We start from the raw sequence: 115,832 nt of genomic DNA, 5'->3' as shown, positions 1-115,832 counted from the left end.
GTCTTCTAACATGTCACAACATTATAACTTGTGTTATTCTGTATAAAACATAATAGTGCATTCAGGGTATGAAAAATACGATCCATCCTATACACCCATTAGTTGACCTTTTTTTTCAATGGCCCATATGATCCATATCCCATTACTAGATGGTTATGGATTTAAAGTCATGTAACATGTAGATTAGACTAGCAAAACTCTAAAGACAAAGTCACAAAGGGAATGATAAGTGGATGAAGTGTATTTATTTAACATTTATGGATTAGATACTTAAAAAGTAAGATAAGAGCTAGAAATCCCTACCCTTATATAGTCTTACTAAAGTTCTCTTACCCTTTTTCCTGCTTTTAAAGTGCCTAATCACTAATTCGGGCTGAGAGCACTTGTGAGAGGTTGCGGCCTGGTAAGACCCTTCTCCTTACCAACTCTATATATAAACTCTGTATAATCTCACTAGACAAGATCTTAACTTCTAGAATTTAAGGTAAGAAACGTCGACCGATAAAGCGGCATAAATGGATCTTTTGGACAGTAGAAAAGGGCAAATAAGGTAAAAAAAAGAGGAGAGAGAAAGTCGGAATGAAAAGGAGGAAGAGAAGGCCAGTTTGTCCCCTCATGCCAGGATCTTCGCACGTTATCATTCCCAGTCATCTCCCTCACTCCCTCCCTTAACTCCACCTTCCATTTTTATTTTTCTATACTCTCTCACTTCATACCGCCATTACTTCCCATCTTTCTTTCTTTCTCTCTCCTCAAAACCCTAACTTTAAACCTCTTTTTCCTTCTCTCTTTTCTTCCTCCATTACCACTTACAATAATTACCTTTCTCACGACGTCGTTTTTACAATAAACCCCTTTTTTTCCTCTCTTTTGTAAAGTTAAAAATTTCTTTTTTTAGAAACTTTTTATCCCTTCTTTTTTGGAGGACATAATATTTCCACACTTTCTCAAAAAAACTTTGAAATGTAGGATCCCATTTTTCCCAAACAAATTTTGTTTTGTTTTGTTTTTTTTTTTTTTTTTAAATTTTTTTTTTTGGGATTTTACTATTGATTGATTATTCTAAAATTCATACTCAATGAAGAATATGAGGTGGTTGAAACAAATGTCAAGGGATAACGACAAAGACGAGAACGGAAACGGGTACAGACACGGATACGGATACGGAAATGAAACCCCGTCAACAGACGGGAAAAGGAGGAAGAACAAGCTGAAAAGGAAGATATCATTTGGTGAGTACAGAAGAGCAGTATCATGGTCAAAGTATTTGGTATCATCAGGAGCAGAAATAAAAGGAGGAGGTGAAGAAAAATGGAGTGCAGATATGTCACAATTATACATAGGAAATAAATTTGCATCTGGAAGACATAGTAGGATTTATAGAGGTATTTATAAACAAAAAGATGTTGCTATTAAACTTATTAGTCAACCTGAAGAAGACCCTGATTTGGCTACTAAGATTGAACAAGAATTTGCTTCTGAAGTTTCTCTTTTGTTTGGCTTGAATCATCCTAATATTATCACTGTAAGTTACTTCTTCTCTCTTTTTTTTTCCTTTTTTTTTTTTTTAGAGTTTATTAATATAGGATGAATTTTTGGTGTTGTTAATCTTGTTATAGTAATTGTTGTTATGTGTGGATGCTGATTATGGGTTAGTTTAGTTGGCTTAAGTTTTTGAGTGAAATGAATTATATGGTGTGGTGTCCAAGAATTTGTATCGAATCTAGTCTACATTATGACCATTTTTGTTATTATATGTTACATTTATGTGAAAATGATGATAGGTTTATTTTCTCGGACGTAAAATGATTGTTTATTTTAAAAAAGGTGATGATCAGACATAAAGCGAGATAGAGGATCTGGAATGAGTACGATTGGGAGTACCTTGTTTATTTTGTGACAACTTGCTTTCCATTATTTGGGGATTTTTCCTTTTTTTTGCTTTTTTGGGCAATAATTTTAGTATGTGGTTAAATGGTGTGGAATAATATTGTTAGGATTGGATTTTAGTTATCACGTTATTAGTTCATATCACACTATCTCTATGATGCTTATATCTTGTTGGACAAAGTGATAAATAAGTACAATTATTCCGTATAATAGGTACATTCATGTGTGTGTGAAAGAAATCGTTATATTGTTGGTAAAGTAGGTTGTACTCAAGGTTCGGGTCTGTAATAGTGAAATACTCGTATATAGGAATCTGTAGCCATTTATTATCCTTGTAACCAGCAACGGATCTAGGAATTTTAAAATGTGAACGCAATTTAACATCAATTTAGACAAATTTTCTGCTTTAACATTTTAAGTTGACATTCTATTATTGATTTTGGGGTAGCAAATGTAAGGGAATCACAGGACTTATAGTTCTATAGTGCTTGTGTTGAGGAAATTTTGTATGGAACTATCAATTTTACATGCTTCCGGAGTACTACGTGCAAGAGTTCAAAAGTGGAATGGAACTTGATGTCTCTCTTGACTGATTGCAAAACATGGTTGCTTTTTGAAGGATCCATAGTAGCAGTTAACACACATTTAACATAGAAATTGCTGTGATTTTTCATCTCTTGTTCTTTTAGATTCTTATTTTGCAAAGGTTAGCAAAGAAATTTGTCACTGACCCCATTTAGTTGGACAAAGGCTTTCATGGTTTGGGTATAAATGGCTTAATAACTAGAATTTGAAGTTGAAAAGTCGCTATTATGTAGATTTTGGTTGATTTTGGGGTTGTGGGAGAAGTAATAGTGTTAAAGGTGAGTAAAATTGGATCTTTCTACGAACAAACTTAGCATTCTATGATTAGGGAGTAGGGACAATAATCATTTTCTTTAGTCATCCTGTTGAAAAGTGAATTATGGATGGAAAATTCAGTGCTTTCTATTTGTCTTGCTCTTGCAATGCCAAAGGGACGCACATAATGGGGGATCCTGTTTTCAAATGAATCAAATGTAGACCCAAAAATAGTTTGTTTCAGGAAAATTATTCAATCAATAAATTTGAGTATGCAAGATTCTAATACTTTTACGTACATTCATACATATCGACTTTTTCTCCTACCAGTGATGGATGGTGTATGGTTGCTGGTTCCTCTAGAATCAGGGACAAGAAAATGTATAAGATGCATTCACTATTAAATTCGCGATTGTGTCCTTATGATTCTTCCTTTGTCAGTGTAGCTTCAGTTTTAAGTGAATAATTGCCACACACTTGTCCAATTGAGTTTTAATGTACTGGTACCACTTTGCTTGGTTGCTAATTGAGGTGGATGCTTCTCTTTGTCTATCTGATGCAATTGTAACGTGCTCCATTTCTCTCTTCTTTTATTAGACATTTATGAGTTTTGCTTATTGGCCTGTTTGTGAACCAACTTTTTTTTTTAAAAAAAAAAAAAACAAAAAAAATAATATTCTGTTAATTTTTTGCTACAAGCAAGGTTGAACTTTGAACCCTCAGTTTATGAATTAATTTGTACACACTAGTTTAAGTTGCTCTTAAGCTTCTTTCGTCAAATTGATCAATGTTTTATCTTTCTGACTTTCACATTTACTGTTTTTGAATCATGGTTCTGTTTCTACTTTTGCTAACATCCTAAAAAAAATTTTACCCGATGAATTGTATTTAAAACTATATTCAAGAATATATATATACTGGGCAGTAGGCAATGAAATGTAATTACTCATTTGGTCCATTAAATGTAAAGTGTTTTCTATCTAAAGTGTATGGGATTTTATTGTTGTTTTGCATGAAGAAAATTGCTGAACAAATAATAGGAAACATTCCAAAACAGCAACAAATACATCTGAGGAAGTCAGCTATCAGAACTATTGTTTTAAATTTATAAGGCCAAATTTTAGGAAGGAAAGCATGTTCTCATCTATTTTAGATGCTATTCTACATCAGAAATCAGAACAATTTGTTCTAATGTGCAAGTTTTTGATCAATATTTTGTATTCTACTTCCTGCAGTTTTTTGCTGCATGTAAGAAACCTCCTGTATTCTGTATCATCACGGAGTATATGGCTGGGGGATCACTGAGAAAATATCTTCATCATCAACAGCCATATTCTGTCCCTCTTGATCTAGTTCTGAAGTTGGCTCTCGACATTGCTCGGGGAATGCAATTTCTTCATTCTCAGGGAATACTTCACCGTGATTTGAAATCAGAAAATCTTCTTCTTGGAAATGATATGTGTGTGAAAGTAGCTGATTTTGGTATCTCTTGCTTAGAAACTCAAACTGGCAGTGCAAAAGGATTCACTGGTACCTATCGCTGGATGGCTCCGGAAATGATAAGAGAAAAGCACCATACTAAGAAAGTTGATGTGTACAGTTTTGGCATCGTCTTGTGGGAGATCTTGACCGCATTGACGCCCTTTGATGACATGACCCCAGAACAGGCTGCTTTTGCTGTTTGCCAGAAGGTATTTACTACATTGTTCAACTATAATTACTTCAATATTTCACTCTTTCTTGTGATTATCCAACTGTTTGTCTGATTTAAATATGTGTCACTCGAGGTCTTGAATGATATTAAGAGTAACAAAAGAATTGACTTAGACAACTGACTGAAATCTACTATGAAATTTAGGTTTTGGAACACTGTATTATGATCCATCCATAACTAAAACTAACCCTAACCCTCGATATTACTGGTTTTGGATATAACGGTATGACCCGAATCTAAGTGACTTGGCAGAAAGCCGACCTGAGGTCCCTTCAACAGATCTAGCTGGTCTGTGAATTGGGTAATGTCTTTCTTTAAGAGTCTAAAATCTATGTTGCTGAACTTGTGACCTGTGCTGCCACATGACTCTGCTGTTCTTGGATGCCTTGATGTCTAATTGTTTTCACCTAGCTCAGAATGCACCTTCCACAGTAATGGAATCTGAGACAGTGATCTTGTGTAATAGATGGGCAGATTTTTGTGGGGTTAGATTACCATTATATTTCACATTGTTGAATAGCTTTGTTCCTTTTCACATAGACATCTATTAGTGTGTAATTGGTGGGGTAAAGATTCAGAAAGTAATTTTCTTGGCTAAACAACATCAACTATTGGTTCATGGTCCTAAATTATACAAGTATTTGCAAAATAATCGATTACTGGTTCATGGTCCCATAATGACATCGTCGAGTGAAGGATAGGAAGGGCCTTTTATTAATCATGCAAGAATTAATAATTCATATAATGGCTCTGTCCTTGGTGGAACTCTCAGTCATTTACTCGGATTTGCATAGTCATGCCAGGCAAACCCACCTTTCTGGCTGTTTTACAAATATTTTGTATCTAATGAAGTTCCAAGTGTCTATATCCATGTCGGGGTGTCCAATTTGTTATTAGCTGAGGAATAGGAGGATGCTTTTTCCCTATGCAAAGGAGTGTACATCTTGTTATTTGGATTATTTTTTCTTAGGAATAGCTACTTAAGTAATACTAATCACCAATTATTCTGATAGAAAGAGTAGGAGAACCGTTTTATTTTTGAAATATGATAGTTATAGACCTTTGTAAACCATACTGGCTGTAAGACAAGTTTAAACAAGGGTTCTATATGTTACGAACACACCCCTCAAAATAGAGATTTTACCAAGGGCTGAACCTGGCTTGCGCCTTGACCGGGTGCCAGTGCCCTGACTGGCCAATTGAAGTATCGAACAACACTCGTGTCATAACAAATGTTGGATTTCAAATGCTGTGTGCTTGTGTGTTTAACTTGTGCGTTGTCACTGAAGATAGCATGTTAGATTTCAACATCAAAATGTTCATTTGGCGCTAGAAATCTAGGTTCATTAAAGGCAGTAGAGTAAGACATATGCTTTTGGCAGAAATCTGCTTTTGTTATTTGTATGTGAGCAAATTCTGTCAGATTTTTGCTTCTGCATGAATGCTAAATTAAAGAGAAACTTGTCCAAACTTCACATGTGTTTACAATTATTGAAGGATTTTCCATCTCTGAGTTTCAGCCATTCCTTTAGTGGGACCCCATCTGTTGTGCCATTTGCGAGAGATTTTTAATCCGCGTTATCATTTTTGTTCTCTTAGTTTATATAAGTAGCCATTTAATACTAATATAGAATTGAACATCACTTTGTAACCTTTGATATTGTCCATTGGAAGCCTGTACGACTGTAAGTCTGTAACTATGCTGTTACGCTTCATGAATGCAATTTAATGAAGATTTTTCTGCATTCCTTTGTATAGGTTGATGAAGTTATTGGTGTGGATTTATGCCTTTTAAGGTTTGAACAACTATTTTGACTATGCTATAGAGGGCCAAATATTGTGTCCTTTATGTTCTTTTGAGCGTGTAAACCTAGAACCCTACATGATAAGACCGTGAAACACTTCAAATCCGAAATTTAAGATGACTAACCCGAATTCTAACTGATCAGTAGGTTTAGACGTCTTTTCTTGTTTGAAAAAGTCCAAATGTATTACTTTTTGCTTGAAGTGATGTACTACAGCTATTAAAATTAGCTCTTCGTGTTTGAAAGAGTGGGAGGTAACTCAAAAAGGGTAACGAGGGATTGGTGATAGGATTGGATATAACCTTGAAGGGTAGGAGAGTTCATGCTACTTGAGTTAAAATTAGGAAATGATGAAAGTGGAGGCTAAAATCGACTTCATGTATGAAAGTAATTTTCCCCTGATATATCCTAATTTGGACAAGTAGATTTTTACTGTAGGAAAAGTCATGACTATTTATTGACCTCTGCAACAGACTGCATCATCTTTTGACTGTAAATTTATGTGACATACAAACTTGGTTAAATCTTGCAGAAAGCAAGGCCTCCAATACCTGCTGAGTGCCCAACAGCATTGAGTCGCCTTATGAAGCGATGCTGGTCAAGCAAACCTTATAAACGGCCACAGTTTGATGAGATTGCTGCGATTTTGGAGAGGTTTTTGAAGTCCTTTAATCGCGATCCTGGATTCTTTTTATCATGTAAACCCAATGGGAAATTATTGCGCTGCTTACCTACATGTATTAATTCTCGTAAGCCTGTTTCCTTAAGTGATTAAGGGTATAATCTCTTTTGAAACCGTGAATATAGTGATATATATATATATTTATATGTGGATAGAGCTGTATAATATTGTAGTAGATCATCCCAGATGATTCATGTTGTCAGCTTGTCACTGAACATGTGTTGTACTGTATGTTGTATCAAGGCCCAAAATGGCTCTGTTCCAAAATTTTACCAAATTCACTTCTCAAATTCTACCACCCCTAATTAAGTTTTTATCAAGTTTTTATAAAGTTTATTGAGTATTGACATATATTCAGCTTAACTGAAAATTGGCGAAAATTGTGTAAAAGTGAAATCAGTAGGGCAGTAGCCTTCTAGTGATCCATGAAATAGTTAATAGAGTTTTTAAAAGTTACATACTAATTAGGTTTAAAAGAAAAGGTTTTAAGTTGAGAATAAAGGTATAAAACTCATAATAAACGGAGTATTTTGTATAGAAAATTAATTTCATCTATACACGATATTGTTTGACTTTTGACTAGCTTTGTCTGATCAAACGTTAACAAATCACTATTTGATTGATATGTTCCACTTAATAACGTTCTCTAACTAATTAAAGTCAATTTAATGATGGTTGAAGTATTGAACCTATTGTGTTTTTATTTTTATTTTTTAAATTGAAAAGATGCATGGGTACTAATATAAGCTCTTAATTATTTTTTGAAAAAAAAAAAATAATCACATACAAGATTTTTTTTTGTAAGAATCATAGATTATATTTTCACTGTTTAGCCTTTGATTATTAGTAGTAGATGAAGGGTTTTAAGAGAAACAATTTATATTATTAGTAGTAGATGGGTTCTAAGAGACACAATTTAAGATATACTATATATGTAAATTATATAGCTGTTTTTAAACATCAAAAGACGGTTTGGCCGAGTGGTCTAAGGCGCCAGATTTAGGCTCTGGTCCGAAAGGGCGTGGGTTCAAATCCCACAGCCGTCATTTTTTTGAAAAATATATTTCTCTCTTTCTAATCATATACTGTGCCTGTCAAAAGGACTTGTATGTTGGCCCAAACTTTCTCACCTAACTTTCATCTTCATAGCCCAAACCTTCTCGATTAGACCAAACTATCAGCCTTTATTGTACTCTGTATTAAACTATTAGTTCTCAATTTTCATGTAGTACATATTTTAGTGAGGTTGAGGTGATGAATAGACTAACAGTGACATTGCTTCCTAAATCCTAATAGAGTATAAAATATATTTCTGGATCTTAACCATTAGTTTAACTTTTTGGTTGACTTGGTCCTTTAACATAGTATCAGAGTAAGCGTGACACAAAGGTCACGGGTTCAAATCTCATGCACCTGGCCACCAAATATGGCACGTCCGTGCAGCTAGAGGTCCTGATTTATCTAGACTAGCACGCCCGTGCTTACCTGATACACTGTCCAGATTTGTTGAGGGTATAAATACTCATTTGGGGTTATTTTGCTTATTATCCCCAAATTGAGATAAACACATTGATAGCTAGGGTTATGTTCTTGAAACCCTTGTGCTTTATAGTGAAAATTAGTGAGAGATTACTCTTGTAAACACTAATTGAAATCAATACAACTATTCTCTTTGCTTTGGGTGGGTTTTATAGTGTTCAAGTAATTACTTGAAGGATTTTCCCACCTTCCAATTTCTTTTTTTTTTTTTTTTTTTGAAACACCACCTTCCAATTTCTTGTCTCTTTTACTATCAAATTTCTTATTTTTTTTTTTCAATTATCAACTATTGCTCTAACACATACAAAGTACATTGTCAACTTGGTTTTTGGATAATTTAACATAAATTAAGAATCATGTTTACACGACTGAGCTCGTTTACAAAAAAAATTGAGGAATGTAGTTATTATAATATTGGTAACCCTCCTGTCAATAAAATAAAATAAAATTGAGCGAGTCGATCACGAGCTAAGGGGTGCTCGACTCGACTCGAAAACTTTTTCTATGTGCTCGACTCGTGCTCAATAAAGTTTCGAGTCGAGTAGCTCACGATCTGCTCGTTAAAGTTTTGGCCCTTCTAAAATTCTAGGCCTTTATTGTTTTTGTTTACTTTATATAGTTTTCTTTTATTTATCATTAAAGATTTACTCTTTTTTTTTTTATAATATAAATTAACTCTTATTAAGTGTCAAATTTATTCATGGTAATAACTTTGTTTGAAAATTCTATATCAATAAAATACATTATCGAGTTGCTCACAAGCTTATCGAGTCGAGTAAGAGCTTGCTCAAGTCGTGCTCGTGAACATCTCAAGTCGAGTCGAGCCTACTCGAGCCGAGTTTTGACCGAGCTTTGATCGAGTCGAGTCCGAGTTGCTCACGAGCTGCTCAACTCGATTATCACCCTTATATATAACCTTTAACCATAAAGTTACATAAACTTTATCAAGTACTTGAAAGAACAATGATGATGACTCCTTGATAAGTAGCAAATATAAGACTATTACTATCTAATACAACTACTGTATACAAGTATTACTTCTTCTATGCTATGTAACTTTATAAATTTGGATTTGACCAAATGATTAACCTGAATTTTGGAGTCCTAATTTCTTAACTAGTCAAGCAAATGATGAATTGACTGCCTACTTTAAATCCTTATCACAACGAATATAGAGTTTGGTATTGATTAGATTTTTGTCTGCTTAACCCACGACAAATTAAGGAATCATTACGCTAATTTACGATCTTTGAGTAGTTGACATCTTTCTACGTGTGCCGTATCTTCATTTTGTAGCTTGGAATACATTATTGTTGTTGATGTAATTTTCCTTATGCTTCTTCATTAATGTATAATTGTCCGTTGTCACCTCTAACTGGTAGATTAGATTTAGGATTTTGAAAACAGAGTGTCGATATTAAAATCATAAAACGTCATTAATAGAAGGTAAAAATTATGGTTTTAAGGCACTATGCTTTATTTATTAATTTCATATTTACTCTGATCTTCATTTAAATTCATCAAATTTTCACGTTATTAGTTTAAATTATATCACAATAAGTAAGACGAAGATCTAATTGAAGTTGTTCTATACTTGTATGTTTGCATATTTCAAGTTACAAGTACTGTTAAGCTCCTTTAATTTGCTTGTAATTCACCCTAACCGACATATAGATTTGATAAATTGACCACCTTTATTTCTACAAATTCAATTACTCATACCCGTATTATCATTAATATCCGGTCTAGATATCATAAAGGATGATTTTTCTTTTCTTTTCTTTTCTTTTATTTATTGCCATAAGAATATAAGATGATAAGAGTCTTCAAAGCTGAATGTACTTGTATAGTTGTATACTTGTATATGCATTTATACTGAACTTCCTAGAAGAGTATCACCCATGTTAATAACATCCAAAATTTTACGGTTTACTGGTTAAGATATTAATGTTATTATCTTGAAATTCATGATATAAAACTTAGGTTTTATTTTTTTAGTTGAATGTATGGATGACATGGAATAAACAACCAAAGGGAGAGTGACACTTGACACAGTACACTAACATGTGGCAGCACCTAATTAAACTTAGGAACAATTGATACCTCAAAAATAATCGCGGTAACTATGCTAGGTGTCCGTGATGGATATACATAAGAAGTTGGTGTAACATTGTGATCGATCATCATATTCATCATCAAAAGTACATAGGATCCCAAAAACTCCCATATGCAAATGAGTAAGTTTATACATATACATATACATATACTAGCTGGCTTCCATATGTTAATTGTCATTTGAAGGTACAAATCCTACCTTTTTTTTTAAAATATACTTTGTACTTCGTATATATCAACATAAATATACTTCTTTGTACATATATATACTTGAGGTTTATTTAATTAATTAGCAATTTAGCATCCTTAAGTAATTAAAATATCGTAGAATAAATTAATTAAAGGTAGTTGAATAATGACAGCTTGAGCTACGGTGCAAAAGGACAGTCCACCTTAAGCATAATATATACATCTCTAATCCACTTAAATTAAATATTCAAATCCAATTTTATACCCAACAAGGCAACAATATAATACTCCGTAGCTACTTATTTCCAGGTAATTGACAATTTGACAGTATATATATACCGTTATTACCGTAGACAGTACGAGACTACGAGTATATACAAGTAGATACTCCTTCCGTTTTAAAATACTTGCTCCACTTTTCATGTTCGTCCATTTTTAAATACTTTGGAAAGCTTTTACAATATTTATTTCGTTTATCTCAACTAGTAAACTCAACATAAATCATACTCCGTATTTTAAATTTTATATTCTCTGATCTCTTCTCCAATTCTCTCAACTATTTTTGCTTTTTACAACTTTTTATTTTTCCACCTATCCTACTACCTCCATATTTTATTACTTTCTCCAATTTCTCTTAAAACTCCGCGCATGGAGAAATGAAGCAAGTATTACGGAAGGAGTAATAAATAAATAAAAAAAATGAAAAACCTTATAATAAAGTCAATAATAATTAAGCATATTAATTAATTAAGTGGTCCAAAGTGTACTGTCCCATGCATACTTAATATAGAAGAGTACAACTATCAATAATGTGAGACCCATAAAAATTAATCCTCACAATATAATTTTAATTTTGCTCCCATAATAATACTACTTCGAGTATATATTTTTCTATTCCGTACAAATTAAACTAGGTTATTATTTACGAAGTATTATAATATCGCAACTTGGCTTTTGCAGGAGTGCGTAAAATAATTTTGACTTAATTCTCATGGCTTATTGATGAGCCTATGAGCAAACCCACATGTGATTGGAAGTGTTGTCCTAGATTAATTAAGTGTAAAAAGTAAATGTACTGTGAGTATTGGGATGTGTATCCCTCATTGAAGAAAAGAAAAAATTGTGTCCACTTTATAAGGCTAATTAAGGTGCCACTCCCCTCATTGCCATATGATTTTGAAGTTGAACCTCTTTGGTTGTATAAAGTGGACATTTATGACGGGTGCGGCATAGGCCCGTTGATCACTTATGCTGCTGCATTAATGCATGGATAATAATCTTAAACTCATAACAAACAAAGGTTGTTTATTAACTTTGAAAAATAGGATTAGCAATAATAGATGAAGGTTTAATATTATTATTATACAGAATAATCGAATTGAAAAATTATTGCAAGATCACAAGTTGTGTATATATATGTCCAATAACTTGTAATAAATTTTATACTAAAAACTCATATATAATGTTAAACAATTTATATCTAAATTTCAAAACTCAAAAATGTTCAAAAATTTATATGAAATGTTCAAAAACTTACATAAAATGTCTAATAACTTATACTTCATAAATATTAATATATCTCACGTGATGAGTTCGGATCCAAATTATATCTTCTCTTGAACGATTACTAAATTGATAAGAAACAACTACGTACATATAAATTGAAGTAGGAATCAATAGACCATTTATTTAATTTAGAAACTCCTACGAATTGAAGTAGCTATCTATCAATGGACCATTTATTTAATTATTTTGTCATATTCATATACAAAGAAATGTACGTAGGATACCAAATTCGTTTAATGTCATGACATCAATTCAATTGAGTAGTGACATCGCTCCTCATCTCGTATCCCTGAGGTTCAGAGATCAAATCTCATGGGACTCATTTGAGGGATTTCATTTATCTCCCCCCTCAAATAAGCCCCCTTCTTCTTACCAATTTAAAATTAAAATAATAATAAAAATTCAATTGACCACGAGTAGTCAATTGATGCCAATGTAAATTCTTTAACATCACGAGCTAATTAAATAATTTTACATGATTAAATATATCATTGCATGTAGGAAACCGTATAAATTGATCTCTTTAAAATAGAGCGTAGCGCACTAACGCATGCACCAATCTTTGGGATTTATATACTTGTTGAAGGTTCAATGGGCACTCAAGAGGGGGGGTGAATTGAGTGTTAAGTAATCGTTAGCGATTTTTGCTTCTTTTCGGATTATGTGTAAGGAACCAGTTGTGCTGGTTCCCTTATGCAGCGGAATAAAACAAAGCAATAAAGAACACAACAAATTTAACGAGGTTCAGCCAACTCAGGCCTACGTCCTCCTATCCTAAGTCCTTTATTAATCTACTCCGAAAAACAAAGACAAAGAACACTCTACTGTTTCCCTACTCCGGGAACCAGTCTACCCCACACTCTACTCCGAGTGTGCTCTCGACTTACACTCGTAAGCCCAATGTGTTTGAACTCACAAACACTCACCCAGCCTTTAACCCCTTTGTTAAAGACTCAACACAAGAATCAAGAACTCTCCTTTGATCTCACTTCTACGAAGCTAATTAAGAGAAAATGTTTTTGTACTAGAATGCTCTTGTATATGACTTGATGAATGGGATTAGTGCTTAAGTATATGCTCTCAAATAATTGCTCTTTTTAATTTCTGGAGAGGCACACGAAATATGTGAAATAAGATGAGTTTATATAAGCTTAGATTCCTAAAACCTAGTTTCCTTAAATCACACAATCTTAGAGAATAAGATATATTGTAATTTTAGGAAAGTATTTATCTTATTTGATTTAATCACAAAGATAGAATCAATTAAGATAAATACTCCTAGTTTTTAGGTAACCAAGAATATTTCATCTTATTTCCAGCTGCACAAAATATTTTCAAAATAATCTTTTCGAAAAAATCTTTTTGTAAAATCTTTTTCCAAAACGGCAGCTCGAATATTTCGTACAGTGAACCTGGTTCTCCGACCTGGTTCCCTGAATTGAAACATGTTATGAAACCTGTTCCAACTTTGTACCAGATTTCATATCATACTTCAATATACTTTTAAGCACTTATATAACCCAAACATGCAAGCATACTACGGAGCATATTACATGAAAACCTAGATAACATATTAAAGCATAAATCGTCTTTTCTTCATGTAATCTTCAAGACTTGAATCTTCCTTGAATACTTCTATTATGAGCAAACAATCTTTCTTCGAAATATCTTCGAAAGGCTTCTATGCTCCAAGTCTTGGAATCAACTCAACTACTGCACATGTAACATGGTTAATGCACAATAAAGAGTATGTGACTGCTTTTCCGCATAGCAGTCAAGGAAACGGTTCATACTGGTTCCCCACCAGTACATAGCACATTTATCATCTAACTGTTTCCTGTATATAGATAAGTTAGTTCAATAGATAACTCATATAATCAATAACTTATCTAGGAAAACAGTGTTCTATTTTAGTTGGTTCCCCCAACTGTATTGAACACTTTCAAAGACCTGTTTCCCTTAGCTGTTTGTCATCATTCAAAACTATCAATCAAAACCTAAGGGACTCAACACTTGTATAATCATGATTATTGTAGCTTGCTTCAATCAGGGTTTAACAGCTGTCTCAACCCTTTTTTATTCACTCTTTTTCTATATCTTTATTGGAAAACAAAATTATTTTCTCAATTGGAGTATAAATTATAGAAGCATCTAATTAACCTTTTGTAGGTCACATACTCACGTACATGCACTAATTATAATTTTCACTTTAGTATATTTATCACTTTTATTTTTGATGTTATCCTTAGATAATGTATGTAAAGAGTAAGCCTCAATTTACAACAAGAATTTAAGAATATCATTCAGTTTTCAAAGACCAACCTTCAAGTTTATTTAATCCTCCGTGATATAAAAGAACTTGTAAATTAGCTTAGTATGCATATATCAAATGGCATAAACACTTCATACTAAAGGATTTATTTTTTTTTTTTTAATCCAACATATTATTTAGTATAGGAAAACTTTCTTCCAACATATTATTTATTCGATCTAGGGGTGCTATTGCATACTAGGGGAGTCTGGGAGATACAATTTGCAAGCTAGCTAGCTACTCGAGATCGACCTCTCAAGTCAACTCAATCTTGACTCAAATGTTGTTAGTGAGTCGAGTTGAGCTACCCAAACTCAAACTCAAATCGCATCATATACACCTCTAATTAAGACTAGATACATACATAAATATGTGAAACGCAATAATATAGAAAAACATGCACTCCTCATCAATAAATTAAGTCATCAAACAAGCTACAAGCATATTTAGGAGTTAAAGGACCTAGCATACATAACGTGTGATTTGTGCATACATAAAATTACAAATTGCTTCATAGGCAAAAATAACGTTTCAACTTTCAATGAATGCATGCATGCATCCCATATTCATGACATTACCAAACGTATATAATACAATCGTGAAAAAAGTACGTTCATTCATAGTGTATGCATTTATTTTCTAGCTAGAATGACATTTCAAATGTAGTATCATGAAAAACATATTAAACATGTTATTAACTCCGAGAAAAGATTGATCGCAAGAAGTTTGTGAATTCCAAGTAACTCGATCTAATAATGCACCAACATAATTCTCTTAAGCATATAGATGCCTATTGCCTATAGACCTTAACACTATGGTTACATACACTCTAATTTAGTGGTTGTGTATGTTTTCCTCCATATAAATGGAAGTTTCAATTTAGAAATTTAATATCAAGGTTTTAGATTTTAAAGTTGAAGGTTCCAAACTAGATTGAAATTTGACGGGAAAAGGGAGAACAAATTTTATACAAGTGTATGAACATGAAAATAAAGGATTATAAACATTACGAATACGGAATACTAAAGATATAGAAAAATTGTAGGGGTACGGCTAATCAGGTTGCATGAGTATTAATGACAATAAAACCGCTAGTTAAAATTGTTGGAAACTTATCTCTCGCCAAATGTATAATAAGTCCGTCTTACTCAATACTTTTCCTTACATTATAGACAATGGTTATTTTTGTTTGATGGAGAGAATAATGGATAGATATGCATGGCCCCTCGTATTTATCATTTCACAGGTTTAATTTTGATAGTATGGTAAAACTTATGATCTCTATGAGTTTTGACATCAATGGCTTAGAATTCAAGATTAAGGATGATGAAAGTGAGCTTTCTTTGAGTGCGACCCTCAGTGTGAACTCAAATAAAGTTATAAGATCCATAATACTCAAATCATATTATTCACCAAAGATAGAAATAAACTGAATTATCATCTCCTTTAGGTAAACCATTATTATCAAGGGGGTACTAAAGTGGAGCACTAAAAGGGTTGATTAATTATTAACTAATGATGTTAGATACATATGTAGTACTATCTATATATGTAGTATTATATGTATTATAATGACTCGTTCTTTCTATCTATCTTAAGCAATCTAATGAAACATGATTGTAACATACAAGTACGTATATTATATGAATTGAAGTAGAATAGAGTAATAGAGACGTACGATTTAAAGATCTATACAAGAATATTAGATGCATACTCCGTATGATGTTAGCCATATTACATGTGTTGAACTAATATTATTGCATTGGTACAGATATTATAAACCGCATTTTTGAGTATAATAGTGCATATATATCCGCTCCAAATTATATATGTTCACCTAATACTAATCAACTTCAAACAATATCTACTACTTTGTCAGTTGCAACTCTTGCCACCTCGGTCTTTATGACTATTGTACCATTACAGATTGACTGAAAGAGCCTTGTAGTAGTTGATCAAGTCTTCCCTGGTAATTTCGGGTAATGAAGTAGACTATTATTTACCATTCCAATCGTTTAAGGGTCTTCTTGATGTGAGAAAAGTTTTCTAATAATATTTTATTTTTCTTACAATATTACTTCGTATTTGATTTATTATACTCTAATTAAGTGGTATTATTTTCGTCTTACCATAATATAACACCCCGTTATTAGAAAATGATATTTTTGACCGTAGCTCTATAAAGTGTGTTTTGATTTTTTTGTTTTTTTTGGAAGGATTTGAGGTTGTATTTTTATTTTTAAATAAAACTAATAACATGCATGTTTGGTAGATCTAAAATCTAATCATGCACCTAGGGTGCCAATTGATTTAAGACTAAACAAAAATATAAAAAAATAGTTTTGGTAGTATAGACTAATAAAGAGCTATCTAAGTTTGATAAACATATATATTAAAGTAAAATAAATTTATATTAGTAAATTAAAAATCAAGTGATTAAAATGATTTGACATTCAAGATAAATTTATAATAAATTCTCACATAGTCAAGTGTACATTAAGAAAAAAGGTCCTTAACCTAACCCCAAACCTCACATTTTATTTTTGGTTCAATATTTACAAGCACATACTCGAAAGTAGGAGGGAGAGGTAAGGGGCCAAATACCCCCTTTCTTTTATTTTGAATGCTCAGATACCCCCTTTCCACTTATGCAGTTACCCTGTTTTTGGTAAGATTTAAACTTTTACTCCGTAGTCTTTAAGTTTTAAGTTAAGATTCTTACCAAGTGAGGTTCGGGAAATTAATACCCGAAAAAACGGCAATAAATTGAAGAAAAATGCAGAAAAAAACAGCATACGTAGCGGCGGTTGCAAAGACAGGGAGAGATAGATAGACGATTAGCCGATTATTCGACGAGTGAGTGGGGTTAGGGGAGAAGTCCACTTCTCTCTCCTCTGACATTCCACCTTCTCTTCTTCCTTTTTTCCCATTTTACCCTTCTCTATTTCTTCATATCCTCTCCTTCTGTCTTCTTCCGTTATTCTATGAAAATTACAGTTTTTTTTTTTTTTTTCCTTCTGTATTTTCCATTTCTTCTTCTTGTCTCTGTTTCTCTCTCCTCCCTACTATATAATTGTCTCCTTTCTCTCACCTTTTTCTTTAAAAACTATTCTTCCCTAAAAAACGCTTCATTTTCCACTCATATTCGTGTTCACATTCTCCCCAATGGTCGATTTATAAGGTATGTTAGACGCATTTTTTTTATTTGTATGTTTGTTTGATTATACTTGATTTTCGACTGTTAGACCTTCTAATACAAGAATTTGCGTTTCTGGGTCAATTATAGATCTGGGTATTTCTTTTTTTTGAAGGTGGTAGTACGATTTTACTTGTTAGTAACTTAGCATATAAGGTGTTTGTGTTAATGTCTGAACCAAATTTTTTTCTTGGATCCGTTTGTGATGTGAATTTACATTTTTGGCATGAAATTGATTGTTACTGGAAGTAGTTCATGTGTTTTCTGTTGGGTAAATTTTGATTTTTATGGAAATTGCAGATTGAATAACTTTCCAATTTAAGAAAGTTTGCCGTTAAAAATTTAAGTTTTGAGGTGAAAAGATGCCTGGGGTTGTTGTGGAGGGATTAAATGAAGATGGGTTAGAAGCCAATGTGACACCCAGTAAGGAAACTTCTGTTCAGAACATGAGGTCTCCAAAGAGTACATTGAGCCCTCAAAGTCCTAGGAGTGTTGAGGAGGAAGAAGGTCAATTGGAGGGGGGTGTTGACACCTCAATTGAGCAACTTTATGATAATGTGTGTGATATGCAGAGTTCAGATCAGTCGCCTTCGAGGCGTAGTTTCATGACCGAGGATGATAACGAGTCTCGAATTGATTCCGAGTTGAGACATCTTGTGGGTGGAGGAATGAGGGAAGTGGAGATCATGGAAGAGGAAGTAGCGGAGGAGGAAATTCATGGTGAGTCTGATAAGGGAGAAAATGGTTCTGGTGGTGAGTATTCGGGTTTGATGGAAAAGACTCGATCTTCGAGTGCAAAATCTGCATCTTCAGGGAATTCTAAGAAGGCTTCCGTTTTGCAGCTAGAACCTGAGGAATGTACAAAACCTAGTCCAGAGAAGAAAACTGAGAAACAGAATGGCAAAATAGTGAAGAAAAAGGCAACCCCTCCTAAGAAGCAGAGGAATTTCCCACTTGCAGGATCTGATTCTGCCTTGGATAACCCAGATCTTGGACCCTTTTTGCTAAAGCAAGCTAGGGATTTGATCTCGTCAGGAGATAATCTCCACAAGGCTCTTGATTTTGCACTTCGAGCCTCAAAATCATTTGAAATATGTGCCAATGGGAAACCCAGTTTAGACCTGGTCATGTCTTTACATGTTGTAGCAGCAGTAAATTGTAGCCTTGGTCAGTATAACGAGGCAGTTCCAGTTCTTCAGCGATCCATTGAGATACCAGTTATTGAGGATGGTGGCAATCATGCACTTGCTAAATTTGCGGGGAATATGCAACTTGGGGACACTTACGCAATGCTTGGACAACTTGAGAATTCAATATCATGCTATACTAAAGGGCTGGAAATTCAAAGACAAGTCCTTGGTGAAAATGACCCTCGAGTTGGTGAAACATGCAGGTATTTGGCCGAAGCCCATGTTCAAGCAATGCAATTTGATGAGGCTGAGAAGCTTTGTCAGATGGCACTTGATATTCATAGAGAGAGTGGTTCACCAGCTTCCCTTGAAGAGGCGGCAGATAGAAGGCTTATGGGTCTAATCTGTGAAACAAAGGGTGACCATGAAAAAGCTCTGGAGCACTTAGTATTAGCTAGTATGGCAATGGTAGCCAACGGTCAAGAAAAAGAGGTGGCGTCTGTTGATTGCAGCATTGGAGATACATACTTGTCTCTCTCTCGATATGATGAAGCAATTTTTGCCTATGAGAAAGCCTTGACAAGTTTCAAGGCAACTAAAGGAGAGAACCATCCTTCAATCGCTTCAGTATTTGTTCGCCTTGCTGATTTGTATAATAAGACTGGTAAGCTTAGAGAGTCCAAGTCATATTGTGAAAATGCTTTACGCATCTATAGCAAACCTATTCCTGGAATCCCTCAGGAGGAAATTGCAAGTGGGTTCACTGACGTTTCTGCCATTTATGAGTCAATGAATGAGCTTGATCAGGCTATTAAGCTGCTCCAAAAGGCTCTGAAAATATATGGTGATTCCCCTGGACAACAGAGTACAGTTGCAGGGATTGAAGCACAGATGGGAGTCATGTACTACATGCTTGGGAAATATACTGAATCTTACAATTCTTTCAAGAGTGCTGTTACTAAGCTCCGTGCCAGTGGAGAGAAGAAGTCTGCCTTTTTCGGAATAGCTCTTAATCAAATGGGGCTCACTTGTGTCCAATGTTATGCCATCAATGAGGCAGCAGAATTATTTGAAGAAGCTAGGAGTATTCTGGAGCAAGAATATGGTCCATATCATCCCGATACTCTTGGTGTATACAGTAATCTTGCAGGGACTTATGATGCAATTGGCAGGTGTGATATGCTTTCCACCTGTGTTTCTTATTTTTGCCTTGTGAATTCTATGCCCTTGTCATGTGCACATTGCCTCTGAAATTTACTTCAAATCTTTTTTTTTCAGCAGATAGTGTTAGTAATAGGTGTATTTAAGTTATAGATATAATTTTTAATTTCTGGTGGCTTTGCCACTAGAATTAAAGAGACAGTCGGTAATATATGATTTAATCATTGGACTAGATGAGATTTTAATTCTAAGATACTACGTACTATAGTTGTGGAAAGATTCTTTTCCTATGTTTAATATTTTATAGTTACATTTCCGTCAATATAGTATTTGATCTTTATTGATTATTGTTATTGTATGCTCATGGGTACCCTATAGAAAATCTCATAGTTGATTGCCAAATTTCTTCTTTGAATGTGTTACAGGTTGGATGAGGCCATAGAAATATTAGAATATGTAGTTGGAATGAGAGAGGAAAAGTTGGGAACAGCAAATCCTGATGTGGATGATGAAAAGAGGAGGTTGGCTGAACTGCTAAAAGAAGCTGGCAAAGTTCGCAACCGAAAAGCTAGATCTCTGGAAAATCTTCTTGATGCAAACCCTCAACAATTTAATGATAATGGTATTAAGGTATGAAGAAGTATAGGATTTATTTATAAGAAAGTAAAAGAGTAAAGAAAAAGGTGGTATTGAAATGATTAGATTCTTATTTTGGAGGGTTTTAAAAATAAAATGCTTAATCTTGTTGTGGTATTGATTCTTAATATCATTCTTATTTGTCTAAAGCTGTTGATCTTCTCTATTAGATTCTGATATCATACTTTGTATAAATGGCAGTCCTTTTGTACCTATGAATCTTTTCTTGCTTAATTAAAGAAGTGATACACAAGCAATTTGTATGTATATGTTCTTGAATTCTTCATGTCATATTGTAACGATTTGGATTAATGTGAATACTTTCCTGCTCTTTGAGCATGCTTCTAGAACTGCAACCATGTTACTGTTGTAGGAGCTGGTTTATGGTAGCGGGCTTATCTGACTACTAGCTGTCTTGCTAGTTGAGTTTTGTTCTATTTGTATAGGGATTTTTATATATTTTGTTTTCTAGAGAAAAGAAACAGAACAATTCTGATATTTGGTATGAGGAGTTAAATACAGCTGCATTTATGATATGGTGGTTGTGAGATAGAATTGATAGGTATGTCTGGGGTGATAATGATTCTTGATTGCTCGTGGCTCACAAGCACCTCGAGTTCAACTTGGTCAAGCTTTCGGCTTGATTGTGCCTGAATTGAGCTCGAGCTTGGCTCAAGAATCACATGAGCCCATCCGAGTCAGCTCAAATAGTCAGCTTAAATATCATCGTATCTTGAAAGAATGTATTCTTGTTTGGATTCGTAACTCAGGCTCGACCTACTCGAGGTTCTTGTTCTTACTCATTCCTTAGACAAACAAGTACGCTATCTTGCATGAGATGGTAGTAAGAGTTTCATTGTCATTAGGGCCTACTGCTGGTCTGTTAACCATTATATTGGCTGTTGGACAAATTAGTGCTGTCAGACAGTTGCCTTCACTTAATGCATAATCTTTTATTTTGTCCAAACATCATATTCTTAAAATTCTGTAAGCCTTGTTGCACGCCAAAGCAATTGTTATATGTTTTTTTTTTGTACATTTGATTTTGAAATGATGCCTAATTTTACTGTGAAATGGGGTATCCAATAACAGCTGATAAATCAGTAGTTCCCACCATTTTATGCCCATATATACCTTTTTCAGCAAATTTTCCCTCCATTTTTGAAATTTTCTGGCTCTTGAGAGCCGAATTATGCGGAGTAACATACTCTTTTGACCATGTGTTCTTGGTTTTATGATTAAGAGCGTATTCTCCTTGTACCTTGGGTACACTGTTACTGATACTGATACTGATAAATCTGCTAGTCAAATTTTGAATGCATTTTTTGTACTGTTAAGAAACAAAAATTCATTCTACAACTTGTGTCTTGAATTAATCGTCGCTTACTTTTTCCGTGTTTTTAATTTACCATTTTTTATGGAGAACTAATAGAATAAAATCAAATGATAGTCCAAGAATTGACATGACCCTTGGTATTGAGGGGATGTATCGATGACACTTGTGCTTGAGTGTTTGATGAGTTTGATCCCCCGGCAACATAACTGTATATTCATTGTAAAGGAAAAAAGTCAACACATGATGCAAATAATCATATTAAGCTCCAAACTTAACACCAATAATTACATTTTACATATCAACAATGTGGCCATGAAAAATGGTTCAATAGCCCCCCTCCTCTGCTATAGCAACTTTTTTTTTTATCCTGATTCACCTTGTTTTGTTAATATATAAATGCATAAAAAGATGTTTCAAAAAAAAAAAAAAAAATGCTTAAAAGGCTAAATCGTCTATAAGATAAAAAAAACAAAAAATTACAAGTACTCTCTCTAAGATGTTCACGGACAGGATGGCCTGCCAAGCCCGCCCTACCCAGGCCGCAGACAAACGGGTTTGGACAACAATTTTGAAAAAAATTGGACGAGCTAGGCTCGACCCGCTAATATAAATGGACGAACATAGACATAATTATCTATCCCTACACCCTAGGGTAGGGATAAATACAAATTTTCTAATCTTGTTTACTCTGTCCAGAAATTTTCTCCATTCATCTTGTTTTTCACCAAATTTTCATTACCGATGCAAGGACGATATTGAGGTACCAATCGTTGTAGAATGTAAGTCTAAGTTTGAAAAAAAAAAATGATATGATTGTTCATTGACTATTGTATTACCCTATTTTTTCCCCCAATTTGATTGTTTTAAAACAATTTAGATCATCGTCGACTTTCTAATTTTGTTTTCATTGTAAGGTATACACAGTTACACACTCTGCATCTTATTGATTTTATTTTTTTTTTATTAATTTTACAATTTCACCAGAAAATTCTAGCCATCAAATTATTGTGGTTTTCTATAATTATAGTTGAATTATGTATGATATACTCTATTTTGTGTTAAATTAATTTGTGGTGTGTTATTAAATTACAAAACTGTTGGACACAAAAATTAAAAACAGATTTTAATTGTTCTACTTATCTGGATAATTTGATCAATACTCGTAGGGTTATTGAAATGTAATTTTAAGTTTATCATGAAAAAGATTTTCTGATAAATGTTCATTTTCGTTTTGATTTTAATTCATAAAAATAGCAAATGCTCATTCATAAAACGAATAATGTTCATATGCATATCATTAATTCATTAAAAAATGAGCTTAATGAATTTTAAAAATTTAATATTGATTGTCAATTTTAATAATCATTAAAATGTTCATCTTCAGAAAACATAATGTTCATTTCTTCCTAATAAAAAGTTTATTTTGAAAAGATGTACTAATATATACAACACCACAACACTGTATAGACAACCTTTATATAAAGTTATTCATTGTGGACTTGTGGAGCATGTCCAATACCCAAAACAAAAATGAATTTGTGACTTGAAGACAAATAATGTAAGTATTTAAATGTACGTAATCATACTTCTACTATACGTTCATTTATATGTTATTGAATGTTCTACGCCATATTTTACTATGTTTATATTATTAAATTTTAGACACTTATTTTTTTTCAATAATAAACTATAATATATATTGGTTTTGTTATTATACAGGAATATAAAATCAAGAAGTTGCAAATCGAATACATGCCTCAACTAATGTGTTTTGAACGAAATATATTGAAGATAAAATGAAGGGCGACAAGAAGATTGATGATAAATGAGTTATAGGCAATTTCTTGTTAAAATAGTATATTGTTTTTAACATATTTGATGTATAAACGAGTTATATATTTTGTATGTCAAAATCCCTACAATAATCAATATTGTTTACTAGATGTTATTATAAAATTTTTAAAAAACGTTTTCTTTAGCAAGTAGAATGAACATGTTCATTATCTTATCAATACTAGTTCATTAAAATCTCAACACTATATCATCTCTTTATCTATATGTTCATTACCATATCATTAAATGTTCATAAACAATAACATAAAAGGTACTCCTTACTAAAATGATTCTTAAATCTTTTTCATTGATAAAATTTATCCTAAGTAATAAACCCTTAAAAGGGTGGATCAAATCTTAGGGAAAGAAGTCCCAAATTGTCAATTCGTCAACAAATTAAAAATATACTCATTAAAAAACTCACAATGTTCACAATAAATTATACTTGTATATTTTAAATCCTAAGAGTAAAATGGGTAAAGTAGTGACACACGAACCTCTTACGGGGTGATCTCCTAAACTCTATAAAGTGTTCATATTTAGAAAAGTAACATGTTCATGCCTGCACAATTCCTCAAAAGTAGCCATAAACCTAGAAGCTCTCACATAGCTAGGACCCCGATTGGTAGCCGGATCCTTAATCCCACCAACAATTGGTTGTGACAGATTCACAATCGCATCTTCTCCTCCACATTCGGGCCGGTCTACCCCTCCAATAACACTCATACCCAAAGAGGAAGGCGTAAAAAAATCAGTGGGAACCACTGCCTTGTTTACACTATGTGGTGTGCTCTGAGTCTTGGCCTCCCCAACACTACTCAATGGAAGGGCTGGTTTAGCTACTTGCTTAATCTTGGTCTCTAACCCTTGAAAGCCAGCAACAACCATGTTCAATGTCTCGTCTTTCTCACTGGCAAGACATGAAATTGGCTCAAATGCTACCATCATCTTGTCATAACGAACCACTTCCCGAGTCTTAGAAAGATCATGGTATGTAACTTTAACTCTACCGTGCTTACGGTAAATATCTTTACACCATTGATCCAAGATGTATTTCTTTGGCACATCAGCAATTTGTTGGACCTCAAGAGCATTGATGCAATGCCTGCAGAGGATCCCATTGCATTCGAACAACTTGCACTCACATTCCACTTCTTCACTCTTAGCATTGTACAACACCCGATAAAATCACCACTTGTTTATAGGTTTTACCTTCTTATCAATATCACTGTACACATAAATTCTGTCTTTGATTTGGTGCTCATAGCAATCGTCTCCAATCTCCTTCACGCTACTACAATTACAATACATCATCCTTTTGCATTCCTGTTTCACCTCCACAAATTTCGCATCTGTGTATAATTCCTAAACGTCTCTTCTATCTTAAAATCTATAACCAGGCCACGAAGATACACAGCAGAATTTCCATCTGCCAGCCTCTCTGCGTCAAAAAGGTGCTCCATAGCTCTTACATATTTCTCAGCAAATTCACACAATCCCGTATGCTTATCGAAAAATTCATCAAAAAATTATGAATGTTTTCCGACCGCTGAGTTGTCTTCATTCCAGCCCAAAACATGTGCTTCATCGCAGTCGGAATCCACATTTCCCGCCCAGAGTACAAAATAGCCAATCACATGTTACTCTCAAGCTTATGGTTTGCTATAAACTGCTTCCACCTCAACTCAAACTCTTCCATACTTAAACTGTCCCAAAACATGTGCTTCATCGCAGTCGGAATCCACAATTCCTGCCAGAGTACAAAATAGCCAATCACATGTTACTCTCAAGCTTTTGGTTTGCTATAAACTACTTCCACCTCAACTCAAACTCTTCCATACTTAAACTGTCATAAATAATATTTTTAAGCTCCTCTTTAAATTCAGCATACCCTTTGCAATTCCCTAACTTGCCGCCAAATTTCTCAGAGATGTGCCAGAGACACCATCTATGCCTTGTTTGTGGCATAGTAGCCTTCAATGCTTTACGCATAGCTGCATCTTGATCAGTCAAGATAGCCATTGGAGGGATCCCTCCTATGGCATCAATCCAAGTTGAAAATACCCACCTAAACAACATTATAACAAACCAGAAAACAACTTCAGCCATTACATACAATAACACAATCTCTGCAATAAATTAAATTAATTAAATTCAAGAATTTAAACAACACATACTTGAAAGTTTAAGTGGTTTCCCGAGAATATTAGGGCAAACCCAAGCAAGGTTGTCTGCCCGTGATGGTTAACACCAACAAAATCTTCAACAAGAATGTCGTATCGAAACACACAACGTCCCCAAAATCTTCATAAGCAGCTCGACTACGAGCATCGACCCATAATACATCTTGTAGCACCCCGTTGTCATCCAACCGCTGCATGTGATAGAAATTCTTGTTGTTCTTCTGCATCATTTGAAAATAACTCATCATTGCATTCACATCACCATCTTTGAATTTCAACTTATTTTCCCTCGCCCGCAAATTATGCAAGTCCTTCTTAGTAAATCAATATTTTCCAGCCTATTCCTCTCGCTAGCCATCATGTTATGCATGGTTGAAGTACTGATCCCAACATCATCACCAAATTGAAGCTTCCGCCTAACATAAGGCATTCTCTCCAACTCAGCCATTCCATACTTTGGAACTAGCAAGGCTTTAGAAGGGGTTGGATTATGGTTCGTGTGCTTCAACTCCACTTTCTTTAGCTCCCATTTCCCATTATTCAACAATCTAGCATATACCTTTGCTAGACAACCACATTTTTTGGACTTCTTAGTTGCTACTGGTTCCCCTTCTAACTCCCTAGCCAATCGTTTGCCCCCAACTCTCTTCCTTGTATCTGGTTTACCATAACAGTCACATTTTTAAGTTGTGGCACGTTTGACCTTTACTCCTCCCAATTTCTTATAAGCACTTTGAGCAAGCACCACCCCAAATCCTTCCTGCTTCCCATAAGCATTGTAATACAAGTTTGCTTCTTGCCATGTTTCAAAAATCATACCCACCTGAGGAGGGTCCACCCTTGAACAGTCCATGTTCAGCATAGACTTGCACTCCTGCTCATCTGGAGTCTTGGCTAAGGGCATCTCCGTTGAAGCCTTCGATGAAGTCTTATGTTGTCAATTAATAACTTTTAATTCAACGCCACACTGTTCACCCAACGGGTAAATAAAACTCCGCGTATCTTGTACAAAATACAGCTTTGCAGGTACTTAGTATAAAGTTACACCTTTCTACACATGAGGACCCCACAATCTTATTTGTTTAACATTTAATTCACAAGCACGGTGCAGGGCCAAGAATTACCCCAATTTGGCGCCTACTCTCACTGTCTTTAACCTTTAGACGATTCACAGGCAGCCTGTTCTCCACTTTCGCCACTCTCCCTCCTTCTCTCAGACCAAAACTTTTCCCGCGCCAAAAATCGAAGTTGCAGGTCTAGATAACGAAGAACACTGAAAAATGGAAGAGAAATCATCTACTATACCCAAATCCCTCATAAATCAAACTGTTGTAAGTTTATTTTTTATTTTTACTTTCGTCCACCTTTCAATTCTATTTTTTTTTTCCAATCTCTCTTCTCCATTTTTGTCCTCTTCAGGTTCCTGGTGATGTAGTCTTGGATCTCTCAAAAATGGCGGAACTTACCATTAAACTCGGGAGTGGTCTTCGTCAGGTCAATTCCTTTTTCTAGGGTTTTTTGGTTTATGTTTGCTTCAATTTTTTTCTAGGGTTTCATTTTTTGTTTCTGTTTGAGGGGTGCAATTTGGGTGATTGGGTAAATACCCAATTCAATTTGGTTGATTGGGTGTTAATGTGATCTCTTTAGTGCTTGATTACTGATTATTTGGACTTAGAAGATATTCATAGTATTTGTAATTTGATTGTATATGATGGAGTTTTCAGGCATTATTGATGAATTTGGGTTTAAAGAAGAGAATTTGAAATTGTTAATTTGTACTTGATTGGAATAAGACACATATTGCTGTAATATCTTGCAGCTTTTGGTCTTTATTATGCATAAGCTCTCCTTATACTCTGCAATCTAATTTGTAGTTTGTAAGGGAGCAAGTCATCTATCACACGATTATTTTGATATTCACAAGGCACAACATTGTCATCGTAAATGGATGAAATTGAGTAGCACTGGTTATTACTAAGAAAGTTTGCTGCTTGTTGATTTTAGTTATGTTGTTTGAATGTGTATCAGGATGGTGATGTAATATCTGTCACAAAAGCTGGCAAATTGAGATTCACAAAGCCTAATAAATATTGGGTTGAAGGCTCACATAAAAGGGTAAGAGCAAGGCTTTCTTTATATACTATGGACTGTGATTGAAATCCGAACTAAGTCCCTTTCAAAGATAGGAGATAAAAGACACTAGTAATTCGGACTATGATGATTGATGAGTAATAATATTTCTAACTTCTTCAAGTAAATCCAATTGCAATGAACAATGAAGAATTATTAGCTAATTGTTGTCAATTTTAAGCTTTTTATACGATATGTGACTGATTTTCTGCATATATATGTATTTTTTGGTTCTGTATCGCTGATCATAGCTTTTACATGGATGGTTATACACTTATACTCCTTAATTTGTTTGGTCAGCTTTGATTAATTACACAGCATTGTGCAATGCTGTGCAAAAATGCATTATTTGATCATAAAAGTTCTTGTTTATCTCTTTTGTGCAGTATGTACCTTGTGTGGAGGATCATGTTCTTGGCATAGTGGTGGAATGCAGAGCTGATGTAAGCATTTATATTTGTTTGCTTCTTCCCATTCTTTTGTTACTAGCTATCAGTTTATATGATGTCCTTGTGCTGTAGATTTTGGCATTGTCGAATTTTAAACTTCTAAATTCTTCAATGAAAATTGTTACTCCTTGTGCCCTTAATATTGATAGTATAAAATGAACAAGCAATCTAACAACTAAATACAGATAGAATCTGATTGTTGATGAGGATTTGAGGATCATATGCTGAATTTGCAATATTCTTTATTCAAGTATGGAGACCTGACCATAATACATCTCATGTTTCTACTTTATATATCTAATAATAATTGAAGTTTTTTTTTTTTTTTTTTTTTTTTTTTTTTCAAAACTAAAGGAACTATATTTAGGAAAATTGGCTTAAAATAATTCTAACTATCAACAGTGTGTGCAAAATAATACGAACTCAACTATTTGCTATTAGCGATACCACCTTTTGTACTATATGTGCAAAATAGTACGCCGGTCACCGAAAAAGTATTTCGAGGAATATGCTATCTATATTTATTGTTATTTTACTTGTTTTTAATTAATTTTATGTTTTCTTTTCAAAATACATATTATGTTAACAATTCCCCTCCCCTTTGTTAGGCTTTTTTTTCTTTTTTTTTTTCGAATTGTCAATATGTGTTTAAACAATTTTTTTTTCAAAATACCTGTAGTAATTTCTACTATCACACAATAGTATATAGGGTATTCAAATGCATTATTATATTGATATAATTAGTTTCAAAAGCCCAATCTCCAAATTCACCGACCAAAATAATGTGGGGAAATTTTTGGATTGTTAAAAAAAAATTAAAACTAATTATATCAAAATAATAATGGATTTTAATACCCTAGAAAAAAAAAATATTTAAATACATATTGATAATTCAAAAGAAAAAAAAAAAAAGCCTTACAAAGGGGGGGTATTATTAATCTGGATTGTACTGTAAAGGAAATTGTTAACATAATATGTATTTTTAAAAGAAAACAGAAAATTAATAAAAAAAATAAACATTAATAATAAATATAGATAGGATATTCCTTGCGATACTTTTCCGGTGACCGACGTACTATTTTGCACATATAGTACAAAAGGTGGTACTGCTAATAGCAAATAGTAAAGTTCATATTATTTTGCACACACCGACGATAGTTAGTATTATTTTAAGCCAATTTTCCCTATATTTATCATCAATGTTTTATTTTCTACAAGAGGATAACATTATGCTTTTTTCCCTTGGGTGTCATTGTTAGCATTGATTTGCTATTTATTCAGCAACTTTTTTGAAAAAGACAAAATGAACATTGTAAACTGGTGGTATTAATTTTTTTCTTATAAGCAATTGATTTTTTTTTAAGCAGTTGCAGAAAATGCTTCTTAAGGTAGTCTTATCATTACTCCGTCCGTCTCATAATACTTGGGGTGGACACGTAGTTTAAGAAAACTACAAGTGGGTCCATTTAAAACGTTTGTTTATTATATAAAAGATTATCTTTTGTATTTTTATATTGTAAGAAAACAAAAAGTGGGGGAGGTGGGGGTAGTGAGGAGAGAGAAAATGTAGAATTAAATTGGGTTTTGGGGTTTGTGGTCCCAAAAAGAGTATAGGAAAATATTTTTTTTATTAGTGGTTCCATTCCATATTTAGTAACGTGTCAAGTATTTTGGGACGGACGAAAATAGTAACTGTGTCAGGTATTATGAGACGGAGGGAGTATATATTATGCATTATTCCCTTATTTGGCTGATATACCTCTTCTGAGAAGAAATTTTTTTTATTCTAATTTTTATTTTCGACAACGTCGACATTGCTCTTCCCTTAAACCTTATAGACTGGTAAATCTATATGGACTTAAATGTGTTGTCTTTTGTTCCTGTTATGTGCAGAACTTTCTTGTGGACATCAAGGGACCCACATTGGCAGTTTTGCCTGTGATGGCTTTTGAAGGAGTAATTAGGCGTAATATCCCAAGGTTTGAGGTATGAAGGCTGAATACCTTTTGGAGTTGTAGAAATTGCTTTCTAAGAACTGCTTAAATAATTTCTCATTCATTAAAGTACCTCAGGGTGCTTAGAAGTTAGAACTGGTCTAGACCAACGTGGACCAACAGAAACCCAGTCTCTAATTCTATATATATTTTGATATTTTTGTATTTACTCATTACGTGCTGCTACTGTGAATAAAGCTTAAATATATCTGGAGGTAGGTGGTGTATGTTAGTTCAGCACTAAATTTTTAGAATAAGGAGTAAATCAGGCAGATAAAGATGATGATGGTGGATTACAGTAGGTAATTTACAACCGAGTCCTATGAGTTGTTGAACATTCTCAAACCAAAAGCTAAATTATACAAAATGGAATTGCTCTCTTTATTATCTGCCTACTTTATCCCTCTCTAATCACCTCTATATATTCTGATTTCTTTTCCATCTGACAAACTCTCTGTCCCCCTTTTCCAAAGCTAACCTAAATGAATAATTTGCATCACCACAAGCGACCCTTCCCTTAAGGCTAGTCTATCACACTATAAGTGCCTTCACATTTGCGCCTTGGTGTTCCTCTTGGCTTCAAAACTAAAGTGCTTTGGGACAGTGTGACTTAAATGGACGTAAATATATTTTATCTGGTATATCAATTGAGGATACTTTCTTGACTTCTCCAATTTTAACAAATGTTATCTTTGATTTGTCGGGAGATTGTTTTTGCCTTGGAGTTTGTGTTTCTTCTCTTCATTGAGAAGTGGAATTATAACCAAATTATATGATAATGTAGTCTATGTAGATGCTGAGTGTGCTGTTAGATTGTGAAGCTTCCTTCTGATCTGGATATTAAAAAAATACTTTACATTCTTCCCTTTGCTTTCCCTTGTGTTTTGATCAGTCTCTGTTTTCTGTTTCAGATTGGAACCTTGCTTTATGCTCGTGTTGTTAAGACAAATGCTGGCATGAACCCAGAGCTATCGTGCACAGATGGTGGGTTCTGGTCATTTCAAGTTTGCATGCATTCAGCTGAATCAATATGATGAACTTACCTATTTCTGTTATTTTGTGTGTATATATAGCAAACGGTAAAGCAGCAGAATTTGGCCCACTTAAGGAAGGTTACATGTTTGAAACATCAACTGGGCTTTCACGAATGTAAGAGCTTTCTCCTCCCCAATTAATTATGTTGTTTCATAATTTGGTAATATTTCCTTTCTATTGCATTTTAAAAATTTCCTTAGCAATAAGTATGTAGAAAATGTAATTTGCCATTCTTATTGAAGATTTGGTGAATTTGGCTGAAAAGTCAAAATAATAGTGGAATATCACAACGTTGCTATATGAAAGTATAAAATGCATTCTTAAATTTGCTGGCAATCAAAAACTTGAAATTTACGTAGTATTACTTATAATGAAATAAAAGAATTTCTTTCTATTAGTAGATAGGCATATGACATGTTATTATCTGAATACTATGCGAGTAAAGATAAAATATTATCTTAAACTAGCTTAAAGTTTGAAATTATTTTGCTCAGCTTTATTAATTATATATGCTCTTTACTTCGTATATGTAGGCTTTTGAGTACTCCCACATGTCCAATTCTTGAGGGTCTTGGAAAGAAGCTGTCTTTCGAGATTGCTGTTGGTTTAAATGGCCGAGTTTGGGTATTATTCTTGGAAGATTCTCTTTCTTAACATCATGCTCCATTTGGCTTTCTGGCTACTGCCTTTCGTAGTATTGGATCTTTATGATTTTAGTTTTTACCTATCTTGCTGCATAAATGTTATCGTCTTCTTTTTTGGATTCAGAATCTTTCGTTTCTCTTTTACTGGTAGTTGTTGATGTTATCCTGTGGTGTAATATATAATTTCCATTCCAGGTGAATGCTGAATCTCCATCAACAGTGATTTTGGTTAGTAATGCAATCATGAAATCAGAGTCTCTAAGTGCCGCACAACAAAAGATTACTGTAGATAAACTGCTTCAGAGAGTACAATGATCTGCAGTATTGATAAAGATTAGGAATATTTGTCATGTCATCCTTACTTTTATTTACAAAATTATGTTAGGTTTGATTCTCCTCTGTTTTTGAAAGATAACAGGTTCTTGCTTCATCTGTAAAGCTTAGTCTCGGGTTTTGCTTCTGGTAGAGAGGGGAGAGGTGGGGTGTCATTATTTGTGATCTTTGTAGAATGAATACTCTGGTTCAATAGGTTGTGTTCATCTTTCATTGGGTTTCATAGGAATTAAAATTATATAGTGAAATTTTCTTTCAAGTTGCCTCATGGACATCTTAGTAGGTTATTGTCGTAACTCATAAGAGATGGCAACTGAGGCAGAGCAGCTAAATTAAAAGTTAGCTGGCAGCCGTTGCAGTTGCTGTCAGACCCCATTTATAGGTGGAGGTATATCTGGAAAAATCTTAATATTGAATGATAAGCTTGCAGATTTGTTTAAGCTAATAGCTTGACTGAAAGTTTATCTTACCAAACTTGTATTCAAGCGAACTCAATGTATTGTAACTGAGGCTGATGAAGGCTTCTTATATCTTACTCGTACTACTACTGTGAACTCTGGAGAATTTGTTGTATCTTGGATAGCTGCTTTGTGTGAGTAACTCCGTCATTACATTGTTTACTCATGCGACAGAGCTGTGATTTGTGGAAAAGGTACTTTTGTTCTATGGCAAAGCCACTTTGCCTTCGAAAGAAAGGCCTTTAGCTTACAAACATGTGTAAATCTAGCTCAATGCTTTGAAAAAAAACGTCCATATGATTAGCCTAACTAAACACAACCTAATACTATTACATACTATTACTAGTTAACAAAGTTGGTGGAGATATAGGGGAACTTTTTTTGTGACTTAGAGTTCGAACCTGATCATTTACTTGTGCTTTGGAATTGGAGGATTCCGGCATTGACTTGTGTAAGTTTGCAATACTATTTCCTTACATCATCTCCTCCCTAGTCCTTACGATACACAAGTACTCAACTCCAAATAATCGATGGAAGAGTTACACGTCATAATTTTAAGTGTATGCGAAATTCACATTAACATGAATACGATATACTCATGTTTTTATGTGTAGTTGGAAGTACCTATGAATCATGAATCTAATATTTTTGTTGAAGTTAAATGGCTTCATTTTAAAACATGCGTTTGGTATAATGTTGGTCTAAAAACACCATTATTGATATCTCCGAGTCTTGAAGAGACATCAACTGACCTTTGCTCTCCCATCTCAAAAAAAAAAAAAAAAAAAAAAAAAAGAAAAAAAAAAAAAGAGATAAATATATAAAATAGAAGTATGACTGTAGGAGGGATTGAATTTTGGCGTCTACTGATTGAATACTGAAACTTCACACCTCATTACACTCGAAGACCACCTTCATTTTCTCAACTCTTTTCATTTCATTCCTTCGTCATTCGTCTTCTTTCTTTCTCGACTTTCTCCCAGTAAGCTCTCTCTTTCTCTCTCCTCCCAAACTATAGCTTTCACAGATAATTTCATTATTCAAGATTTTCGTGTTTAATTTCAATTAACACTTGGGAATTTTGTTACAGTTTGATTTCATGATTTGAGGGTTGGTGTGCAATGGCGAGCGAATCACCCCCATCAAATCCCTCCGACAACAACCCCCCTAATTCAGGTCTTTCTCTATCTTTCTTACTTGTTCTTGATTATTTGTTTGTCAATTTGAAATTTACCCACTTAGATTTTAATTTGATTGAGTAGAATAATTATCCGAATCGTTTGCAAACTGCTTGTTCTGCTCATTTGCAATAAGATTAAGTACTCATTATTCAAGATTGCATGCTCCAATTTCTGGGATTTTGGGGAAGTTTTATTGTTGAATTTGGAGGATTGTAAGTTGTTGATATTGAGCTGAAATTAATCTTTTACAGTAATTGTAATCTTGAACAATTCATTTGGTGGGTGTTAATAAATGGTGGGGTTAGTTAATGACGGTATTGTAATAGGTTTGTTTATTGTATTTGATGTATTCCGTAGTTATTATGCCACTAATGAACATTGGACATTCAAAACTATCTAAATTATCTCAAGATTGTGTCAAGTGAATGTGAAGCATGCTAGACCAGATATATGATATCGACGAAGTAATCGGAAACTGTAATCATCATTTAGTAGAGCCTGATAAGATTCATGTTGTAAAATTTTCAGTTTCAGCAGAAAATTAGCATTTCTTTTAATTTTCTCAGTTAGATATCAGATTTCTGGATGATGCATGGCATAACCTGTAGTTCCGCTGTTATATTCAACGTGAATGAAAAACAATTTCTTAATTTGTTCTAACAAAAGAAGGTGGATGTGCATATCTTCTGCATTAGCTGCTTGGGGATGTTGAAAATTTTGTGCATCTTGGACTAAACTACTGTCTGAATTAATACTGTACTTTTATGATCTTGTGCACTTCAAAAGCTCAAAGAATGTTGATTTGGAATTACATGTTATTTATGTGAATATCAGTGTTTTGACATCCGATCAATTATCCTGCCCAATGGAACAGGCATAGCATCATAGGGACCTCTTCAGTTTTTCTGACCGATTTTCAGGGCTTTTATTCAGTTTGATGTGTGGATGTTGTACATGTACTACAGTTGCATATTATTCATATTCCTTCTGTTCACATTTACAGCTCCGGAACCTGCACAAGCAGTCGAGAATAAACCCCCAGCAACATCAGAGCTTCCTGCAGAAAATTCATCAAAAACTGTATTTGTAAATTCTCAACCTATACGAGAGGATCAGGTTCAGAATGCTATCAATTTCCTCTCTCACCCAAGAGTTAAAGGATCTCCTGTGATTCACCGGAGAAATTTTCTCGAGAAGAAAGGTCTCACAAAAGAGGAAATCGATGAAGCATTCCGCCGTGTACCTGTAAGTAACTCACTTTGTAGTTTGAACTGAAATCTTATAGGGAAAGGGTAAAAGGAAAGTTCAAGATGTGTTAGAAAACTTAATAGTCATTGTGTCTGTGTGCACGTCTTGTCTTGTTTGTCTTTCTTCGTGGCCCTTTATTGCTTGTCATGCAGCTTGACATTCTGTAAAAAATACAGGACCCATCTCCTGCTGTTGCCAGTGGTCAAAGTAGCACAAATCAAGGTAATATACATTGGTATATATGAGTTTAACAACCTTGAAGCAGCTATAATATGTATAAATCTAAGAGGTTGTTTGGACATGTCTAACCTTGTGAATTACATGTTTTTTCTATCATTACAGTTGCACAGCCAACTCCTGCAACGAATATTCAAGCTCAAGTCCCTATGCAAGCTGTGCAGCCGGTGGCTCCAGTTCAATCTGGTGTCATGTCAACAATGGCTAGAAGATTCCACTGGTCGCATGCGGTGCTTGCTATAGGATTTCTGGCCATATCTGGTGCTGGAACAGCTATAGTATTTAAAGTATGATTACTGTAGCATTTCTTAAAATTTTCAAGTGTCTTAATTCTCTATCCGCTACATTTCCCATTTCCTTTTTCTTCTTTGTGCAAGTTTATTTGGTTGTAGAATTTTATTTATTTACAAAATTGTTATTTTTTTTCTTCTTATTGAATTAGCCTTTCAATATGTTGTTAATAATGTGAGATGTTTCTCATCTACAGAATTCTGTCATTCCTAAGCTGAAGTCTTGGATTCGTGGGGTTGTTATGGATGATGATACCAATGAAGAGGAAACAGATAAAAAACCGAGTTTGGCTGAAGAAGCTGCGGCAGCTGCAAAAGAAGCTGCGGCAGCTGCAAAAGAAGCTGCGGCAGCTGCAAAAGCAGCTGCTGCTGCAGCGGCTGATGTTGCAAAGACCAGTCAAGAAATGGTGATCTCAAAGAATGAAGGTTTGTTACTTAAAGTTTTATCCCTCGTATAATTTTCCATTCTTTTGATTTTACCTCTTCCAATTGTATATCTTTTACTAATTTCAGAAAAGAAACACTTTGCGGATTTCAGATCAATGATAAGTGAAATGACAGGATTAGAAGGTGACCTATGGATCTGCTAGAGTTTAATATGTGTTCATATTCGGTTGTGAATTGCTTCTTCTATGTACGTGCAAACACGTTATTTAAATTGTTAGCATGAGAATACTGTCTTTAACTTCTTCTCATAATTATCATGTATTCAATGGGAATTGCAAAGACATTATCTTTTTTTCATGAGTTAAAAGGTAGAATGAGAAGATGATAAGTAAAAAATAATTTATGTTAAGGTTCTAACTCCACTTAATTTCTCTGTAAATGTTTAGCCAGACAGGCGTGTAGGAGCATTTTTTGCAAATGTTTTATAACTTTGAGCACTCTTTTTGTTCGATGGCTTCTGTCATTACTTCATTAGAAGCTTAGAACCACTCAATGTCTAAATAGCTTTCTCTTATCCTTCTCAGGTTGATTTCATTTGTCAATTGGAGTGTACTAAGATTTTAAACATAGTGCGCTACACATTTTGATTGACAATTTGGCATACCAACTGCTTTTGTGTTAGCAACTTATTTCTGTACTTCATTGATCTCCCATTGGTATCTCTTGATTCAAGATTATTAAGATATTATCATCTCTAGTTTTGAATAGTTTGCTTACTTCTGAACAAATGACGAGGATTATGGTGATCATTGATTCATTGATCACATTCTGAATTTAATAGTGGAACAAAATGTCTCCATGCATAAATTTGTGTCAATAAGTTGAAATCTTTACATTCACTTCTTTTTTCCTTTTTTTTTTTTTGTTTTTTAACCAAAAAAAAAAAAAAAAAAATCTTTAACCTACTCTAGCCATCTATGTTCCTTTGATTAAGTTGTTTCTTTTGTCCTTGACATCCTTCCAAAAAATTTGGAGATTTTGTGATAATTTTTGTACTGAATAGTTGCTGATCATTTAATAGAATGAGTGTATGCTTTTGCTTGGTGCAAAATATCCTTTATGATGATGATTTTTAATTACAACCTTCACTATGTTGCATTTACTCATTTTTTATTTGGATTTATTGTTGCATTGACTACTTTCAATCCTACATAAATTTGAATATCTACCTATTGATGTTTAAGGATTATGATGCGGTCTTCTATTGCCATGTTATCTCATATTGCTGTTCATGTTCATATGCCTTTGGCCTGTCAATATTCAGGGCAATCACACAGTGGTGGGAGAAGCAATGTCAGGGAAGGATACCTAGAAGATGGCTCTAAAGCGCGTTCAGTGGTGAGTTGACACTTGGCCTAGAATTTTGATGTTAGGGTTGGATGAGCTTGCAGTTTTCATATTAACCCTTTGTTTTCTTCTTTACATATTCAGCAACCAATGGACAGGAATTCTGAATATGACATGCGATCAGGTGAGGCCATTTTTATGCTTCACTTGTTGATTGCTGAACCCTTTCAATGTGCATTTCAGTTACTCTGTGTATTTTCTTTCTTACAGTGAGGTCGGTTTCACCACCTGCATCAGCTGAGCCTCCTCATCCAAAATCCTATGGGGAGGTTTGTTTTTTTTCTTCTTCTTCTTATGCATAAATTTTCTCAGCATAGTGTGTTGTACATTGTACTCCGTACAGAATTATTATTTTCTCCATTTACCAACTGCTGGTTACTAATTCTTGATTATTGTTGCAGATCATGGCTATGGTGCAGAGAGGGGAAAGACCACCTAATGTCAGAGTAAGTGAATATCATATCACTACATTTTAAACAACTAATTTGGATTTTAGTCTTATTTATTGGCTTAATCTTCAGGAAATTGATGATCGACCCCCAAATCCTAATCAACCTATATCAAACCCAAATCTGGCTCCTAGAGTTAAGGTATTAAATTTTGATATTCATCACTTTGCTTTTTGACAATCTCCAAGTAATTTTGCTAATCATCTCATATAAAAGCCGTGAAAGGACTGCAACGTACATTATCACATGCTTTAAATATTTTTTTCTTTGACGGTTGATGCATAAATTGCTTCTGTATGTTTCTTATGTGAGGAATTTCAGGAATATGACCCAGAGTGAATAAATGTCAATGCATTTGAGTTTTTGTAGTTAGATTGAAATCTAACTGTTAATTGTTTAATTAGCCTTGGGAAGGTGGTCTGCCTCCTAACAACGACAATTCTACGCCTTGGTATGATACCTGGTGGAAGCAAAAAGATAGAATAGCTGAATTTAAAAAGATAGAGAGTGAGCAGTTAGGCTCGGGGTCCAGTGGTGCTGTAAATGTTGGTCCAGCTCAACGCAGGTGGGTCCCACCTCAACCTCCATCTGTATCAATGCCAGAAGCAGCTGCAGCCATTCGACAGGCTAAATCAATTCCAAAGGACTTTAATCTGAGGGCTGACGAAGCACCACAGCCTGTGGAGGGGCTTGATGAGTTGCAGAGAGCTACACAGATGTCTGAATCTGGTGGTCATTTAGATTTGACCCTAGGAGGGGGAAGCTCAGAAACATACTCTAGTGAGATTCAAGAAGAAGAGCAAATTACTGAGATGTGAATAGAGAAGCAAACAGACGGATTCTAAATCTTACCTTATTCATATGTCTCAAGTGCTTTATATGTAATGTGGAGCACAGAGTACATCAAGAATAACAGATTGGTGACTACCAAGTAATTAGTATACTGATGTATCCACAGTATCGGGTTATGCATTCTTTAGTATAGTTCAAAGATTTCCAGTGGAACATCTTCGTTGCAGTCACTCTACGATACGAAATAAAGAGATAATATGCACTTGGATTGATTCCTCTTGGTTTTAGATGGATGACCAAATGTGAGTCGATTTTATGATGAGCAAATCATCCGGTTATCATCTTTTTAGGACAATTCCATTGTACCAATGTATGTCAGGACTATAACTTGGCTCCTAGAATTGTCTCTTCATTGCCTTTACTTCAATTGATTGTGGCTTGTCTAGGATCTAAATTCTTAGGAGGACACGGGCTCAAGTAAATTGTTAATAATGAATCGATATATGTCTTGAACGAATTAATCAAAAAGCTTCATAGAATCATAGTCGATTATTTGTCAAATTCTTTTAAGTTGTCTCTACTTGTACATATGATCAAATTATATACTGTATAATATACCAAGTACACACATATATGAGGTTGAATTGTAACTTGAACCTATTTTCATATTGATCATCTAAGACTTTGACATGAAAATAAGGCATTTTGCTGGGTTGCCGTTTATGCAGTCTTGCACCTTATGAAGTGACTCATGGAACGATAAGTCGAGAGCTTGACATTCATCGAACGCCATCTCACAATTTTTTGGAGAGGATCTTACAAACATATTGTTATTCATATGAGAGTGTTAGAGTTGACAAACCTAAGTCCAACACGGTTAATATGGCTCGAAGACATGAGGTGGGTTTTGAGTTCACCTAATGAAGGATTGAAGTAGATTAGCAATATGTTTGTGAAATGTGGTTATTAAACGGCGCTCTCAATTCTCCAGTTAACGCCCGCAAAAAAAAAAGTTATTTTACAAACATACCCTTATTTTACCACCCTCTCTCTCTAAAGTACTATCACCACCACCACCTCCTCCTCCTCCTCCCTTTTACATACAAACCACCACCATCCCATTACACAAACCACCATAATAATTTAATTTTTTTTTCTTGAAAGGCAAAGGTACTTACTTTTTTTGAAAATCACGGGTGAACGCCGAAAAAAAAATCATAAACTCGCACAGTTATATGTGAAAACGCCCAAAAATTTCGTATAACCGTGTGGGTTTACGAAAATTTTGGGCGGTACCCTGGTAGTTCTAAATGTTTAGGCGTTTGGGTTTGTTTTTTTGGACTATCATGGCAAAACGCCAATTTTTTCATAACACCGCTCGGTTATATGAAATTTTTAGGCGTTTATAAAGAATATCATGGTAAAACAGCCCAAAAATTTCGTATAACCATGCGGGTTTACGAATTTTTTTGTTTTCAACCTTGGTTTTAAAATAAAATGTTTACGGCTTTGTTACATACAAAAAAAATATCACCACATTTTCTCCGATGAATGTCCCTTAATTGGTGGTGGATTAATTTGTTAGGAGGAGAGCGAATGTTCTCGAGTTAGAGGGGAGTACATGAAAAGGGTAAATTCGTCCATTCATTTTAAAATGTGGGCGTTACCCGGTAAAATAAGCCATAAGAACGTCATTTAGCGTTTCACTAAAATTATTAATTAATTAATTAAAATAACATTTATCAGTTCTAGTGATACTCGTAAGTCGTAACTGACAATACCCTCTTCTCTCCAACACTCTCCCTCTCTCATTCGAAAAACTTCCATTTTTTGTTCCTCTTCAATGGTTAACACCATTGCGATTGAGCCTGTGCTTGAGGTCATTTTCTCTCTCCTCTACTTTTCCTTTGATTTTCTAAATGTATTTCTGTTGAATTAATTTTAATTTGATTTGTAAGGCTTTGAAATTCTGGAAATTCTATCGATCCTCAATGTTGAAATTGATTAATTTCTACTAGGGTTTTCCTGAGAAAAGATGAAGTAGAATGTCGCTTTTTGTTTAATTTGGGGGAAATTTAGGGTGATAGGGTTCTTGGACCTTTATGATGATGAAAATTTCCTAATTTTTAGTGCAAACGTTAAACTCCGTGAATCACAGGTTCAAGTTTAATTCTTTGTTACATATCGTTTAAAATATCAATGCACTATTACTTGTCGGTTATTTGATCGTGTATCATATAATTGTTATGAAGAATTGAAGATATATTATTGCATTTTGATCCCATAAGTGTTACTTTGCTAATTATCAGTAACGCATGATTAATGTAGTATGATTTTCCGGAATTTTCACGGTAATCTTATAGTGTTACACCCTATTTTTGCAGAATAGTGTTATATGAAAAGGCTTGTTCTGGCACATGGAATTTTGCCAATTTTATAACAAAGCTGTGGGCTGAGGATTTTACAACTTGATATTTGAATTTAGAGAGATGGCTCCAGCTAGCAAGGCAGATACGAAAGCTGCAGTTGACGCGGCTGCTTGGATGTTCAATGTTGTCACTTCGGTAGGAGTTATTGTTGTTAACAAGGCGTTGATGGCTACATATGGCTTTAGCTTTGGTTAGTTCCTTTATATATCCCTCTTATGGTAAAATGAGGTTGCTGTCTTGCAATGAAAGAATATCATTGTAATAAAGATAAAGTGAATTAGCTTCATAAATTTCTGAAGTTTGCTTTAGCAATATCATGACTTGTGTTTATGCGACTGCAAACTGTATAATATTGATGTTGGGATATGTTCATATTACAATCGAATAAAGGGATTTATCAAGACAGTTAGTAAAAGTCCTGCTGCTTTATGATATCATATTTTTAATAACCAACTGCTTAGATATGAACAAAATTATTAGTATGACATTTGTACGTGCTCAACACATGTAAAAAATGCATGTTGACCATCAATTGAATTCTAGTCTGAGATTATTTGCTGTTCTCAATATCGAATTGTTTGGCAGGTGTTCTGTTTGTGACTTCTCATACACATGTTTTCTCATAAATGAACACTATTGTACATGCATATCAATGAGCAGATGAATATTTTAGATAGAAAGACGAAACGTTTGGTAGGGTGATCAATATGGATGTGTTCAAACTTCAGAGACTTGTCATGGTTGAGCTATCAGTTATGGTAGAAGTACAACATATTAAAAGGAGCACTGCCTGTATGAATGTGGTTTCATGAAGATATTTTTTAATGATGATTAGTCTCTGTAATGTTTGAGAAGGCACTGTTGGAGCGTTTGGAAAGATTTGTTTGTGGAGTGTATTACCCAAGCGTTTCATTACATCTCCTTTTTTTCAAACCCATTTCACTTTTCTGTAATAGGCCATTGATTTATTGTGATTGTATATGCTCTTCCATGCTTACTTAGTTGAGTGAGAGAATATGCAGCTTCTGGTGCTTGTTCTCCTTTACCTCTCAACCTCTTAAGTTCTGATAGATTCAATGGTTCAAGGTTCATGTTAGCTACATATATATTTATGATTTTGCATATATGTTATATGCAGTTTCACATTCATCATTTTCCTTACATTTTAATGACTTTATTAACAACATTTTGCAGCAACGACCTTGACTGGGTTGCATTTTGTCGCCACTACTTTGATGACGATTGTTCTTCGCTGGCTTGGATTTATACAACCTTCTCATTTACCTCTGTTGGAGCTGTTGAAATTTGTCTTATTTGCTAACTTTACAATTGTTGGCATGAATGTTAGTCTTATGTGGAACTCAGTAGGTTTTTATCAGGTGAGAGATCAGTTTGGTTATATCTTCTGTTTTCAGTACTGATACTACAGTAAACTTAAGCTTTTAATTCTCAGATAGCAAAGCTGAGCATGATTCCTGTACTGTGCCTTTTTGAGATCGTGTTTGATAGCATGCAATATTCCAGAGACACCAAGCTCAGCATTGGGCTTGTGCTGATAGGTGTTGGTGTCTGTACTGTTACTGACGTGAGTGTAAATATGAAAGGTTTTGTAGCAGCGTCAATTGCAGTGTAGAGCATTGCTCTGCAGCAATATGTAAGTTCAAAATCACTTTCATTGCCATGTAGACTCCATCAACAGTTACTTCATGATTGCAGAGTTTCCACTGGCTGTGACCTAGGTTTAAATTTTTGATACTGTATTTGCTTGTATTTACTGGATATATATATATATATTCTCTGTTTTAGGTAATTGAGCCATGTTGATGGTTTAAAATTTTGATAGGGTATTTGATTGTATTTTGACTATTTACTGGATATATATATTCTCTGTTTTAGGCAATTGAGACACAAGGATCAGGCGACACAATCTGCTCACAACAACTCTCTTTGAGCCTTGTTCTGTTTGGATATGGTACTAATGGTAGTGCTGGATGTTGTATACATCAGAAAGAGGATTATAGACTAGTCATGTTTTATATTCTGTTTGTGGTAAACTGATGCAATGGAAAAGCCAGTATCTGGATTACTTGGTTGGAGGGAGAAATTCTGCTTTCTCCTTTTTCCTTCGTCATGTTGGCAATTTGTTACTATGTAACAAGGTTCTGGTTCCTTTAGTTGTATGGTTCCTTTTCTGTGATTGGACTCTAATGGATTTGTCGCGCATTGAAGCTTGGGAAAGGTTTATGAAATTGATATATTTTAATGATTATGTTATGAACTGGTTTAAGGGGAGTGGCATTGAAGCTGATTGGGAATTAATCAGAGCTGTTGTCCAGCTTTTTAGCTGGAAATGGTGATGAAGTGAACTTCTATTATTGAGGCATTAGTTTATGTATTAATGTTCATGGTATTGTATATCGGTATTTATATTATGAACTGGCTTAAGGGGAGTGGCATTATAGTTTAGTTCAATACTCCAATATTATTTTGTTAGTAATATACTAATATCTTCTCTATCTTGAGGAGTTGAGGAGGAAGGTAGTTAGAGGTGAATGAGAATCGAAAATGCTATAAATAAGGGAGAGTAAGGAAACAAGAGGCATTTAGAATATTGCATTTATAGCTTGGTAGCCTTGGTTTGTTTAGCTTTAGGGAGTGATAAGGCCACTCAAAAACTTGATATTCTTTTCTTCTAATTTTCTGTAATTCCAGGATTTTCAATCTAAATCTCATTCTTGTACCTTTTATTTTTGTTATAAAATATGACGGTTCATAATATATTACAAGGTTTCAGAAGGCTTGTTTTTACTGGCCAGATGCTTTTTGGTATTTAATTTTTTAACGGATGGCTTTGCAGATTTCATAGCTTTTGTTAGGAAATTCTTTTTTCTCCAATTCATGGTTTATTGGGGCTTGTCGAGATGTAGATCAAGTATTGTTTGTGCTTGTTCCTATTCTCTGATCTTTATGTTTAATCATTAGATTTCATTTGCCGAAGCAAATCATATGTTGTATTTATAGTAAGATTTCCACTATCATGCCAACTCATCTGTTCGCAGACAATGGACAATAGGCTTCTTTTCAATTACTTTTACTTTATGGTACTCTTGAAAGATAGTATTCTTTTTAATTGAAGTATTGGAGCAGACTTGCATGAGATCTGCTTGTCAGTCAAGAATGGTTTCTCTTCATCATTTGTATTCCATTTTAGCTTTCTCTTATCTTATTACTAGGGAAGGCAGGAAGCTTTGATAGAATGTAGACTTTCTAGAGTTTCTACTTTGTCATACCTTCTTTGTTGCTTCTATTATTAAATTTTAATGTGTTGTGTATGCAGTCATTTTCTCCAAAAGAAGTATTCACTCAGTTCATTCAACCTCTTGGGCCACACTGCACCAGCGCAGGCTGGAACCCTGCTTCTACTGGGTCCGTTCCTGGATTACTGGCTGACAGATAAGAGAATTGATGCATTCAACTATACTACATGTGGTAAGTAGACTTTTATTCCATATTCAGAACAATTTTTTTCCATTTGAATTTGGAGAGGGGTTTATTTCAAATTTCATTGTTGGTTGCTGCTGATGGGCGCTATCCTTGTCATCCTTCTTTATGGGCTGCTTAAGGAAGCATGCAAGGTGTGGAACCTGGCAAGAGTTTCCTTGTAATTTCATGTGCTTGACTCTATTTGACCAGGATGCCTGTAGCTAATTCCACTTATGTAAAGTTATGATTGACAGTTTAGTTGGAATAGTCTTATACTAGCTGAAGCTGGACTATTATAACTTGTGCTATGTGCAGTATGTCATATATGTGGCTCTAGTTATCTGAAAACTTCCTTGAGTAAATTGTGCTACTTATCTTGTGCACCTTTTTTTTGCATTTCTTTCTAGTGTATATCTGTGCTTACCTTATCCCCGGAATAGTGAGGTACTGAGGTGCAAGTGTGACCCCACTTATGGGATTAAGGCTTTGATTGATTGAGGTGCAAGTGTGAGACTGAGTTTCACAGTCTGATACATTCTATACTCTGTTAATGTTCTGCCTCTTCTGCTTATCCTGCTGCACCTGTATTGCAAAACTTTTATGCTCCAAATGCACACTGATGGAACAGTTAGGTCTCAGATTATTGTTTACTGGCTCTTTGTACGAGCCTGAAACTTCATTTAAATATTGGAGTGAATTAACTCAGATGTAATATATCTATATTGGAGTAGAAACTTTTTGTGACGTACTTCGTATATCAATTTGTTGCTGTCTGCTGATATCAGATATTTATTTTCTTATATTCACCTATATATCCATTTCTTGGTTCCTGCAGGTGTTAATTATTCTTTCATGCATAATTGCAATTGGAACAAACCTGAGCCAGTTTATCTGCATCGGTAGATTCACTGCTGTGTCCTTCCAAGTACTTCGCCATATGAAGACAATCCTTGTTCTAATTCTAGGGTTTGTCTTTTTTGGGAAAGGAGGTCTGAACTTACAGGTGGTAGTAGGCATGATGATAGCTGTATTAGGGATGATCTGGTATGGAAATGCCTCATCAAAGCCTGGTGGAAAAGAGCATCGAAGCCATACAACGCCCAAGCAAAGACATGGACAAGATTACAGATGATGAAAAAGTCTATTAATAAGTTCTATGTATACAAAGCCTCGACCATCATCAAGTACATAGGATGAGTCTGAGATTTCCGGTCACTTTAGATTTTCTGAGGAAATATATTTGTCAATTATTCATTTTTATTCTTTTGTAGGCTCATTTATTTTTACTTCATTTGAAGAAAGTCTTTCTTCTCAGATCAGGTTTGATATGATCTGTGGCATTTTGCAGTCAGCTTCTCTGTTTTTTTTTCAACTCCATATTTTCTGGGGATTCCATATTTCCATAATGCAATATTTAAATGAAAATCGGTTGAAGATGTACCCTAGACTAATAAACATGAGGAAACCAACACGTCTAGTAAGCCTACATCAGTGCACTTGTGTTAATGTACCAGATATCTCAATAACAATATAATGACTATCTTGGCCATATAAGTAAGTTATAGTGGGTTTATTATTATTTGGTGATAATTTGTTATTTAAGTATTGTCATACGAAGTATTAGTTGAGTTTTTTTTTTTTTTTTTGGTTTAACAAAAATAAAGCATATTTATATTATTAAAGAAATGCAGAACCAAGAGGCCTCATTGGTCCAAGACCGGACTAAAGACTGGAATTTTCAAATTCAAGAACCGAAGTCCGGACTGGTTTTGCTCGGACTAGACTAGTTTTCCTTCTTTTCTATACTTTTTATTATATTTTCTTTTTAAAAAAAAGAAAAAATAATAAAAAGAAAAAGTCATAAGGAAAATGATTATTTAATGCCTATTTTGAACAAAATAACTCATAATTTGAAAATATTTGTATCATATTGAACATAAAAAGTAAAAATTACGAGAGTTTTATTCATAATTTTAAACAAAAAATTGATCGAACCAAGACCAGCTTTTAGAGGTTTTGGATGGGACTAGATTGAAGACCAGATTTTTAAATTTCTCTACCCAGAAATTGGACCGGTTTCTTCGATCTAGTCTGATTTGAGGTCGGTCAAGTCCATTTTACTGGGCCGATTTTTGAACACCCCTACGTCCAACACCTCATTACTCAACCTACATTAAATGTCTCTAAATTATTTAAGTTACTAAATATTGTTCAATTAAATCCACCAAAAAGAAAGATATCAACAATTATTATTGTATATCATTTACAACCATTGGAAAAGGAAACAATATCAATAAAATAAATTTATAAATAATTCAAATAACTCAGTACTTGGGGTATATGAAACCTCATTCCTCCACCTACAATCCTACATTAAATGTCAATAAAATTATTTTTGCTACCAAATATTTTCCAACTAAATCCATCAAAAAAAGGAAAGATATCAACAATTATCATTTTATATCATTTTTTTGAACCAATCAACTTATATCATTCTCAGAATCACAATCATTCATGCTATAAAACATTGTGTAGGATGAGTCCAAAATGATATTTGTGATCATTATGAATTATTGTATATTTGTATTACTATTAGTAGTAAACAAATATAGACCCAATAGTGCATATATTGACTTGTAAAGTCTCACGGTTTGTTTGGATAGATTATTGGGAAGGAAAAGAAGGGGAAGGGGTGGGAAGGGGAAGGCAGGAGAGGGAAGAAAGATGCGTTTTCCTTTCATATTTCTATATTGTTAGAGAGATCAATTTCTTATAAATTAATCTCTTTAATTCCCTCCTCCTCATTTGTTATCCAAATAAAAGATACTCCATCCTTTTATTTCCCTTCCCTTCCTTTCTCTCCATTTCCTTCAATCCAAACAAAGTGTTAATCGAAGTGATCTATTTATTATAACAGCCACACTAATACAACTCCAAAAAAATGAAAAAAAAAATAAAAAATAAAGAAGAAGAAGAAGAAGAAGAAAAGAAAAGAAAAACAAGGTAAGCGCTAATTCTATTCAGACTCTGTGATATTTGTTAGTTAATTCTATCTATTTTATTTTGTTTTTTTTTTCTAGCATAAGTATTTTCGAATTGGTTAAAATAACGAATTAACGACTATGTTGTCTATGAATGATCCATTGATCATAGTTTTGGGCAATCATTAGGTGTTTTTTCCAAAAAATATTAGTATGAAAGTTAATGATCACAATTTTTTTTTTTTATTATTATATTTTATTATACTTTATATATATACTACGTATATTTTTGTTTTGTTTACACTTGTTTTCATAAGTAAGGTCATAAGTAAGATCAATATGCTCCATTCACAATATTACAAGTATAAGTACTCCACATAAAATGTATGGTGCACGTTTAATTGAATTAATTCCAACAATTAGATTGTGATGGTAGAGATGCTAACTTGGGTCATCGACAAGGTTCGGGTTGGGTCATTTCGGATATGAATTAGACTATTCATTGTGTCTATACGGATCAAATTTTGAAAAGAGTCACTTTAAATTAGATCGGGTCTATTTTTTAACATCTTTAATTGTAACCTAATTTTGTATTTCCTCATTTTTTTTATATGGAGTATAATTTTTTAACAAAAATGAGTAGAACAAAAATGATTAGTTATCATTAATCATGCATTAAAAGAGTGCAGCCACATACTAGTAGTACTTATAAGTTATTCTAGTAGCTACTCCTATAACTCCATTCCTATAAGATTGTCCAGAGATTCGATGCCCCGATTTATCACCTTAATGAACAAAATACTTCTGTAAAATTATCCAATAAGCACGATATTTTCGTAACAAAATCAACAAAAGTGGACCTATATTTCACGAAAACTTGTTGATTTTTGTAATTGTCACTTAATTTGCCTTTTTGATTTCTTAAGGTGATAATTAAACTTGTATTTTATAAATTGCTTAATTAGAACATGGTTAAAAAATTTAAGTTTTGATAGGATGAAATCCGTGGTAAACAAATTTAATATGACCAAAACTACATGTATATGAAAGTAAGATCACGAATTCACAATCCCTTAAAAATCATTTATGACATCATAAATTTAAAGTACAAATTATAAATATATTACGAGTAGGACAATCTTAAAGAGATAGAGGGAGTACATGTTATGAGTACAATCTCACAGCTAGAAACATATATAATCCCGTCCAGTCGTCCACTAATCTCAAATTTGTTTGTTTGTAAATTATTTTCCCCAATTTTTGGGTTTAATCTTGGGTTTTTGCTGGGCCACAATTGTACTCTTATCCAAGGCCAATCCTTCCTATTTTCCCTATTTAAAAACACCGCCCCATCAACGTTATTCTATCAAATTTCTTCCCTTTTTGGTAAATTTTCACCAATATAAATTCAATTAAAAGGGGCATTATTGCATTACCCCATTACAGAAAAATTGTAAAATAAAATAATAATTTTGTCCAATAATTTTTTTTTCTTTCTGGGTGTACAGTTTGAAGCAGAGCTCCAATGGCTCTAAACTTCCTGTCAACAGCAGAGATAAGAGCTATCTCCTTTTTAGATTCCTCTAATTCTTCAACTCAGCATCTTAAACTTAAAGGTATAAACTTTATCTTTGTCTCCCTAATTATCAATTAATGTTCTATAATTTGTGGAATTTTAGCTTTCATTTTCTCTGTTTAAATGGATTTTAATTGATTCTGCTACTGTTTTGGTGATCTGGGTGTTAAGAATTTCTGAGTATTTTAGTTGCTGTTGAGCAGCAATTTCTTGTTTATTTATCTGGGGGTTGGTGTAAATTGTTGCTAGTAAATGTTGTTTACTTTTATTGTTTATAACGCTTAACGTGTTGAGAATATTTTATTGCATGCTTTTTTTTATTATCACTAAGCTGGGATTTATGTTGGGATTTTTTGATTTGACTATGCTTTTATGCTCTTGAAGCCTAGATTATGCTGAACTGTTGGTCACAGATCCTATCTTGAAGTGTCAACATTTTTTTTATTATTTAGTGTACTTTTTATGGAACCTTGTCTAGTTTCTAACCCATCTCGGGCTTGCTACGCAATTTCCGTTATACACTGGGGTGTAGTGTACTGTACAAAGAAGGATTTTGTTGCCTATTTGGGAGAGCTTTAGCTTATAAAAATGATCAAATGAGCAAAAATTGAGTGTTGGTGTACCGTGAGTCCGTGGCACATGTCATGGTACACCCAAGTGTATTATAAGCACCCTGGGAGTGCTAATAGAGGCTAAGTTAGCATGCTTGAGTTCAACTTTGATATTGTACCCATCCATAAGATTATGGTAGGATTGACCACTCTGAAAGAAATTATTGAAATGCATCTACAAAATTTAGGTTGCTGTTTAGACCTTTAATTTTTCCTTGACTCTAGGGACTTAGTTGTAAAAGCTGTTAGATTACGAGTTTGAGCTGATGGATAGATGAGAGTTTTTCTGAAGTTGGATTGCTTGGAGCTTTGTTGCTAATTCATTTTGTGTAATGTACTATTTGCTTTGCGAAGGAATATCAAATTGGTTCCGTGGACTTGCAGATGCCTTTTAAGATGGATTTGGGGGGATAGTGAAACATCTTTTTGTTTTGCTATCTTTTTTATTATACATAGAGCATATTATTAGTATAGTGTTGATAGGCTTATCGCGTACCTAACAAAAATAACCTAACTATTCCTTCTAACTGTGTAGTAGGGCAAGTAAGGATCGAATCCCAAGAGACTATGGTTCATTCAATTAATCAGACTCAATTAATCACTAAGCACGTGACCAATCAATAATGGATGATAATAATCAACTAATATATTAAATAACACAATTAACTAGAGGAAATATTAATCAATAAACTAAAGCATCCAAGATCAAGCATTACCACGATTATGATTGATAAACTAATAAATCTACCCCCAATATATAAATCAATTGACAAGAAGAAAAGCAATCCCTAATAATAATACCAAAGGTCTCTTCCGAGTTATCAATGGCTTCCCAAATTAACTATCAAGCCTACTTCCGTGGAATCAAGCGAATAAGGGACATTAAACACCATGCCTAGATTCCTAATTATTCAATCATCTACTTCCGTGATGATCTTCAAACCCTTAATTGAAATAACCTAATCCCGTTAATACCCAACTTCCGTTGCAATAAGAACAAAGGGATGATAACAATACTAATTATCCCTAATCTAGTATTGGCATAAACACAATCAATTAAGCATGTCAATTGGGATTATTATTGGGGAATTTAAAGATCTACTTTATACATCAATCATAATCGGGCTTAGCAAGATCCCGGATTAAGGAAACTACTCACAAATCATAATTAAATCAAAAACAAGATCTAATAGAGAACACATAATTAAAGAACTATAAAATAAATAAAAGAGATGGAAAGTAAGAAATACCAAATACTTCAATTGATGATCTTGAATTCTTGAGGAACAATTAATAAAACTAGGATTAAAGATTGAAATTGCTTAAGAAAATAAAACTGGGGTTCTTGAGAGTTTTCTAGGGCTTAAGGAGAAAACTAATGAAAAACTAAACTGTCTAAAAGTTAATTACAAAAGGGTATTTATACCCCCAAAAGATAATATTTCGGAAAAATAAGAAAATACGCGTTCTTGAGCTTTGCCCGGTCTGACCGGGCGGACCTCGCCCGATCGGGCGCGCGTAACACGTTTCCAAAATTGCATCTCATAACTTGATTTCTTCATCGCCCGGTCTGACCGGGCGAAGCCTGCCCGATCGGGCGCGCGTTGCACCGTTCAGAATTGGGCTTCTTCCTGTGAACTCCTCATTGCCCGGTCTGCCCGGGCAAGCCATGCCCGGTCGGGCATTCCACATAAATTGCAGTTCTTGGCTATCAACTCTTCCGAATCTACTAAAAACACGTCCAATTGCCTAGAAACGCTTCATATTCCTGAAAAGCTTACTAAAACAATCGAATACACTAAAGAAGAGATTGTTAGCAAGAAATAGCTCCGTAGAGCTCAAAACCATGTAAAATCATGCAATCAAACCGGGGAAAACCATTGTATAAAACACGTATATCAAATTCCCCCAAGCTAAACCTTTGCTTGTCCCTAAGCAAAGCAATGAATAAATAAATCAATACTTCACCCCAAAAGTAACTCAAATCAATAAATACGATTAAAGGTAAACTCGACAGTTATGCATCAAAGTCAACCAATCAAATCCATCTAACTACTCATCCTGTCTGACAATGGTCAAATAGAGCAAACCACAAGAGCATATAGAATTCAAGACTAGTGTTCACACACTCAACTCTCATTTATGTGGCGAGTAAAAGATATACTCGGTCGCTCTCCATCCAACTCCTTTAAATGTGAACAATGCCCTCCCAAGCTCACGCACTCGTGTGTTTTAAGAAAACAAGCACTCAACCTAGCAGTCGACTCGAAATATATCAAATCATTCTTTGCATTGGAAAACAACTAATTTCACATTCACACAACTCTATGCACAAAGGTCAGAAGGTCTTCAAAGCTTGTAATGTAAGGCTAGGGTAAAAGGTGGGAAATATTTGGGAAAATGTAAGAGTAAAGCTATGCTTAAGGGAGCCAAAATCCTAATAAATAAAACCAAGGTCAAAACAAATTAATGACCAAATCATCTCCAACACAACTCAGCTCTACCAAAAATTCACCAAACATCCCAATTATATTAAAAATTTCCAACACTTAAAATTTCACTCATATATACAAAATATAAAATTATAGAACTTGAGTAAACAAACAAACTTTGAACTCTCTTTTTTTTTTCTTGAGCAGCCTTCAATTAGAACACTTGAACATTGAAACAATTTTTTTTCCTTTGCTCTTTCTTTTTCTTTTCTCTCACATTGGAATTTTTTTTTTTCTTTGCACAATAAATTTTCAATTTTTTTTTCTTTTTTTTCAATCCACAACAATAAGAACAAATAAGAAACTTCTCAAATCCACCCAAAATTGTGCAAATTACATGCACACTACAACTCCCTCGCCTCACTCACTATTAGCTCCCCCAAGCTAAGCTTGGGACTAGTAACCAATGGGGCTTAAATAGGCTTGTAATGTGGCAAAATAAACAATAAAAGGGCACAAGCAACAACATGGGTAGCAAGAAGGGAACAAATGTATCTAATATCGTCTGAAGGCCACCTAGAGGAACAAATGCCTTCGTCCTCCTCAATGTGCATATTAATGAGTCATGCAAACATTACTCAAAGTTATAAACCAATACTCAACTTCATTGACATACCAGGAACTAACACACATTCCTAACCAAATCAACTAGTCAAGCACTATATTCACAAGTAGTTGGGCAAAATTGACTCATGGTAAGACATCCAAGCAATCAAACATCAAATCATGGCTAACCTATCCACAATACTCGTCATCATATACCAAGAATTAAAACAATTTTCATGAATGGGGCACAGGGAAGCATGATTTATTATTCATTGGATCGTATTTTTGTATTTTTTTTTTTTTTTTAAGAAGAAAACAACTAAAATAACTACACTAAAATAAAACAAGAAAGATAAGAGAGATAAGGAGAGAGAATACCAACATGTACGAAGTAACTCCCCCAAGCTAAACGCGGCAATGGCCTCATTGCAGCTTAAGGAGAGCATAGGAAACTCGACGGCTCCTCAAAAGGAAGCGGAGGGGCCATCATCATCACCACCAACATCATCATCATCAACATCATCATCATCAACATCATCATCATCAACACCATCATCCTCGACACCAGCTGTGCCACTGCCACCTGCCATATCTCCCGCACCGGGAAAGTGATACCAAGAAGGATGGGGACCATCCCTCGGGATATACCCTTGCCTGCAGAAGTAGTCATAAACAGGATACATAGACAAGCGAAAATCCTGCTGGCCTGCGTTAAGCTCCCGAAGGTTAGTCTCTATGGTCTGGACTCGGGTAGAAAGGTCCAGCTGACCTACCCTAAGCTCCCTAATACCGGCCATAATGGCCTCGTGATCGCTAGGAGGAGGCGGAGCAAGGGAGGAGGTAGAGGGTCCAGCAGACTCTCTCCTAAAATAGGTCCTAGTGGGGGCAGCTGGTACAGGGGTAGACGAATCACTAGGGAACTGGAGAAGGTAGGAGGGCTGGTGAGGCATAATCTTAGTTAGGTCAGGGGAAGGTAAAGGCACAGAAAGCCTGTTGGTTCTCCCTATGATCCAACTAAATCTATTAAAATCTATGGATAACCAACCCGCAGTAGTGAGATAATGCTGATCTAAGGTAATGGGGCCAGGCACTGGGCATCGGCTGGCTTCATCAAAGCCTTCCCGAAGTGCTAGGTGAGTGACAAGGCCTCCTAGGACGATAGGAATGTTAGAGCGTTCACCATTCGATTTAATTGTCGTATAAGTGGTGCCTTGCTTTTTAAGGTGAAGGGCAAACAAGTGTGCAATATTCATTTTAAAGTCTCCATCCTCATCCCCACGCCTTAAATAACTACCTAAGATCGAAATCTCGTCCGACCTAACATTATTAGGTTCGATTCTACCAAAAATAGTCCACCCAGTGAATCTAGTCCACAGCCTAAGGACTGGTTGGTGGATTTTGTGTGAAAGGGCGTGCTGGAAAGATTCAATGTTTTCACCAGTCATAGCAAACCAAAGTTCCCCAGAAATGAAGCTACTAGGTTGCACAGTTAAGCCGGTACAAGGAAGTCCAAACTTCCTAGCAAAGCCTTCTAAGGACATTCTATGAGACCTATTCAGCAACCTATACACAACATACTTCACCAAACCATTCCTACCCTTTTCAATATCAAATGAGCTCAAAAATTCAAGAGTTAAATCTTCATAAGTTCTATAGTTCATATTGAATAGTTGAGACATTCCTAATTTTGCAAACAAATTCTTACATTCCGAATCTATTCCTAGCTTAGAAAGCAATGAACGGTCAAAGAATCGGGTAGGGATTACCTTTCGGCGCGAGAGCTCGATGAACCGCTGCTTTTGGTTTGGGAATTCCGGAACGAAAACCACGTGTGGGTACCCGGTTACACTTTCCAAGTCCAATTGTGGTTGTTGTTGGGGTGTGCTTCTCGTTCTTTTCCTTTGAGACATCTTCAAAAGCTCGAAATTATGTGAGTGGTGAGATAGCCTGGGGTTTTCTTGAGGTTGAACAAAGAGGAGGGACGGAGTTGCAGAAATATTTTGCAAAAAAAAAAAATTGGGTTTGTACGGTGAATTTGAGGGATTTGATTGTTGAATCTTGATGAAATTGGATGGGAGATGAAGTTAGGGTTTTAGAATTGGGGATTTTTAGAGAGAGAAAGAGTAGAGGGTATGAGAGTTTGAGGAATGGGAATGAGAGAAGATGCTGAAATCCTAATATAAACCCGCAGGATTCCATCGCGCCCGATCGGGCGCTCTTTGCCCGGTCTGACCGGGCGAAGAAGACTGGACTTCAATTCCTTTTTTTTTTTTTTTTTTTTTTTTTTTTTCAGATTCTGCTACTCGCGCCCGATCGGGCGGGCTTTGCCCGGTCTGATCGGGCGGAGAGAAGCTTAGCTTCATACTCTTCTTTTTGGCTCTCTGTTTCTCGCGCCCGATCGGGCGGAATTTGCCCGGTCTGACCGGGCGAAGAGCAAAAACGCGATAACTCGATCTTTGACTGCTCTCTTGACATCCCACTTCGTGCTTAGCTTGATACTCTCTGTAAAACAGCATAACACAGACATAAACTGAAAGATAAAGTATAAAATATTAAGGAAAATAGAAAAAAGAATCGGGTTGCCTCCCGCAAGCGCTTGTTTAGAAGGTCATTAGCTTGACCGTATTCATCCTCATTGAGTTTGTGGCGGGGAAGAGAATGTGATATCTGACTTCTCTTCAATAGGATCTCCCGCTCGATAGTGCTTCACCCTTTGTCCGTTGACTTTGAAGGTGCCCCCGGTGTTGTTCCATAATTCAATGGTGCCATAAGGATATGCTTTGTAGACCGTGAAAGGGCCCGACCATCTTGACCTGAGTTTCCCTGGAAATAGTTTCAACCTTGAATTGAATAGAAGGACTTGGTCTCCTTCTTTGAATTCTCTTCTTATGAGGCCCTTGTCGTGCCACCTTTTTGTTTTCTCCTTATAAAGCTTTGAACTCTCATAGGCTTCGAGGCGGAGCTCATCTAGCTCATTCAACTGCAATAGCCTCTTCTCTCCCGCGGCCTTAGCGTCAAAGTTCAGGCTTTTGATGGCCCAAAATGCTCGATGTTCTAGCTCGACGGGTAAGTGACAAGCTTTTCCGTATACAAGTCTGTACGGGGTTGTACCTATTGGAGTTTTGTAAGCTGTTCGGTAAGCCCAAAGTGCATCATCAATTTTGTCAGCCCAATCCTTTCTCGTTCTTGCAACTGTTTTCTCTAGGATGGACTTTATCTCTCGATTTGATACCTCTACTTGGCCACTGGTTTGGGGGTGATAGCCAATTCCAAGTTTGTGCTGCACTCCATATTTCTTCAACATTGCTTCGAATCGGCTCTCCATGAAGTGTGTTCCCCTGTCACTAATCAACACACGTGGGATACCAAATCTATTGAAAATGTTTTTCTTGAAGAATTTACTTACCACACGGGCATCATTGCTTGGTGTAGCAATGGCCTCAACCCATTTTGACACGTAGTCAACGGCTACCAAAATGTATCGATTCCCCTTAGAGGAAGAGAAAGGGCCCATGAAATCTATCCCCCACACATCAAACAACTCGACCTCGAGTATGTTGTTGAGTGGCATTTCGTTCCTCTTGGAAATATTTCCCGTTCGTTGACAACGGTCACAGGCCTTGACATAGGAGTACACATCCTTAAACATAGTGGGCCAGTAAAATCCGCATTGTAGGATCTTTGCAGTTGTTTTCGAGGGGCCTGCATGTCCACCACAAGGTAAGTCATGGCAATGAGAAATTATATTGCTTACCTCACTTTCGGGAATGCACCGTCTGATCACTGCATCGGCACATAGTTTGTACAAGAAAGGGTCTTCCCAAAAGTGTCGGTGTGCCTCATAAAGGAATTTCTTCCTTTGTTGATAGGAGTAACCGTGAGGCATTGTACCTGTAGAAAGATAGTTAGCTAAATCAGCATACCAAGGAGATTCAACCTGTAAAAGAGCTAACAAACGCTCAACGGGAAAAGAGTCATCAAATGGGAGGTTATCCTCATCCTCCTCATCAAGGAGGAGGCGAGAGAGATGGTCTGCGACGACATTCTCTGTCCCCTTCGTATCTCTGATCTCTATATCATAATCCTGCAATTGGAGGATCCATCTAATCAACCGCGGCTTGGCATTGCTCTTGCTCATCAGATATTTCAATGCCGCATGATCTGTATGGATAATCACTTTCGACCCAACTAAATAAGAATGAAACTTATCTATTGCATATATGACAGCTAGCATCTCTTTTTCAGTAGTTGCATAATTCATTTGAGCAGGGCTAAGAGTTTTACTAGAGTAATATATAGCATGCAATTTCTTATCCTTTCGTTGCCCCAGGACGGCCCCTATCGCATAATCACTAGCATCGCACATGATTTCAAAGGGTAGGGCCCAATCCGGGGGTTGTATAACAGGAGCAGAGGTTAAGGCTTCCTTCAACCTGTTAAAAGCTTCAAGACAAGCATCATTAAAATCAAATTGGGCGTCCTTAGCTAACAGTTCAGTTAAGGGTCTAGCAATTTTTGAAAAATCCTTGATAAACCTGCGATAAAAACCTGCATGGCCAAGGAAACTTCGTACTCCTTTCACAGAATTTGGAGGGGGAAGTTTCTGTATTACCTCTACTTTGGCTTTGTCCACCTCAATCCCTTTGTTTGAAACTACATGGCCTAAAACGATTCCCTGTTGTACCATAAAATGGCACTTCTCCCAGTTCAATATCAGATTGACATCCTGGCATCTATGGAGCACCTTTGTTAGATTTTCAAGACAAATATCGAAAGATGAACCATAAACAGAAAAATCATCCATAAAAACTTCCATAGAATTTTCTATGAGACCTGAGAAAATAGCCATCATACACCGTTGGAACGTGGCTGGGGCATTACACAGTCCAAATGGCATTCTGCGATATGCGAAGGTGCCATATGGACATGTGAATGTAGTCTTTTCCTGATCACAAGGGCGGATGGGGATTTGAAAAAAACCGGAATATCCATCCAAGTAACAGAAAAAGGAATGGTTAGCCAATCGTTCGAGCATTTGATCAATGAAAGGCAAGGGGAAATGATCTTTACGGGTGGCTTTATTTAATTTTCTGTAATCAATGCACATCCGCCACCCTGTAACAGTTCTTGTGGCAACAGGCTCGCCTTTGTCATTCTTGACAACTGTCATACCTCCTTTCTTTGGTACTACTTGTACAGGACTAACCCACTTACTATCTGAGATAGGGTAGATTATTCCTGCAGCAAGCAATTTGAGAACCTCTTTCTTGACTACCTCCATCATAGTTGGGTTTAGTCTTCTTTGAGGTTCTCTAGAGGAGGCATGATCGTCCTCAAGAATGATCTTATGCATACAAAAAGAGGGATTAATACCCTTGATATCATCAATGGTATACCCAATAACATTTCTATATTTTCTTAAAACAGCGAGAAGTTTCTCTAATTCAATGTTATTAAGCTCAGCATTAACAATAACAGGGTATGTATTTTTGGGACCAAGATATGCATATTTAAGATTAGATGGAAGGGGTTTCAACTCTACCTCGGGAGGCGTTGAACTCTCCCCAACACTCGATGTACTAAGGACTTCCTTGACTGGAGCGATGATTGGATTAGCTTTTGCGTCTTCTAGTAGCCTCGTGTACTCCCTTACTTCCCAATCTTCATCATGGATACTTCCTATCAACACCGTTTCAAGAGCGTCTTCCTTTTTGATCAGGGGAAGTTGTTCTTGTTGTAGATCATCGAGGACATCCACTTGACAAATAGTCTCACCCATAGACGGATTTCCCATAGCATTCAGTAATGAATACTCCATTTTCTCATCCCCTACTTCAAATGTTATTTTCCCATTCTTCATGTCAATAATTGCACCTGCAGTAGCTAAGAATGGTCTACCAAGAATAATAGGGACATGGGCATCTTCTTCCATTTCCATAACAACAAAATCACATGGAATAAAGAATTTACCAACTCGCAATGGAACATCTTCAAGTATACCGAGGGGAAATTTAACTGACCTGTCTGCAAGTTGCAGAGATATCCTTGTAGGCTTTAGCTCACCCATTTGAAGCTTTTCGCAGATGGAGAGCGGCATAAGGCTTACACTTGCACCAAGATCGCATAGCGCTCTATTGATCTCTATATCTCCCAGCTTCACTGGGATTGAATAGCTGCCTGGATCACCTAGTTTCTTAGGAAGAGTGTTTTGCAGAATGGCACTACATTCTGCAGTTAGAGAAACAGTAGCATTCTCTGCAAGCTTTTTCTTGTTAGATAGCATGTCTTTCAAAAACTTTGCATAAGAAGGCATTTCAGAAATTGCATCCAAGAACGGTATATTAATGTGAAGTTTCTTAAGGATGTCTAGAAATTTACCGTACTTTTTCTCTAACTTAGCCTGGGCTAACCTCTGTGGAAAAGGGACGCTTGGAATGTATTCCCGTGGCTTTTCTTGAACATCATTCCTTGGAATTGGGCTGTCTGGATCTCGCGCCCGGTCGGGCAGTGATTGCCCGGTCTGACCGGGCGAAGAAGAGCTGCTTATGTTCTTTTGTTTGTCTGGAATTTCTTCGTGCGCCCGATCGGGCGGACTTTGCCCGGTCTGACCGGGCGAAGAAGAAATTCGCACATTCCCCTGTTTTTCGTCGACTGCTTCTCGCGCCCGATCGGGCGGACCTTGCCCGGTCTGACCGGGCGAAGAAGAATTTTGCAAAATCCCCTGTTTTTCGTCGACTGCTTCTCGCGCCCGATCGGGCGGACCTTGCCCGGTCTGACCGGGCGAAGAAGAACTTTGCCGATTTCCCTGTTTTTCACTCATTCCCTCAATATCTATCGTTGATGGTTCCCTTACGGGAAGGCCTTCCAACTGTTTTCCACTCCTTAAAATTACAGCATTCATGTGCCCCTTTTGTGGTTGCTCTGTTTGGCCAGGAAACGTACCCGGTGTTTTTGAAGATTGGCCGACTTGATGAGCAAGTTGGCTTATTTGATTTTCCATGAGCTTATTCTGGGCTTGTAACTGTTGGATGGAATTATTTGTGGTGTTGATGAAGTTCTCCATCATTAGTTCGAGATTGGATTTTTGAGGGGGTGGTTGCATGGGTTGCATGGGTTGTTGTACTAGGGGTGGTCTTGGTTGGAAACCAGGTGGATTATAATTGTTGTTTCGAGGTGGGGGCGGAGGTGGATTTTGCTGAGCTTGGGTGTTTTTGTATGAGAAGTTTGGGTGATTCTTCCAACCTTCATTATAAGTATTAGAATGGGGATCGTATGGTCTTTTAGGGTTGGAATTGTAGAAGGCATTGGCTTCCTCAATTGATACCTCATTCGAATTTCGTGGGCAATTAGGTGCGATGTGACCTTGAGTATTACACATTTGACAAGTTTCTAGCACATTATTGGAAGATCCAGTTTGTAGTCTATCGAACTTGCTTGAAAGTGCCTGCACAGAACTAGTTAAAAGAGTTAGAGCATCAACATCTAATTTACCTCCTTTCTTGACATTATTTCGGCCGCCTGGGTGATAGTTGTCATTGGCTGACATCTTCTCAACCAGCTCCTTTGCTTCGGTTGGATTTTTAGTTAGAAGGGAGCCTCCAGATGCGGCGTCGATATAGATCCGGAACTCATGGGTTAGACCATTATAGAATGTTTGGATTAACATCCATTCAGGTATGCCATGATGGGGGCACTGTCTCTGTAACCTCTTGAATCTCCTCCATGCGTCATATAAGGATTCTTCATCTGATTGCCTGAAAGTGGATAGCTCGTTCCTTAATCTTGCAGTCTTTTCTTGTCCCAAGAACTTGACCAGAAAAGCTTTTACTAGTTTATCCCATGTATCAAAGGAACCAGAACCCTCATCTCTTAACCATTCCTTCGCCCTATCCCGTAATGAGAATGGAAAAAGGCGAAGTCTAAGAGCATCATCTGTAACACCATTCAGCTTCATAGTGTCACACTTTTCCAAGAAACCATCTATATGATTCACTGGGCAATCAAGAGGTGTGCCAGCAAATGAATCATTGGATATGAATTGAATAAATTGCGGTTTCAATTCAAAATTCTGAGCGGTGATAGGTGGTCTAATAATGCTAGAAAGGAGTCCGGTTGTTGTGTCAGGGATACCGTACTCCAAAAGAGACTTTGTTGCTTGGTCTTCCATATTTCTGTTACCTGCTCTTCTTCTACCTCTTCGTCTTCTTGCAGTCGCTTCAATTTCTGAATCGAGAGGCACTAAGTCGTCTGACCCTGAGTGACGTGTTTGCATACAACAAAGAACTAGGCAAAGAACATCAAAAACACAGGAGACAATAGCCGAAGCAACAAACAACGCTTAGTATAAACGAATCACGAAAAATCAATATGAAACCGTTAGTCCCCGGCAACGGCGCCAAAATTTGATAGGCTTATCGCGTACCTAACAAAAATAACCTAACTATTCCTTCTAACTGTGTAGTAGGGCAAGTAAGGATCGAATCCCAAGAGACTATGGTTCATTCAATTAATCAGACTCAATTAATCACTAAGCACGTGACCAATCAATAATGGATGATAATAATCAACTAATATATTAAATAACACAATTAACTAGAGGAAATATTAATCAATAAACTAAAGCATCCAAGATCAAGCATTACCACGATTATGATTGATAAACTAATAAATCTACCCCCAATATATAAATCAATTGACAAGAAGAAAAGCAATCCCTAATAATAATACCAAAGGTCTCTTCCGAGTTATCAATGGCTTCCCAAATTAACTATCAAGCCTACTTCCGTGGAATCAAGCGAATAAGGGACATTAAACACCATGCCTAGATTCCTAATTATTCAATCATCTACTTCCGTGATGATCTTCAAACCCTTAATTGAAATAACCTAATCCCGTTAATACCCAACTTCCGTTGCAATAAGAACAAAGGGATGATAACAATACTAATTATCCCTAATCTAGTATTGGCATAAACACAATCAATTAAGCATGTCAATTGGGATTATTATTGGGGAATTTAAAGATCTACTTTATACATCAATCATAATCGGGCTTAGCAAGATCCCGGATTAAGGAAACTACTCACAAATCATAATTAAATCAAAAACAAGATCTAATAGAGAACACATAATTAAAGAACTATAAAATAAATAAAAGAGATGGAAAGTAAGAAATACCAAATACTTCAATTGATGATCTTGAATTCTTGAGGAACAATTAATAAAACTAGGATTAAAGATTGAAATTGCTTAAGAAAATAAAACTGGGGTTCTTGAGAGTTTTCTAGGGCTTAAGGAGAAAACTAATGAAAAACTAAACTGTCTAAAAGTTAATTACAAAAGGGTATTTATACCCCCAAAAGATAATATTTCGGAAAAATAAGAAAATACGCGTTCTTGAGCTTTGCCCGGTCTGACCGGGCGGACCTCGCCCGATCGGGCGCGCGTAACACGTTTCCAAAATTGCATCTCATAACTTGATTTCTTCATCGCCCGGTCTGACCGGGCGAAGCCTGCCCGATCGGGCGCGCGTTGCACCGTTCAGAATTGGGCTTCTTCCTGTGAACTCCTCATTGCCCGGTCTGCCCGGGCAAGCCATGCCCGGTCGGGCATTCCACATAAATTGCAGTTCTTGGCTATCAACTCTTCCGAATCTACTAAAAACACGTCCAATTGCCTAGAAACGCTTCATATTCCTGAAAAGCTTACTAAAACAATCGAATACACTAAAGAAGAGATTGTTAGCAAGAAATAGCTCCGTAGAGCTCAAAACCATGTAAAATCATGCAATCAAACCGGGGAAAACCATTGTATAAAACACGTATATCAAGTGTGTAAATATTTATGATATCAATCACTTGCAATCAAATGAGTTTCCTATTTTTTTTTTTTTTTTCTTGTATGATTTGCAAGCAAGAAAAGTATTCTAAACATCTCCATTTCCAAGTCTTAAGTTACTGACGCCTTCTTATAGTTGCCCTATATCAGTGCTATTTTTAAAAATATCATGCTCCTTCCTTACTAAACGTATACTCTCGCCTGGTAACCTATTCCTTCAGTTTCAGTTCTCCTGTACTTGATACCGTCAAGTTAGGGCTTTTTATTTGCAAGCAAGAAAAGTATTCTAAAAATTTCCATTTCCAAGTCTTAACTTACTGACGCCTTCTTATAGTTGCCCTATATCAATGCTATTTTTTAAAAATATCCTGCTCCTTCCTTACTCAACGTATACTCTCGCCTGGTAAAACTTATTCCTTCAGTTTTAGTTCTCCTGTACTTGATACCATCAAGTTAGGGTTTTTTTAACTTGGTAAGTATATTCAAGATGGGGTTTTAACAATCACCGAAGATCCTTTTACTCCCTTCTTTATTTAGTTCCGTGGGCTCTAACGAGTTTCCAAAACACACTTCAAAGTTCAAACAGGTATATGCTATACTTCCACAAAGGCCTCAATAAGTAGTGTGCATAGTTTAATTAGTTGACTTGGCAAACCAGCATAACACATACTGACATTTTAAAATTTGGGTAGTCAATGGAAATCTAGGACTATTTTAAGCTTTTAAGTGTCAACATAGATTTTTTTTTTTATATAAGTTCTTTATTTTCTACTCTTTTAGCTATGTGATTCTTAAACGTTCGTCTAACCTCCATCCACTCCCTCCCCTCTTACACAAATGGAAAAAAAGGTGTGTGTGTGTGTTCTTTTTTTTTTTTTTGGGGGGGGGGGGGGGGAGTAAATTGAGAAGTTGAGACCAAACATATAAGTTCAAAATTGCTTTCCGTATTGTATATTTTATTTTAACTTGATTAGGTCCCGTGCCATGCACGGTAATTCGACTACATTGAATCAATAAAAGAATTTAAAAAAATTGTATTAAAAATAACATAGCTAAAATACAACTATAGCATATTTATTATCTTCTTATTTTTTGTATATAATGAAATGAAACATGAAATATTACAAAAGAGTCAATTAGACAAATGAGTATATTAAAACTACATGTTAGGAGACCATATAAGTGTTTTAAAAATTGAATGATAAATTAGTATCAATTTTCTTTTTATTAACTAAATAATTATTAAAATTATGTATTACATACACCTAATGTGCAGGAATAATAACCCCGATTTAATGATATCTGGTCAATTTTTGTCCTAATATATAATAATATATGAAAGGAGTGGAGATAAAAATAAAAAAGAATTAAATTTTATTTAGTCAAATTTTCTTACATGATTATTAAAGTGTTAATAAAATCAAATTCTTGTTTTATAATAATAATAACAATAATATTAATAATAAATTTGTGTAGTACGAATTTTTATTTAATATATTCATCATTTTAAATATTGTTACAAAATTACCTTTTTTATAAAAAACATATTAATTATTTGAAGGAATAAAATATGATGTATTAAAAATATGTAATACAAAATAACGTTTATTATATGGGAAACGAAGTATTAGCTATAGAGGAAACTAATTATTATAAAAGATACGTATAAAAGATTTGGAACAATATTATGATAGTTACATTATGCTAAATTCTCAAAGAAGATTTTAGCAAAATGGAAAGGGGTGTATTTGGAGGGAAAAAAACTACATCAGGAATTTACACGCACCGACGCACGTGTCATTCCTGGTGTTTGCTTTAGTATTATGTTATTGATTCCAAGTTATTAGGTAATCTCTCGTGCAAAAGGAAGGACATTCAAACATTTAGCAAAAAGATATGTTGTTCAACTCAGACACCACCTCCAGCCTGGCCGGGAAGAGCAGTAGCAGAGCCTGATCGTAAGGTTTGGGATGGCCCAAAACCTATTTCAATTATTGGATCTACTGGTTCTATTGGTACTCAGGTAATCACACTGTTGCTAAAGAACTTTGTGCAACATTTTGGCACCTGAAACTTCATTCTGTATTATCTATTTTTGAAAGTGTCATGTCTGCACAATGCCGAGTTTTTGACTTTACAATATGTTTGTATTAGGAAATATGGTGTACAGTCAGGAGAGATAGACATGTTTTTTAATTTTCTAATGTTTTGCTGGGTGCTTCTATGTTCTAATTAAGACTCGTGCTTTGCAGACATTAAGCATTGTTGCAGAACATCAAGATAAGTTTCAAGTTGTAGCTCTCGCTGCTGGTTCAAATGTGACTCTTCTGGCTGATCAGGTGATCAGTCTATCAATAATGTGGACCATCGTTACCTGCTACCTTTCATCTTTTCTGTTAATACTCTATGAATGAAAGTGTTATGGCAACTGTTTTAATAGGAATATTATGCCACCGTTGAGATGTTTTCTTTATCCAATCACAATTTAGGGGTGCCTAAAAGAAACCCTCAATGGGTAATTTAATAATAAGTGCGATATGGAGATTTCTGGCAAATTGTTTTATATTAAAGCCCTGTTTAGCAGCGAGAGGTTAACTATTTTTGTTAGTTGTTTGCATAAGCTGGTTTGAGTAGTTGCCTGTAGTAGCTATTTGTGTTCTCTATAAAAGTGTTTGGTAATTAGTTGTTAGTTGATGGCTACTTTATTGTGTAAAATGAGAAATAAAAGTATATGCATAATTTATTATTAATTTAGGCAAACTTGGTAAAGGGTTGTAAATTTGTTCAACTTTAGGATAGAAAAGTCATTTCCTCCTACTATGGCCGTGTTCTCTTCACTAGATTTTAACTAAACTATATTATTTTTGCTAAACTGAAAAAAAAAAAAAAAAAGATTTGCTGAAATTGAATTATTTGCTGATTAAAACTTATTTTTACAGAGAAGTTACTGGTTTTTATTGTTTAATACTCCTATTCACGAAGAAGCTAGGAAGGCTCCTTTGAGTAGTTTCGTGAACTCCTACCATAGTTTGTAATAATTTAACTTAATTTAATTTTTAGAATTGAAATCATTTTTTTTTTTAATATTATTGTTTAAGGTGAAGAGAATGGGGCCTACAATAAACTTCTCTCAACAAAAAGCTCCTAGTACTAGTTTTTTCAAGATTAGCTATTTGGACTTTAAACTTTCTCTCAATCCTTTCTTTACCAAACAATCACATTCGAGGTTTGAGTTTTCAAGTCGCTCTTTTGCCTCAAACTTCTCTCTCTAATGGCTGCAAACCTCTCTTTTTGCCACAAACCTCTTCTAAACAAACACCCCCTAAGTAAAGAAATAAATTGCCCTCTCATACTATTGAAAATATATAACAGCTTTGGAGATCTCAATTGTGACTAATAGGTTTGACACTAAAATTCAAACTAGCACATGCACCAACAAAAGCAACAAAGTCTTAGTCCCAAAATGATTTGGGGCTGGCTAACATGAATCGTCGTAAGGAACCGTTTGATATAGAAAAAGGGACATAATATGATAATCACTTGAAAGTGTTTGAAAAAGGGTGTGTAAACTGAGAAACGAAATAACATCCAAGTACAACTTTGAGAGTTTTAAAAGAGAACCAAGAATAAAATTCAAGAAATTTTTAAGGAGTTGTAAAAACGTGTGAGTTAAAAAACATAAAGGTTTGAAAAACCTTTAGCAAAGGAAATCAATAAAGTTCATAAAACACGATTTGGGTAATAAAATAATAAAAAAATACTAAGATAAAATAAACAAAAGTGCATATATGTAATCATGACACGTTGTTGACGTGAATTTTTTCCCTCCACACCACCCTTTCCAACACCATACTTTCCTCAATTCCCAAAGCACTCATATCACTCTCAATCACTCTCTTCCCCTACCCCTCACGATCCCAACACTTGGTCTTCTTATCAGAGCCTCACTTGGTCTCCTTCTTACTTGTATCCAAAAACATAATAAACTATTTGTATTCTCATGTCTCATAGAATGTAGTTTCATGAAAAGGCTTCCATGAATTAAGAACATAAAGCCACTTTCTCAAGTACGAGCATGTTGGTGACAAAAAAGTGGCTGAGGGGTAATTAACCCCCTATGTTGTTGGTTGCCCGTTTTATTCAAGTCCTCTGTTATACTTATCACATATAATTATGATTTCAGATCAAGAGATTTAAACCCAAATTAGTTTCCCTTAGAAATGAGGCCTTAATTGATGAACTCCGAGAAGCTATAGCTGATGTTGAGCACAAGCCTGAAATTATTCCAGGCGAGGAGGGTATAATTGAGGTAATAATGACTTTAATCATTCTGGCTGGTGTATCATTGTTGATAATGTATTTTTAAAGTAGTATTTGTCTTCTATCCTAACAGGTTGCACGCCATCCAGATGCTGCTACAGTAGTTACAGGGATAGTTGGCTGTGCAGGGCTGAAGGTATTAGATTTCTCATACATTAATCTTTGAACAAGTAAAACAGTCTTACAACTCTTGAGGTTTTACCGGTTCTCTTTTCTCTAGCCTACAGTGGCAGCTATTGAATCAGGCAAAGACATTGCCCTAGCTAATAAAGAGACCCTCATTGCTGGTGGTCCTTTTGTGCTTCCTCTTGCACGCAAGCATAATGTGAAGATTCTCCCAGCTGATTCTGAACATTCTGCCATATTTCAGGTAAGTTTCTATTTGTTACATCTTGCTTGTAAATATGACTTTATATGGAGATACTTTGATCATCAACGATGTTTGGGTGTGTTTTTTGGTGGCTGTTTCATGTTTTCTCACATTTCGTAGATTATGGATTTCTATCTGTGATTGTGACTTTGTTAAGTCCAACTGAAAAAAAGTTTTTTGGTATTCAGTGTATCCAAGGATTGACAGAGGGATCTCTTAGACGCATTATTTTGACTGCATCTGGTGGATCATTTAGGTTTGTGAACAATTTAGCTTTGTAGATCTCAATTATCTAGATATGATGAATGTGGGTGTGAGATATTTTGTCGTTTCCTGCTGTGCATGCAACGACAACTTACCTCATTTTGTTTTATTGAAGGTTGGGGGGTGGGGGAAGGACAGGGTAGATTTTTTTTTTTTCTTTTCAATTTTATCATATCTTGGACAGGGAGAGGGGAAAAGAATTCAGAGCCTGCTTGTCAGCAACAAATAATATTCCCAGCATTTTGATAGTTACTTACCTTTTGTTCCCTTTTGTTTTTTCTGTTTTGAAGAGATTGGCCTGTTGAAAAACTAAAAGAAGTTACGGTAGCAAGTGCTTTGAATCATCCTATCTGGAATAATATGGGGAAGAAGGTTACAATAGATTCCGCTACCTTGTTCAATAAGGTCTGTTCTTGTTGCCATTGAATGGAGCAGTGTACTTTAAAAAATATGATGGGCCATAAGCCCTTCTGCTTTTAGGTCTTTTTTATCCTGATATTAAAATATTGACAGGGGCTAGAAGTTATTGAAGCCCATTACTTGTTCGGGGCTGAATATGATGACATTGACATCGTGATTCATCCACAGTCAATCATCCATTCAATGATTGAAACGCAGGTTTGTCTCATTTTAAATGTTATTTATGTTTTAGCTTAGCTGAGATCACGGCTGCTTAGTCTAATGCAGTGTGCGGTCATAACTTTGTCTACAATTTGAGGCAGATCAGTATCATGCAGTCAAAGATTCTTCTTACATAATGTGGCACATCTCTCCTATAGTCCTATATTAGATGTCTGTGATGTACTTTCATATCAATTTGAGTCTGATAGTTGACGATTTTATGCATATGGAGTGCCAAAATATGACCAATAATTGCATGTATCTGCTACACCCTAATTGCAAAAGGTTGTAATCAGCATCTTGGACTGTCAATATCCCAAGGTGGAAATCAGGAATTAGGACTGTCAAGGTGAAAGTGAGGGAGTCAGAATTAATAATTAATTTGATTTTTTTTTGGAAATAATATAGGAAGCACTAGATTCCTTATCAATTGCCTTAAATTTTCCCGATTTTTCATGAACTTCTGCCATGACAGGATTCATCAATCATAGCACAATTGGGTTGGCCTGATATGCGGATACCTATATTGTACACACTGTCGTGGCCAGATAGAGTATACTGCTCAGAACTAACTTGGCCACGTCTTGATTTCGTCAAGTAAGTATGCTCTCCCATTTATATAAGCTTGAGCATATTAAGTAATGGGAATGCATATAGGTATTAGTTGTAAAATTTAATGTACTTGCAAGGATCTAGTATGAATGAGGTGAGCTGCAGCATTTTAAAAGACATGAAAAGGGCTTTAGCTTAAAAAAAACAAATTCAATGCTTTTGTTATACAAATGCATGTATGGAGTGTGTCCTCATCAGAACTTTCATAATTCTAGTTCTTTCTAGAAAGAGCGTTGTATATTATTCTATACAAACTAAATCAGAGATTATATGTGAATAGATAGCTTAGTATGATTTTTATTGACAAACATTTGTTTACTTACTCTCAGTTGGTTATTTTGAAAGTCATGTGTTGAATACTATATTGCAGGTGTGGTCCCTTGACTTTTAAAGCTCCGGACAATGAAAAGTACCCATCTATGAATCTGGCCTATTCTGCAGGACGTGCTGGAGGCACTATGACTGGGGTTCTTAGTGCTGCTAATGAGAAAGCCGTAGAGATGTTCATTGCCGAGAAGTATGTTAATTTCACCTGTAACTATAATTATCTCCAATTTCTGAACTTTTTCAGTGAATTCCGTTTACACTTTAAAATCTAGTAGGGAATTCAATAGCAAGCTTTTCTGAAGTGGAAACTTTGTTGCCTGCAACAACAAAGAAGAAAAAACTACATTCTTTTTATCAGTTATGATTAAGATTGCCCTTTTTTTATGTCGCTCCTGCATTTTCTGAAAACAAAAATATGAAAGAATCCAGATTGACATGATAGGATATTAAGGTTACGTGCGTGTGCACTTCCTATGCTGGGTGGTTTCCTTTCCTCTTCGTTGTTTATTTCAGGAAATTGATCATATACTTGTTAGCTGTAATTGCATGTTAATGTTAATTTCTTCTCAAGTCTTCTCGACTTGCTGAGCATTCCTTTTGTGAAGCTAACAGTTAAATATGCATCGTGGGTTTGCAGGATAGGCTACTTGGATATCTTTAAAGTTGTGGAGCTAACTTGCGCTAAACATCGAGATGAGTTGGTGAATTCACCTTCATTGGAAGAAATCGTGCATTATGACCTCTGGGCACGGGATTATGCTGCCAGTTTGGTGTCCTCCAAAGGCTTGAGCCCAGTCCTAGTCTAAAACTACCAACAACTTCGTGAAATACAGATTACTTCGAGTCCAGTCCAAGAATTGTGCATAGTTGTGGTTTTTTTTTTTTTTTTTTTTTTCCCAAAGCTGTAGAGAATAAAATCCTGCTTAGAAAAGCTGATTTATGAATTGAACAGGCTGAAATGTGCAATGCTCTCCGGATTAGAGGATAACGGAGAAAATAACATTGCATAGCCTGCATTCTGTTGAAACTTGCAGTTAACAATTATGTTTGATAATCTATATAATCCAGATTGAAGGAAAAAATTCTCTATGGTAAGCCTTTTCCATCTTTTTTTTTTTTTCAAAAAAGAAAGTCAAACAATTGCAGTTAATTTTAGTTCAATTACGCATGCAGTGACTTAAAACACATTATCTGAATTCAGGACGTAATGTTAATGTAGATGGTATAAAGTCAAGGGGTTTTTGTTTTAATATTTTATTGTAACTGTAAAAGTCTTGCATGATATATGGGGTAGATGTAGATTGTATAATGAATTTGAAATTAAAAAAAGTCAAACTTATGTTAATAATGTTGTTTTTAACATATGAAATTGAAACTTATTTTCAAATTCTTGGTAGTTTTCTAAAAATATAAAGGCTATCACGAAAGCTTCAAGTTGTTGATAATAAAATGACAATTCACCATTATTACATGGCTACGAAAGTAAGAAAGTTCACACTTACTTACCTACAGAAAATGACAAACTGTAAGAGTGCCTTGGATCGGTAAGGCTTAGTTAGCCTACTACAATTCAGCCCAACAGCTATGTGTTATGCCATAATTTTTAACGTGGTCTTGGCACGGTCCATTATATGGTGCCTTTGCTGTGGGTACACATGATTCCCAAATAGCTATATACAGAGTAATTGAACATAACTCATTTTCGGAACTTTATTGACCTACAAGTAGACTTCTTATGGTTTCAAACTAACTTTTATATCCTCGGGGAACGCCACTCACATAGTCACATTCAATTCAAATTTGGAAAATAAACAAGCATTTTAGGCCAACTCATCTTAGTGTCATCTTTATTACCCTATCAGTGCAACCATTGTATCCTTAAACATAAGAAGCATTTTATTGAACGAAAGGGAGACAAACACCGTTAAGTTAAGTGAGATCTTGTTAGAATTTATGTCGAATATTTAGAGCAATACATGCGATGCCTATATGGATTGTAATACGATAACTCGTAAGGAAATGAACTTCGTACCAATACATAGTAACTTGGTGAATACCATAGCTCGAAAAGGATTAAATAAGCAATATGCATCACTTTTTCTTAATAGAATATGCCAAAAAATATGGATTATTTTGGTTCATCCTTATATTTTAATAAAGAAATAGTCATCTTACGTTAAGGATTTCGCCGTTTTTGCGTAAACACGAGTGTTAATACGTAATCAAATGTGAGTGGTTTAGCTTGGCCCAAAAAGAAGAAAAGAAATTTTAGTGGCTGAACTCTTATTCAACACAGGGAAGTAATTTCCAACAGCCATATTCAAGCTTTAGCTCTTTTTAAAAATTATTTCTAAGGTGTTTCTTGTTCACACATTCATTTTATTATCTGTTGGTACCATCTCACACTAATATATTGTATTCATTAAAATTTATAGACTAATTATTTAATAATTAATTCTTAAATAAGTCATTATGATCTGTATTTACTATAAATTATTGTGATACCGTGTACCATCTCAATTACTTCTTTACATACCCTAAAAGGCGTGAACCTGTAAAGCAAATATCAAAGGATTGATTAGATTTTACAACGAATATTAACTAAAAGAAACCATCAGTAACACTTTCAACATGTTTTCTATCTTATCTCAATAATTCATACAGTAAATAATGTCGAAAATGTTTCCCCAAAGTCCATAACGCTTACAATAACATGTTTCGTGTAAATTTAAATTATGTTAAGTCAATCATGAAGGTGATTGGCAATTGGCAATTGCTACTAGCTAGATGACCTAAGAGGCGAAGAATACTCCTCTCGTACTGTCAAAAATAATCTTATGTTATCCTTTTGAAACCCAATTATTGTTCACATTACATTGGATAAATATAAGAGAAATTGCTAAGTACCTTATAAGTAGAAGATTTAAATCAGCTATCATAAATTGGTGTTGATATTGAACATCCTCTTTCTTATAGCTTGTCCATGCCCGTTTCTCAAATTTAACACATATGCTCGTTAAAAATTTCCAAATTATTTTGCAATGAAGTCCGTGAACAGAATCTAGGAGGTCATGTGTAGGCATGTAGGTTCTTGCAAGATTTCTCGGGAACTTTAACATCTATACTATGTCATGGTCTAAACTAAGGCCTTGCACCAAAGAGGATACCCTGTAATTGTTGTTCATGTATATGTCATCATTTCCATTGTTTGGAAGGAATAATATCTCGGTCATATATAGTACTGAGTACATAACTTTACCTTGAGCAGTCAATGTTATTAGGTACAATACTATAAATATTTAAGGTCTCTATGACCAATTGGCTGTTAATGACGTTCGTAAAGTGGTCTCACCTCATTTGTGTCGCAATATTCCACCACTACTTTAGTCTTTAAGGGGCCTCAACCTCATCATTGTAATTGTAACTTTGTAACTTAATTACTGTCCTTGGATACATAGTACATGTGAATCTTATAATAATTTTCTTAAAGGCTTTAAGAATCGGAGAAAAACTCCATCTTGTAATAATTTTTTCCTACTAGGCCTTGTTCACTTCACCTTAAAAATGTATCTATTATATATAACTATTAATTGACTATTTTATAGGGCATAATCAAATATAAATTGCATGAGTATTTATAAATTTACAAATGGTTTTTTTCCCATATATATTTCTAAACATTATTTGCATGGTGCCATATTGTTTACAAAGTTACATGTTTAAAATCAACTAGGAAGTACTATGTATTTGTTTAACCGATATTGATTTCTAATTCGGTCACACCATGCATGTGTGCTTATCTGTTGCTCATTTCTCATTTGGTCACTTATAGCCCAAATGCTATCTCACATTAACACATTCTTGCTCTCTTCTTGTCTTAAAGACTCGATCTTAACCTTTGAGCAAATAGTTCATCACAATAAAAAAATATTTAGAATCGGACATATTATAATTTAATAAATAAATAAAATGACAAAACCAATATGCATGCACTATAAGAGTATAAGCTATCCAACAAACGACTAACTTTCTAGAAGCATGTTGTTTAACATATAATAAGTACTAACAGCAATAGTATATTAAAATTTATGGATTTTATTCAAAGATTAGTAGCTCATATTATACTTAGTTTCGTACTTATATTATAATAATGTATATAGTTCATGATATTTTAGCTCAATTATGCTACTAGCTTCCAAAGATTGTGATCAATATGACAGTTTGTATTGATAACCAAATTATTTAAGTAAAAAGTTGAAGCAGTTTGACATGTGCTAAAGAATATAATGAGACTTGAATTCCCATTATTCCCAAATGATTGAAGATAATCAAATCCAAAAGATTAAGAAATGGCGGGTAGAAAAAAAAAAGCAGAAACTATTTATTATGAATTAAATATTTGTACATACTAATTAACGTGACAGCCATTATCAGTTGTTGCATCAATTATGAAATTATGGTTTATAGTTTGCCTAGTTTCTCCACAAGTTCAATTAAACCATGGTCCCATACTCCCAACTTTATGATTTGGTTAAAATTATGACTTTGTTGTAGATCTAGCTATGTGGTTGAAGATGGAATCGAGCTTTAATTTAATTTATTTCCAATTTGTGGCAATAATAGGCTTTGTTAATTAATTATGTACCCTTTTGTCAGGAAAATAAAATTTAGATTGATAAGTTCTGCTAATAGTTTAAGAGGTCTAATAAGTTCAAAAGAAACTAGATAAGTCCAGGTGGATCAGATAAGTAGGAGCTAATAATAAGTTTAAGGGTAGATAAGCTTTGATGAGATAAAATAACTGTTAATAAGCTTCACTAAGGTCTAACAAGGATTTATAATAAGATCCAATAAGATTAATTATAAATAAAGTTAAGATAAAAACTAATAAGTTTAGATAATGTAATCTCAAAGAACACTACATACATACCTTAATATTCATCCACTCTACATTCATTCACTTATCATAATTAAGAATAGTCAATAGATTGAGAATTTTTTTAAATTTTTTATTTCTAACATGGGATTTATTTTTATTTTTTTTCTCTAGAAGATGGATTATTATGGAGGATAAGAAATGGATAGAATCCTACTTAACTTATTAAGCTATTATTCATTTCAATTTCTATATATGCATTGCAATATTATTGACAATGAATATTTGGGACGTCTAGAAGCAAATTGCAAATAATGTTAGTTGAATTGTGGTGTTGGACCTAAATTGTTTGGTATTTTGGGTTACATAGTCAACTGTATTATATTGACCAGCTATTACATTGACCTGAATTCCTGAAATAACATAAATTGACCGCAAAGATGAGAGTTTCCTCAATTATAATCTAATCTAATTTATAGTCGATGTTTATACTTGTCGTAAGTTTACTTACGGTGAAATTGAGTACGAGTTTTGTTTACTGGCTTCAAATCCCACATATCCTCCCTTTCTTTGGTTACGAGACTAACGACTTACTTAGTTTTAATTTCTTCCTTGTAAAATTATATGTACTTACTTTGTTTGGTGTTTTTTTGACAATTTTCAATGCAGTATTATAATAAGGATATTGCTAATGAACATCTCCAGGGCGTTAGATAATCTTTTAAAATATTTCCTAATATTGTATTAATTTGATAATGCATGTCAAAATCACGCGTCGATTGGTGTAATTAATGTTTATTTCAAGTTAATATTTCTATTTTTAATTATCGTTTGTTATCTTTTGCCTTATAATAATAGTATTTGATCTTTAGGTAGAGGACAAAAAATTATAAATTTTTAATAATTAGGAATTATAAAACAAGATATATTGATGAACAAGACCTTACATGATCGAGCCATTTGTATTATAATCTCCAATAAATTCCAAATTTATAAATTAAATATTGGATTGAATAGTATTTTTATTAATTGTCTTTTTGTCTAACTAAAAACAAAAGACAAATTTTTGGGCATGATATGTATTTAATGAACCAATTAAGTTAGAGTTGGTTTTTGGTTAGAAGAGAGAAAATTAAGAAGGGTAGAGAAGTCTTTCCAACCATATTAGTTTCCAAACCATCGTACACTTAGAGGTTTTTGACAAAAGACACAGTTCTTTTCAAAAATATGTATAGTTTGTACTTCGTAAAATTGTCTTAATAATCTTTGTAGAGCAAAAATACACTATACACATTGAGTATTTGCTACCTAGAAATTTTCTCATAAATAATTTTTTTTTATCATATTGGTCTATACACTAATTTTTTTTATCATATTGGTCTATACACTAATTGGTTAAATACTTTAACAAATACTCAATGGAAATCATTAGAGTGATCGAAGATAATTAATGCATATTTTTTACAAATTAAAGTAATTATTGTTCATTCATAAACTACTTTTAGAAGAACATAATGGTTCAAGTACGCAATTGTAAATTAAATCCTACACATAAGAGCATGATATAAACTATTTTAAAGAGAGCGTACAATTCAAAATAAGGATCATATAGTTTCAGATAATAGCAAATACACTATCTTCATTTCCCTAAATGTTAATACTACGCTTTCAATTCTAAATCCACGCATGGATAAAAGATACACATGCAGTTGTAAATTATTCTAAAATGAACATGTAACAGAATATATAATAATATAATGCGCATCGTCCTCTCAAGTGTAGAATATAAACTTTACGCTTTTTCAAGAGAGAATAATAACACGAACCACCAAAAGTAATATCAAGCTTAGCCGTATTGGCAACATTGACAAGAAAAGTGAAAATACTGTATACACTAAATGTAGTTTCCCACTAGGAATTTCTCAATTCCACTAAGAGAGATTTTGCACTTTTATCAATCACAAATTCCTAATCAATCTTAGGTATGCAGTAGTACCTTCTTATGGTATTAGTAGCACCCGAAATAATTGTGAAAATAAGTGGGTAACAACGATATATTTTCCTAGATTGGGTTTCATACTTTCTTGAGTTTCACATCACTTTTTTTTTTTTTTTCCTTTCACTTTCATTCCCATGTACTTAACGTATCAAATGCTTTTAGGCTGTCTGAAAGTGAATGATAAAATTAAAGGTAATGGCCCCCTACACCATTTAATTTTCGATTAAGACTCCCCTTTACCTTTATGGCTTTACTTCTTTTTCCTAATTATTTTGTGCCAAATATGAGGCCAGAGTAAAAATAAAATCCTATGGTATATTGTTTTAGAAAGAGTTGTATATGACGAGTGTCTTACGAAAATGAGGTAACTTTTTTTAGGGACATGGACTTCTAGAGTTTTTTTTTTTTTTTTTTGTCATTTGTTTTTCTCGCTCTAAAGATAGTTTTGTCATCTTTATAATATTAATTGATGTTCTTTTATAACATTTGGTAACTTAAAATTGTAATTATTTTAGAAAAAAATGTTACCTTGAATATGATGGCTAGTTTGGTAGCATGTGTTTAGTAATGTGTTCCGTAGATACTAATTCTTCGTTAAAAATGCTAAAGGTTGCATATTTTTCCATTAAGCACAAAATTTTGCACTTTCTGAGATCAAATAATTAAATGACTTTCTGTTTAATCACAACTTCTTTTTTTTTTTTTTTTTTTGGTTCACAAAAATAAATATATACAAATCCTTTTTATATTCTCCTCATATTATTATCTTTCTTTACTTTTCCTACCATTTTCCCCCTTTATTTATTGCTAGGGTTTCTGCCCTCACTTTACCACATTGTCCACAAAAAATTAAAGAAAGAACGAAGAAATAACCAATCTTTCTTTATTTTCTTGGCATCTTTAGATAATCCCTATTTATCTTCGTTTTCAAAAAAAATAAAGCCAAACGAAAGAACTAACAAGCATATAAATACCATAATTGTCAAAGTTAAATAGTAATTTTCTTAGTAGTGATTAATGTTTGATTTCAATTTTCAAATAAGGAAGTTTCTTATCATAGATGGCCAAGATGAGAATGACTACTATTGTAAAGTGATTTCACATTAACTCAAGATTAGAACTTTATCTTCACCCAAAAAAAAATAAAAAATAAAAAAAAATAAATAATAATAATAATAATAATAAATAAATAAATAAATAAATAAATAAATAAACAAATAATTTAATAAAAATTAGAACTTTACATTAGTATAGTAAAATATCTTTAATGTGCAAGCTCATTATCTTCTACGGCCCCTACGGGGTATCTATCTATGGAAATCACTATCAAAATCTAGATAATATAACTTGTGACCTCCAAGTTCAATCCCACCTAATACGAATGATGCTATATTTCTAGATGATCAAAGCATAGTAGTTTTCTTTTTATTTTATCTGATGAAAAGACCGGCTTTAATTTGTTTGACATTGACATTGTGGATACACCACCTAAAAAAAAGGCAAGAATGTAAACCACATTTTACCTATAATTATATAGGTAGTAAAGGTTTCAATTTGGATAATCGGATAGAGTTTGGGTTGGGTCAGGTCTGTTCGGGTCGAATATATTCGGGTCAAAATTATTCATTTAACTCGGATCAGGTCGAGTCCGATCGGGTCAAATTCGGGTCATGGTCTATCGAGTCCGGGTCGGATATGGGTCAGGTCAACTCCAGATCAGTTCATGTTCGGTTCAGATAAATTCGAATCGGGTTCAAAACGGGTTTGTCCGGGTTAATTTCGGGTCGGATGAATTTGGGTCGGGTTGATTTCGGTTCAGATGATTTCGATTAAGTCAAGTTCAGTTTGATTAAGATAAGGTTGGTTCAATATTTGGTCAATTCCGATTCAAATCCTTTCTGTGTTTGTCTAGATTTTGGTCGAGTTGACCAAATTCAATATCCAAATAAGGTTATTTTTATACTAGAGTAATTATTGAATTTTTACCTTATTATTGGGTCGATATCAAGTCATTTATGTGTCATTTCTCATATTGCGTGTTTAATTATTACAAAATGCGAAAAATTAGTTTTCTCATTCAATCAATTCTTGTGTAATATTTATCTTGGAGCCAAATTTAAATTGAATAATTATCGATGACTTATCATACCTACGTACATAAGTGAGACGATTAGTAATGAACTAGTGATAGACTGATAGATTGATACATGATAGTCACATACTCACATATAATGATATACAAAAATGAATGTCCTTTTTTTAAGGTACTACTCTTCAATTGTTTAATCTCATGAGGCTACAAGTACTATTAGTTTGCTTTATTACTAATTCAATTTGTATAAGATATTTGTTAGAGTTTTAGACTTTCTAACTTATTAATAATTAATAAATTTGTAAATATATAGTAGTATAAGAACTTGAAAAAAAAGGTTAATAATAATAGGTTAGGTTTAAAATTATGGTCGGGTTAACATCGGATCGGGTTTAAATCGGATCGGTTTAAAATCGGGTCGGGTTAATATCAGTTTGGATTAAACAGATCGGATTAAATCGGTTATTTGTCGGATCATTTTCGGATCAGGTTGAGTTCAAATCGGGTCAAATCGGTTCAGTTTGAGTTCAAGTCGGGTCATATCGGGTTCGAGTTGAGTTCAAATCGGATCAAATCGATGTCGGGTTAAGTTCAAATCGGGTTAAATTCGAATTCGGATTAAGTTCAAGTCGGTTACAGATCGAATTTGGGTCCTGGATTTCTCAGGTCAAATCGAATCAGTTACAGTTCGAAACAGATGATTTTATTTCGAATCGGTTTGGTTTTGACACCTCTAAATCGTAGTATTAAAAAAACGTTTCTAAAAATGTCGATGGGTCACGTGTACTCATCCTCACACCACATTATCATGCAGACATTCACCATCTTATTCTCATGTCGATGTGCGATGTGCCACATGTACCCATTCTCACGCCACATCATCATTCAACATCTTCTTTTCGCACTAGCTAGCATCACACCACATCATAACATCTTCACTGACCTATCATTATTCAACATCTTCAATGGCTTTATTTTAGACTAGTGAGGTCTCGGCCTCGTGACTCATTCAAACCAAAATATATACTCCATATATTAATTTTTTTAGAAAAATTTGCATACAGCTACAAGTCATCTTTAACTCTTTAAGGTAATGGGCTCTAACTTTGATATTTTCTTTCAACACATTATCACTATGAAGAACTTGAAAAGCATGCCTAGTACCAATCAGCTTGCATTATCTATGGTTATATTCAGGGAATCAGGGGTTAAAGACTTTAAGTCCCCTAAGAGTTAAAAGGGAAAAAGAAAAAAAAAAAAAAAAAAACAAATCATACTCATACTTTTCTTCTCTTTTCTTTTTGTTTCTAGGTGCATTTTATGCCTTTTTATTCATACGGAGTACTTTTTAATTTATAGATTAGATTAGAAGCAATGAGTGATTTAGACGAAATTTTGGATAGTTGCTTCGTTTTTATTTGACTAGCATCACAACTATTGTGAATCTTTGGTGAAGTATTCTTGTATACATAACGCACTTAATATTATAGTTGATGTTGTGTAGTGGAGTAGATTCAGGTTTTACAATTGTTCACTCATTTAAGATCCTGTAATTCACTACTCTCAACCTATTACCTAGTGTCATATAGGTTAATTTTACTGACAATGTAACACAAAGTGTACTATAATTATAATAACTATGTAGAAAGACTATTGTATACCAGTATAAGTTTTTGAAGCACGATATTCAAATGTGAAGATTTTTCGAGTTAATTTTAAATGTGAAAAATGTGATTTATATAATATATACAAACTATATTCTCATATTTATACATAATCATAAGATGAAGATTATTTACATTTAATAAATGGAACATTAAACTTTTTCCATCTTTCGCTATTATATATCAATTGGTTAATCAATAGGGAAAGAGGAAGTGGAAAGTCCAAATCAAGACAGCTAAATAATTATTAGAGATAATTATTTTAGTAATTAGGCAGCCCTTTGTGGATGAGAACATTCTTATATATTACGAAGTACTATTCTTTTTTATTATTATTATTATTATTATTATTGAGAAAAATTACTATTCTTTTACTTTCATTTCTACAACTTTACCAAAAAAACACGGTTTAAAAAATTCCACTATAGTAACTAGTTTAAATATCACATCTTGTGTCCATAATTCTAGGAAACTGTTGGAGATAATGATGTTATTAAAATTGAATTTACTTTTTAAAATTATATCAGTCGGATATATTTTACACAAATTAGATGTTGTAAAACTTGTAATGTTTGGTACTATGTACACACAAGTTATTAGAGCAGCCTAAGTCATAAATAAATCTTTAAAAGTTTTTGGACTTGTATTTAAATGTTACTCTGTATTTAGTTATTGTTTGCCTTAATATTGGAGGTTAACAATCTTAACATTAGACTAGACATGAGCCAAAGGAAATATTGGGACTTTGGAAGTGGTAAACCCTCGGAAATACATAGTTTTGCTCCTACTTTCAAAGTTGAAAATCGGTTGAACTCAAATTTCATAAACAAATACGTACTTGGATCAATTTAATAAAACCAAACTAGGGGTGAAACAAATTCGGGTTAAAACCGAACCGAACCGAAAACCGAACCGAATAAGAAATATGGTTCGGTTTTTTTTTTGAAGTGGTTCGGTTCGGTTTTTTAAAAAAAAATATTTCGGTTTTCGGTTTGGTTTCGGTTTGAGGAAATGGAAAACCGAAAAAAACCGAAAACCGAAATTTAGGCCCAGATTGGCAGATTTACCCTAAGTATATAAGGAAAAAAAAAAAAAACCCTAACCCTCATTCTCTGATTCTCTCTCCTGACTTCCTCAGTTCGCCTCTTACCCTACCCTCATTGCGAATTTCTCAGTCTCTCACCCTCACCTTCTCAGTTTCTCAATCATCTCTTTTGTGTTTCTCAGAATTCTCACTCTCCAATTCTCCATCGTTCACCGGCACAGCGCACTCGTTCAGGCGTTCACTGTGACACCGTCCACCGTCCAAAGGTATGCTTTTAAGTTTTGATTATGCTTGATGTTCATATTTTTTTAGGGTTTTAATTATGATTAGTGTTAAATGTTAATTACGAAAATCTGCAAATTACATGTACAAATTTGTTAAACATTCTGATTAGGGTTTTAATCTATGCTTGATGTTCATATTGCGATGTTGTTTCTGAATTTTCTATTCTGTACAAATTAGTAAAACATTCTGAATTTTCTGGTATTTTGATGCTTCGGGGTTTTGGTCTATTCAAGGGTATTTTGGGTTTTGGTCTAGTAAAACATTCTGATTAGGGTTTTGGTCTAGTAAAACATTCTGAATTTTCTGGTATTTTGAAGCTCTATTCGATTGGACTCTGTTGAAGATTGTTTCAGATTATTAGTTAGTTATTAATTCAAGGGTTCGCATGATTAATAGCATTATCATTGTCTTGATAAGTGTTTATTAGATTGTTGATCTTTGTTATTATTGTTAATTTTGATTTTACTTGTTTTGGGTACAGTTAGTCAGTTAGTGCTTAATTTGATTGTTTTTGGGTGGTGGGGTGGAATCTTAGGGGGCTAATTATTATTGCTAAATTGTTATTGTCTTTGGTTTAGTTAGCCAGTTACTACTGATTTTGTTTATTAGGGGTATAATTATTATTCCCTTTAAAAGATCCAATATTCTTAATTTATGAGTTTGCATGTATTCTTACAGATTGTTATTCAACCACGAATTATTGAATGACAACCAACGTGGGTGGTGTTCCTGACCAGCCTCAATCCGAACATGAGACTGACCAAGTCTCTCAAAATCAGAAAAAAGAACAGGGAGCAAAAAGGAAGAGGATGAAAGAACGCTCTGAAGTTTGGGAGCACTTTGATAAAGAAGACTTACCTTCTGGAATGCAGGCAATTTGCAAGTATTGTGGGATGAGCTACAAGTGTGGGGCAAAGAAAAACGGCACTAGTGTGTTATGGGCTCATATTTCGCGATGTCGTAAGTATCCCTTTAACACCCCTAAAGATTCAAAACAAAGTTTGCTTTCATTTAAAAGTGCTAAAGAACCAAGTGGTGGTACTAGTGGGTTGACATACCACAAATTTGATGCTGGTAGTATTAGAAAAGCTTTGTCATTTATGGTGATTGTTGATGAACTTCCATTTAAGTTTGTTGAAGGTATAGGTTTTAGACATTTTTGTGGTGTAATAGAGCCTAGATTTAATGTTCCTTCTCGAATTACAGTAGCCAAAGATTGTTTTGAAACATATTTAACTGAAAAACGAAAGCTGAAAAATGTGTTAAAAAGGTGTAATTCAAGAGTTTCTTTAACCACTGATACATGGACCTCTATACAACAAATCAATTACATGTGCTTGACTGTCCACTTTATTGATAATAATTGGAAATTACACAAAAGAATTCTGAATTTTTGTCCTATTTCTAGTCATAAGGGTGATGATATTGGCAAAGAAATTGAAAAGTGTTTGCTTGATTGGGGGCTTGAAAATGTCATGTGCATAACAGTTGATAATGCTAGCTCAAATGATACTGCAATTGGGTATATGAGAAGGAAAATAAATGGGTGGAAAACTGGGGTTCTTAAGGGTCGTTTCCTTCACATGCGTTGTGTTGCACACATTGTCAATTTGGTTGTTTCTGATGGGTTGAAAACTGTTAATGAGTCGGTTCAACGTGTTAGGCATGCTGTTAGGTTTATCAAACAATCTCCTGCTAGGTTGCAAAGGTTTAAAAAATGTGTCTTAGATGAAAAAATCAACACAAAAAAGGGATTGTGCCTTGATGTGCCTACTAGGTGGAACTCCACCTATTTGATGTTGAATGCTGCTATTGAGCTTCAAGATGCTTTTGAGAGGTATTCTGGGGAAGACCCTCACTATGTAGTTGATTTGAATGAGAGGGATGGTAAGGGTAGCCCAGATTCTGATGATTGGAATAATGTAAGAAGACTTTCTGAATTTCTACAAGCCTTTTATGATCTGACCTTGCATGTCTCTGGCTCTTTATATGTCAGTTTGAATTTGTTTTTTCATGAATTGGTGAGTGTTGCTGTACTTATGAAAGATTTGGTTTCAAGTGATGATGTGGATATGTGTCTTATGGCTTGTAGAATGAAAGAAAAATATGAAAAGTATTGGGGTGATCCAGAAAAAATAAACCTCCTGATTTTTATTGCCGTTGTCCTTGATCCTCGTTATAAGCTTGATTATGTTGAGTGGATGATAACTGAAATTTATGACCCTATTGTTGCATCAAAGTTAGTTGATAATGTGAAGGTAGCTTTGAATGCTTTGTATGAGGAGTATCGTGTTTCTTCTAGTAATGATGTGAATAGGGAGGAAGTGTCTTCAAGTAAGGATGGCAAAACTCCATTGAGTCCCAAACATAAAAAGATTGAAGTCTTAAAGAGTAAGTATAAGAAACACAAGTGTGAGAGAGATGGAGATGCAAAAATAGAGTTAGACAAATATTTGGAGGAGGATACAGCGGAGGATATTGATGAATTTGACATTTTGAGCTGGTGGAAGTTCAATTGTTCAAGGTTTCCTACTGTGGGGAGAATTGCCCGTGATGTTCTTGCTGTCCCTGTTTCGACAGTAGCTTCTGAGAGTGCATTCAGCACTGGGGGCAGGGTTCTAGATCAGTTTAGGAGCTCATTAACTCCTCGAGTTGTAGAAGGTCTTGTTTGTGCTCAAAATTGGTTACGTGCTTCACCATTTCCAAGTATTGAAGAATGTTTAGAGGAAGTTGAGCTTCTTGAAGAGGGTAATATATAAGAACATCTAATCATAAGTTACTTATTTTCATTATGTGTATATATTTTTAACTTGGTTATTTTTGTTATGAATTATGATAGACTTGAAGAATATGGCAGTTGGTGATGCTGATATTGATGAAGTGCTTGAAATAATAGACTGATGTGGCTCTTTGCTCATTGCTGACTTGTTGTTGCCACTTGCCAGACTTGCTACTGCCTTGCTCTATCACTGCTTTTGCTGCTGACCTGCTGTTATGATGCTGCTGCTGCCCTGCTGCTTGTTGCTACTTGGTCTATGCTGCTTGTTGCTACTTTTTTTACTGCCTTTTAGAACTTGGTCTATGCTGCTTGTTGCTACTGCTGTTAAACAATTGTTAAAGTTGTAATGTTGAACAATTTTTTTTTTTTTTGGATGAAGTGTTGAACTTTTAAAACTTTGAATTATAACTTTGAAGTTTTAGAACTTGTTAATGTTGTTTAAATCTCATTAAGCATTTATGCTACTACATATGTTGATGAATATAATATTTATATGATTTAAGCCCACAAAAATTGCAGATTAAAGCCCAAATAAACAAGGCCCAAAAAAATTCGGTTTGGTTCGGTTTTTTCTTTTGAAACCGAAATTTATATGGTTTGGTTTGGTTTGGTTTCAAAAGTAAAGTGGTGCGGTTTGGTTTCCAAAAACCAAAAACCGAATTAGGGTGGTTCGGTTTCGGTTTGGCCTATAAACCAAACCGAAAACCGAACTTTCACCCCTAAACCAAACCATGTGTAGTAAGATTACATTTAACAATTTTGGCATTTCAATGCATCACTTTTCTTTTTTTATTTTTTTGGCTCTCATTACTTGAAAACAAAACAAGTAAGATCTTGAATATTTACATTCAATACTCGTTAATAACAACTGAACGAAGTCATCCCAAAATTTGCCTACCTCAACGTGACCAACCCAAATCTCCCAAATATTTACCGCCTCCCACCACCATACATCATCAACGTGACTATTAATTTCGGACAAAAACTAAAAAGGTCGAACCGTCCGACTAATCCCATTCACATTAACGAAAAACCCAACAAGATCTTGACGGTACGGTAAATACGATTTCATCTTTCCCGCTTCCACACCACTTTTCTTCCTCCCTCCAACCGTCACCGTTTTCTCCCTCCTCCTCCCATCTCCGCCACCACTACTACCACCACCGACACCGACACCGATACTTTTATGATTATTCGAGGGTGTCAAAAAGACGAAAGTATCCTTCCCATCACTATTACTCCTATGTAACAAATCTCTAAACCTCCAACGTTTGGAAGAACCTGTTGATTTACTCTTCTTCTTCATCATCAGAACCTCTTCCTTCTTCTTTGGGGTCCACACGCAGTACGTACCTGGTGGGACCCCTTCTAGATCATCAGCTTCCGATGACGAACACGATGCGGCCCCATTCCCGCTCGTTTCCCTCTCCTCCAACAGCTTCCGCAACGGTACGCGGATAGTGGTCGGAGGAGAACTTGCCGTCGAAAAACCACAATTATCGCCGTAAACTAAATCGGTGTTGAATACTGGAAACATCGGTTTTATTTGGCCGTTGTCGAAGATCTCATCGGCTGAAATTGGGGATGAATTCTCTTCCCCTGTCAAAATCGCAAACTCGAATTCACTCTCTTCTTCATCATCATCGTCATCGTCTTCATCGTCATTGTTGATGTTGTCGTTTTGGGGTTGAACGGTGTCGTTTAGAGGGGTATCATGAAACGCGTCGTTGAAGGTGACAGAGGAGTAATAATCATCATCAAACGGGTCGTTTTGAGACAAATTGAGCTCCTTAACAACACGAGCAGCAATATCAGCGATGTTTTCAGAGGAGTAAGAAGTGAAACTGGGGGTTTGAGAGGAGAGTGAGAAAGACGCGCCGCCGCTAATTGGGTGCATTTTTGTGGTCATTTTTATTTTTTAGGAGAGAGGAAATGGGAAAAGAGAGAGATTAGTTTTTGAAAGGACTTGAGTGGGTAAAGTGGGGGAATATATAGAGGGTTGGTAGATGAGAGAGAAAATAAAAAAGGTGAGGACGGCATCAATGACGCGAGACTCCCATTTCTAAACAAGCTAAGCTATCATCAACATATTAAAATGTACGCGGTTATGAAGCTAGGGAGGTGGAATTTAGAACGACTAACCAATACTCAATATTCAATGTATTCCTAGTTTTAGTAATGTACCAACAATTTACTAGCCGGCTCGGACAGTTGTGGTTATCTTATTTTTACTTATTTGATATGTTTAATTTTAGAAAGAAAAAATACGGAGTACAATGTAATAAAGACTAATTAGGGTTAGGAGGTTTTAAATTATAAATGCAATAAATTTTGATAAGTTCAATTTATCTAAAAGTTAGATGAATACAACTCACCCTTTAATTTGTACGACATACTTTGCCATCACAAAATAAATTGAGCACTTATTTGGACGTGTAATTTTGAGTGATAATGACCTACTAAATGTAGTCTTATTGTGTTTGATCAATTAATTAATAAATCGACTAGTAACCTATTTTGTCACCAATAAATATGCAATATTAAGCGGTATCGATTATAATTAGAAGTTATCTCAAATGAGTTACAACCTAATGACCTATATATGTATGTTGTGGATAGGATAAGCTAAACAAATTTGGTAGATATATTAATGGGGGCAAACAATGAGTAATTTTGGATAGGGCATATCAAACAAACTATGGAAGGAAAGTCTCCAACGGGTCCGACCCAAACTCATGTTGAATTCTGCTTATTATGGAGTACTATAAATTTTCAATAGTTTAACCTTTTCCTTTCTCGATGTATTTTTTATAAATCTTATCTATGCTATTTTCACATGAAATAAAATCTATCTTTAAGAAAAATGTTACACATAACCTTAAGGATTGTTTAAGAAAAACGGAAATAATTAATAAAAGGTTCATTAGTTACATTGATTTGCGAGTGATCTTATCTCTAAACTAATAATCAATGTTTTAGGGCTACGTATATCATTACTCAATATTTTTTTTTAACAAAGTTTGTTATGTTTTGTTGAAAATAATGTTGAATCATTCGATTCTAACCTCTTAAAAGGTACAATTTACAAATGGTCTTTTTAAAAAAAAAAATTGTATTAAATAATTAAAAAAAAAATTCCTAGTACAATTTTCCGATGAGTGTGTAAGGCAAGTTGCAGGAGTTACTTTTAGAAGTAGACGTCTTAATCATCGATCACATGCAAACTCCAAAACATATTGCTTCGTTTATACGGTGACACGTGGGGTTGAGATATGAGAATCAATTTGGATGGGAGGGGAAGGGAGGATGATTATTGATTAGGTTAGAAGTTGAATGTGCAAGGTGTAACTATTAAGGTTTATTTAATTTTATTTTATTTAATATAATCAATTAATATAATAAGGGGAATATTCACATTCTGTGTGAACAGAGTTTTCTTTGTTTTGGTGATCCATCTAGAACATTTGTAGAACGCTGTGTTTATATCAAACGTTTTACTTTTATTTTTTTGCCACTTGTTCATGAATCATGAAATAACCTTATCATTTCTTTTCTTTTTCATTACTTGTATTATTGGTAAAGAACCATTTTACATATGTAATTTTCTAGTATTACCGTTTCAAAATCGTTAGATCACTAAATAATATAAAAGGATATGTTAGTGTACACGATAGAGATGTACGTAAAAATGGAGATGAAGAAAGTCGGTGGTATGTTGTAAATTAAATAACAATGACTAAAATAAATGTGGCACGTTATTCATGTACAAATGGATTGTATTATTAGAATGGTGAATGTTATTTGTATTATTTTGTGCTTGATTGCTCATCATCTACAATAAAGGCCTTCCAAATCGGAAATTGAGAATTTGTTATCATAATTCATGTTCATTCCACGCTCAAGGAATATATATGATAAGTGTCATTGAAGAGAAATACAAGTATAATAATAGTTAGGTTAAATTAATCACGAAATCATTCAAATATCTCAATGGCATTATATTACACATAAATGCCTAGGGTTAACTAACAATAAATTGTTTCTTATTAGAGATTTATAAATAAGAAAAGGATTAATTTAATTGGATTTGTGTAATTAAATTTCATTAGAGATTCATATAAATAAAAGATTTAGTTAATAATTTAATATTTCCACATGAGAAGGAAGATGGATAGACCTAAAGCCTATAATTATAAACATTTGCAATTGAATAAATTACATGAATGTGGTTGCAACTTGTAAAAGTAGTAATGTATTACCGAGTAAGTTAGATAGCCAGGGCAATTCCAACAGAGCACAACAAAAGCCATAAAGCCAATGAAACAACTTAGGTGTGCAATTATTTGGGTGGTTAGGTGGAACGTGAGCTATTGAACCATGTTCATCTCATCATCCATAAATAATGGAAATGTTTTTAATATTATTAAAAAAAAAATAATCACCCATAACTAGCTAATTAAAATCATTACTTGATGAGTATCACTGATATGACTATTTTAAAGCAAGTAGGTGAAAGAATTCATGTGAGTAGGAGATTATTGAGTATTCCACGTGGGTTCAAGTATTTCACATACTAGCTACAGTTAACTAAATACAACAATATTATAGGTGCAATCAAATCCACAACTTGATACATTAGATTTTTAGTTCAACGGAAAATAAATATGACTACTTTCTCCAACATACATAAGCTTAAAGAGGAAAGATTAAGAATTATTTTTATTGATTAATTTCATTTCACGAAATGTATTCAATGCTTATATACAGTTGGAAATGTATTTAATGCTTATATATAGTCGGGAGTCGGACTTGAGGTATAGAGGGTAATATAGCATTTTGTGTGCAAATAGGTGGTTGTTTAGCCAGAGGTAGTACATTATCATGGTTCGATGAACGGACAACAAAAGAAATCCGTAATAACTAACGCAATATAAGTTTATCATGATGCATGGGATTGGACGGTGAGCTGGCCACTAAATTTAATTTTACATGAAACTTGTAAATGGCTTGCTACATTCAAGCTTTACCTACAATTGTAGGGCATGACACACGTGTGAAGCCAATTGGCCAAACACTTGTAAATCTGTAATGAATGAATATTTCATTCGATCTCCTACTATAACTAATTTACTACATATCCTGCGAATATGGAATCAAAAGGTAATGCTCAATTGTTGTTCAATGTGTAAGACCAAATTAATGAACCACCACGTACGCATATTGGATAAGATAGTAAAGAATTAAAAAAAGGAAAAATAGTCAAGTAGTTCTAGATCAATTAAAAGTTTCGGTTTCAAGTTCAAGCCTTTTTTTTTTTTTTTTTTTGGACAAGGAGTTCAAGCCTTGAGAATACAAAATTGTTGTTAAGGCCAGGAAAAATTCAACGTTCCCTTTGAGCTAAGGAATAAATTAAATATGATTTTTTTTTTTTAAAGGGTAAGATATGGGAGACCTTCCTATTACAAGAGGGGAGGGGGGATGAGGGTCGAACCCCAACACTCTGGAGGGAGGGGGCCGGGAGATGGGAGGGACTAAGTACCAACCATCCTTCCACTCCTTGATTCTCATGCTTTTACGTGAATACAAAGTGAGTGTATGTAGATGATTAATTGCTTGCTTTTAGGATATTTCTATCATAATAACTACCAACATCTACTACTCAATAAAACAATTATTGAGTAATTAAAGCAATTATTATATTTTAGATAGGTGGGCACCAAATTAAGGTATTCTTAAATTGACTTATAATATAGAATTAGTCTGTGACTCGGGTGATGCCCCGAGTTTTGTTTAAATACAAAATGAAAAAAAAAATCTTAAGTTTAAATAACATTTTGAAAACATTATGTTAATTTTAAAATAAAATTTAAAAAATGGAAAAAAGACATGGGAATAGAAAGAGAGATGTATTAGTATACTTGTAAATGTTACTCTATCTAATTGCTAAGCTAGTATTGAATGTAGAGAATTAGCATCCAAGGAATCAATAACAATTAATATGTGATTAATTTCTTACAAATTAAACTGTAGTTTATTGTGCAATTACTTAGAAGTTACATTATTTTAGGGGAAAATTGAGCATGAAAGTTACACATATGAATTTTTTTAGAGTAATGACACATAGGATGACACATAGCGATGATGTGGCGCCAAATCATATCGAGAGAGTTGTGACACATGGCGGTAGCATGTTGTCCCATTGTGTTTTAATAATATTATAGATTGTAATTATTTGAAAACTTTACTCATTGTTATTTATATTGTTAAAAATAATTAAATATATAGCTAAAGATTTAGGATCTGTCAAAATCTTATTCAAATAAGTATATTATTTTAAAATTAATTATTTTGATTGGGTGATTTATTGTTGTTAGAGAATTATTGCTCAGTTTCTCTCCATATTTATTTCATGGAGAGTTAATTTTCATTTTAAAGATAAAAGAAAACAGTGTATCCCCTGAATATTTTTGTTACAATTTTTTTTTTAGCCATTTTAAGCACACAAAATCAACAATAAACTAAAGTTGGAATATTATTTGTTGTTAGCATGAGATACATTTTCCTAGATACAAGGATGAGCAGCTCACGAGGATATGAAAATGTCAAAGTCAATGAAAAATGCCAAATCTTTGTCCCCAAGAATTCTTATAGCTTGGCCAAAAAGATTTGTGATGTTAATAGTTTCGACAATTATTTATTAATATATTTGTCATGCATTTTGCCAAACCAATAGAATAATTGAAAAACATTACTTAAAAATCTTATCGTTTACCTAATAATTATATTTGACGGCTTTAGGTTTGACCCTTCTAGAAGTTCATTTTATAATTTTGCAAGGAACATATGTGAAGTGTGAAGAATGAGTCCGCAACCAAACAAGAGGGATGTTAAGGAATTAAGCGACCACCTACTAGTCTTTTCAAGCCATACTTCACAAGTTTGAGTCTATTCTACACGGGTTTATATTATAACTCCTTTTAAATATCAGTATTAACAAAGTTAGACGGACACAAATACTCAAAAAAATATACCGTTCCTTTAACTTGTAAAGCCTGTAATATAATACTGCAATCATCTGATCTATATAATTACATTTACTAGTATAATATTTCGTATATATTGAGAAACTAAGTGATGAAAAAAGGATAAATATGGAACAAACTTGCTCATACATTCAAAATCTCACATGGTTACATAATACAGAGTATATTAATAACAAAAGATATTCTAGCTCAATCTATAAACATTGTCAAATTTCTTGATGGTATATTAGTAATACATAATTTCCTATAAAAAAAAAAAAAAAAAAAAAAAAAGTAGTACGGAGTAATACATTAAAAAAGTACAAAACTAATCAATAAGTGAACAAACCATTCTAAAGTTACATATAAACAAAATAATTAAGTATAAATTAAATACGTATAATATCTTGTGTCAAGTCTTGCAAAATAGGTGTTGATCCAAACTAGGTCAAAAAGAACTTATGATTTTAAAAATGTCATTAACAATATAATAGCCCAAATATGTCATGGATTAAGTAGACCACAGTATAATTAATTTTCATGTTGATGCCATACATAGTCAAGTTTCCTACATTCCCATTTCTCCATTTATAGATGTTTCACACTCACATCTTTGTGTTCAATAGTCAAACTACTAATTAGCCCCATAATATGAGTTTATCACGGAGTATACAAGTGTGTGTGTTTTTTTTTTTAATTATTATTAATGCAATACAACTGTAGTTTGAATTGATTATAAGTTTATAGTATGTTAATTAATTTACTTGGTAATTTTTTTGGCGGGTATAATATTTATAATGTGTGATAATAAGATCCTTTCAAACCAACACAAATACACATTCGTAAAAATAGGGAAATGTTTAAATTAAAACTCAAAGAACATTAGTGAGTGATTTATGCTAAATTATGTGACATCATAAGAGGTGATACAACATGCCTAATTAATCTCCAAATGAAGCAAGGAAGTAGCTACTGTGTAATGTGTTGTTTACTAGCTAGAATTGGTACTTCGCACAACATTGTGCTCGTACTAAAATAGTAATGTTTTTGGTTTTGGTGTTGGTTAGGCACGACCTGAAAATTAATGCCCATATCATTCTCAAAATATAATATCCACTACACAATTCACGTATGCTTTTTTCAAGCGGGGCTATTCATTTTTGCGTTTGATAATGCCCAATACAGCGGTGGCTCAACATGGCATGCGATTTATCAAAAAGTACTTTTACCGGGTTAGGCTCATGTTATTTAGATTTTCTATAGTGTTCGGTAGGCCATCAGAGTACCCTTGAATAATGCCAAGTTTAATTGTTATTAGAGATAAAATTAAGTCAAATACTTGAAGTCACTAATAGAATCATAATTCGTTAATTGGGAAAATATAAAAGGAGTCTCCTTGGTTGAATGTTGATGGGTTAGGTTAGAGAAAAGAAAGGGCAACATGCCAACATTTGGGCTAAAGGCCTGAGCGTTATCTCCTTGGCCCAATTCAATATGAAGTTGGATTCCCCAACAAGGGCTTTAATTTATTGATTGGGTCCAGTTTATTTTGAATCTCAATAGTTTAATGACATTGTATATTTGTATAATCTCTTCGGTTCCATTATAAGGTTGTTGTAGGGATAAGTTGGTCATTTTGTGAGTGTCATGGTGAGTGGTGCCGTTATCAAGAAGCCACTGGCCATAATGTTGGCAGTTGTTAGAGATTATGGTATTAGAAGCCATGGTAGGATGAGTTTGAGTGAAAAGGGAAGAGGGGAAAAAAATTTAGATATTTCTCTGCTCATTTACCATGTGAAGGTGATGATAATTATATATACTAGATTAAAATCCGTGCCACGTACGATTTTTACTAAATTTTATGATGAATTATAATGTTAATTCAACAACAATCTGTCAAACAAAAAACTCGTATTTTTAAATGAATTTAAAAAACTTGCACCCATACGGCCATACCAAAGATGTTAAGGTTATAGATGTATGTATACATTGTAATATTTTACAAATAAAAAATGATTTCCTCTTTGCTTGCTGTGAATTTTCATTTTGATTGAAATAAACTATTTTTCCAAATAAAAATAATAATTATAATATATACTTCGTAGTAATCTTGGATAATCTTCTAATATCGTATCTTGCAATATAGGAAGAAAATGTTGTAGGTTATATTGTGATAAAGATTTGCAATTAAAACAAACAAAAAAAAAAAATCAAAAGAAGAATGGAATTAGGGGCGGGAAAATTTTTGGATTATTATTATTATGATAGTTGTATCAAATATTAGGAGGAAAAAAAAAAAAAAGAAAGGATTTTTTGACTTTTACCAAAAAAAAAATCAAAAAATTGTTTTTTACCACCAAAACCTCTAAAACTTTTATTTTACCATTAAAAAAAAATCAAAAAATTGTTTTTTACCACCAAAACTTCTAAAACTTTTATTTTACCACTAAAAAAAATTCTAAAAATTGTTTTTTACCACCAAAAATTCTAAAACTTTTATTTTACCACTAAAAAATTCTAAATATTGTTTTTTACCACCAAAACTTCTAAAACATTTATTTTACCACTAAAAAAATTCTCTAAATTGTTTTGTACCACCTACCGTCAAGAAAACCGTTAAATTTAACGTTTTAAAAAAAAATCATCGATTTTGTGTGCAAAATATGTTCTTCGTAGGTTTAGGGGTGCACATTGGATCTATGGGACTATTTTGAGGTCAGAATTGAGAAAAAATGATCGGAAATGCTTCGTTTAGCGTGTTTCACGCAAATCGAGGTACTTTTAAATTCGCAAAACGAGGCATTTCCGATCATTTTTTGTCAATTCTGACCTCAAATTTGATCCAAAGGGCCAAATGCCCCCTAAACCCCTAAAAACCATGTGTTTGGCACAAAAATCGAAGAATTTAAAAAATTCCGTTAGGTTTTTTTGACGACAGGTAGTAACAATTTTTAAATTTTTCTTTGGTGGTAAAATAAAAGTTGGTAAAAAAAACAATTTTTTTGATTTTTTTTTTTTTTTGGTGGTAAAAGTAAAAAAATCCTAATTTTTTTTTTTTTTGGTTAAAAAGAGGGGGAGTTTTGGAGTGAAAAAACAGCACCAGGATGTGACACGTGTTACTCCCAACGTCTATTTTAGCGTTAAGTTATTGATTAATATTTTTAATTTTTTTGGTGAAAGATAATTTTATTCAATTAAATAGTATTACAAGGTGGCAACTAATATACAAAATCAAGTAATTAAGGAAAGGGATCCTATAACTATTTATAATCCCTCAATTTCAGTTTTTTATGATACAATTCCAACCATTTACAACTTTCTATAAGATAAAATTAGACCAAATATATGATATAATCTTTTAACTAATGTAAATGAAAAATATATCACAAAAATATATTTTTTTATAGAGTAAGATCATTCTGATCATAACATGTATTTGCATTGTTTGAAATCAATAAAAAAAATCTTTCAAAATTATCATCGAGAAAAATCTTAGGCTTATCATATAAATGACAGTTCAGTTCATTTGTATATCTTTGTTATTATAAATTGCAAAATACTTCATCATATATAGACGTGAAAATTTCATCATTTATAGACGTGAAAATACCACGCACAGTAGCAAAGTACTACAGACCATAAGTTTTTGCTAATAGGTCGTCAAAGCCTCTTTAATTTTTAATTTGCAAATGACTTACTCCTATAGTATAGGTTTTTTTATTTTTTTTTTCAATTAAAATTCTCTCTTAAGGTTAACAAGATTATTTGCACTACATGTCAAAAAAAAATTATTTGCACTAAGTGCATACATGAAAAAAAAATTAAATAAAAAAATAAAATTCAACTATAGATCCGAATTCAATAATTATACAATGTAAAGTTTATTGCAATGATAAGATACTAGCATTAACAAATTTATATAAGACCTTTAATTTAAAGTAAAACTATCTATCATCTTCTCTCTCGTTGCCCATCATCGAAGTTCATCTAGCCACTTTTTTTTCAAGCGCTAATAAACCTTTTTTTCCACTTATAATCAACTGTGTTTTTCATTCCTTGCAAAAAAAAAAAAAAAGGGAAAAAAATGTAAAATAAAAAAGAAATCGCGTGCTTCCCAACTCTAAACAATAAATAATATAATTTGCTTTATACAAATAATAATTTATGATATACAATATGCATTACAAGCACAATATGTCATAAATCCTCATACATATTACATGTTTTTCTCCTTACAATCAATACTAACCAAAATTTGCACTTGTCACTTAATGAGCCACGAATCTATTGAAAGAATTAACTCATTTTTCTCTTCAAAAATGTTGAAGTATTTATCAAAAAAACCCTTTTGTTCAATTAAAAAATATACAGAAAATGAGGGGAAAAAAAGAAAAAAGATATTGCGTAGCTATATCTTTAGATGTCTCACGCCTTTCTAATGAGGAAACACTACCTTTGCTCCACAATATTTGAGTATTCTGATCAAGAAATCGTTTCCAACACATCGTTTGAGAGTTTTTATAAAATCTTGACGTGATATCTTTCTTTCCTACAAAAATAATCATGTAACAAAACAAGAAAATAAACAATATAACCACACACAAACAACAAAAATAATAATTAAGGGATGCAATATGTACCTTAAAATCCTTGTGATGCTCAATAATCATAACCATTGTCCTTGATGGCAAGAAATTGGACATTACTGATATCAAAGTTGAAAATGGCATCCAAAGAGAAGATTCCGATTTCTTCCATATGTGTTCATCCTTTGGAATTCCTAAAGCATATACAGAATCGCATGAATTAAATTATCACAAGTTTTGAATTTCACAACTATATTGTTTCTAACCACGGATAATCAATTCTGATATACATACGGCATTTTTATAAAACTCGGTATCATATAACAATCAATTTCAATCTCAATTAGCAGATATCAGTTCCAATAGGTTAAAATCAATTCTGATCATTTTATTTCCAATCAATGAAAATTTGTACACTTCTTTGCCAATATAATTAATAGAAACAAATTAACAATATTTAAAGAACAAAAGAGTGGGTCAATTGCTTACCCTCCAAGCATAGAACAGTCGTGAAAGAAACAACATATTCTGGCAAGATATGTGTATTCATCTTGTTACTCCAAACAAGATACTCCTTTTGAGAAACACCATCTACATCATCATCAGATTCATCACCCACATTTTCTAGTAGAACTCGGCAAAGTAATGCATGTTTAAGCCCATCATCGTCCACAATACAATTTTGCACACTGCATAAGATTAATTAATTTCAATGAGTACTCCATGCAATATATACATATAAACAAAAATATTATGAATTATTGATCACTGTCACATACGGGTCTAGGCCGTTTAAAGTTCTAAACTTTTAACAACATAAAACACTCGCTTACATGTATTATTTGGGAAGGATTTAGTAACACTCCTCTCACATGTAAGGTCTCTTTTAACTCAATCAAAAATCACACAATCCAATTTAATTTAACCCAAAATACATTAAAGTCATAAAATTTAGCTTAAAATCCATTAAAGTCATTAGACTTAGCCCAAAATATTGAGTCCGAAAGTATCAATTAAAATATAGGTATGCTAAAAATCTAAATAATAACGTAGTATTTTAAAGTATGAAAATATTAAATTTGAAAGTATTTAAGATTCACAAGAAAAGATGTTACCTTTGAGCCAGAGAATTAAGGGGAGCTAAACATATCCCAGCACGATTACGGAAGTGATGATGACCAAAACCATTGGAAACAATCCTTTGAATCTCTTCTTTTGAATCACAATACCAAGCATATTTCATGAAACTAGTAACACTACCATCTTCATAATTGTTATTATTATTTATTCCCACTAATGCTTCGCGGAAAATATCAAAACTTCGAAACCTTGCTTGCTTGATACGAGAATTTTTCCAATTCATAGTATGAATTGCCGCAATAGTGGTACTACTTTTCTTTTCATGATCGTAATCAACCAAAGTCGACAAAAACTTATGTCCAATAATATCAAAAATCGCGACATCTTCATTCACCTTAACCAAATCATCGCCAAATAACGACCTTTCAATGCTGTCATTGCTTTCATCGTTAGATTCACCACTAACACAACTTTCGCAATCCGAAAGTTGTTCATCATCGTAGTTTTCAGCGAATACGCCACCATTGAATTGAATCTCCTCCATTGTGAATAAAACAGCAGTTATCGATCGTTTATAGTGGTGAACAAAATGTTACAAGTTTTATAAAATATATTGTAACATTGTTTTGGATTAAGAACATATATATATATATATATAAGCATGCAATTCGAGTTAGACTTGGACGATAAGTAAGAGGAAATAGCATTTATATAAGGCGGTTATCCAATAGGAAACGCGGGGGCCACGTAAGTCGACATATATGACCGACTTTCCTAATGGTCGGATTGTTTTTATTATTTTTTTATAATATTTTACACGTCATTGATTAGAATTTTAAAGTTCTATACTATATATAGAAACAGTACAATTTTCATACTTGCATGTGAAGGCAAAAGTACTTTTTTTTTTTAGAAAGAGTACTTGGTGTATAATTATTAAACACTACAATAATGATAATTAAAAAAAAAAAAAAAAAAAAAAAACAAATAACAACAAAATCTTCAACTTATAGTTTCCTATTTTTTTATTTTTTTTTTTGACAAATTCTAGTTTCCTAATTGACATAAGAAATATTCAGTATTTTAAATTTTTAAAATTTAGCCTAAATCGAACCCGATTAAAAAAAACTGATAAAAACCAATCTTCTAGAGTCTTCTCTATTCAATATTGAGCCACATATAACAAAGGCTGCCATCGACAAATTTGTCAATGATAAGTCAGCCTAAAATTAAACTTAAGTGAAAAAAACAACCCTAAAAAAACTTCTCCCTTAGCTTTTGAACTCTTCTTCCTTCAAATCTAGCCACTGCACACACCTTAGGGACAACCATCGATAAATTTATCCATGATATATAAGCCCAGTATACGATCATACTTAAGAAAACCATAATCAAATCTCTCTTTAAATCTAAACACCATTTAGTTAGAGATGTCTAGGCCAGGTTCCGTGAGGTCAGGTCGGATCTATTTCAAACTTGAGTGATCATGCTATATTATTGTGTCTGTGCAAGTCAAAATTTGCATCGGGTGTTTTTGGGATTGAGTCTATTGGGTCAGGTTTTGACACCTCTACATATAGATAAACCTAAGGCATGAGGTGTCATCATTATAGTTAGCAAGTTTCCTTGATCATGGTGGGAAATCTGGGAATATTAATTAGTTTAGTTAAATTTGTTTGTTTGTGATGTTTATTTGTGTCATTGTGTGCGTGGATACAAATTTGGAAAAGATTCATCTTGCAGATTTGCAAAACTGATTGTTGTTGGTGTATGGTTGCATGTTGATTCGAAAAACGCCAATATAGCAAATTTGTTGATTTTGATTGAGAATCAATCAAGTTTTACATCAATGGAAGTTCCATTATGGAAATTTGTCTAGAGTGATGCAAACTAATTAATAAATCTGAAATTATTCAGAAAAGATAAAAAACAATTCCATTATTGGTCAAGGTTGTTTAATACTTGTATTAAGAATTTACATCTTGTAGTGGATGATTGATTATAAGTGCCCAAATGTCTTTCATTCAATGATATCAATATTATTTAGGTTAATTCGATTTGTATTTTAACGAGCTATTAGACAAGACTCTTAAGATTATGGGAAGTAATTAATAAGGATATTTTCCTTGTCAAAAAAAGAAAAAAAAAAAAAAAAAAGGATATTTTCACCACGAAGCCCTGAGTTAAATAAAGTTAGTTGTTAGGCGATCGATTTTCTTGTCTATAGGAGTGATATGAACTCGAATAGAAAACTAATGATCAAACTCTCAAATTAATTAAAACGTTGTTAAAAAAATAATTAATTGGCTTGAATGTCACTCCTAATACTCTGAAAAATTCACTTGAAAGGGGCAATACGAAACAACACGTTTGATTATTAAAACAGGGGTGGGTTGTTGATGAGATCTCGAATACGAAGTTAATACGACTTAACTCGCCTAAGAAAAAAAAACCAATAAATTATGAAATTAGTGATAAATATTTTAAACGAACCTAACTGTTTTGCCAAAGTTTTATATGTAGCCGGTCACACAGTAACCCCCTGACCGATCGAGTAACCCCTAACCGACCGAGTAACCTCTGATCGAGTAACTCCTAAATAAGTAACCCATGACCGACCGACTAACCCCTAAATAAGTAACCCCGATCACACGGTATGGCCAACCATGTACACATAAAACGCGCTGAATTATATATATATATATATATATATATATATATATATATATATATATATATATATATATATATATATATATATATATTCTCTTTGTCCCTTATTTTTTGCCTCATTTGGCTTTTCACGGTCTCTAAGACGCGTCTTCAAACGTATATATATCTCCATTTCAATACGCGTAAAATTTATTAAAATTTGATATTAATAAACTATACAATGAGACGATTCCAACAATATCCCACATGAATATATTATCACTTATAGATTAACGACAATTTAATAATTTACGGTCAAAATTTTAAAAGTTTGACCTATATTTTTATAAAACGATTAAATAGATAAAAAAAAGTGAGTTAGTGTCAAAAATTTCCTACATATTTAATTAAACATGCCAACAAAACACTCGTGTTTATTAAATGGAAAATGTTAACCTTAACAATTTTAACAAAAAATTCATCCTTTGTGTAAAAAAAAAAAAAAACAAAACAAAACAAAAAATTCATCCTTTCAACGTCACGATTGAAAAATTGTGAAAGTTTAAGGGCTGCTGATAATCGAAAAAATAAAATTGACCACCAATAATGGTGTAATATTGTAATACTCTCTTCGTCCCTTATTTTTTGGCCCATTATAATTTTATGGGTAAAACTTATAAGACTTTGACCATAAATTTTCGATAATTTATAAGTGATAATATATTCATGTGAGGTCTTGTTAAAATATCTCATTAGAGTATCTATAGACCACAATGGTAGTATAAAAGAACTTGCTTGCAATTTATAAATAGTAAGAGCTATATGCTCACCATTGTGGAGCTACAAAGGTTGTAGCTAAGGCCAATCCTTGTAGCTCCACGGAGCTACAAGTTTTGCTCCATCCAATGCACTTATATTAATTTGTTTAATATTTTTAATTTTATTTTTTTTGGTTTATTATTATTATTCCCAATTATAAAAATAAGTAATTAACCATTGTGAAGGTTGTAGTTTAGATGTATTTTATTTTAACTAAGAAAATAATGATATGGCAATTGCTAGCTAAAAACACATATAGTTAACCACTGTAGATGCTCTTATAGAAATTGAGATATATACGTTTAAACACGCGTCTTGAAGACCGTGAAAAGTCAAATAGAACGAAGAGTACGAGTCAAAAGTGAAATCCTATTGAGAATATCCCTAATCCGTTAACCTTGTTATCTTCTACTTGTACTTCAAATTACTCGCAGATTTTATGTAGTTTCATTCCTCAGTCCTTACGTTGTACGGCTTGTACCACTTCAGTTGGTCGGCGGCGTTATCGTCCCACATTTCTCCTCCTCTGCTCTGCAACTCATCTGGGTATTTTACTTTCTCTATCTCTCTTCTTTGATTCATTCCATTTTTTGGTTTCATTTTCATTTGTAAATTGCTACTATAATTTCATTCACAAGAATCTCCCTTTTAACTTAACTGCTTTAAATTGTTGCTACAATGCTATACCCATGATTTGAAGTTTCAACAGTTAACTTAGATTGATTATTTTGGAAAAAAAATAACATTTTCCCGGATTCTATTGCAATTAATCTGTTTGTTTTTTGCAAATTATGGAACTAATGTGGAGTAATTTATCAGTGATTGATCTGATGAAGAACTCATTTGTGTAAAGTTTCAATGTTTTAGGGCTTTAGTGGGCATCAATTTGTGGGTAAAAGATGAGCAAAAGAATGATTGCCCTTGGTTTTGAAGGTTCAGCTAATAAGATTGGTGTTGGTGTTGTAACCCTAGATGGAACCATTTTATCGAACCCTAGACACACCTACATTACCCCTCCAGGACATGGGTTTCTTCCCCGAGAAACCGCCCACCATCACCTTGAACATGTCCTGCCCCTTGTGAAATCTGCTCTTACGACGGCTGGAATAACCCCGGATGATATTGACTGTCTGTGTTATACCAAAGGCCCGGGAATGGGTGCTCCCTTGCAAGTTTCCGCGGTTGTGGTAAGGGTTCTTTCACAGCTGTGGAAGAAGCCGATTGTTGGTGTTAATCACTGTGTTGCTCATATTGAGATGGGGAGGATTGTTACAGGAGCGGTTGATCCTGTTGTGCTGTATGTTAGTGGGGGTAATACACAAGTGATCGCGTATAGTGAGGGGAGGTATCGGATTTTTGGGGAGACCATTGATATTGCTGTTGGTAATTGCTTGGATCGCTTTGCTCGAGTTTTGACACTTTCAAATGATCCTAGTCCAGGATATAACATTGAGCAGGTAGAATGAGCTCCTCCTGTTAACTAAATGTCTATTGATTGTGTTATCTCCCATTCTTTGTTTGTGTTGAAGATATATAGGAGTATAACAACTGCATTATTTGTGATAATGTAAACGTAGTCAATTTTGTGATTTAATTTGTTGGTTAGTTGCTCTGTGTAGATGAAAATCATCACTCCAATACATTATTCACAGTTTATAGTGAAGGTCATCTACAGGTAGGATTCCTTTATCGTGCACGATAAGTGGCCAAATGTTTAGAACTTTGAGTTTCTAGTTTTGGTGTAAGCTTTGAGCATTCATTGTTGCACTGCTCAACTTTATGCAGTCACTTGCAAAGAACAGAGAAAGTTAACAATTTACAAATACTTTCCTCAAGATACTCTCACCTCAAATAAAATAGAAGAATTTAGGCTGGAAGCAAAGAAAAATTATACTTTCATATACAAAATACGTGCTTTCCCATCTTTGGTGGTGTGCTCTAGATAGAGTGGTATGATATTGTAATCAACTTGTCATGCTCCTCTTTTGCATCCTGATATTTTAATTCTATTTTTTTATTGTCCATAACTTAACTTCTGTTATTAGTTTTCTGAATTTTCAATCTCTTTTGTTTTTGTTTTGATTGTTTAAGGGGTGAGATTGCATACAATTAGACATCTCCAAATATAACAGAGGGATCCAAATTGGATGTGGTTGTCATTTTCTGTGCTTTGTATCTGTAAATTGTTAACTGGCCTTTTTCTGTTTATGCCCAGCTTGCTAAGAAAGGTGAAAAATTCATAGATCTACCATATGCTGTAAAGGGAATGGACGTTTCATTTAGTGGCATATTGAGCTACATCGAAACTACAGCTGAGGAGAAGCTTAAAAGCAATGAATGCACACCTGCTGACTTGTGCTACTCTCTGCAAGTACGTGCTTGTTTCGTGTCTGCTGTGATGACTCGTAATTTTATTTTATTTTATTCATTTATTAAATTTTTTTTAATTTGTTATATGACTATCTGAAAAGTTTGAAATCTGTGAATTAATTTCTTTGTATCTGGTGGTTGGTGTCCTAGGAAACTCTCTTCGCAATGCTTGTTGAAATAACAGAAAGAGCCATGGCTCATTGTGATGCAAAAGATGTTCTCATTGTTGGGGGTGTTGGTTGTAATGAGCGATTGCAAGAGATGATGAGGATAATGTGTTCTGAGAGAGGTGGGCGGTTATATTCTACTGACGATAGATATTGCATTGACAATGGAGCCATGATTGCATACACTGGTCTTCTTGCTTATGCTCAAGGATTATCTACCCCCCTCGAGGAATCAACATTTACACAAAGATTTCGAACTGATGAAGTACATGCAGTTTGGAGGGAGAAAGAATCCGTCAACAACAATACAAACAGTTAGGAAAAAACTGCGTCTATGTTAGGTACGCAGTGCTCTGAGGCAGTAGTTTTATTGGTGGATCAATACTTTTCCTTTTCTTTTTCCTCTTTTTTTTTTTTTTTTTGTTTTTTTTTTTCCCACCATTTTTTCCATGGCAAACCAATTGAACTTGTAAAGTGGAAATCTCTTTAAAGTAGGAAGGGGAATACACAATTTATTGTAATGTTGGCATATGTATAATCAGAGAAATATTCATTTAATCTTGTTCTGATTCATTGACAGTTCCTAGAAGCATAATTTGCATGATATGGGTGTAACCTATAAGAATCAAAATCGTTAATTTGAACCCCGAACCATGGCCAACACCTGATTTTCTCGAGTTGAATGATTTTGAGGATGACCTTGCAAGGCTTCTTTGAAGGAAACTATTCTCGTCTACCTTGTGAAGGAGTTGAAGACACTATCTCAGGCACTCACTGGTACCAATTAAGGTTGAGAATACTGTTATATAAGTGTAAATTATGACTCTCTTAACAAAGTTCATCCAATTTTTTTATACTCGTGCAAAGCATCCACTAAACCCCCATGAAAATATTTTCGAAAGATAAATTTCTGGATTTAGAGATAAGAAGGGTGTTATACAGCTCTCGATAGTCCATAGAACTGTGTTAAAATATGTAAGATAAAAGAGCACAGATTTAGGGATTAGAATAGAAAACTGTAGCTTCATAAGATGAAGACCCCAAACATAAAATGTAGAATACTAGAATTGTAATTGGAGTAGGCTGATAAGTAACAATGGGCTTGTATGCTACTTGTCAGCCCAATGGTGTAACTGGATTTGCTAGAGTCGGCTTCATACCAAGTAATCTCTCCAATTCTTTTTTTTTTTTTTTTTTTTTCTTTTTTTTTGGACAAGAAGTTCATTCAACAAGGAGCAAATTACAATCTAGAACAAGTTCTTTGATTATGTGATATCATTTATCTATGGTTTGTCTCTTTGAGTTTGTCACATATATCAACTTAAATATATATAAAAAGGCAAAAGAATCAACCCACGTGTACCAAATAGTGAATAGAGTATAGTTTAATACTCCGTACTACCTATTGTTATCTTATTTTCAATTATTTAAGGAAAAATAACCTTAAATTAGGGTTAATAATATCTTCTTATAAAAATAAACAGGAGAAAATAAATTTTAAGTTCAAATAATTTTAGATAATTTCTAATAAATTCAGATGAGTTTAAATACATGAGAATCAAAGTGAATAGACTATATTTTAAGATAATATTTCTACCACTTTGTGAACTTGTGGCTGCATAAACGGTTAAGATTATCAATTAAAGAAGTAAAATGTTCAAGATATAATAATTTAATTTGCTATTTTAATAGTAATTGACAAAAAAAAAAAAAAAAAAAAAAAATCATAGTCACCAAATTAATAAGTAACCACACCACAGCTGATAACTTAGTCACAAAAAAGAAAAACCACAGCTAATAATCCAACAATCCAATTGAATATATGATAACCCAAGTTGGGCAAATAATTGATGTTATTAGAGCCCTCCAATAAAACTAATATAATAGATTCAGTTGGACCACACCACAAGTGATCATAATCATAAAATCATCTCCCATACCAATATACCATACATTAATACTTACATAATTAAAACAACAAATAAAAAAAAAACTAGTAACATAAACACACGGTTTTAACACGAGTCCCCCCACCCACGGTTTTGGCCAGCTGCTGTGGGTGGGCTCGACATTATGGACGGGTTCTCAGGGCGTTGTGCAACTGCTCTGCTGCCCCTTGCCTGCTCTCTCTCTCTCTCTCTCTTCACGTGCCCCTTGATGAGTATAGTGAGGTTGTTCATTGACCGTTTTTTCATGTTTACTTCTTTTAATAATATTGCTTCAATTTAATTATCCCTTCATTAAGTGTTGAGGTCTACTTCTATCTATCTATCTATTTCTATATTAATTTCTTAAACCTCCCATATGCTCTTGTGTTGGTGTGTCATGTGTCTTGTTTGTTTAAAGTGACTCCGTGTGAATCTTGTCTTATCACTAATCTTTAATGTACTCCGTATCGTTTTAGATAAGATATACCAAGACACCAAATACGTTTTTTTGCTCATAATATTTCATGTGTCACCGTATAGATAAAATATCTGTCGTTTTGAATAAGATATATTGAATAACGATTTATGTATGTATCGTTTTGAATAAGATATATACTGGTAATGTGCTTTATGTATCAGTTTCAGATAAGATAGATGACATATACCATGTATCATTTTAGTCCTTTCAGATAAGATGCAGGGAGTTATATCAATCTCAATCAATATAACGTTATGAACTTATGACACTAAAATAGCAAGAATATTGAAAATATCTTAAATTTTATTTATTTAAATTGGTTATTTATAATGTAATGTAAGATAATTATACATCCGTATATTAATGGTCTTATACAGAGTAGATACTAACTAGTAACTACAGCCAAAACCCAAAAAAAATGGGAAACGAAAGTAGAAGAAAGTTCAAGAATTGTCATCAAAGTCATCCCTTTTCATTGTTTTTCTTTCACAGTAGTGAAAAGATTGTTCTATTACAAGATTTGAAACAAGTATATGCTCTAATCTATCAATACAGAAACAACCACTACATCATATGCTCTTTGAGCATTTAGGATCACTACAAACTAAAGCTAATCATGTATCCCATTCATGTTAATTCTTCTTCTATTTTATCATATCCGATCCATGGCCGCCCCACCCATTTCCCAAAATACAAATTTACAACTGTAACAAATCAAAATGACATGAATTAAACCCTATAACACTCTTCATGCGTTACAACTTCGTTCCTTTACCCCCAAAAAAATTTCAATTTTTTTTAGCTTTCTAGTCCTTGTTAGTGTTCCTACTGCGAAAGAAACCAAATGGCATCTTCAATTCCTGCGTAAGAAGAAAAAAAATTATCGTATAATAATTCTATATTGACCACGTATAAACAAAATCACGACCGACTATACACGAACTAAGAAAAAATCTCATTCATAAAGTCAATATATGCAATCTTACATCTAAACAATCTTAGTTAATAATGCCGTGATTTTTAAACGTGATATGCATATAATCACAAAATAAAGACTACCTCAAAATCATTTGTTTAAGTTGTATCTAATTTGATTAACATTCCAATGTAAAGTACGTCATACATATAATTCAGTGCTACAAATGAGATTTGACCTACCCGTCCACCCAACTCTTTACCAGCGAAGTTAGTTATCTTCTATATTAAGTATAAAAAAGACGCGCCGAATATAGATGTAGGGAAAAAAAAAATCAGAATTGATCGAAAACAACGACTGGAACACCGAAAAGCATGCAAGCAAGTAGCAACCACCAAAAGTAATCGATAAGGTGTATCAAGCTCACGACAATAATGCATTTCCCCAATTTGCACAATTTGTCAAATTGAGAGTACTATAATTTATAAAATACATGTACATTTGTCAAATATAATCTGAATCTGATTCTACTCTTAAAAGTGTGTTGAATAAGTACCCCGAATTTAATCCCTTAATAATAAATACTTATTTTTATACGGATTTGTATGAACATGAACCAGATGCCGACCTATTATTAAAATATTTAAACATCTCTTAACCGACTTTAATTTTTCAATCCAAACATAGGATCTTTAAATGATGCATACATGTATACCAAAAACCCGTAAAAAGTGACACATGATTTTATTATCCATTCTAATACCTGTAAACTCTAATCATGATTTTATCATACAATTCGGAATCCATAAAATAAACATATAATTTTAATCATGCATTTCTTAAACTCTAAGTCAAATCCACTTATAAAATTAAGACTTTAATTGATTCCTTAATCTCTAAACATAATATTATCATGCAATTCCGAATCCATAAAACGGACATATGATTTTATCATGCATTTAAACCATATAACCGAAAGGACTGAAAATTAAAAATGTTTACCTTAGCGCCTTTACAAGATTTAATTACAGCAATCAGCAGCTTATCCCCTGCTATCTGTCTCACTATTTTTATAAGCTCTGGTCTTGAAATCCTCTTTTCCTGAAAAAAAAACAAACAAAAATAAAATAAATACAATTAGCTTAATAAAAATTAAAAAAAAAAATAAAAAAAAAATCAAAGTAATAATGATTAAAATTAAATTATATTAAATTAATAATAATTAAAGTTGTTAAAGACATACTTTATACTCCAAATGATACTTGCTGATCAAGGAAATAGCATCAGCAGGCAAGAATTTCCCCAAAACTGAGATTAATGCTGGAAAAGAAATCCAAGGGGATGCTGGCATTTTCACCCGATTTTGCGAATTCCCTGTTATAAACACAAGAAAATCTAATTAATACGACCCAAAATAGTATACGTGACAATTATACGAGGACGGGCCGAAAAAGGAACGGTGGGATTTACCTCTTGAAGGAGAAGAAGGCGGTGGAGTTATGAAACTAACAACATATTCAGGCAAAATGTGTGAATTCATATTAGTACTCCAGATTATGTACTTGTTTGGATTCTCAAAATCATCAACACCTGAATCAAATTCGTCGGAACTTGGTTCTGTTTGAGCTGAGTTTGAGTGAATTAACTCCGATTTTCCGAGTAGAACTCGGCATAGTAGCAAATGTCGAACTCCATTTTCGTCTGGAATTGCTTTCTCAACACTACAAAATTCAATCAAAATAAATAATCAGAAAAATCAGAAATAAATTGTGATTGAATTAAATTGAGTAATAATTGCTAAAATTAAGATGAACAGTTGATTTTGATTATTACCTTTGAGCAGGGGAATGATCAGGAGAGAGAAAAATGGCGGCATTATTGTTGTGTTCGAGGTCAAGGAAGCTAAAACCGCGAGCTAAAATGCGCTGAATTCTCTCTTTAGAACCGCCATACCAAGCGAATTTAATGGCGGAGGAAGAATCACCGCCATTAACGCCGCCGCCAAGCTTAGCAGCCAAACCTTTGGAGTGAAACTGAAACGACTGAACCCTAGCTTGAGCCGAAAAATCCGACGACCAATTCCTCCGATGAACGGAAACAACCTCCGTTTCATCCTCCATTGCCGAGAGAAATCTCCGGCGAATCACCTCGGAGGATCTTTCATCGTCACTGAGCTCAATAGCCAGAGATTCATCGAAAATTCCTCGATGACGGTCACCGGAGGAAGATGATGACGTCACCGCCGCCGTACCGCCGCCGGTTCCGCCGGTGATGCCGCTTTCGCAATCGGAGACGGAGGACGAATCATTGTCGTAATCGACGGTGATGAAATTCTTGGGGAATTCAAGGTATTGGACATTGTAAGCTTCCATTATTATCACAGAAAAATTTGCAGAAAATCAAAGAGTTTTGATTTGAGAATTTATGATGAAATGAAATTCAAAAGTTCATCTGAATTTGAAATTTATTGATATTATTGTGATTATTTCAGAAAATTAGTTTCATGAAAGTAATATGAAATTGTCGGAAATAATAAAAGATTGAAAATAGTGGGTTGTATTTATATAAGGAGGAGAGAGAAAGGGAAAGAATTTACGTAACAGATGAACCGACTTGAAAGGTAACTGGTTTCCGGTTTTTATCTGTGGTTTTTATTTTTTAAAGGCGGTTTTATGGTTTTTTATTTTATTTGAATTAGGCGGTTTAATTCGCAAATTGTTTTTTATTTTTTTATTTTTGGGGTGGATAATAGGAAATATCTAACTCTGAGATTGCCGTCGGTTTATTGAGGGATTGTTTTGTATTTTTTTTTTTTTAGCTTTCTTTTTTTTTTTTTAAATAAAAAATCAAAAACAGGAAACTAGAAAAAGGTACTTTTATTTTTCAGTTGTCAGTTTTTAAAATTATCATAATTTTAATAAATTTAACTAATTTTTTTTATTCATTATATGATATGTATCATATGATTTTGAAAAACAAAAAACCAAAAAACAGAAAACCACAGCAATGCCAATCGAACCCTAAATTAAGAAAGGTTATTTTTTTAATTTAAAATGTTATGGACTTTGAAACTTGGGGAGAGAGGCGGTATCAAGTGGGGCCACTTGGGAGGTTGAGCTCAATTGACTATTTTACCCCTTGTAACTTTTTTTTTGGTAAGGTAAAATATTCCGTTTTTACAAAAGGCAAAAGCTAACGAGCGTCCCCGGGGTGTTAGATAAGAGAGCTAAATATGAAAATGTTATAGTGAAATTGATATTAATTACACCGATCGACGCGTGATTTTGTCATGCATTCCGAATTTAACACTATTTTAAGTAATATATTAATCTTTTATCTAATGTCTCGGGGCGCTTGTTAGTAAGATCCTTTATAAAAATACGATGTAATTTTTAAGAAAGTGAATTGAACGGCATAAGATTTTATGTAAACTAATTGGGTTACAGAGTTTATGAGATTTTACGTAAATTAATTGGGTTTTTGAGATGGTAATCAGATTATTTGGATTGGATTGGATTTAGATCAGATGAGTAAATAAATTGAGTTAGAGAGTTTAAGAGATTTGCGTAAATTAATTGAGTTTTTAAGATGGTAATCAGATTATTCGAATTGGATTTGGATCAGATGAATTTGGTCTGGACGAATTCGAGTAATACTCATTCAAAACATTTTAAGTCAGTACAGTTGAAATATATTCGATGTTATTGCCGCTATACATATTTTAATAAAATAACATCATTACATTCACTGATTATTGGGCCGGTTCGATTTAGATCGGGTCGATTTGAACCCATTCAAATTGGATTAAATGATTTTGGATATACTTCGAGTTCAAATAAAATATTTCATGCCAGGCAATCATGCATGTATGGGTAAGTTTTATCATCAATTCTATAATGGGAAATAGTTAAAACTTTAAAAGTGGAGTAACACTTTAAGAATACAATTAGTTTTATCATCATGCATGAATTCAATCATATTTACGGAATACGTATTAATTATTAACTGTATACTTGGAAAATAATTGTTAATTAATTGGGAAGCAATGTATCCTTGCATGAGAAGTAAATAAAATATATGGAATACGTATTGATTATTAACTATTATACTTGGAAAATAATTGTTAATTAGGAAGTAATGTATCCTTGCATGGGAAGTAAATAAAATGTACGGAATATGTATTAATTATTAACTGTTATACTTGAAAAAAAAATTGTTAATCGAAAAGAAATATATCCTTACATGAGAAGTAAATAAATAAATAAAAAAAAAGAGTAAATAAAATATGCGGAATACATATTCATTATTAACTGTTATACTTGGAAAATAATTGTTAATTAGAAAGTAATGTATCCTGTATGAGAAGTAAATAAAATATACTCCCTCCGTCCCCGAAACTTCGACCCTTATGGCCTAATTTTAGTCCCAAAATGTTCATCCCATTTGCATTTTAATACCCTTTAATTTGCAATAATATTTGTGCAAAATTAGCTTCCCCATGCAAATTTTGCTTTTTCTATATACTTTTATTACTTTCTCTCTCTACTTTTTTGCAATTCCAATGTAAATTTCCCTTTTCAATGTACTTTTCTTAGTTTCCCCATACACTTTTACACTTCCAATTTAACTTCTTAATACCCGCGAAATCAATCCAAAAGAGTCGAAGTTTCGGGGACGGAGGGAGTACGAAATACGTATTAATTATCAACTGTTATACTTGAAAATTAATTGTTTGTTAAAAATAATGCATCCTTGCATGAGAAGTAAATTAGTTGAATAATGGGGTTGATAATTGTATGTTGTTAGAGCCACGTAAGAAACGTGGGGCAAGGGTGTGTAAAGGATTAAGGTTAATACTTTTGTTGGCTGCATAAATTTAGCAAAATTTATTGTTTTTGTCTACTTGATTTTATGGTATTTTGTGACGACTTTGAATCTCAATACCTGATAATGGTAATTGAGAAGATATGGACTCTTTGTTGCTAAGTAAACAATGGGTTGTTTGTATAGTATACACTTTAGGAATTAAGACGTTGATAAATCAAACATTAATTTAATGATGATGTTGATGTTTATCTATATATGATTTGAGATGTGAATCTTATGGAATACTCTATAGTGTTTTGTTAATCATAACAGCTAAAGGTTGCTAAAATAGATAATATGCATTTTGTTAATAATACAAATACCTCGTAAAATGAGAATCAAGGTTGACCTAGTGGTTGGAGACCCTCATTCCACCCCTGTGAGAGGAGTTAATGAAAATCAAGATTGGCCTAGTGGTTGGAGGCCCTCCTTCCACTCCTATGAGATGGATTCGATTCTCACCCCAAGCAAGTGGAATCCCTAATTTTCCCCCTACTTGCACGGGAGTTCTCCTTACCTTAAAAAAAAAAAAAAAAAAAAAAAAAACCTCGCAAAATATATTTTCATAAAGACTAAATTATTTTCAACTATACCGTCTCACCGTACATCAGTGCAAGTTTTGCAGGCATGAGATCGCTTCACGCAAAATTGTCGGAATTAAGTCACTAAAACGGTTGCATTACGGTGTATTTTTTGTATTTATTTTCATAACTGATTGATTTATTTATTTTCATAACCACCGAATAAAAATGAAATTGTTGGCCAGCCATTTGTCAAAATACATACGTTTGCTGTGATTAACTGACACTTACAATTAAGGTCTTAAGCTAAATTAAAAGTCGTAAATTTTAATTTTTTTTTAATTTAATTATAAATTGTCTTTATGATGATTTGATAGCAATAATTATTTTTATAAAATCATTGAAATCATCACACTCTAATTCATGGATTTGGCCATGTTAATGAATATTTGTCAAATATAAAAGACCTTTTAAAATCTTCATAGCCTTCTTTAACAGAAATTTTTCTAATTAATAATCAAAAAAAGGTAAGTAATTAAGTCAAATTAATTAAATAAGAATTGCCTTGCACAAGAAGTATATAAGCTGAATAATGATCGTACTTTTTGTGGCCAGTATGGCCACGTAGGAAACGTGGGGCTGGTATTCAGTGGGTTTCCGACTTTGCGTTGTTCGTTTATTTTGAGCTATTTTTAGGGTTGATATGTTATTATTATTATGAATTTATGAAGCTTAGCTTTTACCTTTTCCGAAAACAAATAGGATAGCAAAACAAGTAATTTGACGTTTAAGAAAGAAAGTTAATCGTCTAACACAATTGGAGGAAACTAAGATGCCATTAATATATTATCAATTATATTGTAATTTACCAAAACATTTTAAAAAAAACAAAGTATCATTAAAAAAAATTTAAAGAACGGAATATTATGAAATTACTCTTAACAGTCTAGCTCGTAATTTAATACATACTCCGTAGTATAAATGAAATTTCATAAATATATCTCTAAATGAAATACGAGTAATATGTATTTACAATTGGAGAGTAATTGTCCCATATTGAAATAATAGAAGAATGATAGTCAACTTACTATATCATTGGACTACGTATACTAGTCATATTACCCATTGTTTTAGGATGAAAACTGTATAGGGTTGTATGTGATTGTGACTCGATTGTGTTTTGGCATCACCTCAATTCATCACATATGTTGTCAATTCCATAGATAAAAAATGAAAAGGTTAGATGTGACTTAACTGTTGCAATTTGGAGTTTTTGTGCAATTGAGCCGTTGAAAATCCTTTTTTAAAGAAGGATTAATTAGTATTAAGTGTTTTATCATGGCCCACATAATGGCTAGGTTTGTTGATTTTACATGGTAGTAGTTAGGGCTGGCAAACAGGTCGGGTTGGGTTGGGTTCGGGTCAACCTGTTTAATAAACAGGTCAGGACCCCCCAACCTGAACCCGACCTGTTTACTTAAACGGGTCAGAATGGCGAACCTGAACCCGACTTGGTTTAAACGGGTTGACCTGATTTCATCCCGTTTGACCTGTTTTTTTTTAAATAAAAACCCGATTATTCTTACAATATAATGATAAAAAAAAAAGTCGTATATTTAACTTGTTATTTTGCATAAAACTTTGCTGTACAAACCTATCAATTTAAGCATAATAAAAATACATTCAAGTAAAACTAACCATAGTTTACATATAATAATTTACAGTACAGTCCAAAATCAAAATCAATGTCTTAAGGAGGCAATATTCCCAACAAAATAAAAATTAGATCTTGGAAAACTTCATCAGGTTTGACTAGTTGCTAGTCTTGCTACTGACTTTGAGGTGCGCTCTCAAATGGGCTTGGTGTATTGGCTTCATCATTCACCTTCATTATAAACAAAGAGCATAACACAAAATCCTGATCAACTTGTAAAATGCAAAAAATAATCTCATAAAAATGAAAAAACAAAGTAACAAATGCATGCATAGAAATATAAATGAAGAAAAAAAGCAACATAATCAGATTATTCACCAATTTATCCAAAACAAAGCATCATAAATCGAAAAAAAAAACCCCAAACACAGTCGAAACTTCTTTATTTTTCATATTATTCACCAAATTAGAAAGTCTCAATCAACATTTCTTAACAACACTACAACAGATAATTGTAAATAAAATGAAATGCATGACTATATTACCTTAGTAGGCGAAAAATTTGAAGATAAACAAGTTTGAAGTTGCAATTTTGATAAACAAGCTAGATAGAGAAAAAAGAGAGAGGTGAGAGAATAAGATGGGAAAATAGAGATGAAAACGGCTGAACAAGTGGGAAAATGACTAGAAAAAAATAGGGTTTTCACTTTTTGGGTTTTTTGTACTCTATAGGATTTGACATAGGTTGGGCTTTGTCCAAATAAAAATACTAAGGCCTAATATCATTTTACTAATATAGGGTTATATGGGTGGGGTTCGGGTTGACCCGACCTGAAACCAACCCAATTAGTTAAACGGGTTTAGGCGGGTTATTTTCGGGTCGGAATTGTCAACCTGAACCTGACCCATTTAGTTTCGGGTTGGGTTCAGGTCGACCCAATTACATAAACGGGTTGAAAACTTTGCTCATAACCCATTTATTTCGGGTTGGGTTCGGGTCGGGTTGTCAGGTCGGGTCAGCTTTTGCCAGCTCTAGTAGTAGTTGACCTTACAAGAAAAAAGTTCAAATCCCATGTAGGTTTCATGACATGGTAAAGTTATTTTATTATTAGGAAAATTTAACAGGAATAATCCAACCTTTGCTCCGTTCTCCCATATTAATCCAATCTTTCGATTATTCCGCATTAATCCAACCTTTGCCCCCCATTTTCTCCCAGCAACCCTTGCAGGTCATCTACCGGTACAACTGGTTATAAGTCCTACGTGGTACTTCCTAATTGGTTTTTGTTTTTTTTTTTTAAATTTACTTTTTTTTATTTTAATATGTAAATAAAAAAAAAAAAAAAAACCACCTTCTTTCTTCTTTCTCTCTCTTCCTCCATCACCAGATTCACCGCCATAGCAGTCTATCTTGAAATTTGCTCCACCTCCGGTCGCCACCCTTGACCACCTTACACCAAAAACAACCACCACTAGCACCAAATCAGCCACCACCTACCGCACCTCAACCACCTGATTAAAACCCCCCTCCACCCCATCCCCACCACTAGAACCGTCCCTTCCATTTTCGACCACCACTGCCCACCCCACCCTGAGCTACCCCCACAGCCCGAAACTACCACAAAACCCCACCACCACCAACCACCACCACTACCCCAAGACCCTAATTCCGTCAGCCACCCTATAACCCACCCAAGCACCCCGAAACCACCCCTTATCCTTCCCAGACCCCGATTCCCTTCCCTAGCCCCCGATAATCGCCCACTCCCCTTCCCATGCATTGGAGTGTGAAGCTGAGGTTTGCGGAGCTGTGGCCTGTGCTAGGTGCGGAGGTTGGGATTTGGTGCGGTGGTGTTGTTGGGTGCTGTTGCGGTGGAAAGAGAAGGCAAACAGGGCAGTTAGGTGTGTGGTGTGGTTGGTTTGTGATTGGAGGAGGAGATACGTGCGGTGGTGCAGGGGATGGTTGTGGTGGTTTGTGGGCTGCTGTGAATTGATGTGGCAAAGGTGAGAGGTGCGGGGCTGTATTGATGTGGCAAAGGTGAGAGAAAGAAGAAACAGTAGGGGTGGGTTTTTTTTTTAATTTTTTTTAAAAACTTTTTTTACAACCCAAAATTTTTTTAAAAAAGTAAATTTAAAAAAAAAAACAAAAACCAATCATGAAGTGCCACATCATCATAAAAACCGGTTGAAACCGGTTGTTGACCTACAAGGGTTGCTGGGAGAAAATGGGGGGGCAAAGGTTGGATTAATACGGAATAATCAAAAGGTTGGATTAATATGGGAGAACGGAGCAAAGGTTGGATTATTCCCGTTAAATTTTCCTTATTATTATTATTTTTAAATTTTTATTTGTCATTTATTGATATAGTAAATTAGTAATTGATAGCTAGCTAGGGCATAGAAGA

The 115,832-nt window shown here is 33.9% G+C and overlaps 10 protein-coding genes, 2 long non-coding RNA genes, 1 other non-coding gene and 1 pseudogene across 16 annotated transcripts; 9 read left to right on the top strand and 5 right to left on the bottom strand.

Annotated features, from left to right (window-relative positions):
* Positions 1-239: 239 nt before the first annotated feature.
* On the top strand, positions 240-7,221 carry LOC110686649 (serine/threonine-protein kinase HT1-like). The gene is made up of 3 exons (XM_021863252.1): positions 240-1,525; positions 3,966-4,421; positions 6,782-7,221. Exons 1-3 carry the CDS (start codon positions 1,079-1,081, stop codon positions 7,022-7,024), a joined length of 1,146 nt encoding a protein of 381 aa, XP_021718944.1. The 5' UTR covers positions 240-1,078; the 3' UTR covers positions 7,025-7,221.
* A 676-nt stretch (positions 7,222-7,897) lies between these two features.
* TRNAL-UAG lies at positions 7,898-7,977 on the top strand. The gene has a single exon. It is a non-coding gene; the product is annotated as a tRNA-Leu (tRNA).
* Positions 7,978-17,279: 9,302 nt separating this feature from the next.
* Positions 17,280-21,124, top strand: LOC110686648 (protein KINESIN LIGHT CHAIN-RELATED 3-like). The gene is made up of 3 exons (XM_021863251.1): positions 17,280-17,832; positions 18,148-20,149; positions 20,564-21,124. Exons 2-3 carry the CDS (start codon positions 18,210-18,212, stop codon positions 20,772-20,774), a joined length of 2,151 nt encoding a protein of 716 aa, XP_021718943.1. The 5' UTR covers positions 17,280-17,832; positions 18,148-18,209; the 3' UTR covers positions 20,775-21,124.
* Positions 21,125-27,236: 6,112 nt separating this feature from the next.
* LOC110686646 (putative exosome complex component rrp40) lies at positions 27,237-33,156 on the top strand. The gene is made up of 9 exons (XM_021863250.1): positions 27,237-27,457; positions 27,546-27,620; positions 28,155-28,241; positions 28,643-28,699; positions 30,599-30,691; positions 31,611-31,683; positions 31,773-31,848; positions 32,268-32,358; positions 32,574-33,156. The coding sequence occupies exons 1-9, from the start codon at positions 27,407-27,409 to the stop codon at positions 32,691-32,693; spliced, it is 723 nt and encodes a 240-aa protein (XP_021718942.1). The 5' UTR covers positions 27,237-27,406; the 3' UTR covers positions 32,694-33,156.
* A 617-nt stretch (positions 33,157-33,773) lies between these two features.
* LOC110686645 (peroxisomal membrane protein PEX14-like) lies at positions 33,774-39,723 on the top strand. 2 transcript variants are annotated; one of them, XM_021863248.1, is made up of 13 exons: positions 33,774-34,151; positions 34,260-34,345; positions 35,354-35,595; positions 35,775-35,820; positions 35,941-36,122; positions 36,323-36,551; positions 36,639-36,695; positions 37,837-37,910; positions 38,004-38,043; positions 38,130-38,188; positions 38,321-38,365; positions 38,441-38,509; positions 38,773-39,723. In XM_021863248.1, the coding sequence occupies exons 2-13, from the start codon at positions 34,291-34,293 to the stop codon at positions 39,184-39,186; spliced, it is 1,512 nt and encodes a 503-aa protein (XP_021718940.1). In that variant the 5' UTR covers positions 33,774-34,151; positions 34,260-34,290; the 3' UTR covers positions 39,187-39,723. The 2 variants fall into 2 exon arrangements, with proteins under 2 accessions (XP_021718940.1, XP_021718941.1); XM_021863249.1 differs by lacking the exon at positions 36,639-36,695 and having other exon boundaries at positions 33,776-34,151.
* A 1,181-nt stretch (positions 39,724-40,904) lies between these two features.
* On the top strand, positions 40,905-47,208 carry LOC110686738 (annotated as a pseudogene).
* Positions 47,209-49,285: 2,077 nt separating this feature from the next.
* On the top strand, positions 49,286-70,723 carry LOC110686643 (1-deoxy-D-xylulose 5-phosphate reductoisomerase, chloroplastic-like). The gene is made up of 13 exons (XM_021863246.1): positions 49,286-49,439; positions 49,562-49,669; positions 64,962-65,137; positions 65,367-65,453; positions 67,298-67,423; positions 67,508-67,570; positions 67,655-67,804; positions 67,993-68,060; positions 68,359-68,473; positions 68,582-68,686; positions 69,165-69,286; positions 69,672-69,818; positions 70,266-70,723. The coding sequence occupies exons 2-13, from the start codon at positions 49,579-49,581 to the stop codon at positions 70,432-70,434; spliced, it is 1,419 nt and encodes a 472-aa protein (XP_021718938.1). The 5' UTR covers positions 49,286-49,439; positions 49,562-49,578; the 3' UTR covers positions 70,435-70,723.
* On the bottom strand, positions 53,613-55,910 carry LOC110686644. The gene is made up of 3 exons (XM_021863247.1): positions 55,320-55,910; positions 55,045-55,255; positions 53,613-53,932 (listed from the first exon to the last, which is right to left on the bottom strand). Exons 1-3 carry the CDS (start codon positions 55,475-55,477, stop codon positions 53,831-53,833), a joined length of 471 nt encoding a protein of 156 aa, XP_021718939.1. The 5' UTR covers positions 55,478-55,910; the 3' UTR covers positions 53,613-53,830.
* A 14,630-nt stretch (positions 70,724-85,353) lies between the features above and the next one.
* Positions 85,354-86,265, bottom strand: LOC110686737. The gene has a single exon (XM_021863347.1). The coding sequence runs from the start codon at positions 86,263-86,265 to the stop codon at positions 85,354-85,356; it is 912 nt and encodes a 303-aa protein (XP_021719039.1).
* A 9,152-nt stretch (positions 86,266-95,417) lies between these two features.
* Positions 95,418-97,735, bottom strand: LOC110686642 (probable inactive poly [ADP-ribose] polymerase SRO5). Of its 2 annotated transcripts, XM_021863245.1 has the most exons (5): positions 97,092-97,735; positions 96,466-96,665; positions 96,031-96,170; positions 95,844-95,939; positions 95,418-95,445 (listed from the first exon to the last, which is right to left on the bottom strand). In XM_021863245.1, exons 1-5 carry the CDS (start codon positions 97,598-97,600, stop codon positions 95,440-95,442), a joined length of 951 nt encoding a protein of 316 aa, XP_021718937.1. In that variant the 5' UTR covers positions 97,601-97,735; the 3' UTR covers positions 95,418-95,439. The 2 variants fall into 2 exon arrangements, with proteins under 2 accessions (XP_021718937.1, XP_021718935.1); XM_021863243.1 differs by lacking the exon at positions 95,418-95,445 and having other exon boundaries at positions 95,490-95,939.
* A 3,190-nt stretch (positions 97,736-100,925) lies between these two features.
* On the top strand, positions 100,926-103,637 carry LOC110686641 (probable tRNA N6-adenosine threonylcarbamoyltransferase). Of its 2 annotated transcripts, none has more exons than XM_021863242.1 (4): positions 100,926-101,073; positions 101,381-101,984; positions 102,743-102,898; positions 103,048-103,637. In XM_021863242.1, exons 2-4 carry the CDS (start codon positions 101,427-101,429, stop codon positions 103,381-103,383), a joined length of 1,050 nt encoding a protein of 349 aa, XP_021718934.1. In that variant the 5' UTR covers positions 100,926-101,073; positions 101,381-101,426; the 3' UTR covers positions 103,384-103,637. The 2 variants fall into 2 exon arrangements, with proteins under 2 accessions (XP_021718934.1, XP_021718933.1); XM_021863241.1 differs by having other exon boundaries at positions 100,934-101,073; positions 101,395-101,984.
* A 2,275-nt stretch (positions 103,638-105,912) lies between these two features.
* Positions 105,913-109,075, bottom strand: LOC110686639 (probable inactive poly [ADP-ribose] polymerase SRO5). The gene is made up of 5 exons (XM_021863240.1): positions 108,220-109,075; positions 107,857-108,107; positions 107,630-107,760; positions 107,389-107,487; positions 105,913-106,330 (listed from the first exon to the last, which is right to left on the bottom strand). The coding sequence occupies exons 1-5, from the start codon at positions 108,756-108,758 to the stop codon at positions 106,277-106,279; spliced, it is 1,074 nt and encodes a 357-aa protein (XP_021718932.1). The 5' UTR covers positions 108,759-109,075; the 3' UTR covers positions 105,913-106,276.
* Positions 109,076-113,369: 4,294 nt separating this feature from the next.
* LOC110686637 lies at positions 113,370-114,271 on the bottom strand. Its single transcript, XR_002504267.1, has 2 exons — positions 113,973-114,271; positions 113,370-113,658 (listed from the first exon to the last, which is right to left on the bottom strand). It is a non-coding gene; the product is annotated as an uncharacterized LOC110686637 (long non-coding RNA).
* Positions 114,272-114,876: 605 nt separating this feature from the next.
* On the top strand, positions 114,877-115,504 carry LOC110686638. Its single transcript, XR_002504268.1, has 2 exons — positions 114,877-115,431; positions 115,466-115,504. It is a non-coding gene; the product is annotated as an uncharacterized LOC110686638 (long non-coding RNA).
* Positions 115,505-115,832: the final 328 nt, after the last annotated feature.

Source organism: Chenopodium quinoa, unplaced genomic scaffold (genome assembly GCF_001683475.1).
Source record: "Chenopodium quinoa cultivar QQ74 unplaced genomic scaffold, ASM168347v1, whole genome shotgun sequence".
Lineage (NCBI taxonomy): Eukaryota > Viridiplantae > Streptophyta > Magnoliopsida > Caryophyllales > Amaranthaceae > Chenopodium > Chenopodium quinoa.
The sequence above is the reverse complement of the archived record's forward strand: the minus strand, read 5'-3'. Positions and strand labels throughout refer to the sequence as shown.

Bases quoted from the DNA above. Each gene is read 5' to 3' on its own strand.
- LOC110686641 (XM_021863242.1), top strand. From the start codon at position 101,427: ATGAGCAAAAGAATGATTGCCCTTGGTTTTGAAGGTTCAGCTAATAAG. The intron at 101,985-102,742 runs GTAGAATGAGCT...GTTTATGCCCAG, and splicing joins CAGGATATAACATTGAGCAG to CTTGCTAAGAAAGGTGAAAA. The intron at 102,899-103,047 runs GTACGTGCTTGT...TTGGTGTCCTAG, and splicing joins ACTTGTGCTACTCTCTGCAA to GAAACTCTCTTCGCAATGCT.
- LOC110686639 (XM_021863240.1), bottom strand. From the start codon at position 108,758: ATGGAAGCTTACAATGTCCAATACCTTGAATTCCCCAAGAATTTCATC. The intron at 108,108-108,219 runs GTAATAATCAAA...TGAATTTTGTAG, and splicing joins GATCATTCCCCTGCTCAAAG to TGTTGAGAAAGCAATTCCAG. The intron at 107,488-107,629 runs GTATGTCTTTAA...TTTTTTTTTCAG, and splicing joins AGTATCATTTGGAGTATAAA to GAAAAGAGGATTTCAAGACC.
- LOC110686645 (XM_021863248.1), top strand. From the start codon at position 34,291: ATGGCGAGCGAATCACCCCCATCAAATCCCTCCGACAACAACCCCCCT. The intron at 34,346-35,353 runs GTCTTTCTCTAT...TCACATTTACAG, and splicing joins CAACAACCCCCCTAATTCAG to CTCCGGAACCTGCACAAGCA. The intron at 36,696-37,836 runs GTGACCTATGGA...GTCAATATTCAG, and splicing joins TGAAATGACAGGATTAGAAG to GGCAATCACACAGTGGTGGG.
- LOC110686644 (XM_021863247.1), bottom strand. From the start codon at position 55,477: ATGGAATCCTGCGGGTTTATATTAGGATTTCAGCATCTTCTCTCATTC. The intron at 55,256-55,319 runs CCTCAAATTCAC...AACTCCGTCCCT, and splicing joins CAAGATTCAACAATCAAATC to CCTCTTTGTTCAACCTCAAG. The intron at 53,933-55,044 runs GTAATCCCTACC...CTACTTCTGCAG, and splicing joins TCGAGCTCTCGCGCCGAAAG to GCAAGGGTATATCCCGAGGG.
- LOC110686648 (XM_021863251.1), top strand. From the start codon at position 18,210: ATGCCTGGGGTTGTTGTGGAGGGATTAAATGAAGATGGGTTAGAAGCC. The intron at 20,150-20,563 runs GTGTGATATGCT...AATGTGTTACAG, and splicing joins ACTTATGATGCAATTGGCAG to GTTGGATGAGGCCATAGAAA.
- LOC110686737 (XM_021863347.1), bottom strand. From the start codon at position 86,265: ATGCACCCAATTAGCGGCGGCGCGTCTTTCTCACTCTCCTCTCAAACC.
- LOC110686642 (XM_021863243.1), bottom strand. From the start codon at position 97,600: ATGGAGGAGATTCAATTCAATGGTGGCGTATTCGCTGAAAACTACGAT. The intron at 96,666-97,091 runs GTAACATCTTTT...AATCTTATGCAG, and splicing joins CTTAATTCTCTGGCTCAAAG to TGTGCAAAATTGTATTGTGG. The intron at 96,171-96,465 runs GTAAGCAATTGA...TATATGCTTTAG, and splicing joins GACTGTTCTATGCTTGGAGG to GAATTCCAAAGGATGAACAC.
- LOC110686649 (XM_021863252.1), top strand. From the start codon at position 1,079: ATGAAGAATATGAGGTGGTTGAAACAAATGTCAAGGGATAACGACAAA. The intron at 1,526-3,965 runs GTAAGTTACTTC...TACTTCCTGCAG, and splicing joins ATCATCCTAATATTATCACT to TTTTTTGCTGCATGTAAGAA. The intron at 4,422-6,781 runs GTATTTACTACA...TAAATCTTGCAG, and splicing joins CTTTTGCTGTTTGCCAGAAG to AAAGCAAGGCCTCCAATACC.
- LOC110686643 (XM_021863246.1), top strand. From the start codon at position 49,579: ATGGCTCTAAACTTCCTGTCAACAGCAGAGATAAGAGCTATCTCCTTT. The intron at 67,424-67,507 runs GTAATAATGACT...CTATCCTAACAG, and splicing joins GCGAGGAGGGTATAATTGAG to GTTGCACGCCATCCAGATGC. The intron at 69,819-70,265 runs GTATGTTAATTT...GTGGGTTTGCAG, and splicing joins GAGATGTTCATTGCCGAGAA to GATAGGCTACTTGGATATCT.
- LOC110686646 (XM_021863250.1), top strand. From the start codon at position 27,407: ATGGAAGAGAAATCATCTACTATACCCAAATCCCTCATAAATCAAACT. The intron at 31,684-31,772 runs GTGGGTTCTGGT...GTGTATATATAG, and splicing joins AGAGCTATCGTGCACAGATG to CAAACGGTAAAGCAGCAGAA. The intron at 32,359-32,573 runs GTATTATTCTTG...TTTCCATTCCAG, and splicing joins GTTTAAATGGCCGAGTTTGG to GTGAATGCTGAATCTCCATC.